Source organism: Heteronotia binoei, chromosome 13, assembly GCF_032191835.1.
Source record: "Heteronotia binoei isolate CCM8104 ecotype False Entrance Well chromosome 13, APGP_CSIRO_Hbin_v1, whole genome shotgun sequence".
In the NCBI taxonomy this organism is placed as follows: domain Eukaryota; kingdom Metazoa; phylum Chordata; class Lepidosauria; order Squamata; family Gekkonidae; genus Heteronotia; species Heteronotia binoei.
Window position 1 is genome coordinate 33,958,621 of NC_083235.1, and position 144,179 is coordinate 34,102,799.

Below are 144,179 nucleotides of genomic sequence, written 5' to 3' on the forward strand. Positions count from 1 at the left end.
CAGGGCCGGATCTAATGGGGAGCAGAGAGGGGTGCTTGCCCCAGGAGCAAATGGAGGGGGAGACGCCAAAGTGGGTATGAAGTCCATTGTATTCTATGGGACCATAAGATAGAATGGCCCAAAAGGGGGCGTCATTTTTAAATTTTGCCTTCCCTCAAAAAACGTGTAGATCCGGTCCTGACACAAGACCTGGGCTGGTGGAGGAGCCCTCTGATTTTACCAGGAGGCAAGCACCACTGTTGGCATAGGCTGAGCCGACGCAAAGAAAAGGAGTGCAGCAATGCTTCCTGAACTTTCACTGGCATGTAGAAGTGGGAATTTCAGAAGGTCCAGTTTTTCTTATATCTGCTAAAATCCCTTCTTCTATACAGCTATTAAAGATATAGGAGCCATTTCTGCTTTTGCATCTGGACACCCTTGGTTGGACTTTTGTACAGTTGATGTTGGATACAAAGTTCATTGGGGCCTTTTACAAGTTTGTAGTGCATTGATCAAAACAACTGACAAGTGCGTGAGAGTGAATATTCTTGCACTATTTTTCATAAAGGAAATCTTCCTTCCTTCCCCAAAAATATTGGGCTGTTCAAAAACCCATCCTGGGGTGCGGTCACACTCACCATTAAATCCATCTGCAACGCCCCTCTATTATAATCCGCACAACCAATTTTCCGATCAGACAACAGCCAGGCTCCCGTTCTATCCCATGTGGGTCCCGTCACTGGTCGATCAGAGTGCTCTACCGGACCTCATTTCATGAGACGTCAATCTGCATTAGCGCAGGTGCAGTGATGCCTGCTATCTGCAGCGCGTCGCTTTTAAATGGGTCGGATCACTAACAGTTTTGCTAGTCCGTTGGCACTACTTTTTCAGCACGAGCACTACGTGTGCAGAAAAAAACCCAGGAATTCAAATCAGTTCACATCTAGTTCACATCTACTTTCAAAAGTGAGTTTTGTTTCTGTACATAGGGGTGGGTAAACGATTTATCGAGCCAACATTCGCTCGCTCATTCACTGGCGCAGTGATATCACTTGCAGAGGACTTTGGGAAGGAAGTGGTGGTGCGCTTCTGACGCGTCGCCAACGATGGAGCGTTCAAACAGAGAAATTCCGCTCAGGAACTGTCAGAAGAATTTTGTTCCGGATTTAAAGCAGTATCAAATTAGTCCGCGCCACAGTCGTCTCAACGCGGAACTTGAACGAGCTAACCACCATTCGCAGATGCTGACGTTTGGACAACCGCTTAAAATCCGACATGCTTCCGGACTCCACTCATGCCTGTAGCGGGATTTTATGAACGTCTGACCTCACCCCTGGTTCTAACCAAGGTATTTTGCCATGGATTCATCTTGGCACTATAACAAGGGATCCAAAGGTAGAAGCTGCTCAGAAATCCCAAGTCATGTCCATTCAGGATCTTGACAAGCCGAATCAAAGCAGTAGAGTTCAAGTCTTTGTGCTGCACATGGAGATTTGTCAACTTCATTCTCCAAACTGGAAAGAAAGAGGGTGTGGAGTCAAAGCTCCAGGATAGCTGGTGTGAGCTGAGACAAAATGTGAACATGATTCTGACATGCAGACCTGGGCTGAAAATCCTAATTCTGCCATAGACCTATTGAATACACTTGGGCAGGTTTCAAGTCTCTGTTGGAATGGAGTGGGTTCCAAGTCATTTCCCCCAGAATGCCACTGAAGAACTTTAGGAAATGAAAGAAGACACAGCCAATCTGTTTCATTCAGTCTCTGTTTGCAGTTTTGAGTACTCAGAGAGCATCAGCTAGTGAGATTGACTGATGGCACCTTTTGTTTCCCTGGCTTCGTACATTGGCAGCGTTGGCAGAAAGTGGTCCAGCTGGCAGCTATAACCTCAAAGCATTTTTATGAGAGCAAACAGGGGAATGATTGCAAAACACCTTGAAAAAGAGAGAGGCATAAGCAACAAATGTGTAGGAAACAAATCCTTCTCAAGAATGATATCCTACATATTACCCTTGAAGAGCATGGAGCTCTTAAAAAAGATGCTAATTGGCAGTCTTCCATGAGGTCAGAAGCTCCCCACCTTTTTTTGGTACCATATTGTGCTGTAGGAAAGGAAAGGTCCCCTGTGCAAGCACCAGTCGTTTCCGACTCTGGGGTGACGTTGTATCACGATGTTTTCACGGCAGACTTTTTTACTGCTTAATTCATACCAGTAACACTTTGGAGTCTGTGTCTTCTACTGGCAGTCACATACCCATTGGGGTGATAAGAACGCATAGGAACAGAGGCCTCTTGCTTAAGGTGACCAAATTAACAATACCTAGCTCTAAACATTGGTGGGAGAAAAATAAAATTAAAAAGGATCATGAGGCTTATGTAGGGTTGCCAATCCCCAGGTAGGGGCAGGGGATCCCCCGGTTTGGAGGCCCTCCCCCCGCTTCAGGGTCGTCAGAAAGCGGGGAGAGGGGAGGGAAATGTCTGCTGGGAACTCTATTATTCTCTATGGAGATTTATTCCCATAGAAAATCATGGAGAATTGATCCACAGGTATCTGGGGCTCTGGGGGGCCTGTTTTTTGGGGTAGAGGCGCTGAATTTTCAGTATAGCATCTAGTGCCTCTCCCCAAAATACCCCCCAAGTTTCAAAAGGATTGGGCCAGGGGGTCCAATTCTGTGGGCCCCAAAAGAAGGTGCTCCTATCCATTATTTCGTATGGAAGGAAGGCATTGAAAAGGTGTGCCGTCCCTTTAAATGCGATGGCCAGAACTCCCTTTGGAGTTCAATTATGCTTGTCACAGCCTTGATCTTGGCTCCACCCCAATGTCTCCTGGATCCACCCCCAAAGTCTCCTGGATCCACCCCCAAAGTCCCCAGATATTTCTTGACTTGGACTTGGCAACCCTAGGCTTATGGTATGTCATCTCTTTTAGAGAAAATCTGGAAGTGACACCACAACTCTCTAGGTATCGCTGGAAACTCTATGGTAAAACCATAGATGGTTCTGGTGATTCCTAGAGTAAACTGATGTCACTCCAGGTTTTCCCAGGAGTGAAATCATTCCATTGCTTTATGTCTCCACTCTCCTCAGTTTCCCACAGATGAGAGATTAATTGGTGGGGTTTCTAATCCATTTAGGACATCTGTCTATAGCGTACTGCTCCCTACCCCTTTGTCCTTTCCTCACTGTCCACACTGCAGGTTTAACAGCCCTAGCAGGACCCATGAAGCCCTCCTTTGGGGTACTTCAAAAGGAGGATCACATTCCTACCCTTGTAGTTGAACTGAACTAAACTCAAGGATGGAGAGAATCTGCCACCGGGACATATTTGTAACATAAGAACATAAGAGAAGCCATGTTGGATCAGGCCAACGGCCCATCAAGTCCAACACTCTGTGTCACACAGTGGCAAAAAATTTTATATACACACATACACTGTGGCTAATAGCCACTGATGGACCTTTGCTCCATATTTTTATCTAAACCCCTCTTGAAGGTGGCTATACTTGTGGCCGCCACCACCTCCTGTGGCAGTGAATTCCACATGTTAATCACCCTTTGGGTGAAGAAGTACTTCCTTTTATCCGTTTTAACCTGTCTGCTCAGCAATTTCATCGAATGCCCACGAGTTCTTGTATTGTGAGAAAGGGAGAAAAGTACTTCTTTCTCTACTTTCTCCATCCCATGCATTATCTTGTAAACCTCTATCATGTCACCCCGCAGTCGACGTTTCTCCAAGCTAAAGAGTCCCAAGCGTTTCATCCTTTCTTCATAGGGAAAGTGCTCCAGCCCTTTAATCATTCTAGTTGCCCTTCTCTGGACTTTCTCCAATGCTATAATATCCTTTTTGAGGTATGGCGACCAGAACTGCACACAGTACTCCAAATGAGACCGCACCATCAATTTATACAGTGGCATTATGATACTGGCTGATTTGTTTTCAATTCCCTTCCTAATAATTCCCAGCATGGCGTTGGCCTTTTTTATTGCAGATGCACACTGTCTTGACATTTTCAGTGAGTTATCTACCACGACCCCAAGATCTCTCTCTTGGTCAGTCTCTGCCAGTTCACACCCCATCAACTTGTATTTGTAGCTGGGATTCTTGGCCCCAATGTGCATTACTTTGCGCTTGGCCACATTGAACCGCATCTGCCACGTTGACGCCCACTCACCTAGCCTCAACAGATCCCTTTGGAGTTCCTCGCAATCCTCTCTGGTTCTCACCACCCTGAACAATTTAGTGTTATCCGCAAACTTGGCCACTTCACTGCTCACTCCCAACTCTAAATCATTTATGAACAAGTTAAAGAGCATGGGACCCAGTACCGAGCCCTGCGGCACCCCACTGCTTACCGTCCTCCACTGCGAAGACTGCCCATTTATACTGACTCTCTGCTTCCTATTACTAAGCCAGTTTTTGATCCACAAGAGGACCTGTCCTTTTACTCCATGAATCCTGCTCCCCTGTGCTTCAGTGTTCCACGGAGAGCCATTTTAAGGAAAATAAGAAAGTTGTATTGTTGGGGGGGGGGGGGGTGAATTAAATATATGATCATTTAAAATTCAGGCAAGGAAACAATCTTATACATAGTTACTGCTTGTATCTGCCACAGCATCAGTCCCTATGCCTCAAAAATATCCTTTGGACAATTTTTTTTGCCATCCAACTTTCTGACTAAACTTTTTTCCTCTGTTCCTGCCCACATGAATACACCTCAGGAGAAAACCATCCAGGCCACCAACTTGGAATACAATTGTGACCATTCTAGCCCCCTTTTTACCAGTTGTGGGCATGGAGTTTCCCAGTACCAGCCCCAATTCCCAACCCCTGAAAAAATTGAGGAGCTGAAGAAAAAATGGCCTCCACATACTGACATTCTAGGAATTTTCCCTATTCTCTATGGTGAAGACCATACAGACTTTGAGGATACAGCCTAGGGCATCAACTAGAAGTGACATCAGATCCTTCCCAAACTCCTCCTTCCCCAGGCACTGATGCCAACCCTAGGGAACTCTAGACCAGTGCTAACTTTTCAATTATCCACTAATAAACTTTTATTTTTATAGGCCACACAAACCGTTGAGCAAATGATGTAGGGACCCATACGCTAAAAAGAGTAAAAGACAAAAAAGCTCATATTATTTTATTCCTGTGCATTGGGGGCACTGTGCCTATTGTGACCATCACATGGAAGGGACTCCACATGGAGGTTGTTCTTTTGCAGTCCCACAATGCATACAAGATGTGGTTTTCTCTGTGCTGCCACTACATCTAAAATATTTGGAGCAGTGTGCCCTATGTGGTGATGAGCTGCTCATGAATGACTCACCTTCCAGTTAATATACAGAACAATTTAAAAGGCTTCCTCCTTTTGTGGCTGCAATAAGGGCCCTTACATGTAGGGTATAGTTTGTCTTGGCCACCCAATGAAGATACTCAATTGTCACACTGCATGGAAACCCCCCCGCCCCGAATGTCTGAAACCCCTGGTTTTAAAAATGTGATTTTCAGGGATTCTGAAATTGAGGAGGCCTTATGGTGACCAGAGCTGAATTTCTGTCTTGCTCGAAAGTCAAAGTGAGACCACAGGCTGAGTAAAAGTGATTTCTAGGAGTGCCTTTGGCTAAAAACACCATTGCTGCCCAGCCTGTACACAGCTGCCAGTACACCTGGTGATCTAAAAGCAAGCTTTAAAAAAATGCTGGCAGATGTTGAAAGCCTCAGTTCAGGCTGGAATGTTTGCATTCCTTTCCTGATAGGCCAGCCCATTCAACAGGAGAGCGGCAGATGGCCTTATAAGGTAACACTTGCCGTACCTTCCACACCTAGGTAAGAGACCGGACTTGTCTGGAAAGATGTTGATCATTTGGGTGGAGTTGCTTTCTCTCAAATAAGCTTTCTTTCTTTCTTTCTTTCTTTCTTTCTTTCTTTCTTTCTTTCTTTCTTTCTTTCTTTCTTTCTTTCTTTCTTTCTTTCTTTCTTTCTTTCTTTCTTTCTTTCTTTCTTTCTTTCTTTCTTTCTTTCTTTCTTTCTTTCTTTCTTTCTTGAAATATGATGTGAATTAAGGGCAAGAATGACAGGAGATATGAAACCTCTAACCGATACAAAGAAATTATAAATGACACTGTATGTCTGCTTCCAGACCATGAGCCTCTAAATACTCTAAGCCATGTTCTTTTCTTCTTCCTCTGATTACTACAGTGCTACTGCCCCCCCCCAAAAAAGTGTACATTTCAGAAAACACACACAGTGTGCAAGTGATACATACATTTAACTACAGATTAACCCCAATATATCAAAGATTTCAGGTTCTCACAGCTGGTAACATCATTAGGGTTTGTAGAATCTTTCGGGATCAAGTGCCGTGTTCTACTGGAGAAAGTTTTCCTTCCAGACGTTTCGTTCTCAGCTGCGGAGAACATCCTCAGTGGCGTTGCAGCTGGAGCAGGCGCTCAGACGTTCTTGGCTGCTGTGCATTGAGTGGGGCCAGGGCTGCTGGAGAGCTGCTATTTCTAGGCCCCAATATACTTACCTTGGAAACCCAACTGCGCCAAGTTTCCCAGACATACATAGATGGGTATTTAAGCCTAGGGAGCAAGTGTGGTCAAGGGATTTAGAATGCTGGCCTAGAACTGAAGGTCTCACATTCCAATTTCTTCTCAGCTGGCCTTGGGCCAGTCCCTCTCTCTGAGGGTGACCTACTTCACCCAGTTGTTGTGAGGATTAAATGGTGGAGGAAGAGACCCCTGTATACCAACTTCAGTTCCTTTGAGGATGGGAAGGATAAAAATATGCAAGATTTATTCTTGCTATTGACATGTAATGACATGTAATGCTGCAGGAAAGACCCACGCCTGCTTTTCTGCTCCTTGCCCCACAGCTGCTGCTTGTGAACCTGTATTCCCCAAATGCATATTCTGAAGATAGTCTCAGAGGGCAACTGTGTTGTCTGCAGTAGCAGAACAAGAGTTGAGTCGAGTAGCACTTCAGAAACCAAAAAGTTTTGGAGGGCATGAACTTCCAAGAGTCTTAGCCTTTGAGGAGAAACACCATTTTGGCTGGTCTTTCACTGGGAATTGGCTAGGAGGCGGTTGTCAAAGTGGAGGCAGGCCTAGGTCTAGTCTCCTTCTTCCCCCCTCTTGTCTGGAACGAGCAATTCGGGGGGCGGGCTCCTAGAGAGACAGGAAGTCCTGGAGACCTGTCTCCCAGAATGCTGCAAGAGGTAAACCAGTTCCTGGGCGGGAACTGGATTTTTATATAGGATATTTTGGGCGGGAAGTAGGGTTGCCAAGTCCAACCCCAGAAATATCTGGGGACTTTGGGGTGGAGCCAGGAGACACTGGGGTGGAGCTCGAGGGAGGGGGGGGAAACGGCACCGGGGAGTGTAGCGAGCCGCCCCGTCTCGGAGCCAGCGATGCTGCTGCGCAGCTGCCGCCTCTTCTCCGCTCACCGTGGCTGCTTTTCCGAGATGGGCTCAGCCTGAGCCCATCTCAGAGGAGCAGCCACGGCGAGCGGAAAAGAGGCGGCAGCGGCACGGCGGCCTCGCCGGCTCCGCTCCGCCTCTGGGGTGGAATCGGGGGTGGGGGTGGGCCTGGATTCACGGCTCGCCATGCTCCTGGCCTGCCTCGCCCTCCCCTTCTCTGGTTTTGCCTGCGCTGCTCTTGGTTGCTCCTCCGAGATGGGCTCAGCCTGGGCCCATCTCGGAGGAGCAGCTGCGGTGGGCGGGGAGGGGGCGGCAGCGGCGCGGCGGCCTCACTTGCTCCAGGATCGGGCAGCTCGCCATACTCCCCGGCACCGTTTCCCCCCCCCGCTTCCGTTTTTTTTGGGGAGCGGGGGAAGAGAGTGGAAATCCTGGGTTCCCCCGCCAGGGCAGGAGGGTTGGGAAGCCTAGCGGGAAGCCCTCAGTTGAGTTCAGTTAGTCAGTCTGGTAATAGACTCAGGAAGGTCTGGTCAGGCTTGCAACAATCTAAGTGAGGTTCCTGCCCTGCATGTCGTCCAGTTTGGACAAGTATTATAACAGGAAGAGATGGAGTGTTTTTCCCTACTGTGATTTGTTTCTTCTGTTTACTTTTTAAAAATGCCTGTAAATAGCTGTATACATTAAATAACTGTTGTTTGTTTAAAGTGGAGTTCCTCTGTACCACATAGTTCCCCCAACTGCTTGGAATGCTAGGAGTGGGTTGGGGAATCCCTAGGATGAAGTGGCAAAGTGGATGGTTACCAACTCTCCAGGAGAGCCCCAAAGATCCATAGGAAGCCCCAAGAAGGGTTCCTATTGAGTCCAGAGGGAGGTTAGGAGGCTGTCCTGCCTAACCAGACCCCAGAGAGGACAGCGGTGGCAGCGAATACCCTGAGGCAGAAAAGTGGAACAGCCCTTTCCATTCAGTATACCAGGAAGGGCTGGGCAGGATCGGGGCCAGCTAGCAGACTCAGGACCTCCAAAATCTCATTAGTCTCTAAGGTGTTATTGAACTGCAACCCACCATATTTTAAAGCTATCAATCTGGTACCAAACTGTTTCTAATTACAAGCAAATTTTTTGAAACAAAGTTACCTTTTTTGAAAGATGCCTGTTGTCCAGATTGATGGCAGTAATAGCATATACATAGCATTTTACAATGTTTGGAGTATTTTAGTCGTCTCTCCAAGATCAGCCCTGTAAAATAAGTTAATATTACACACAGAGGCGCATCTTGCAGAGAAAGGGGGGCTGAGAGACAAAGAGTGTGGCTTGCCGAAGGCCGCCTGGTGAATTTTTGGCTGGCTGAGGTAAGAGCTGAGCCAGAAGCTTCCCTTCTCTCACAGCTCACTGAAGAGCACAAGCTCAGTTGATGAAGAGAGCAAACTGTCGTGAAGTAAGGGGACACCTACACAATACTTTTCAATGAGTGGTGATTTAGCCCCACAGACAATCCACTATAGTCGATTCCATCCTGAGAAATGGCAGGCTTTTGTCACTGCTGTGACACCCTGAAAGGCCTTTGCCAGAAGAGGAAAAACGCATTATTTACTCATTCTGGAGTATAATCAAGGGCCAATCACAGCAGCTACTCAGAATCCTACTTGGTTGTGTTCAGCAGGGCTCATTCCCAGAAAAGCGTCCTTAGAATTGCACAATAAGAACAAATTAATCAAATCAGCAAAACAGTGATAGTTACCCCGGACTGGATGATCTCAACTGAATCTCCATCTCCTCCCCCCCCCAAAAAACACACACCAACCTACCTGTCCTATCTATCAGTCTATTATTTTTCTACTGCCCTTCTTTTGTATCTGAAGAAGTGTGCTTGCACACCAAAACTTATACTTTGAATGAAACTTTGTTGGTCTTAAAGGTGCCACTGGATTCAAACTGCTGCTTCAGACCAACATAGCTACCCCACATGGATCGATCTCCCTCCAAGGAGTTCAGGTTGAATTATGTGGTTCTCTGTTTTTTCTTTACTAAGGGTTGGTTTAACAGGCCTGGAGAAAAATGTCCTCTCATTTTAACAGAGGCTTGCTTAATAAGTGGGATTGGGCAGTTGAAGCTTTTCACGGAAGTAAATAACATCTCCTGGTATATAAGCACATAAAAACTACAATGATGGAAATGTCTAGACATGGTTGGCACCTTCTTTCATATGTGGTGGACTTTGAAAAATGCAAAAAGATACTGGAAAGAAATGCATTGTGCAGTTTGGGGCACATAGGAGGCGTTCCAAATCGGGCTGGCTCAGAAAGAAGCATCCTAAACCGTTCACATGCTCCCCCACAAGGTGTTCCCATCCCATCCGCAGGGTGACTTGATGTGATCGGATGGCTGTTGTATCTTAGTTGTTTCTTTCCCCCCCATTCATTTTTAGTTATGCGCATGTGCGTTCATGCGCCCGTGTGCCTATGTGCTTGAAATCAATTTATACAGGCGGCTTGGTGGGTTCACACCACTAAGGCACCTTGTTTGCATGCTTCCAGACACTAGTGAGGCGACTGGCATGTGGCTCAGAAATTTGCTACCACTTCAGTAGCTTTTTGAGCTGCTCTGGGGATTCTGGAAGACAGGTTGAGTATGGGATGGAGGCAGGCGGCAGATGTACTCATTTGGATGGGCTTTTCCAGTCTATTTCTGAGGTATCTTTGGGTTGCCTCAAACTGCCTGTCTATAAGCAGCCTATGTGTACCTGGAAAAAGGAAAGAAAAGGTCCCTTGTGCAAGCATCAGTCGTTTCTGACTCTGGGGTGACGTTGCTTTCACAACGTTTTCACGGGAGACTTTTTTTACAGGGTGGTTTGCCATTGCCTTCCCCAGTCTTTTACACTTTCCCCACAGCAAGCTGGGTACTCATTTTACCGACCTTGGAAGGACAGAAGGCTGAGTCAACCTTGGGCCGGCTACCTGAAATCAGCTTCCGCCGGAATCGAACTCAGATTGTGAGCAGAGAGTTCAGACCACAGTACTGCAATACTGCTGCTTTACCACTCTGTGCCATGGGGACTGGGATTTAAATCCAGTTCTCCCCAGACCTAAACTATATTGAGCATAAGCAGTGTGTTAGGATACAGGCCATCTCTTCAGAAGGCTATTTATCAGCTATTGCAATATGGAATAAAAAGACCATAATTCTACCATCACACATTTGGCCTAAGAATGTCTTGTATCCTAGCGATGTTGTACTTTAAGCCCTTTACAAGTTGTAGCATGTGAAGGGAGAGGAAACATGAAGGACTTCCTCTTCTGTTTTTTTCTGTGCTTCTGCTGATACATGCAAAGAGGGAGGTTATGCATTCCCTCTACCCTCCCCATCCACCCACAGGGGGATGTATGAGCTATCACTACTGCTGGCAGGATGTATGAGTTTCCCCTTATCAATTCACAGCAAAACGATAAAAAAGAGGAAACATGATTTGAGCTTCCATGCCTTCTGCTCCTCTCCCATTGCTCTGTCTAAAAGCAAACTGGCTGGCTGGTCCCTGTACAGATGACGATGATGGAGCCATCCACAGGTCAGGAAAGCATCTCTGGCTACTCAGAAGACTTCCCAAGTATCTTGAAAAGAGTCACTTCGTAAAGCAATAAGAAATCTAGCCTGGTGAAAATGCTCCAGAAGGGTCCAAATGTTGAGAATCATGGAGAACGAGAGAAGACCAGAAATGGGCTTTAAGTACCTGAAAATGTTTAAGTCTGTTCGGGGAGATAATGAAAATGCGGTGGGATTTTCAAGTTTCCCTCTCCCTGGAGAGTCTTTGCAGCTTCCCAGCTTGTCTATAGCAGCATACAAAGCCAATTTCCCTTGTAGCCAAAGGAGTTTTTGGCTTTTAGAACAGAGCTGGTGGTATCTTTGTGTGTATGAGAGAATCACTAGGTATTATACGTGAGTGTTCTGTATGTGCCTTGTTTGCCAGGAAGACAGAGATGCATACACATGGAGCAGGCATGGAAATTAGATATTTGTGAGAGCTCTTCAACACACTCTAAAAGGCAGTCCACTAGAGGGCCTGCAGAACTCCTCAGATGCTGAGCTCTTCAGTTTGTGGGTTGGGACCCGATTTAAGCTATGCTGTGCCTTCAGCAGCACTGTGCTTTATCTGTTTGCAGTTCACAAAGAAAAAAAAGACTGAGATGGTGTGAAAGTTAACAGAAAGAGAAAAGAAGAAAGGCTGATCTTTAATAAATAAATCATTTTTTTCTTGTAAAAAACATGAACATTGGGTTTTATGTTGCAGACGGAGATATACAGAGGATACCATTGAAGCAGATCACAGAATGCTCTCTTGGATCCTTTGATCAGGTGATAGTCTTTAGGAAAATCTGTATAAAGTGTGTGCCCAGGCTTGTTTGTTTGTCTAAAAGCCTTCCCTACTATTTAGGTAAATAGATACTTAATAATGCAGTCAAGAGACTCCTGTTTCCAGTTTAGCAATCCACATGCCAAGCATGCATACATTGCAATGACTATGGCTGGCTCTAGATGGGGCTGGAAGTACGTACCTGGAAGTATAAAGAGGTGGCACATAGCCCAGACTACTGGAATTTGAACATAAACAATTAAATTGGAGTAATAAGGATAGGGTTGCCAACTCTGGGTCGGGAGGATCCTGGAGATTTGGGAAGCATAGTATGAAGAAGGGGAGGTTTGGGGAGTGGTAGGAACCTCAGCAGGGTACAATGCCAGAGTCCACCCTCCAAAGCAGGCATTTTCTCCAGGGCGACTGATCTCTGTAATGTAGAGATCAATTGTAATTCTGGGAGATATCTAGGCTGCTCCCTAGAGGCTGGCAGCCCTATAGGTGAAAACCAATCACTTGAGCAATTCCTATCACTGTATCTTAATATCCCCACCCTCAGGCCACATGCTTCAGAAGGTACTGATCTGCAAGGACTATTTACCTTTATGACTCCCCTGATACCAAGATCATGCACACACACACATGCGAATACATAATTCTTCCCCTGGCTACCAGTTTCTCCTCACAGTTCCCCCTGATACCTCTTTCCGTGGTGGCAACTCAACACGTTGCAGTAGGGTGACCAACCTCCAGGTGATACCTGGAGATCTCCCACTTTTACAATTGATCTCCAGATAAACAAGATTATTATACCCTGCTAAGATCCCTCCCCTCCCCAAAACCCGCCCTCCCCAGACTCCACCGCCAGATTTCCTGGTATTTCCCAACCCAGAGCTGGCAACCCTATGTTGGGGGATTGGGGGACAACAGCTTAGTGGCTGTAGTGTTTGGGGGTGTTACTGAAGGAACTAGGAGGTGAAAACAAGTTTATACCTCCAGCCTGCCTCCTTTGGAAATACCACTACCACCATATTAGTATTGTCAGGGTTGGGAACTCTGTCGGCTGCCTCAAGTTGCACTGTGCTTTATGCACTAGTATTTCCCAATGTTATATGAAGGCCTGTTTGAGAGACTGACAGAAGTTAACTGAACTCAACCCTGGTGCCAGGTTGCTGCTAAGGAAAAAAAGGTTAGGATCCAATAAAAGCTTTCAAACTTGATTCTTCTGCATGTAGCAACAGCTAAAGGGCAAACGATTCAGACAGGCCTCTAAACTAATTGGAATCAGCACTACGGGGAACGTACATTGATTGCCAGCAATAGGAATAACTAGTCTGTTATCCCATAGTACTTAGTTCTTCCTGGGTTTTGTTTCAAATTGCCACATAGTCAGTATAGTATAGCAGTTCAGAGGGCTGGACTGGGATCAACAAGTCTTGGGTTCAGATCCACATTTACCCATGAAATCCCCATTTACCATGAAGCTCAGTGAGTGAACTTGGGCCACCTATTCTCTCTCAGCATATACCTCAAACCCATTGTGAAGTTTATGGACGATTTAAACCACTTTGAGCTTTATGGAGGGAAGAAGAAGGTGATATTGGATTTATATCCAGCCCTCCACTCTGAATCTCAGAGCAGCTCACAATCTCCTTTACCTTCCTCCCCCACAACAAACACCCTGTGAAGTAGGTGGGGCTGAGAGAGCTCTCCCAGAAGCTGCCCTTTCAAGGACAACTCTGCAAGAGCTATGGCCAAGGCCATTCCAGCACCTGCAAGTGTAGGAGTGGGGAATCAAACCCAGTTCTCCCAGATAAGAGTCCATGCACTTAACCACTATGCCCAATTGGCTCTCTTGGCTGGTGGGATAAGAATGGATGGTGGAATAAGATGGTGGGATAAGAATATAACTGGTAAATACAATTTCAGTTTGAAAGGAGCCTGAATTCTGCAGGTTCAAATATTTGGGGCAGAATTAAAGTGTGCCCCCCCCCCCCCCGGTCCAAGCCCTCAGTTCCAAGCCAATTCAAAAGAATTCACTGTTTCTTTGATTCATGGAAACTCTTCCCCCCTCCTTCCCTTCCTCTCCCTCCCCCCTGCAGTCTGCAGAATTGCCTTTCAGAGCTTAATGACTAATCCTCTGGATTTCATGCACCTTTCATTTCCATAGGCCTCACATAAAGCCCACATTGTTCTCTACCCACAGGTATTGTCCATTCTCAGAGCTAGATGGTGCTGTGTACATAGGTCTCAGAGATTCAGCTCTAGTTCTTTAGCTCAGAGGGTAGCCTGTCACACCTTATGTATTGTGAAGAGCATGCCTGTAGTAAAGGTGGAGGAAGGCAGTTGCTTGGAAGGAGCACTGATTTCTCCTTGGCTCCCCCTTGTAATATGTTTTGGGTTTGTGTGTAATGGATCATGATGAATCATGAAGTGGAATGCTCCGCCGCCATTATGAGTCAGTTTCTTAATATGGCTGCCAGGTTAACATACAGGGCTTTTTTTGAGCAGGAATGCACAGGAACACAGCTCTGGCTGGCTTGGCGTCAGGGGTGTGGCCTAATATGCAAATGAGTTCCTGCTGGACCTTTCCTACAAAAAAATCCCTGTTAACATATAACATGGAAAGTGTTCATCTATTTTTGTCCTTGTTTCCATCACTTTATTGAGAGCTATCTTGGTTCTCCTAGTCCGTTCACAGTATAAATTCTGATATGATGAGAATTTTCTTCACAATCAGGACTTTTTTTATAGGAGGAACTCCTTTGCATATTAGGCAACACCTCCCTGATGTAGCGAATCCTCCTGGAGTTTACAGGAGTCTTTGTACAGGGCCTACTGTAAGCTCCAGGATTGGCAACATCAGGGGTGTGTGGCCTAATATGCAAAGAAGTTCCTGCTACAAAAAAGGCCCTGCTCACAATTTCCTATGGGAAATATGATGGGAATCTTACTGTGATGGGAATTTCTGCCACTATTTCCTGCCTCCTTTCTGAGGAAAAAAAAGGAGATGCCCCAAATTCCAAACAAATGCTGGAAATGAAAGGCCTTGATTTTTTTCTCCTCTCTACAGTACCTCAGCTACCACTCTGTGCTTCCTTAGTAAAAGGGGGAGGGGTGTTAAAGATCTGTTATCCTTTTTAATCACAAAACAGGCACTCCACAAACTGGAATGTGAACCTGCTAGCACTAGTTATTTGTTCAAAACATTCCCAACAGTATCCAAATACTGGAAAATATGGAGGTCAGTGTTGCTTCAGCAACCGCTCCTTTTATTTTAATATATTTTGAAATCCCCTAACCAGGATGTTGATCTGAGTACAGCAGCAAAAGATCGGTTTGGGGGTGTGTCACCTGAAGGGAACTTCTGTGTTGCCCTTTTGACATATATATTTCTCTGTCCCTGAACTTGAATGTGTTGTTTCCATTTGGAAATATTCCTTTTTGACTAGTGGCAGTTTCTTCAGTTAATTGTCCTACAGAAGAGGAGGGGCATGTTTAACTGGTAGTCTTTGCCGTTAAGCTGAGAATGGGTGTTCTAGTTGAGTAGCTCAAGCCAGAATCCCTGGTGAGAACACTTGTTTTTTAAAGGCAGGCAAACATTCTTTATCCAGTTCACATGGGATCGGCTGGGAGTGAGGAGACAAGGTGTTTTGAAGAGATTACCAGGTCTGGAATAACAAATTAAACTAAAATATGCCATCATTGTGAGGCATGGTCCAAGCACTGAGGGAAGACTTACAAACTGCAGGAACCCCTGCAAGATGCTGCACATCTCAGTAAGGTGTCTGCACATAAGACATACTGTGTGTCACAGCCAGTGAGGGAAGGCCACAAAGTGTCAAGCATTGGCAGGGGTGGTCTTCAAATATAGCACTTTATTTCTCCATAGCAAATAGCATCTGTTCATGTACAGGGGAAGATGTGAGGTGGCTACTTACTTACATAGCTTGTGTAGCTAGAAAGCTAATTGTTGTAAGTCTGGCCATCTGAACGTTTTCAATTTTTGCAGTCGTTATGTAAAAATACTCTGCACTGTCTTATACGTGCCTCTATTAGGCTTTTTCTTTCCCTCTTAAATAGTGGAAAATAAGGTTACATGTGGCAATTCTATCTAGGTTTTGCTCCAGTAGCCAATACTGAAGTACTTTCAGAAAAGAACATAGAAAAAGTATGGGGATAGTAAAAGATTTTATTATCAAGCAGGGCTTTTTTTGAGCAGGAATGTACAGGATCGAAATTCCGGCTGGCTTGGTGTCAGGGAGTGTGGCCTAATATCGAAACATGTTCCTGCTGGGCTTTTTCTACAAAAAGCCCTGTGTGAAACAATGCTAATGTCAAGGGGCATGGCCTAATATGCAAATGAGTCCCTGCTGTTTTTTTTTCTCCAAAGAGCTGTGTGAAACAATGGTGCCATCAGGGGGTGTGGTCTAATATGCAAATAAGTTCCTACTGGGCTTTTCCTACAAAAAAAAAGCCCTAGGAATGGGTATTGATCGTTACTCAAACATGCTGGTTAATAAAGTTTTCCTGTATTTCTTGTTGATTGTGTATTGCTAGCCATAATAGAGGAGCCCCATGGCACAGAGTGGTAAAGCTGCAGTACTTCAGTCCAAGCTCTCTGCTCCCAACCTGAGTTTGATCCCAGCTGAAGCTGGGTTCGAGTAGTCGGCTCAAGGTTGACTCAGCCTTCCATCCTTCTGAGGTTGGTAAAATAAGTACCCAGCTTGCTGGGGGGTGGGGTGGGTGGGAAGTGTAGATGACTGGGGAAGGCAATGGCAAACCACCCCGTAAAAAGTCTGCCGTGAAAACATCATGATGCAACATCACCCCAGAGTCAGAAATGACTGGTGCTTACACAGGGGACTACCTTTATCTTTAGCCATAATACCTGAAGCTGCACAGACAGGAAATAGGGTTGCAAAGCATCATGGGACCCACTTCTCTCTTTTCCATTTAGGCTTAAGATCTTGGAGGGTTGTTGGGTTATCTTGTCTCTCATATGCAGCTAGCTTTGGGTGGGCTGCTGCTTCATCAGTCCTGCCATGCTGCAAGGCATCCTAAAGGGCACCATATTTGCAGCCACCCTCACTGCAAGTTGCAGTAGCTGCAAAAGAGTTTTAGACCGAGAGGGGGAGCTGACTGGCACCAGTGAACAGTGGGCCTTCCTCTCCTTTACAGCACAAACACTGGTGTGTGTGTGTGTGTGTGTGTGCATGCTTGTGACTTGTTTGGGGCTGGCTCGGCTGCTTCCCAGTACTGGCTGTGCTCTGCCAGTACTGGATTTGCAGTTGCCCTGGTTCATCACTAGCCCTTGCTGGGAGCTTCAGCACTGAGCAAGACAGTGGGTGCAATCACATGAAATATTTGGTCTGACCTAGCCACGCCTTCCATCTGGATTTAATGTGTTCAATCACACGAGTGCATCTGCCTCCTAAGTCCTGCCTGTACCAGTTTGGTGTAGTGGTTGTGCAGGGACTTTTATCTGGGAGATCTGGGTTTGATTCCCAACTTGCACCTGCTGGAATGGCCTTGGGTCAGCCAGTTTTCGTAGGAGTTGTCCTTGAAAGGGCAGCTGCTGTAAGAGCTCTCTCAGCCCCACCTACCTCACAGGGTGTCTTTTGTGGGGGGCGGGGAGGGATAAATGAGATTGTGACTGCTCTGAGATTCATAGTATAGTGCGGGATATAAATCCAATATCTTCTTCTCGTCTCAGGACAGGCTGGGACTGGATTAAATAGCTTCCAGGTAGCAAACCTCTAAACCAGGGCCCCCAACCTTTTTTGCATCAGGGACCGGTTTTGTAGAAGACAGTTCTTCCATGGACCAGTGGGAGTGCTAGGGTTTTTGCTGCTCCAGGCTGCCTCCATGCCCACACCCCATCCCTGCCCCCCACGGGGGTCTTTTAATTGAGTAGGTGAAGGTCTCTGCCTCACTCCATGGCCCAGTTGCTAGCAGGCTACAGACCGGTACTAGTCCGCGGCCCGGGGGTTGGGGACCCCTGCTCTAAACTGTATGTGGGTTTCCTGGCTGTCTGAATGGCTGAGTGTGTGAATGCTGGGGTGTGGATAAGAGAGAACTGGCTTTTTCAGAGCTGGGATAATGCTGTGCCTAATCTCCAGTGTGATCGCACCCAGTGAATGAGCAGTGGTGAGCAAAGGCTGGTCTTCCTCCCTCCTTCCCATAGTGACTGTTAAGTGCCTTCCATCCAGGTGTCAGTGAATAGAGTTGTCTGGATAATAAACTGTTGGATAACACAGTATTTGCTGCAGTTAAAGCTTACTTGCTTTGTGTCAAATGATATGGGTTAAACCTCTATGGTATTGTGTCTAGAATAAAAATAGATGCTATTGAATTGGGGGGGGGGTGTTTGGCAGGCATTTGCAGAAGAATGAATGGCACACCTTTAGTTATCTTCTCATTATATACCTCAATACTTTATTAATACAGGCAATAAAACTGAAGAGGAAAGAGTAAACCTAGTTCAGTACAATTCAGTGGGAATATACATAGAAGACCTTGCCATGAAATGTGCCGCACAACCCCGTTGTGGGAGGTTTCTTATGGCACTACATTTTAGCCACACACAGTTGGCTCAGGGAGAGTAAAGGGCAAAGAACTGTAAAGCTTAGCCTGTTACAATGATATCATCCATACACTGTGATACCTTTGAATCTTTATGGGCTTTTTTGGTAGCAGAACTCCTTTGCATGTTAGGCCACACACCCCTGATGTTGCCAATCCTTCTGGAGCTTACAGTAGGCCCTGTAAGAAGAGCCCTATAAGCTCTTGGAGGTTTGGCTACATCATGGGGGTGTAGCCTAATATGCAAAGGAGTTCCTGCTACAAAAAAGCCCCCCCAAATACAATTAAAAATCTCTATCCAATAAATTTGTCAAGTGAAAATTGAAGTGTAGCTGTTAACTTTTGGAGGAAAAAAGTCAGTGGTTGTAGTACCTGATCTTGCCAACATTTGTCAACGAGAGGTCTCAATATATCAGGGGTCCCCTGGGTACTTTAGAATTCTGATACAGCATTGTGGGCACAGCCACAAAATGGCTGCCTCAAAAGGGCTGCTGCAGGAGGTAGAACCAGTCAGAAAATGGCTGCGGCAGCTCATCTAGTAAAGATCCTGTGCTGTGGTTGCAGCTGTTGCCAAAGCAATACCTTTAAAAATCTGCACAGCCAATCATATCTTCAATGACCAATCAGAAGCTTTACCAGGCAAAAGCCCCACCTGGCTCCTACCACTTTCCGAAAACACTTGGTTGGCACCTGGAAAGGTGTTGGCAGGCACTATGGTGCCCACAAGCACCTCATTGGGGATCCCAAAATATACGAAAACAGACCACATCATAGGTTTATCCAATGTACTTTCCCCAAATTTGTCAAGATTGAGAGGCCTTCTGTCTTTTAAGAGCCTGTTCCACACCTTGCAGCAGTAAAATGGAAATTCAGCCATGTGGGCTCATTCTAGGATTTGCAATTAGCCACAAAATATGTTAAACATCTCTGCTTACAATGCCAACAAGGTTACATGAATGCAAACTTATGGCAAAAGTATTTTCACCCCAGTATACAGAATTGCTACTATGTGAGATATATTTTAATCAGAAGCAACTATTAAGTTAGAAGTACCAAAATAAGTTACACAAATATATAGGCAATACATACTATCTTAGCAAATATCAATAAATATCCTAAGAGAAAATAACAACTAACCTCACAGTGGATGCTTGTTTTATTTACTGTAACAAATCTAGCTTAATATTCATCTCTTCCAAAATTTGTCAGGAAAGGAACTTCAAACTTCTCCCCAATATTTTTTTTCTTTGAAGATCTTGGCTCCAATCATTTCACATACCAGAGTCATCCTCTCTCCTCTGCTCTCTTGTAATTTTCCACATTGTCTGCTTTCTTGATGTTCTGGTTTCCCATGTCTTCCAACAATCTCTTTGAAGCCAGTAATTGCTTTTCTACATATTTTCCTCCTCCCCCTATCTAAATTATGTCTGTAGGGTTTTTTTTTTAATTCAACCCTCTTTGATGTCCTAGGTCGTTGATACATATACATATACACATGTACATACACATATATGTACAGCAACATATATGTTATACAGCAGTATGCTGACACATACTGAGACACAATGCAAATTCACAATGCATTCAAAACTAATTTTGTCAGCCTCACCTCTAAGGGCACTAAATCATTTATCTCTTTGTTAAATGCCCCAAACTATGAGGCATAGACAGAAATGGCCTTGGGGGAGACCTCACTGTAGTTCTTCAAAAGTACAGGAATTCAAAAGTACACCTCAAATTCTGAATATTTTGGCAGGCTAAAAACCTAGCGGAGGGGGATGGAGGAAGTGGCAAGAGGTTGGCAGGGAAAACCTTCTCCAGCCATGCACATGCTATTCTTACCGAACTAGGGAGAACATAAAGGCCCCAATCCAGAGCAAGTTAAGTGCCCCATGGCTGAGATGAAAGAACTCAGGTTTTCATTAAAATCGTCAAACTGCAGGCACTGCAATGGGTGGAGGGTGCCCCATTTGAAAATGTTAACCTACCACTTGCATTGCCTCCTCTTCCATTGACTTCAATTCACTTACCCTCAACACCAAACATCTAAATCTGACAGGCTTCCTATTCTGATGGATAGAATCAATCATTTGTCTACTGTCTAGGAAGAACTGACCTGACTTGCCTTCACTCTCAATTACCCTCAACTATAACCCCATGTGGCCAAATTCGATTGGCTGTGGGGTGCTGCAATAGCCACTCTGTTACTTGTGATTACAGAATAACTTTCTGTCTGGATCCCAAAGCATTTTAATACCCTGACCTTTAAAACAACCCTGTGAGTTAGGTTCTTAAAAGTGTCATATTATGAATGGGAATGGCTGAGGAGCTGAGAGACAGCAAACTAATTGCAGTCCACTTCCTATATCTATAGGTGCCCATACAGAAATGCAAAGTGATAACCTGCCTATTGCACTGGCTTCTGAGCTACATGCTAGGATGAACTTGCTATATTTGGATAGGCAGCTGAAACTGAAGATATGGAAATACTAACAGCAGTTGGCTTCAGACATGTCATTGCTATGCTGAAATCCATTTGTGGGGCCATGTACAATGGAGCTCTCTGCGTACAACGAAATGGGTTATTTGCATACAGATTCCATACTGCTGTGGGACTGTGATGGTGTATCCATAAGAGATCAGGGATTTCAGTGCCTGAGACAGAAGCATCATGGATGCTGGCTAGGGTTTAGCCTGGTGAACTGGCCCAAGCTCAGATGCCCTGCTCTGATATTGTAGGGAAATAAGGGTGCAGAACATCCGCTCATGGAGGCATTATGAAGCCTGCAAATTGGCTGGGCCTTGTGTAAATACACAGGAGCCTAGTCTTCTTGCCTTGCCTTGGTCAAGAAGGTAAAAGTAGTATCTTCTGTGTGCTGCTCTATGGGCCTTGCTTAGTCCCAGCCCTTCTCTTGGTGCAAGCCATTAGCTCCAGCAATTTATCTGTGTGGAAAACCCCTCCCAGCTCTAATAGTGCAATCCTAAATCAAGGATTGGGAGGGAAGGCAGCCTGATCTTATCAGATACTAGAAGCTAAGCAGGATCGATACTTGGATGGGAGACTACCAAGGAAGACTCTGCAGAGGAAGGTATTGGCAAACCACCTCTGCTTGCTCACCTGCCATGAAAGCCCCATGCTGGGGTCACCATAAGTCAGCTATGAGCAATACTTCAGATGCACACAAGTAGAAGACTGACACAAGTGGGCTTAAAAGGCAGCAACTCTGCTGAGAATGGCACTGTGAATCTGGCATTCTACCTCTGGCAGTTGCATGAAATGACCTCTTGGGACATATGCCTTGTATGCACCTGAAGCCATTTTCTGATACTGGCCCTATAGGTTTTTTAAACATGGGTTTATTATGCATATAGTAAAACTGGGACCTTCCTGACCAACAATAGTTTAATTCTGAGTACAAGCTTTCATATATGCATGCACACTTCTTTAGATTCTTCTTCATATGCACAATTTTTTGTGTGCCCAAACACAAAACCTTATACCCCAGAATTACATTTTGTTGGTCTTAAAGGCGCCTCTGGATCCAAACTTTGTTCTGTTACTTCAGACCATCACAGCTGCCTCACCTGAACGGAGCCTTCCTGCTATCCATAAAAGTTTTCCAGAGATCTCTGGAAGTTGGGGGGGAGGGAGTCTAAGAATTTAGCAGATAAACTCAAAATGGGGTCCTTAAAAGCAGCTAGAAGATCAGCAGTGAAATGTCCCCACTAACTACATTTCACTAATAAAATTCTTCGTGCCACATTGTGAGTCTTGCTTGTTAAAAAGTCCTGAATTATTAAAAAGTCTGAAGAGATTTAACATAAATAGAAGGAAAAAAGGAAGAGGAAGGGGAAAATGCATGCTTATAATACTGGTCAAAAGACTATACTGCTTGTTTATGGTTCCCTGAGGTTAATGCCTAGATTATAGCTGCATGTTGTATATTGCTTTTCCCTTCCTACAGTGTATGCATAATGTTGTTGCTCTTGTCTTCACGATGTCCACTTAAGACAGCAGAGTTCGTTTCCCAACTGTTAACCTTGGTAATGGAAGGCTTAATGTGGCATCCCACCTGTAGTCCAATAGATGGAATGGAACTTCTAGGAGAAAGTATCTGGATCTTGCTCCTGTGCTTGCGGGATGCCTACTCCTTGGTGCTGAATTTACCATAATGGCTTGCTTCCACGGCTGGAGAGTGGTGAAGATTATCAGAGTGAACCTCATCAACCACATAGGTAGAACCTAGACTCGCTGACTCACCTCTTAAGGTTCTGGGGTTACAGAATCCACAGCCTTCCTCATGGCTGTGGCTTTCACTTGAGCCTCTCTGTGGAACAGGTTCACTTCCATCTCCGGGACTACCCACTGGGGCTTCTATCCTACCACTGGGGCTTTCAGCCTCACTGCTGTAGGTTCTAGACACTTTAGGATGTGAAACTGCAGTCAGGTAGCTATCATTTCTGGAAAGTCTACTCTCTGAAGCACCTCTGCTTACCTCACTAGGGTTTCTATAAGAGTCAGCTGTTCTGTAGCTCCTTCTTTCTCCACTGTGGCTTCTAGAAAGGCTACGTTCTATGGCATTGTCATGTCGGCTGCCGTAGCAAATTGGAGTAGATGTCTCTACAGGGCCTTCGCTATCACCACTCTGACTTATGGAAAGACTAGCCTTGGGGACATTTTCTGTTGTCCCACTGGAAACTCTTGAAAGCATTTCCTCATGAACATTTTCATCTGCAGTGCTAGGAGTGGTGGTAAAGACACTGTCTGTTAAGGCTGTACTTGTGGTGCTTGGAGTTCTAAAACCACTACCCACAGAGATGCCCCTAGCCCCATCATTATGGCTTCTAGAAATGCCACCACCAGCACTGCCAGTTCTGTAAACAGAAGGCTCGGCATATTTTTCCCTTTTACTCTGGGCTCGATCGCCACCACTATGTAATCTAGGAATGCTACGATCAGGGCTGTACCTGCTTACCTCACTTTGACTCCCAGGAATGCAACCCACTGGTACCTCACTATCTTCAGGAATACTGGCTTTCAAAATGAGAGGCTCAACATATACTTCCCTTCCTTGGCTGCTGTGAGATCCAGCTTCATCACCCTGGCTTCTAGAAAAGCTGCCCTCTGACCTGTTCCTGCTTGTCTCTCTATGACTTCTAGAAATGCCACCCACTGGGACTCCGCCATCTTCAGCAGAATTAGTTCTGGAAACAGCGGGCTCAACATACCCTTCACTTTCTTGGCTCCTGAAACTTTCATTTTTATCACTCTGGCTTCTGGAAAGCCTGCCTTCTGAACTAGGACTTCTAAGAATACCACCCACTGGGACCCCACCATCTTCAGCAGTGTTGGTTCTCAAAAGTTTAGGCCTATCTCGTTCTTCATGCTCACCACTCTGGCTTCTAGAAAGGCCCCCTTCCACAAAGGATGCGCTCGTACCACTGTGACTTCTAGAAAGGTTGCCCTCTGAGACATCTTCTCTTGCACCACTGTGGGTTCTCGTAAATACACTATCAGTTAAGCCACCACTTCTGTTGCTTTGGCTCCTAGAAAGATTACCTTCTGAGGTACCCCCACTGGCGCTTCTAGACAGCCCACCTTCTAGACTATCCCTGCTCCTGCTGCTCCTATAAGTATCAGGCTGTGAAAAGCTTCCACTCTCGTGGCTTCTAGACATGCTGCTTTCTGTGCTGTTTTCGATGTCTGCAAAGTTTCCACTTCTGCTGCTAGGACTTCTAGAAAGACTAGTCTCCAAAGTGCCTCTGCTTGTACTGCTGTGGTATCTTAAAGCTTTCGGGGCTCCTTCACTCGCACTACTGTGGCTTCTAGAGAAGTCACCACCAGAGACTCCCCCTGTACCACCACTCTGACTTCTAGAAAGTCCACTTTCCATACTGTGACTCATTCTGTCTGTTGAAGTTTCTCTTCCTTGGGATGTCACATTTGAAATGGTCATGTTGCTGGGGTTTGATGAATCTGCAATAAACAAACACAAAATAAAACAAAGAGAAGGACTGCAATCAGCTAAGCTGAGTTAGTGTGAGATAGCGCGCAGTTTTTAAGCCTCCAACTCACACATTTTTGTCTTAGTTCAGGAAAAATGGTCCCAGAGTAAATTTATGCAAGTCGTCAAATTGCTCACTTACAACTATAATGTCAGTAGCTCACAAAGTAGAATTTTTGCTCACAAGACTCCATAGCTTAGAAGGAGTATTGGTTGTGATTGTTTTATTTTATGTTTTGCTTATTTATCCAGAAGGTGACAAATCATATCTAGACCTCAGCTGAGAAAATGACAAAAACTCATCGTCAGGATCAATCAGCTGATCTAATGTAAAAGTCCCCTTATCAGTGCAACCCTCCCACAAAAAAGAAAAATTTCTTCCCAGTTTTTAGAACTGGATTGGCCCATAATGTTAATTTAGGATGTGAGAATGGATCAACTTGACATTGTCATGCCAATATACCATTTTTTTAATGTGTGGAAACTGCAGGAGAACTGGGATCCACTGTAGCATAAGTTGACACTAAATGTATCCCAGTTAGAGAGGACACCAGACAAGAGGCCTTCAAAAGAGCCCAAGATGGACAGTCCAGCTTATCCACTCCTCCCAAGTGCTGCATCATTTTGAAGGCTATTTCACAATGGGTACTTAGTTCTGAGAGTTCTCTCCTGCTTTACAACATCTTACTTGCTCCAGTGTGCCTGCCTTTCTGCTCATTTGCCACCACTAAATGGTCACATGCAGGATGTCCTTCAAAATGAGAGAGATGAATGGAGCTTTTATAAAATGATTTTTTTTAAAAAAAAATAACTTACAGAATTTTGGCCCAGAGTAGATTCTGCTAATGAAAGCAAATGCTGGGGACTCCATGCTATAAGGGGAATAAATAAAAGGCAAATGAACTAAATTTCACAAGAAGAAATGAATCATAAGGAGAAAGAAAAGTTCAGTGGATTGGGTAGCAGTGGTATAACTCAGATCTGGTTTACATGAGTATCTGGTGTAAAAAGCCCTACATACACTGAGGCACAGGATAATTCCAGATGGCTAACCACGTTAGCCTGCGGCGGCAAAATAAAGGAGGCCAGTGGCACTAGAGGGCCCATTTTGATAGGACAATGTTCACAGGGTTTGAGATGCTGGGAACCCTGGACTCAACCTGTGAACTCCACCAAAATTATTATGTTCTTCTCTGTTCCTCATGTGCATTCCCATTCTGGTGGGGACCACAGGAGCACATAGGAGTTTTAATGTCCTCCCACTCCATACCATTACAAGCAGAATCAGTCCGTGGGCCCTGATGTGATGTAATGACTGAATAAGAGCACATTAAAGATGTCATCAGGGTCTGTAATCTTTTAATGTAACTGATTTTATATATACGTATTTTTTAATGTTGTACATCACCCAGAGCCTGGCACTAGTCGGGATAGGGTGATTAATCAAATGCAATAGATAATAATAATAATAATAATAATAATAATAATAATAATAATAATAATAATAATAATAATAATAATAATAATAATAATAATAATAATAATAATAATAATAATAATAATAACAACTTCCCCAATGGGCCAAATAGCTTCTTGCCTGGATCATTTTAGTTTGGAGAAGCAATGCAGACAGAAAGACTACAACTCCTTCTTCATGCTGCCAAGATCCCGACGAGTGGATACATGCATAAGAGGAACACACAAATAACATGGGATTGTGACAGGGATCACAGAGTTATGTTTGGGGTCCATACTTAGTGAACTCCATCTCATAGAAACTGATCTGTAAAATTTAACGTTTATTCCAGAATTAGCGTTTGTGAGTCAGAACTCACTTCATCAGAGGTGCCTTGTTCCATGAACCTTTATCCCACCCTGAACATGTGTGCAGCTTTATGCACATACAGTTCAAGTCTACATATAATATTCTGCATGCATGAAGGTGTTAGGTTTGGCTGTTGACATGTTTGCTGCAAAATTTGTGGCATCCCTAATTAAAATTATATCAGGTATTTTTAACAACTAATAAGTCAAAGGAATACATATATATGTTCTGACACTAGGTAAGAACTGGGGCTTTGCTAGAGTGGAAAATAATATAAACGTTTAATTTTGTGCCAGAATTTCAAACCTGGCCTTCAAGATTTTGAATTGTGGTTTTGTATTTAGAATTCAAATGTGCATGTTGCTTGTAATATTGTTCCTCAGAATCTGAAATTTGAGAATTTTTAAGGAGCAGTTGACATCCTTTCATTATTTTGATTTCAACAAACACCAAAGAATTATATAAAATGCCACATTGATTTTCAGTGAATATCTAGAGAACATCCATCCTTGAAGTTCACAGAGAAGTTTAAAGGAAATTTTTGGGTTTAAATTCATTTCGGTTCTGTCCTCTTCTTAGTTCAAACCTATGGTCAGTCCTGATCACTCACCTGATCTCTTCCCCTTCCATCAACTCCCTGTAGGTAAGAATCTCTATGTCTAAGGCCAGCTTAATGTTCATCAGCTCTTGATACTCCTTAACGAGGTGAGCCAAATCCTGCCGGAGGTTTTGAAGGGCTTCCTCCAAGTTGGCCAGTTTGGCTCTGGCATCATTAAGGGCAGCTTCACCCTGTGCTCCAACTTCTTTAAGGGATCCTTCCAGACGAAGACACTGGAGTGAGAAAACAAATGACAAAGAAGTTGATTGAGGGCTGGCAGAAAATGCTTTGATAGTTTCCTACCCTCTGCTCCTCTTTGTTGATTCCTGTTTGACACAGATAATGGGCCAAAGATGTTTGAGCATAAGCAGGTCAATGTCAAGCATGTGGTTTCTTTCTTCGTATAACTGTATTTTCAAACTGTTATTTTAATGTACTGCACATCAAAGTCATGTAACCTATTCTTTAGTTCTCACTAGTAGCAAATGCAGGAATGTCTGCTTTGAAGATAAGGTCTCCTGGGATACTTTCCCAGGGTTAAACCTGGACCCAGGATGTTGCTAAACCGCAAAAACAGATAAAGTAGCTAGAGTGTTAGTTTCACACACCTGTGTTAGAATTCCTAAAATACCTTTGATGTGCCCCCTTAAAATTAGTATTCTTGAGTTACATTGTATCACTTCCAATCTGGTGCCTACCCGAGCACAAGTGATTATCAATAAACTAAGACTTTGTTCCAAAAATCAATGCTTGGTTATTTTGAGATCTGATGCTTGACAGTCGGTGCCACTGAAATATGAAGAGTGAACAGTAGCTTGTACTGCCATGCATCTTTGCAGTTGCCTTCTAAATAAAATCTTAAGCTCTGGGAAAGCCATTCTATTTCACTAGCATCGGTCTCACTACAAATTGTTGAGGGGGCTATTTGGTATTGTTGAAGATAATATGAATTCGAGCCAAGGATCTACAGAACTATACAATTATGTCTGTGAGGACTACTGTGACTAGAAAAGAGACAGCTGAACCAGAATTTTTTTGTTAGGATAGATAGATCTACATTTAAATTGGTTTAATGCTCACTCCTTTCCCCTCAAGGAGCACTGGGAACTGTAATTCTATATTAGTGATCCTAGTAACAGAGTTCTTCACACACTTATCAAAATGCAATTCCTATTATTCATTTGGTGAACTAAACTGGTATAAAACTAATATGAATTTATAGCATAGATTCATGCTCACTTTAGTTTGCCATTGTGAAAGAACTACCTCACTGGAACAAAAGTTTCACTATTCCTCTCATAATTTTATTGTTATGGTAACAATAGAAGGAATATTTAATAATTAATAGAAGAAATATTTAACAGTACATTATTCCATCATGAAGCTCAAGACAGCATACACTGGCTTCTCAGGTCTCCAACCCAGGCACTAACTGACCCAGAACCTGTTTACCTTCCACAAACATCACATCTTCCAGCAATAAATATGCTGGACCTCAAGACATCTCTTTTGTCCATAATTGGCAGAGTTGTAATTAGCCTATAGACAACTGGACCCCATTCTTTGGGAAACCCCATGCTTCCCAAAGAAGCTGCCACTCTTCATGAGGTTCAAGCTGCAAGCCACCCAAAGACTCCACTGGCCAGATGATCAGGGGTGGCTTGAAACTTTCAGCCTCCAGTTATTACCAAGATCTGTGTGAGGCCTGCTGGCCAGGTCAGAAGTGGTGTTGGCTCACGGCTGAGTGTGTGTTGTGTATAAGTCTCTTAAGGCTGGGTGGTGGTGGAAAAAACTTGTCCCAGATGCCTCACCCTCTTAGGAATGGCCCTGACATTTCAGAGCAGTTCTCTGACAGAATCGTTTCCAGCCCTGTTACCTAAGTTCTTTTTAATAGGGCATCCCAGGAAATCAGTTTAAAACTGTCTGAATGTAAAACATGTGCTTTGACATCAAACAGTGCCCCCTAAGTAACACATCCCTGTTTGCATCTGCCATAATACACTTGTATTGTTCAAATGTCTCTATCAACATTCATGTCTAAGGAATGATATTTAATAAATACTGAATGCCATTGGAAATGAAATGACATCAAACGATATTAGCACCTGACTGTGTTGATGTTTTAATTTTAATTCATTATGATGTATTGTGTGTGAAATGTTACTTGATTTTACTGGTTGTGAGCCACCCTGCTTTGGCGGGAAAGACAGGATATAAATCCAGTAAACCATTAAAACCAGGTTGATTGGCTAGATCTATGGATTTGTTTACGTGTGTGTGTATATATGTAATGGTAGTCCCCTGTTGCAAGCACCAGTCGTTTCTGACTCTGGGGTGACATCACATCTCAAAGTTTTCACGGCAGACTTTTTTTTTATGGGGTGGTTTGCCATTATCTTCCCCAGTCATCTACACTTTCCCCCCAGCAAGCTGGGTACTCATTTTACCGACCTTGGAAAGATGGAAGGCTGAGTCAACCTTGAGCCGGCTACCTACACCCAGCTTCCGCCGGGATCAAACAATATTCCAAGAAGCAGTATGAACATGCATTTGCATTGCTATATTTGCAAAATCTTGGCTGAATACATTTCCTTTCACTGTCATGCTTGTTTTCCAGTCTTACCCCAACCACATTTTACCTGACTTTTCAGTGATAGGATGCAAGACCTCATTTTCTGGATTTGTATATTCAGCTCAGCAATTATTCTTCGGTCATTAAGAAGATGATCCCCATACTTAGCAGACTGCAACTCTCCTTCATTCAGCTAGAAGGAATATTTAACAGTACATTAACACTCCTGTTAGTGGTGGCACATGGCACTGGGGAGAGAAATCAAACAGTGTAGGGTCCATGAAAAAAATGCAACTGTAATTGTACTCATTGCCCCACTGTCACTTCTCAGAGGGTCAGAGAGATACCCTGTTTGGGGCAATAGTGATTTCGAAAGGCTGTCTCATCGCTTTATCTCATTGAACGGATTCTCACAATTGGTAGCTTTGCACAATATTGACCTGATCAACATCTTATGATCCATGATTTTTTTGAGAAAGTTGAGCCACAGTTTGAACACATATGTTCATCCAACCCAAGTAACCTTTTTTCAAGTTTCTTCTTTGGAAAGACGATTAAAGGTGGAGAAAGGCTACAAACTTTGCTCATTGGATACAGTCCATTTATTTCAGCACATAAATACATTGTGTACTGTAAGTTGTTTGAGCTATTAACTTTTGGTTAGATTTCACATCTCTCAACATTTTGGGTCAATTTATAAAGCACCTATTGAGCTCCTCTTATGCAGATTTCCAGAACAGTTCAGAATTCTGAGAAAAGAAGACATCAATTGTTTTTAACCCTGCAGTATTCCCTGTCAATAATTGCCGTGGCATTTTGTTACAAGTTTGCCTGTTTTCCATATCACTTTGTAGGATCTGTTGTCTGCATGCAGAATTTGTGACACCTTTTCTGGGGGCAAGTAGATGCATACCTTGCTTCTTGTGAGTTCCTCTAACTCCTCCCAGCTCCTGCGAGCCAGGGCTTCGTACTGGGCCCTTACATCCTCCACAATCCTGTGAGGGTCGAAATTGATTCTGTTGTCAATCCCCAGGACAACAGAGATGTCCTTGATTTGTGACATTGCCTCCTCAAGTTCCTAGAAAAGTGAGAAGAAGACTGGGTTTGAGTTGCCATGAACAAGCCAAGGTCACAGTAATTATACTGAGTATCTGTGTCCTGTCCGCTGGGCTGTATGTGGATAATAACAGCATGTACAAGGAAACAGAAATTTTCCAAAATGCTTTGCATACTTTATTCCAGTACTCCTGGATACAGATATCAGGTGATGACGGATGTGTGTGTTATGGGAGCAGGCAGTCCACTTTACCTCACCTCCCATGCTACCACTGAGGAATATATAAACATATGACATGATTATTAGGTAACATTCTGAAGGGATGGGGGTACTTGGTTAATGGTAGTTCTGGTATTCCCCTCTTATTACTACTAGTTCTAATCTTTTCCTTTGCTCTTAAAGGATTTTGAGGTACAATCCAAGTGCTGAAAAAAATCATATCTTCTCATACTCCTCTAAACATAATCCACTTTGTTCAACCTCCTCTGACTTGTTCTCAGACTTCTGATAGCTAAGGCATGCTTTCTTTCTCAGTTTAAGTTGTAGGCACACTTAATTATATCCCCAAAGATTTACATCTTCAGAGGAGCCTGCCTCTGGATAAGTCACCACTGCTGGGCATGTCTTCTCATTAGGAGGTGGCACAGTTGGAGCAGTAACTCCTAAAGGAATACAACCAGGGCCATAGCCAGTGGGATGGAGCACAGGAGCAGTGCTCCCTATAGAATCTGCAGCACCATTGGGGAGATTGGGTGGGGGTGTTGCACATTCTTGAGGGGACAGCACCCCTGTGCCCCCCCCCCCCGCTAGCTACAGCCCTGGATATAACCAACAACCTCCTCTCAGAATCTCTTTGTGTCTCACTCTCTGTTTCTGAATGCATCAAGTATGACTGAATGATCCAAAACAACCTGATATAGAAATATGGTGGTACTGATTTGTTTACCATGGAGGATGACTTAAACAAGGTATAATGGTAAATCACAAAGATATGCAATGGGCAGTCTCCCCTGTGGGTGGTACCTTGAACTTGCAGCATTTACTTACTTCACTAACACAATTCCTGTGTCAGGGGTGTGTGCCTTGCTGTCATCCATTTAATCAGCCTTCCTACTTAATCTTTTCTAACCTTTTCTGCTCAACTGCCCAAGTAAACGTGCAGCTTTTGTCCTCAAGGCTCACATTTTCACTGCCCCTTATTTTCTGCTTGTCAGACCTCTGCCAGATTCTGAATAGGTTTGCATAGCACCAGGCTGCTCTTTCTATCACTTGCCTCTTTTATTTTTGAATCTCATAAATCATATTTTAAACATCATTTTTATAACATGCTGCGGGTCCTGACCTCTAGCAGACACTTACTAGATGACGGATGTTAAGATACAGAAGGAAGTTCTAAAAGCAGCCTCAGCTCAGTAACTTTCAAAAGGATTGTAATCCTAGTGAGTAAAAACCACACAGGCAAGATCTAACCTGAAGGAGTCTGAAGCCACTGGTGTTTATTTGGCCTCTTCTACTTCTTCCGCCTTAGCCTATGTCCTTCTTCACTGACTTTAGTGGAGCTGTTTCTACTGGTCTCAGAAAGGGAAGGATCGGGCTGTTGCATTTCCTCTTTTCATATATCAGTTCATTGAAAGTTTAAGCTTTTTTTTGAAAGTTTGAAACTATTTCCATAAGAAGCATTAACAGACTCTTTTGTACTGCTCCCCTCTCCCTGTATCCTCCATTGGCAAAGAACAAAGGCTGAGGTTTGTGGAAAGCTTCCAAGTAGAGTTTGCTACTTCTTTTCCCATACACATACTTAATTCCTGGGTAAATAGGCATGGCTACCTTTTTTTTTTTTTTTAAGAGCTAAAGTTCTTAGGATAAATTCAGAGGAAGTATGAATAGCTTTCACACATTTGCACAATATTGACTCATGGGATAAGTTAACAATTATGCAATTTTAGGTGCACCACTTTAGATTTCAAAAAATGCTACCTATCTGGGAGAGGCTGAAAGGAGCCAAGGAAAGTAAAACCATGGTGGGTCAGGAGCAGAGCAGATCCGGTTTGGAAACTGGAAGACTAAGGTGGAGTCCGGCACAATGGTTTGCTGTTTTTTTTCAGATTGCAGTAGTAGTGAAGCAGACAGAGCCCTGTTCCATTGTGACCAGTGAAATTCTGGCTGGCTGGCAGGCTGGCAACCCTAATCAGCAATTTGTTCAGTTACTCCATTTGCTAAAATGGATAATCTGAACTCATTAACTGTTCTCTGTCACCTGGAGGTCAGTTGAGATCACAGGAAATCTCTAGGTACTACCTGGAGGTTGGCAAACCTAGTCTACTACCATTACATAGGATTGCCAACCAATAAACTGGTCCCTTTAATTTCCGCTTGATTTGCAATTAGAGTTGCTAGGTCCCCTCTTCATCATGGCAGGGGGATTTGGGGGGCTTTCCGTGGGTGGATGGGACATTCCCAACACAATGAGGTTATCCAGAAGTCAATCAGTTATCAGGTGATGCTATTTACCTCCATGGCATGAAATATTCCATCCCCCCCACTCCCTGTTCAATCAGTGCCCTTAACATCCCATATACTTTGGCCTTTATTCTTCAACATTCATGTAGAACTAACACTGTACTGGATGTTGTACGGAGTTGAGGGGCAACACAATCCCTGTCCAGAGGGCTTTACACGGGGAGTAATAGGAGGATGATCATGTTGTAGTGGAGAAACAAGTTGCTAGGGATCAAGTGGGGGATGAATCGGGGAAAGGAGACAAGTTGGGGCAGGATTATGACCAGGAAAACTCAAATCAATGAATGTCAGAGAAGGGGACGAATGCAGGAGAAGGCTGCTTCCAGACAGGGATTTTACCCTGCTTGAATAGTAAGAAGCCCCCATAGCAGGGGTGGCCAAACTTGCTTAATGTAAGAGCCACATAAACTTCAGATGTCTGAGAGCCACAAGACAAGAAGGAAGGAAGGCAAATAGATGGGGGGAGGGAGAGGTGGAAAGAAAGCAACTTTAAAGATATTATCTAAGCTGCCACCTGGCTTGGTTTGGAGAAGCGATTTAAAGAGACAAATGCCTTCTCCAAGCTGGCCAGCAGGACAGTAGGGGCTCCAAGAGCCACACAATATGTGTGAAAGAGCCACATGTGGCTCCCAAGCCACAGTTTGGCCACCCCTGCCCCATAGTAAAGGGGAGATGACATTATGCTCAATTTGGGCACAACTTGTCTTGTTTCCCTTTTTGTCCCCTCTTTACTTCAGAGAAAATATGGACCCTATTTCCTGTGAAATAAAAGGGAAACTGTGGAGTGGCTGCAGGTGGAGTGTCCATCTGAATGTTTGGCATGGGCAGTGAAAGGGATATCAGCTAATGATTCCAAGAACCCGGTACGCTCTCCCTGGGGGGTGGCATATTTTGAATTCCTAAGAAAAGGAGAGTTCGGGTATGTACCTAGACCAAATACCATGAGGGTCGAGTGGGTGCTGGCAAATTCCTTCCTGAACCAGCTTGTAATTGCATCTTGGTTGCAGATAAGAACACTACAGTTGTTGAGTCAGATCCACTGCCTGTCTTTCTTGGGTAGGTGAATAACACCTTCCATTACATCAGTTAATTTAGTGCAATGGGTACATTTATATTAAATTACAAAACAGTGTATTAAAACTAATTAAGCCTATAATTTATAATATTATATTTAACTCTGATTAATTTGGCACTGGCCATTCTTTTAAGATAACCCTCTAGTCTAAAAGAAGATAGTGACCCTGCCTTGCATGAGTGTTCTAGGGGATAAGCATAGTTGGTTAGCTTCTGAGCAACTGCTCCATATGGACCCCAAGGAGATATTAATATAATAATTCTCATCCCATCAGCTAATCATTAGGCAGCAACCTGGACAACTTCAAGCTTTCCTGAATGAGGCAAATTGTTCAGGCCCTTTCCAATTTGGGTTTAGGCTAGTTATGGGACTGAAACAGCCTTGGTCATTCTGGGAGATGACCTATGCCAGGAGATGGACAAAGGGAGTGAGACTTTATTGATTCTCCTGGACCTCCCAATGGCTTTCAATACCATTGATCATAGTATCCTCTTGGGCCGCCTTTCTGAGCTGGGATTAGGGTTGCTAGGTCCCCTCGTCAATCTGGTGGGGAGATTTTGGGGAGGGGGTGTTCTGAGGATGGGCAGGGACCACGCTGATGTCACCTGGAAGTGATGTCATCATGTTTGAGGGGGTGATGCCTTCAAACCATAAAGTTTTGCCCAAAAACCAGAGTGTCCCCTCACAACGTCCCTATTTAGTGGCAGGGTTAAAAATATGGAGCAGAGGTCCATCAGTGGCTATTAGCCACAGTGTGTTTGTGTGTGTATATATATATAAAAAATTTTGCCACTGTGTGACACAGAGTGTTGGACTGGATGGGCCATTGGCCTGATCTAACATGGCTTCTCTTATGTTCTTAGGGTTTCCCCCACCAGCCAGCTGGTCTGAGATGGGCAGGTGCCACCAAAACTGCAGAATCCCCTGCTCAGACCTGGGGATTGGCAATACTAGCTGATATTGGGAAGCACTGTTCTGCAGTGGTTCCAGTCTTACCTGGAGGGTAGGTTTCAGAAGATGGTGCTGGGGAACTGTTGCTCAGTCCTTTGTCCTTTGACCTTTGGCTTATAGTATACCTCAAGGTTCCATCTTGTTTCCTATGGTCTTTAATATCTACATGGGACTGCTGCGTGAGGGTGAGGTCAGCTGCAGATTTGAGCTGGGTTGTCACCAATATGTGGATGATACTAAGCTCTATCTCAGGCTTCTAGCTGATCCCAAAGAGGTTATAAAAACTCTGAACCAGGGCCCAGAGGCAGTTTATTATTATTGTTGTTGTTAGTAGTAATAGTAGATTTGTTAATTGCCCTATCCCAGCTTATGCTGGGCTCTGGGTGATGTACAAGGGGGCATAAAACAAATATACAAAAATTAAAATTCCCTGACAAGTGTTTGTCCAGCTGCTGCTTAAAGACTGCCAGCTCCCTCAGAGTTGAACAACTCCAACTGTAAAAAAGTTTTTCCTAAAATCTAGCTGGTACCTCCTCTGCAAGTCCCTTTCCTCTGCTGCCAACAGGAACAGCTCCCTGCCCCCCTCTGACAGCCCTTCAAATACTGAAAGAAAGCAATCATGTCCCCCCTCAACCTCCTCTTTCCAAGACTGAACATCCCCAAGTCCCTCAGCCTTTCCTCATAGGGCCTCGTCTCCACAAGGATGGAAAAGGCCTCCTCCAATTCATTTCCCACATTATAATATCAAGAACAAATGGGAAAATAATGAAGGAAGAAATTACTTCCATTTGTTATCCCTCCCCACTGCTCCCTCCTTGTCCTCCTCTGCTGCTCTGTAACTGTGCCACTGGCTGCTCACTCCAGGACTAGTGGTGCCTGCCTAGCAGTACAGGTGGCTGGTTGAGGACAGAATCATTCTGTTCCTCTGTTTCCTCTCCAGTGGCCTGAAATGCTACACTGGACATAAAATAATATGAACAGATATGAGAAGAAAAGAAAATGAGGTATCAAAAACAACATATGCAATATGAATTTTAAAAGCTAAGCTTTCAAAATAGAAATGAAAGCCAAAAAAGGAAATTATACATCCATAACTATAACTGCATCAAGCTCCTTGTGATGTAATGCTGAACCTGATGCACAAAAGTACCTGAGTGAACAATTAAAATGTGGCTTGGGGAAATTGTGCACTCCTTCTCCCACTTCCCCTTTGTGTCATATACCGCTGATGTACAGGCCACGAATCCCTATATCTGGTAATACAATATCAATAATAAATCAATGCAAATTCTGCACAGATGCCTTGTGACTCGTGGTGAATGAGCCCAAGCAATCAATGCATGCAAGACTTTTTGAAATAGCTCCAAACTCGAACCCTCATTAACTTATAAATGTACAAGGTATCAGCCAGCCTGAATGCTCTTGGTATTTATTCTAGCTTGGAGGAACCCATCTTTTCTACCCTTAAAAAATACCTGCTTGTTTTTACCTGCTCATGGATAGTTTTCATTAACTCTGCCATAGCATGAAGTCCGTTCAGTTTTGCTTCCAATTCCGTTCTGTGTAGGAATCCATTGTCCAGATCCTGTGAAGTTCAATAACAGAAGTGTTTGTCTTTGAAACTTTGGATGATGGACTTCTGGATTTGTAAGCTAAGGTGAAAGAGCTGCAGACCCTGAGAAAAGCCTTTGTGTAACTGCCATATTGGAAGAGGTGGCCTCTACAGTAGTATCAGTTAATTTTCGGATTTGCTGCAAGAGTGACATTTTGCCAAATGCTCAGATGTTATTCATTCATTTATTCATTCAGATAATTATACCCCACCCTTCTTCTCTGTGGCTTACAATAAAAATAAATCTAAAATACAACCAAGCTAGAACCTATAACCAAAACTGAAAGAAATCAAGACTAACTCTACATTAAAATCACCAGGTATCTCTCCTGGACATTTTCACAAAGTTGATCTCTCTTTCTCAGCTTGCCCACAGAGCACTCCATAACCACTGAGTTTTAGAGCCAAAAATAGTCTGATTCAGATGCACATTTTATGTTTTCATGGGCACATTTAAGAAGTATATTTCCTTTAAAAACATATTAGATTGTATCCATTGGAGTGGTTCCATGGACAGAACTTCTGTCTGTACAGCATGATTTGAGCCTTTGCCCTCCTGCTCCAGGCCAAATTGCTGCTCCCAGTGAACAGATTTTTGGGTGGAATTTGGGGCTGAAATGGGAAGGGGATGGAAGAAAGTCCTACTGCAGGTGATCTGCAGGAACACTTTGACAGATCCAGCCCATTATGCCCCAAAACAGTGACTTTGAAACTTTCTACTTTTAGGGTACTCTTTCCACATTTTTTTTTCTGCCATCATACTGCGTATTAGTCACAGAATTCTAATACATTTTAAAAGATTCTGGGTGCATCTTCCAAGGCACACCATCAGTTCTTTGCATGGTATCACTGTACTTGAGCTGAAAACGAATGATCTGGAACACACTCAATGCTATTCTACAGTTGTGTATTTTTGAAGAAGTTCAAAAGTAGTGATGGCCAACTTGTCAGGGAAATGTCTCCATCATTCCAATGTTGTCAATGGGAAACCTCTGATATGTTTCCAAGGAACTTTGTCATTCTCAAGAATTTTTTTGAAACCATTTCCTGGATTGGAGGGAGTCTTTCTTAAGTGTATCCTTTAGTGCTTTGGAGCACACACCTCCCCTATCCTCTCCATTTTGCAACATATTTGTATGATTTTATAATAACTTAAATTCCGCTGAGAATTGGGTGGGGCCCAGAAGGAAGTAAACTGGGCTGGCCCACAGAGTCATCTTTTTAATTATAAGAAAAGAAGAATTGTTTGCTAGCACCAGTGAAGTAAACAGAAAGCTACCTGTAAACAGGTTTCAATAGGGGGATGAATCCATTTAAAAGGCATTTATAATTCATAACAGCAACGAGTCATAGAAAAGTGTTCTGTTCTGTAATGACACCCAACTTGTTTTGTCTCCAGACAGTCTCCATAGCAATTGCCTTCAACACTCAAGTACCATCCCTCCAGAGGTGGAACAAGGCAATTACATAGTGGCACAAGACTGTCCTTAAGAACAAGAACAAGAAAAGCAGGAAAATTCTGTTTGCAGATGAAAATCCTGAGAAATCTTGAACAAACTGATTATATTTTAATAGGTTTACCCCAGACTGTCAGAAGTATGCCAGAAGTCACTGGCAATTACAGGTTATCTGGATTTCATTTTGTTGTTTATCGACCTTTCAGAAAAAGTACCATAGCTTGAGAGCCAGTTTGGCATAGTGGTTACGTCTGCAGACTCTTATCTGGGATAACTGGGTTTGATTCCCCACTCTCCGCAAGTACCTGCTGAAATGGCCTTGGGTTAGCCATAGCTCTGGCAGAGGTTGTCCTTGAAAGGGCAGCTGCTGTGAGAGCCCTCTCAGCCCCACCCACCTCACAGGGTGTTTGTTGTGGGGGGAGAAGATATAGGAGATTGTAAGCCACTCTGAGTCTCTGATTCAGAGAGAAGGGTGGGGTATAAATCTGCAATTCTTCTTCATAACAAAATCCTGAGGCCAAGGGCAGACATTATGGAAGATGCAAGGTTGCTGCCAAAAACAGCAACTCCATCTCTCACACACAAACAAACACTCTGTCCCTGGTAGCATCTAATCATACAAAAAGCAGGATAGTACATTTCCCTGTTTCTGAGAAGGGCAGCCAATGAAGGAGAGGGAAAGAGAGGACTCAATATGTGGGACAGGACACACAGCTCATATTTTGACAGCCTGTAATACAAATGTCAATGATTAAAAACCCAGTTAATTTCCCCCCCAGTTACGATTCTCATTCTTTATTTCTGTTATACTTTAGGTTATGGAGGACATTTTAAAATGACAGTTGTCAGTTCTGGACACATAGATACTGTTTAGTTTATTATTACAGTCATTGACCAGAATATTTTAGCCATCTAGAACAACCTTAAAAGTACCTTGTAAAAAGTCCCACAAATAATCTGCATATTAAAATTTGATGACTTGAGGGTTTTAACAGTAAAAAAGATTTTAAAAGATTATTATTCACGTAGATACCTATCAGAGGTCTAGCTCCCTTGTAAAAGTAAACTTTTTATTTAAAAGAATGTTGCATTTAATTATTCATTCCAAAGTCTGGAAAAAAGCTTACCAAGTCAAAACCAAGTCAAAAACGCATGAAATTAACAGCTCAATAATTGGAGTCCACCCCCCTCCCCCGCCTCATCTGCCTTAGATTTGACCTATACCTTAGGCGGTTGTGGTTCAGCTGCCTGGCTACAGAAGGATAGCCATCCCTTTGCATGAAAAAGCATATCTACCTACCTTTTTGAGCGTTGTGAAGGTAAATTCCATTGCACTGCGTTTGTTTATTTCATCCTCATATCTAAGGGAAAAGAACAAGGACTGGTATGAATGAAATGCAGGAACATATGAAATAGTGTTTGTAATTTAACAAAGGGGCACCTTTAAGACCAACATAGTTTTATGCAAGGTATAAGCTTTTGATTTGTTTCCTTTGCTTAAGAAACAAAACTGATGATCCCCAGCCCACCCCACTCACTGCAATAAAGCTGCAAATGTCCAACTTCTTCCTAACATAGTTTCAGGTCAGCAGCTGTGTTGGTTTGCATTAGACAAGAAAGATTCGAATCTAGTAGTGCTTTAAAGGCCAACAAGATGTCCAGAGTATAAGTTTTCAACAGTCAAATCTCCCTTTGTCAGTGAGGGAGATTTTACTCTTGGAAGATTAAACCCTTGAAATTTTGTTGGTCTTTAAGGTGTTACAGGATCTGCATCTTGCTCTACTCCTTCATATGTAGGAACTTTTTTTGTAGCAGGAACTCCTCTGCATATAAGGCTACACCGCCCCCACCCCCACCCCTGATGTAGCTGATCCTCCAAGAGCTTACAGTAGGCCCTGTAAGAAGAGCCCTGTGAGCTCTTGGAAGATTGGCTACAAGAGCTTCAAGAGGGGATTGGATAAACATATGGAGCAGAGGTCCATCAGTGGCTATTAGCCACAACATATTGTTGGAACTCTCTGGGGCAAGTGATGCTCTGTATTTTTGGTGCTTGGGAGGGTCAACAGTGTGAGGGCTTCTAGTGTCCTGGCCCCACTGATGGACCTCCTGATGGCATCTGGGGTTTTTGGCCACTGTGTGACAGAGTGTTGGACTGGATGGGCCACTGGCCTGATCCAACATGGCTTCTCTTATGTTCTTACTTAATATGCAAAGGAGTACCTGCTACAAAAACCACCCTGCTTATCATGACATCTAAAGGCACCAGGTCAAATTATGGATCTATTGTGTTAGATGCAATACAGGTATATAATAATGACTCTCTCTGCCCCAATGAGTTTCCAAAAGAACCAGATGGTATTTGTGGGAGACACCAGACGAACTAAGCCATCAGAAGTGCTGGAAATTGGCCCCAATTAATGTAATGGCTAACCACACTGCCTCAAAGAATGGGAATTTGTTGCAAGCACTCCACCCCATGTTCTTCCTCCCAGGCCATGTTCAAAGTCTGTGAAGTAGTTGCTGCTCCACTGTGGTCAGTTCCAAGGTTAGTTCAGTAATGTTTGAAGTTCTGAATCACATCAGATGCCCAGATAACATGGATGCTTCCCGAAGCAATGTCCCACAACTCCCTAGCATGCTGTCGCTGCTGTTGTAGGACAAGCTCATATGATTTGATTGCTCACTGTGATTCAGAACTTAAAATATGTTATAGGAACTAACCGCAGGACATCTAAATCATGTGATTGCTAGCCACACCATCATCATTTCTTTATCAGGGCTGCTAATAAAGAATCCTGATTCCTTGGAAGCCCCCCCAAAAGGAGCAAAGAGACTTAAGCATGTATAAGGAAAGCCTTTGCCTCTCTCCCCTGCAGGGCAAGCAGCTGGGACTGTCTTTCCTAGCAGGTTAGCCCCAGTGAACAAAACAGCTCAAACAAATACAAGGCCCTCACAAAGTTGTTAGATGGTTCAACGACTGACAGAATGTGGAAATGTTCTGCACAAGGATGCCAGTTAAGACAATCCTATTTGGTCAGAAGATCAGAATAATTGTTCTAATTGGACTACACCCTTCTCAGGCACATGTCCTCCTTTCTGTCAGGGATAATGAACCCAGACAGTAAGACACAAGGAGAATGGTCATATGAGCATGTTTTTGACTTCTTCTGAATGCTGGAAATAATTCTCTTTGAATTGGAATTATTATTTTGACAAATGGGCATGGTTGAGGTTGGATCTTGATTTCAGACCGTACATCCTAATTGGATCACAGTTCTCTATTCAGAGGCTTAATATTTCAGTCTATGTTAACTCATAATTATTTGTTTTTCAAACAATTATATTCTTGATAAAAGTTAAATAGGCATTTGACTATCTGTGAGACTTCTCTTGCTTTTCCAGTGAGGCTTTTCCATGTCTGAGTGACAGGTCACACAGTATTAGCAAGTGTATTGACAACCACTTTGATACAGTATGAAGTCTTGCAAGAGCAGCATTTTGATTCAGCAAATTGCCACATCCTAAAACTTAGTCTGATTTCTTACTATTTAAATTACTCCTCCCAAGAAACTACCCAGGGCTGAGAATTTTTCTAGTTAAAATACTCCAATTGCACCTATTTGTTAGGTACATTACCTATTTTCTCAGTAATTTGACTATTCATATGCACACATATTTCCAAACAATAGATTGATAGATGATAGACAGACAGATTTATTGAACTGTCCTGGATGCTGGAAAATGTATGGTTTGAAGTTAATATTTTCTTTAACAGCATTGTTAAATTATATTAAAACTAAAATGAATGATAATGATAAAAATTACAACTATAATTTGAGTTTATATTCTGACCTCCTTCCTGTTCTTGTGAGTTTATGAAAACAGGAAATACAGCTGTAACATACATGCAAGCTCCTCATCACCCCTTCCTGTGTAGGCCAGTTTGGTGTCAGAGCTGCTACTGAATCTGTGGCTGCCCCAGGCAAGGCCTGGCTATACCAGGCAAGGGGCTAGCCAATGGTGATTGGACAATTGCTCTCTGACTACCCCAGTCCCCCAAACACTCTTTCTGATGCGTCCAAGGAGAAGCCCTTTAGTAAACATTAGATAATTAACAACTGTATAGCCAGCAGCACCGACAACAGAGGCCTTGGTGCCAGCACCATCCTGCCTAGTAAATAGGGGATGAAGTAGGAGGAGAATGAGGTAAAACGAGTTTTAACAACCAAAATATGTAAGATGGATAACCAATGAAAACAAATGAACTGAAAAACAACAAAATTGCACTCCTTCCAAAACCACAAGGCACAGGGGAGGCTGTGCTAGAGTATCAGTATGTCAGGGGCAAACTACATAATATGTTTTTCTCCATTAAAAAACAACAACAACAGTTGGCAGCCTGATTTGGCTCAGAACTGTGCCATGGGGGAAGAGGGTCTCCTGACTTCCCCTAGCCATTTCTTTGAGCCAAATGAGGCCATTTCAGCTCAAGCAAATGGCATAAAGGGCAGACAAGAGACCCTCATCCTCCCATGCCACAGTTTCAAGATGAATTGGGCTTCTGCTGTTTTTAAAAATGGTATTCTCTGCACCTGCTGTGTGGCTGCAAGGAAAGTGAATCTGGTCCAGATAACCCAAGTTTGGCCTGGGGACTTGGGGGACAAAAAGGCATTGTGTAGTTTGGTCTTCAAACCAAGGACTTGATTTGGCACACTTGCCCAGAAGACTGGTCAGCTCATCTGAATGAGTAATGACTACATTATGGCAGTGCAACAGCATTTATCAGTTTCAGATCTTACTTTCTCACTTCTTAACTACAGGCTGTATTGTGCTCATCTTCTGGATTGTCTCTAGGCTGATGAGATAAAAGGAAAACCTGGGCTTTTAATAACTGTCTAGAAGAGGGAATATTAGCAGCTGCATTTTGCCTCAGCCTTGCATAAAAATCTGCACCTGCTGAGATTCCCCCTTCTACACAATCATTAAAAGCACAGGAGCTTTTACCTCTGCACAAAAGAGATGGTGATGCCGGTACTCTAATCCCCCTCAATACAGCTCATTATTCCTACATTCCAAACCACAAACTGAAGATTAGCACAGGACAGTATCTTTAACAGTAGTGCAGAAGAGGGAGTTTTGAGTGCGTAGTCGAAGAAGAAGAAATTGGATTTATATTCCACCCTTCACTCTGAATCTCAGAGTCTCAGAGCGGTCACAATCTCCTTTACCTTCCACCCCCCCAACAACAAACACTCTGTGAGGTGGGTGGGGCTGAGAGAGCTCTCCCAGAGGCTGCCCTTTCAAGGACAACTCTGAGAGAGCTATGGCTGACCCAAGGCTATTCCAGCAGCTGCAAGTGGAGGAGTAGGGAATCAAACCTGGCTCTCCCAGATAAGAGTCCATGCACTTAACCACTACACCAAACTTGCTCTCAGAAGAAGAATCCCTGATGAGTGCTTGGGACAAACATTTGCCCAGTGTGATGGGGATTGGATTTTCATGTCATGGGCTTCTGTACAAGGAAAGTTAATTAAAAGAGCCTGCATGAATCTCGGTAACTAGGTTTACAACTGTGTAGGCAAAAAAAGAGAAGAGCTATCCTTGTGGACAAGATTCTTTACTGGACATATGAAGAAGTTCATCAAAGAAGAAGATGAGATTGGATTCACACCCTGCTCGGAGTCTCAGAGCAGTTTACAATCTCCTTCCCTTCCTCTCCCCATAACAGACCGTATGAGGTTGGTGGGGCTGAGAGAGCCCTGAGAGAACTGCTCTTGAGAGAGCAGCTCTGAGAGAACTGTGGCTGACCCAAGGCCACCTAGCTGTCTCCATCTGGAGGACTAGGAAATCAAACTCGGTTCTCCAGATTAGAGTCTGCTGCTCTTAACCACTACACCAAACTGCCTTTCTCAAAGTAGAGATTAAGGCTATGGTTACGGGTGCAGGGTTAGTAAGACTTACACTGTGGCCTTTTGTTTGTGCCATTTTACAAAGTTTGCATCAGCTGAAATTAAACCAACCTTTTGTTGACCACTCTTCCCTTTAATGCTCTTCCTTAATCTCGTCTTTAAGTGTAACTTATTCTGTATGCATGGTTTATTTTTATTTTGAAATTTTCTACAGTGTCTAGTGATAATAACTGCAACGGTGACTATTACAACTCATAAAACAGTCTTGTTCACTGTTGCATGAGCTCACCCAAAAAAGAACACTGGAGAGGTATGATAAAATGAACGAAACTAGCTGGAAGAAAACCACTAACGTAACTGGACAGACAGGCTGATGTGCTGTGTGCTCAGGTTCCCGGAAGAAGCTAGATCCCTGTGGGTGCTTTTGAACAGGTTTGTTAAGATGCTGATGGGACGGGAGCAAAGCAGCTCTGTTCTGTGGTGCTGGCAGTCTGCATTTGTAAGCATGCTAGAGACCTCAGCAGAGAAGAGATAAGGCGTAGCCTCTGGGAGTCATGCAGATTCCAGTGTCCCCGAAGGCAAACTCTCAGCACAATGGAAGACATCAATTAGCCTGCTTAGAGGGCTGTGTATTCTGTTCTATAATGCTGTCTTTATTTCATTAGACTAATAGACAATATGGGGAGGAGTGGGGGTGAGTCGGTGACAGTCTTGACAAATTCAAAAGGGACCGATATCTGTGGCGTAGCTGGATGGGTGCTGATGTTGACCTGTGACAACCATGTTAATTTTATTGTCATAATTCTACCGAGGCAGTTGTAGTAGTCTGGGAACAAAAATAAAACAGGAGCTTTGTGTATTGTTATTTGCAATATGAGTTTGGTACATTTTTATACACACACGCCCTGCCTTTGATCCTGCTTTGTGTGTTCATGGTGGGGGCAGAAGCAGGAAGCTTCATTGGTTTCTTTCCCATGTGTCAGCAACTACGAAGCAAACAAAGCTCCTTAAATGATCTCAGGATGTTGCTTTCAATGCAAACCTTGTCTTTTCACAGTGCTCTGCAGTGGACTTGTCAGACTACGGCCTCATGTTCTCTTTGATGGTACATTTAAAGGTAAACCCTTGTCATCTGAGTTGCAACCTGTCAGTCTTCCTTGGCTGTCATGTTTTCTGTAGGAACTGGCCAAAACAACTGTTCTCCCCTCTCCCTTTTTTCCTCATTTCACTCCCCTCTATCCCTTTACATTTTTAAAAATAATAGTTGTGTGTCATCAAGTCACAGCTGCCTCATGGCAACCCAAGGATCATGAGGGTTTCAAGGCAAGAGAAGAACAGAGATGGGTTGAAATCAGACAAGCAGGTTGCCATGGTGGCTGGCTTCTCAGCTTTAAAAAAGGCAATCCAGGTTGAGGTGCACCACAGAGATCAGATGGCGCCCACCCAGTTGCTGGGACAGGCACAGGCTGTATACGCCCAGGGCGGAGCATTCACACTGCAACTGCATGTGCATGGCGCACCCGAGCCAATCACATGGCTGGAAATGCACAATGGAGGTGTGGCAAGAACTTTGCCACTGGGAAGTTCCAGGTGGCTATTTAATGTCTTATGACAAGGTCAGGAAGAGTGGGCTGTGGGGAACAGATGTGCGCATGTTAAATCCATGGTGGGGGATGGCTATGGTGAGCCAAAAAGCCTGATTGCAGCCATGGTTTGCCATTGCCTTTGTCTGCAAAGCAACCCCAGTTAGGGTTGCCAGCCTCTAGATGGCAGCTAGACATCCCCTGAGATTACAACTGATCTCCAGGTGACAGAGATCAGCTCCCTGGAGAAAATAGCTGCTTTAGAGAGTCAACTCTACGGCATTATGCCCCATTGAAGTCCCTTCCCTCTCCCAACCCCACCCTCTTGGTCTTCTAGCCAAACTGTAATTTCCTGTAACTTCCAAGCTCTGATGAGAAAGGGTTTAGTGAACACACAAAGCTGCCTTATTCTGAAACCAGCCTTAGCCCCATCCAGCTTAGTATGATCTCCTTGACTGGCATTGGCTCTCCCCAAGGTCTTAAACAGAGAGACAATTCCCAGCCCCTCACCAGCTAACTTTCTTTACACTGGACAACTGGAGATGCCAGGGTTTAAACTTTGGGCCTTCTTCCTGTCAAATGAGTGTTCTACCATTGAACCATGGTTCCTTTTCACATGGTGAATTGTGTGTTCTTGGTGACCAAATTTTAGCCCTAAGTTCCTTCTTGAGATTTACTGCTAAATCTATAGGCAGAAGAGTCAAGGCCAGGGACTCAGTATTTTTACCAGAGCTGCCAAAACAGGAGATTTTATACTATCTGTCAGTTGTAGATGCTGATGTTGCCAAGTGCTGTCCTTTTCTGTGCATCAAGAAGATTCTGAGGCCTGAAAAGACCCAGGGAGCCGAAGCGCTGCAATCCCTGTTGCAGCAATGTGCACACAGTCCAAATGACCATAACTGAATCAACCAACAGAAACAGCCCTGAGGCGTAGAGAAGAGGAGGTTATTCCAAATACTGAACGGGTGGTGACACAACCTCCTCTACGCCCTGGGAGCTACCTATTTCATAAGCCCCATTACAAGGAGAGTGGCAGAAATGTCGGTTCTTCTGGTTTTTCTGCCCTTTAGCTGGAATGTTTGACGTGCAGTCAGGGCACATGTGTGTTAAGCTTTAATTACACTCTGCCTCGTCCTTCTCCATCCTCTTTTGAACCTCATTCCAATACCGACTGGCCTCAGACCACCCAAAGAGAGGTACGCCTGGTGCATTGCAAGATTGTGACATAATTCTTTTTGTGGGGGTGGGGAGGGAGGAGCATCTGTCAGGCTCATCCATTTTGACTGGATTGTAGAGTTCCCTCTGAGCAAAATATGCCAACACACCCACCTGCTCTCAACCAGAAATGGTTGCAGAGGAGTCTCAGGTATCAAGGAGTTGTATTTTGGAGGTGAATCATGAAGAAGGTAAACATTCCTTCCAGATCTCAGCTGCTGAATCCCCCGAGAATCACGTGTATGATGAGCAGATTGAGATAGTGGAAAGAGTTGTTTAGGAGAGGGTGGGGAGAGAAGGAAACATACCATCATACACCAGTGGGCTATCACCATAGCTTAATGATAATTAATGAATTTCATTGCAGGAAGGTCTGTGATGGACAGGATTTAAAGATATGCAACCCTGGTGAGTACCTTAGGCAGAGTTTGGGAAGTTCCAGTCGCAGAGAATACCTGTTCCGAGTTACATACTCAGCAATTCAATCAATATTTGAAGGCTGTAACCTACACTAATGCTGTAGTGGGCTTTTTCATATGGGGATAGGCTTCGTGTGGTTTCCCTGTTGCTGCTGCAGCTGCCAATACAGCGTAGCAGCAATGGAGCTCCTACATGCAGCAATACAACACCCCTCCATGCCACCATGGCATTTACAAGTGTGTGTGTGTATATAGTTGCATATCATTTCATCTGTCACATTCTTTGAATCTTCAACTTCCATTTTTAAAAAGTAAGTTGCAAGCTGTTTTTCTTTTGAAGATACAAAGGCAAAGGTATATCTCTGCAATGAAAGAGGCTGGATGTTTTTTCGTAATGAAAGCCAGGAAATCCAAGCCAAACTACACATTGCAACATATGCGAGTCTGTAATGGGGACTTGAAACCATATTGCAGCTGCGAGTTCCTGATGAGAACTCCTTTTAAAAGTGCTGTGGGGGGGGGCAGTTGCCAAAACTGCAAAGGGAAAGGATTTGCCTCATTGGGTTCCTCAATATGGTTGCAAGTAGGGTTGCCAGCCTCTCAGTCCTAGTGGGAGTTCCCCCACTTTTGTGGGCTCCTTCCTGCTGCTGGTCAGCTGGCAAGTGGGGGGGACCCCTGTCCACAAATGCCCCAAAATATGACACAATGACATCACCCAGAAGTGACATCATCGCACTGCTGATGTTGCATGGTGATGCTATAGTTTTGGGGCAAAACTCTATGGTAGAATCAGGCTCAAGCCATAGAGTTTTGCGTGAAAACTTACTAGAGCATTGCCATGTAATGTTGGTGGCATGATGACATCACTTCCAGGTGATGTCATTGCACTGCATATGCGAGCTTTCAGAAAGGACCATTAATCTCCCTGCCAGCAGAAAGGAAGGATCTGACAACCCTAGTTGCTTGTCCCCTTGGCAGGCTCATATATGTTGAAATGTCTTTGTCATTATTTACATTTAACAGCCCATAAGACATTTACCAAGAAACTGAAATGTGTAGTTTGACTCTCAGAGAAGCTAATACACAGATTGTTATGTTATACATTTGCTGAGTTAAAAAAATAAAAAGCAGGAGAGGGAAAATGGCCATCACACAGACTAGAATAGGGAAATTGGCTGCTATGTGGGCAGGACCAGAAAAATGTTAATGATCCCATCAATACAGTAGCTATCCAGGTTTTGCTGTGATCTGTTCCAAAACTTTGCAGCCAAGCAGGTGAGGGAAAGATCAGAGCAAAGCTGGGGAAAATGCTAGAAGTGCACAGAACAGAAGCACCACAATGGTGTGGGAGGTGGAAAGATAACTTGCTTGTCAAAAATATTCTTAATGCCAGTTATGAAAAAACTGCTGCAAACATAGAAAGAGCTCATTGTTTTTATTTGATTTTATGCAGCATGAATAAATACAGCTTTATGGATCCCATCATGTAAATTTATTGTTGTTTTGAATGAAAGGCTAAATCATGCATGCATAATGTGCCTGAAAGTTGTGAAATGGGCAACAAATGCAATAAAAGAAGGTTGTACCCACTGGAGTATGTTGTGTGCAGAGGCACTCCCCACATCTGGCTCCATCATGACTAGGACCAATTCTGACTGTTGTGTACACACACTAGGTCTATGTAAAGATGCCAGCCTCCACGTGGAATTACAGCTCCTCTCCAAGCTACAAAGGTGAGTTGCCATGGAGAAAATGGATTCTTTGAAGGGTGAACACTATGGCTTTATACCCCACTGGTAGAGTTGTAGTATTCTTAAGACAGTAAAAAATATTAATATTGGAAAGTGTGTAAAGTGATATTCTTGCCATGAGTGCCACCTCCCCCACCCCACCTTACGTTTCAGATGACATGGGGTTATTCATTCCCAAAACACCTGTCTCTCTACATCTATATACTGAGTTAATATTATATATAATTAAATGGTCCTTGGTGTGGTGTGTACTAGATGTGCAGCCAAAGACACAAATCTCCTTTGTTTCCAGAAAATTGGTTGACATTTTGCTCTGCCCTGATATCATTGCTAATTGTTATGAAATATAAAGAAAAATAACCACAATACATGTTACTGCAATACTTTTTTTATAGTGTGCTTTTTGATAGTGTAGGTATATTTAGACATCACAATAAACCACGGTTTATAAACCATAGTTTGATCAAACCTTAGTAAGGTGTGATGTGCCAATGCAGCTGGTTTAGTAAATCTCTGTCACCCCAGGAATAGCTCTTAACCAGGATGTCAAACTAAGGTTTGTAGATGGTTTATTAATTGTACCACCTGAATTCACAAACCGTGTTTCGCTGAGTAGCAAAGCTCTTACCACTGTCTGGCCATAGAGATGGCAGTATAAAGAGGACCTTCCCCTCTGCTGGAAGTCAGAAGGGAAGAAGGCAAAGTGAAATTTGTGCACAAACTGGAAGTTGTTACTTATGCCTGATGGACTAAACAGTTTGTTGTATTAACCACAGTTTATCTTGATGTATAAATACAGTCTAAATATTAGGGTTGTTAGCTCTGGGTGGGGAAATGCCTGGAGATTTTTGGGACTAGAGTCTGAGGAGGGTGGGGTTTGGGGAGGGGAGGGTTCTCAACAGGGTACAATGTCATAGAGTCCAGCCTCCAAAGCAGACATTTTCTTCAGAAGAACTGGTCTGTATCGTCTGGAGGTCTGTTGCAATAGAAGGAGATCTCCAGGCTCCATAACTGCAGGATGTCAACCCTATTAAATACATTCTGAATGTAAGTAAGAGTAGCCCTACAGATTTTAATGAATATTTCTCCCCAAATGAATTATTTTGTCCTGCACTGATGAAATCTAAAATGATGCTCCTTTTTTATTACAGAGACCCCAAAATATAAAACTGTGAGACAGTATTCTTCATACTTAAGTATGGTGGTAGCCGTCTGCCACACAAGCACCTTTAACACAGCCTGCTCGGGGTGTGTTTGTGTGTGTGTACTTTTGCAAAACAAAAAGTGCATGTGTGCAGCAGTGATAACATGTTGCAAAACAAAAAAGAAACCTTGATGTAACTATAGGCATGACTATATAAATATTATTTTGGTATGGTGTTTTACTGACATGCATATACAGTTATGTGCACTGATAACACAATCCAGCAACAAATCAATTTGACAATCCATGTGATTGTATCAAGATTCTTCTTATGCGGTACTTTATGTTTGGAAGTGCATGCATGAATCAGTAATACACAGCACAAACCAAATGTTGATGCAAACAATTAAATGAAAATTGCTTCTGTGAAGCATTTTATCAGTGTGCACGTGCACATCAATAATGTTTTTTGGGGGATCATAAATAAACCTTCAGCTACGGCAAACTGCTCACGTTGTAATTCCGGAATGAATTCTGGAGATTCTCCTAGTTAAACTGACATTAAGGAATCACAGAGAATTACTAGTCTAATAAAGGAAAGGCATGAGTGGTATCTGCTCATGGGACTATGTTGACATTTTGTGATGCCATTCTATGCTGAGTTAGTCCAACCTAAAACAACTGAAATCAACTGGATTGGAGTAACCACTTAAGACTGCACTACTCATTTCATATCTGATAAAACATATTCCTATTGGTTTACGAGTACTAGCTTTGATCCCGGTAGGCAGCCGTGTTGGTCTGAAGCAATAGAACAAAGCAGGAGTCAAGTGCACCTTTAAGGCCAACTAAGTTTTATTCAGAATGTAAGCTTTCATATGCTCTTAAGCAGATTTCATCAGACAAAATGAAGTCTGCTTAAGAGCATACAAAAGCTTTCTAAATAAGTGCCATCAGGGTAAAACTGAAGCTACTCACTGTATTTTGGAAGCATTTTTGGCAATGTCGAAGCTCCTCTCCTTACTTTTAAAAAATGTCTTCGAAATGCTTGCACATTCATTTGCATTGCTGCCATTTCACTTCCTGCCAATTGGTTCTATTTTCTTTCTATGAAATTGTAGCCAGCTTTGTTCAGCGATATAGCAAATTATGAGATGGCTCAAGAAAGCTCTCGTCTGCTCCCACCACGCTCGGTTGGCTTTGTTTGCCCTGATCACAAATTAATCCATCATACTAATTAATTAATCATATCATATAATCAAATTGGCTATATAGAGCTGGGATGATTGGCAGACATGACCCCTATAATTATTCTCTAGCCATAAAAATGAACAAAGAAACAATGTAAATGAAAACAAGGCACAAGAATAACAATGAATCAGATGGACACACAGAGCTGAAGTGAATTTTTGCCAAGATAACAGGAGAAACTAAAGGAACTTCTGCAAGTGAGAACAATATTTCATTAGTGTTATGTACTGAATTGGCTACCCTGAGTTTATTGCACTGAATTTACTGCTTTGCAGTAGCTTTTGCGGGCATCCAGGAAATCGCAGGATTGCCTATAGACTCTGATTTGAACTCTGAACAGCAACCAATGAGCGGTCTTGGCGCGAAACTTGACCGCTGCGATTTGGTATGGGTCTTGGGGGGGCATTTTTATTTCATGCATATGAGTGGGGTCTCAGCCCCGCCATGTTGTCTTTGTGTGTAGTTTACAATGAAGCATGTTCTGTGTGAACTCCAAATGTATTGAACCCAGTATTTAACAATTAGTTAACCAAGTTATCTTTCTCATGTACTGTTCTTCATCTGGGGACTACTTCTTCTCCCAGTCAGAACCTTCAATACCATTTCTTTAAGCTCCAGGGCTTCCCCGTGGAGACAGTGCATACCACCAGAGATGACATCACTTTGCTACACAATCAATTCAGGTTGACGGTATGATGATGTCACAAAGATAAATCAAAGTGAAGGAAATGTTCTCTGCTCTCACTCTAAATGGGTGAACATTTTTGCCCCATTTCATGCATCCCTCAAACACTGAAATGGTGTAGGGGCAGTGGTACATTTTGCAAAATGTTTCATGAAATGCATCCACCATTTCAGATAATTTCCGTTAAAAATGGTAAAAATTTACAAGTAGAAGGTTTTTCGGGAAATCTTTCTCTCCTTTCCCTGGAGGTATTTTCAGACTGAAAATCCAAATTGGGAAGTGTTCGAGTAGCAGCCCTAAGTATAATGTAGTTATGAATTGCTGTAGCATATGGAAAACAGGAAATAAATGCTACATCAAAATAAACTTTATGAAGAACATGCAAAAAGCATGCAATTAAGCCGATTTCTGATGCATACCATCATATGAATTTTTGTGTGGATTTGATACTTTTATCAAACTTTAAGACACTTATCACATAACACCCTGTTGAGAACATTTATCTACAGTAGCAAATATAGGATTATTGCATTAGGATAGACAAATTATGGATAAGACTGGGATTGGTCTCAAAACATAAGAAACCCATTCTGTTTCAGCCAGTAGGTCCAGAAAAGAGACTGAGCATGAAATTAGGAACTAATTCCAAATTGGAGGGAAACAATTAAGTCATTCATTTTGTGATAAAAGAACGAGCAACAAATTGAAACCAGGAAGTTTCACACATTTTCATTTTGCCGTTAAACTCTTGTTGGCACCTTCAGCTTTTTTCTCCTGAGCTGTTGCTTTGTTTTCCCTTGGGAAAAGTTGTCCTTGTGTAATAACAAAAGCCACATTACTGAGCTTGATGACTGATGTTGTCTGGGGATACATTTCTGAAGTTCCCAAACCATCTTCTAGCATAAGTTAAGTGAAATTAAAAACAGTTTGAACTGCTGCAAAGTCAATGAATATAAAGTCCGAATCTGGAGCTGCCAATCTAAGGGCAAGACTCCTTTTCTAGGCAGAGATAGAAACAGCTTCTGGCTCTTACAGTCCAGCTCTTCAGGCTGTTTATAGCTGGCAGTCTGCCACTGCCAGCTCAAATGGGTTACAAGAATTAGTGTGAAACCTGCACAGCTAGTTGGTTCATGTGCCAACTGCAGAGATGTCCCTGAGGGGGAAAAGGTGCCTGCCAGTCCCCAGAACTAGACATGCCACCAAAGTTTTTCCTAAAGAGAAAAAAAGAATCAAAGTTCCTCTTTGGGCAATACATCTGAAGAAAATTACATGACTTGCAAAATATCTGAGGGTAGTTTCCATGCTCATGGGGCTGCTCCAGAACAAGAATGAAAGAGAGCAGAGAGTCATGTGAGCCCCAAGTGTGATGTTTTTTAAGGTCCAGGAGAATATACATACGCTCTTTAGCCTCCAGCACCTTAGAGCTGGATACATAGGTAGTGCAGAAAAAAATGTTTCGAGAGTTCCAAGCAAACGTGTAATCTGTTTTTGTTAACCCTATAGCATGGGTCACCAATCTTTTCTTTAATGAGAACAACTTCTAAGTAATGTCCTGAGTTACTCCCCCCTCCCCATATGCTACCACATTTTAGTTTGTCCTAGACACAGAACATGGATTAGGAAGAGCACCAGAAATTAAGCTATCAGCTAAGCAACACAGGAAAAATCCTATGAAATACTTTGGGAGGGGGACCTGGAGCAGATTTCGCCATCTTTTCCTGGGACTTTGAGGAGATGCATGAGATATTATGCAGCTGCCAGCAATCCGCCAGGAGCTCACAAGCTACCCATTGAAGACCCTTGTTGGAACTGATGCTCTGTGGATTCCATTTCTTGGCTGACTCAATGTAGAAGAGAACTGGGCTCAAAGAAAGGCTAAACTCTTACATTCCCCACATCTGCATACAGTTTCTTAAAGAAGGCCAGCTTCCCCTTCTGAGGACAATGGGACTGACATACCAGACAAAGAGAAGGCCATTTGACAGTCTAATTTGGATTAGCAGCAGTAGGAGAAGCACTCCTACACAGTTGGGATGCTGCATGCAAAGTAAACAAATTTCTCACACAAAAAGGTACAGATGTTTGGATTAATCCCTGAATATATGTGGGTGTAAATAATAACCCAATGACAGATGAGGGGATTTATTTGTCCACTCCCATCCTCCTTCAGTCTGCCACCCATGTGCACGTTATATTCTCAGGGTAAACAGGATAGCAGTTTTGGGAAAGGACTTTAGTTGTATTCTGGTAAATGGGATACATTTATTCGAGCAGGGTGTGTGGAAATGCAAATACCTGAAATTATGCTGTAATTACTCTTTAGGGTTGCCAATCCCCAGGTGGGAGCAGGGGATCTCCCAGTTTGGAGGCCCTCACCCTGCTTCAGGGCTATCAGAAAGTGGGGGGGGGGGGGGAGGGAAATGTCTGTTGGGCACTCCATTATTCCCTATGGAGACCAATTCCCATAGGGTATAATAGAGAACTGATCTGTGGGTATCTGGGGCTCTTGGAGGGGACTGTTTTTTGAGGTAGATGCACTGAATTTTCAGTATAGCATCTGGTGCCTCTCCTCAACCCCCCCCCCCCAAGTTTCAAAAATATTGGACTGGGGGGGAGTCCAACTCTACGAGCCCCAAAAGAAGGTGCTCCATCCTCCATTATTCCAAATGGAGGGAAGGCATTTAAAAGCAGTGTGGTTCCTTTAACTGTGATGGCCAGAACTCCCTTCAGAGTTCAATTGTGCTTATCACACCCTTGCTCCTGGCTCCACCCCCGAAAGTCTTCTGGCTCCAACCCCAAAGTCCCCAGATATTTCTTGAGTTGAACCTGGCAACCCTATTACTCTTCCTTTCACAAAGGAGCTAAATGATAACAACAGACATATGCAGTGCTGGCACTATGGTGCTGGGCTGCCAGCCCAGGCAAACCACACCCTGCCTTCCCACCTGTCGCACACCCTTCCCCCCTCCCCACCCAAGCATAGTGGTGGCAGGTCCCAGTTGGTACGCTGGAGCACACCCACCGCCACACCGTGCCATGCTGCACTGCCACTCAAGGCTGGGAAGGGAAGAGGGAGAACAGTGGCGGGAAGGAGCCAAGAGCTTCCTTCCTGCCTTGCCACCAGCTGCTTTTATTTGCTGGTGGCTCATCCTTCCTCTCAGAGTGCCTGTGGGGAGAGGGTGGGGGGAGAAGGGGGCACTCCACACCCCTGTAGGCCAGGTGGCACCTGCAGGTGGTCGCCTACCTGGCCTACTCAGATGCACCAGGCCTGGATACGCTTCTGAAATTCTACTCATCCAAAATTCTTCTCAAATGTTCAAGTTCCAAATAAAATCTTTGGTCTAAACAAAAACTGATGCATTCACTTTCAGTCCCTTTGGTTGATTTATTTTAATAATCACTTTTCTGTCTTGAACCCAAAGCAGCTTCCAGAGGTACAGATAATACCATAACAACTAAAACACTAAAGCCAACAAAAACAGATATAAAAATCAGGGTAATAGCACATTAATTTCTAAATATTTTGCCACAATTCCGCCTGACATTTTCCACTAAAGACACCACAGGTGTCATATTCTTGAGACAGTCCACTCCATAGGATTGGAGTCGGCATCAAAAAACTGTGAGGTTCAGAGCAGGGCCCCCATACCCCTAGCCCTCAACAGCATCTTTGTCCTTCATGTCCCTTTCTGTCCTGCTTGAGCTTGCAAAGCCTCAGAATTGGGGACTCTACTGGATCTTTCCTGCGCAGTCTGGAGGGAGAACCCAGCCACCATCTCCTCACTGGCCTGCTTCTAAGCCCCTTATGAAAGTAGTGCAGCAGGCTGCACATGCTCAGTTCCTTCTCCTGAAGTGTCATGAGAACTAGCAAATTTGGCAAGACCTCAGAGGCTAATCATGGGCTGTACCTAAAGCTCTCCCTCCCTTTCCATTGCCTGACCAGGCTAAGCTGCCAGCAGCTGTTGGCAGAGTGGGGCCTTAAAAGACCCATACTATATTAGTAGTGTAATATAGTAGCTGTTGTCACGGCAGCTATTCAGTGTGGTTGAGTTGAACCTTAAAGGACCCATCCTGTGTTACTGGGTGCCAACCAAGTGATGGAAGTAACGCTGAGTGAGCGTATAATCTTGAGCACTGGTTCTGGTTAAATAGTGGCCAGAAGAAGATGGCATAAGGAAACACACTATAACTAGGGGTGAGTTGCCACACACTTTTTGTTGAAGCTATTACTGCTGGGTACCAATGAAATTTACTCATGAGTAAGACTGACTCCAGGATCCAACAATCATCCACAGATATGAACAACTAAGAATCATGTGTTGGAAAATGGCATCATTCACCAATATAGAGAACACAAAGGACTGGTATTTTGTGAATTTGGACATAAGTGGCATTCATAAATACCATTATTGTACCTTATAATTATATGAATTTTTGTATGGCACATCAGATTATATGGACAGATGTATTAATGTGACTGTTGCTACTATTACTAGATATTTATAAGTGAATATAAATTGTAGAAGTCAATTTATTGGTGCATAGTGTTTTCAAGTTCACAGTGTGGTTTCCTGAGTGTTGTAATCCCCAGTTGGCGACAGGGAATCCACCAATTTGGAGGCCCTCCCCCCACTTCAGGGTTATCAGAAAGTGGGGTGGGGGGGGAGGGAAATGTCTGCTGGGCACTCCATTATACCCTATGGAGGCTGATTCCTATAGGGTATAATGGAGAATTGATCCATGGGTCTCTGGGTGGGCTGTGTTTTGAGGTAGAGGGGCCAAATTTTCAGCATAGCATCTAGTCCCTCTCCTCAGAAAACCCCCTGAGTTTCAAAAAGATTAGACCAGGGGGTCCAATTCTGTGAGCCCCCCCCCCAAAAAGGTGCCTCTATCTTTCGTTATTTCCATATTTAAAGTTATTAAAAAAATATTTAAAGATATTTAAAAGGCATGCAGTCTTTTTAAATGTGATGGCCAGAACTCCCTTCAGAGTTCAATCATGCTTGTCACACCCTTGCTCCTGGCTCCACTCCCAAAATCTCCTGGCTCCACCCCCAAAGTCCCCAGATATTTCTTGAGTTGGACCTGGCAACCCTAATTGGGGGGGGGGGGGGCTGATCCCAGACCAAATGCCTGAGTATGAGCAAACTCTCCTAACTTCCCTCTGTTTGGGGGCTGTAAGCACCCCCTGCTTTTAAGGGCTCAGTGGGATAGGCAGTTGCACTACGTAGTTCCCAAGGCCTTTAAGGGCTTTAAAAGTTAAAACCAGCACTTTGAATTGAGCCCAGAGGCCAAGTGGCAGCCTAGGAAGATGTACTGACATCTCATTGGCTGAATTTAGTGGCTCCTGTCAGCAGCTGGGCAGCTGCATTCTATACTAATTAAAGTTTCAGAGTTATCTGGAAAAGCAGCCCTACATGGAGTATATTGCAGTACCATAGCCTCAAGGTTACGGTATCGTGTCAGAGCAGCTAGATTGGCTGTATCCAGGAAGGGGTGTGATTTTTGAGATACATGTAACTGATGGACAGCATTCCTAACAACAACACCAGCCTCTCCTCTATCCACTAAGCTGGGCCCAAGACTAACCTCTCAGCTCTTAACTGGATCTATGAAGGCCATCCAATAGTGGTAAATTTACCCCGCTTAAAACATCAGGCCTTGCTAGCCCTCATCACCTCCATCTTGAATTCCACATTAGACACCTGACCACAGCCTCCAGGCACTGCTCCTAGGGTTGCCAATCCCCAGGTGGGGGCAGGGGATCCCCCCAGTTTGGAGGCCATCTCCTCACTTCAGGGTCATCAGAAAGTGAGAGGGGGGAATGTCTGCAGGGCACTCCATTATTCCCTATGGAGACCGATTCCCATAGGGTGTAATGGATAATTGAACTGTGGGTCTCTGGGGGGGGGGATGTTTTTCAAGGTAGAGGCACAAAATTTCCAGTGCCTCTCCTCAAAATACCCTCCAAGTTTCAAAAAGATTGGGCCAGGGGGTCCAAGTCTATGAGTCCCCAAAGAAGGTGCCCCTCTCCTTCATTATTTCCAATGGAGAAAAGTCATTTAAAAGGTGTGTGGTCCCTTTAAATGTGATGGCCAGAACTCCCTTCGTAGTTCCATTATGCTTGTCACAACCTTGCTCCTGGCTGCACCCCCAAAGTCTCCTGGCTCCACCCCCAAAGTCTTCAGATATTTCTTGAATTGGGCTTGGCAACCCTAACTGCTCCAGAACCAAGATGGCCACACTTGGAGCCTTAGAAATACATACTGCTGGGTGTCAACTACATACTGATTATATCCACTGCCAAAATTTTAGATAATTTTACTAAGTGGGGTATATAGATAATAAACAGCAATAGGGACAGGACAGAACCCTGTGACAGCCCGAATGTCAATTCCCAGCAATTCACACCACTCTCTGCATTCCACTGCAGAGGAAAGATCAAAACCACTTCTGGGCTACTTCTCTAATACCCATCTATTGCTGATGGTGATATAAAAAGATCACATGGTCTACAGTATCAAAAACCACTGACAAATCTTCTGAAGCACTGCACACACAGTGCAATCTCAGTTCCAAAAACCAAACCTGAAGTAAGTTCATGTGCATGTTTTTTTCCCTTCTGTGTTACCAACAGTCATTGGTGAAGCACTGCATAAAAGCAATATTGATATGTTTATATGTATAGGATCAAGATACTATTTTATGCAATGTTTTACTAGTGCAAGTACACACCAGTTGAACACCAAACCAATAGAATCTTTATACAGCCGTATGTGTGATCACAAAGATGGCTTCTCTTCTGTATTTTTATAACTTTGTGTGTTAGCATCAGTCACATTAAAAAGGTGTAGAAGATGTAAATGGAATAAAAGGACTTAAAATTGGGCCAGACATCACATATTACTAATCCTGAAGTAAAATTTGAAATTCTAATAATTAAGGAGGTGTGAGACACATAAATATATGTTTTGCAAAAAACTGAGTATGTTACAAAAACTTACACATCATTTTAAAATAAGCAGAAGATGTTCAGTAATCTCCATGTCTCCCTCCATTCTCATGGCACTGATGAATCAGTCTTCAAACGGTTCACACAGCCTCTTTTATTTGATTTGCAATGTTATGATATGAGCCTGAAGGTGGTTCCCAGTTCCTTATTCATATTTCCTAGTTCCTTATTCATGAAAAATGTTGAGTGCAATTGAAAAGCTCTGAACTTCAAAATAAGGTCTGGACCAAGGGTGGCCGCACTACGGCTCGGGAGCCACATGCGGTTCTTGTATAAACATTGTGTGGCTCTTGAAGCTCCCACTGTCCTGTCAGCTGCCTTGGAGAAGGCATTTGTCTCTTTAAATCATTTCACCAAGCCAAGTCAGCTGGCAGCTTGGAGTATGCATTTAAAGTTAAAGTTGCTTTCTTTCCATCTTTCCACCTCTTCCTTCCCCATCTATTTGCCTTCCTTCCTTGCAACTCTCAAACACCTGAAATTCATGTCTTGCGGCTCTCAAACATTTGACGTTTATTCTGTGTGGCTCTTACGTTAAGCAAGTTTGGCCACCCCTGGTCTGGACCATCATACATCCACAAATTCAGGAACCTCTATTATGTTGTTATGATGCTTATGACTGAAGTATCTGGCATCTTTGTATCTGTTCCTCTCTTTTTGCAGGAATACTTACAGTGGGGTATAAGTATGGCTTACTATTTACAAAGCACCTACAAGCTGCTAGAAGTTTTAAAAAGGAGGCATGCCCTGTTTTCAGGCTTACACTTCAGTTAAAACAGGTCATAAAGGAGTGAAATCAGCAAGGAGATACAAGAATGAGGAGATGTGCCTTAAGGAGCAATTTGAATGTGGTAATAGAGGAGGAAAATCAAATGATACTTGGAAGGGAATTCCAGTGGTAGAGAGCTGCCAAAAAAGGGAACAAAGGAGGAGAATAGAGATGGTAATCTTATGCTTCACTAGGAGATTGGCATTGGAATAGTGAGAGGTACAAGGAGGAACATGCAGAAATACAGAAGAGCAAGACCACGGAGGCTGGTGTACTATGTTAACACATAATTATATATTGAACTCCTGTTGCTCCTCATATTTCTTTTCCACTTGGCTGCATATCTGCAATGCTTTGTCTACCTGCTTTTCAAACAACATGAAGAACCAATTCATTATGCACTAGTCAAGCCAACAGGATGGTAGAACGTTATTGACTAGCCAAGAATAAAATTAGGGGGGTTACTATGATTTTCAAAAGGGAATAAAGGTCTCCATACAACCACTATAAAGTTAAAAAAGCACTCATTTGCAATCTGATCTCTACTTTAGCAGCTGCATGCCGGAACCAAGGAAAGAATCCCTTTACTGCTGGCACAAAAGTCCCCTTGTACCAGGGGTGGCGGGGGTGGGGGGGGGGGTGGGGCGGCGAACCCAACTGTGCCTCCTGTGCGTGCTGGCACAGCACTGACCATTGGTGTGGCTCAATTGTAGAAGAACATTTTTTGTGGTGGGCTGAAGGTTAGGGCTGGAGTAGGCTGCCACTCTTGTCTATCAGCCAGATTCCATCAGAGAATCTGTCTCCCCAACATATGACAGAGAGGTTGTTTTTCTTGATATAATCTCTCTGCTTGGAAACTCCCTCTTGTATTATCTGTAGTCCTGTTCAGGCAACCATCTGGGTGCAAATGGGTATATGGAAGGGTGTGATCAGGAGCCTGCTGGCTGGCACCTTTCCCAGTCTCTGTAGATTCAAGGGTCCTATGCATGGATTTAGTGTGCATAAAGCTGAATGGCCCATAGGCTCCTACAATTTGGTACTCTGGAAGACTGAAGGTCCTGGATATACAAACATGTCAGGGTTTTGTTCTTTTAGATTTCTTGCATAGTCTGGAAATTAAATTTTCTTTCTGCCCAATTTCTCTGGAAAAAGTTTCGATCCCACAGATCTTTTTAATGGCTATACAATCCCTGTTAAAGCAGTTTATCCCTGTGGCCATCACTACAGCCTCTGGCAGCAAATTCCACATTTTAATTGCTCTCTGTGTAAAGTAGTCTTTTCTTTCATCCACCCTGAACCTGTTGCCCATCAGCTTCATTGGATGCCCTCAAGTTCTAGTAATTTGGGAGAGGGATACTTTGATTTTATGTTATGTAACAAATTGTTATGTTACAAACTGCACAGCCCAGGCTAGCCTGATCTCGACAGATCTCAGAAGCGAAGTAGTATTTGGGTGGGAGACCACCAAGGAATATCAGGGTGATGACATGGAGGCAGGCAATGGCAAACCACCTTTAAATTTATCTTGCCTTGAAAACCCTACAGGCTCATCATAAGTCAGCTGTGAAGGAAAGTAAAGGTCCCCTGTGCAAGCACCAGTTGTTTCCGACTCTGGGGTGACGTTGCTTTTCACAACGTTTTCACAGCAGACTTTTTACAGGGTGTTTTGCCATTGCCTTCGCCAGTCATCTGCACTTTCCCTCCAGCAAGCTGGGTACCCATTTTACCGACCTCGGAAGGATGGAAGGCTGAATCAATCTTGAGCTGGCTTCCACCGGGGATCGAACTCAAGGCCGTGAGCAGAGTTTAGCACTGCAGTACTGCAGCTTTAACATTTTGCGCCATGGGACTCTTAGTCAGCTGTGACTTGATGGCAAAACAAAACAAACAACGACCATGGCCCCCCACCAAACTGTAGGTGCTAGCCTATAACTGACTATCAGTTTTTACATCTGCTTTTATGACATTACATGTGATGGGGGAGGTCACTAGATTTTTGTGTAATACATAGCAGTAAGGAATATTTTACCTCTACAAACTGGGGGAGTGGGTGACAGTGTGGCAAATGAAGTTCAGTGTTGGTAAGTATAAGGTGATGCACACAGGGAGAAAAAACCCCAACTTCAAGTATAGGTGAATGGTGTCTGAACTTGCTGAGACTGAGAGGGAAAAGATCTTGGGGTCGTAGTGGGTAGCTCAATGAAAGTGTCAACCCAGGGTGTTTCACCAGTGAAAAAAAAGGCAAACTCTGTGTTAGGGATTATTAGAGAAAGGATTGAGAATAAAATGGCTGATATTGTAATGCCCCTGTATATGGTGCAGCCTCATTTGGAATACTGTGTACAGTTCTGGTATCCAAAAGGACATTGCAGAGCTGGAAAAAGTACAGAGGAGGGCAACCAAGATGACCAGGGGGTTGGAGCACCTTCCCCATGAGGAAAGGCTGAAGAGTCTGGGACTTTTCAGTGTAGAAAACAGACAACTAAGAGAAGACATTGGATTTATATTCCACCCTCCACTCAAGAGTCTCAAAGTGGCTCACAATCTCCTTTATCTTCCTCCTCCACAACAGACTCCCTGTGAAGTCAGTGGGGCTGAGAGAGCTCTCCCAAAAGCTGTATTTTCAAGGACAAGCTCTGTGATAACTATAGCTGACCCAAGGCCATTCCAGCAGATGCAAGTGGAGTAGTGGGGAATCAAACCCGGTTCTCCCAGATAAGAGTCCGCACACTTAACCACTGCACCAAACTGGCTCTCGCCATAGGCATGATAGAGGGGACATTATAGAAGTTTATAGAATTATGCATGGGGTGGAGAAAACCGACAAAGATAATTTTTTCTCCCTCTCCCAAATTACTAGAACTTGAGAGCATCCAGTGAAGCTGATGGGCAACAGGTTCAGGGTGGATAAAAGAAAAGACTACTTTACACAGAGAGCAATTTAAATGTGAAATTTGCTGCCAGAGGCTGTAGTGATGGCCACAGGAATAAACTGCTTTAACAGGGAATTGGATAGATTCATGGAGGATAACTCTATTAATGGCTATTAGCCATAAGCACCGAGAGGAACCTCCACATTCACAGGCACTAAGTCTCTGAATTCTAGAGCCAAGAAGCAACATCGTGAGAAGTCCTCTGTCTCTATGCCCTATTGGTGGCCCTCCAGAGATACTGGTTGGCCACAGTGTGAGACAGAATGCTGGACTAGATAGACCTTTGGTCTGATCCAGCAGGGCTCTTCTTATGTTCTCATCTCTTTTTCATTGACAAGTTATGTGTGACTTAATCCTTTGTCTGCTACACCGCTCTTATCCAATTACTCTTACTACTTGGTATTGTTCAGATCTCTGAGTCAGCCAGGAGAGGTCACCTCTCCAGGATCCCATAGATACTTAACATAGCTATTATGAGGCAATTAGCACTCATTAAAGAAACATCAGCTAACCATTCTGAATCATCTGTCTAAGAAAGGCCTGGTCATTTAACATTAGCAGCATTGGTTAAAAATCAAGTAAAAGGTACAGTAGAATGAGGTTCACAACATAGTCTGTGCTATTTTTTTAATGCTAATATTCGAACAAAAGACCGGAATTCTGTTCAGTTTTGAATAAGCAATTTGGAAATTGTCATCCAAATGGTCTGCAAGAGAAGTTTGACCATTCAGATTGAACCAGCACAGAAATCTTGTCACATCCCTAGTCTCCCGGATTACAGCTAGAAGGATCTGATCCCTTCCCTTCCCCTATTCTATTTGTGTCCAGATGAACACCTGTACAATGCTTCTGTTTCTGTGTTTTGTGAAACCTGTTCATAGTACCGAGGCTCTCTGCAGGGGACGAAGATATAAAGTCTATTAAAAACATGTTGGGGGCTTGTGAGGAATTGCTGGAGGGGCAGACGAATTGTCATGTTGACCCCGATGCTGTAGATCTTCCCCCTCAATGATTTTATAAGCTTTCAGGGGCTTCAGAACCCTGATCACTCCACTAACTCCCCTCCATTTTTCATTTAAGGTAAAGGTAGTCCCCTGTGCAAGCACCAGTAGTTTTCGACTCTTAACTGACTCTCTATTCTTCTCAACGGTTATGGGGCCTCCTGGTGCACATTTAGTTCTTATCAGGCCATTTCAGCTCTTGGCTAATATACAAAGTCATACATTTCTACATATGGAGCTCCCCCCCACCTCCATATGTAGATACCCACCCCACGGCACTGCTTTCATTTACAACCCATCCCAGTGCATTAAATATAAAATCAAGAGAGTGTATTTCTGGGTGCCTGTGCAAACCGTTTTCAGAAGGTTGCAGGATAAAGACTGCTAGGTTAGGGATGTTTGATTCTGTGACTGTCAAGTTCTGAAAGAGATAGAAGAGAGACTTACTTGCTTCGGAAACTGTCCATGGTCTCCAACACTTCATCGAGTTCCAAGTCCAGCTGCTCTTTCTCGGCATCAATAGATCGGATCTGTTGCCTCAGTTTGTTCATGTACTGGTCATAGAGAAGTTTGATATCCAAGTCAGAAAGGGAGTTGTCTTGCTCTCTCAAGAAGTTCCACCTCGTAAGCAGGACCTGGTTGTGCTGTTCCAGACTCTGAACCTGTGGATTATTAATATGAAGAGTTGGAGGAGCTTCAAGGGTTCCCATTTATACATTGGCCCTGACTGTCAAAAATATGTGTGCCAGATTCTTATGCAGTCCCGTCAATAACTTGCCACCCCAATTACACTGGAATTATAGATGGCTTAGAGTAAAACACTGTCCCAAATTATAGCAACACTTTATATATCCTTTTTGTGTGTTTAAAAAAACAACAACAACCTCATGGATGCCCTCTAGGATCATATAATTTATTTCCCACCTGCATTTCTTTTCCTTTGGAAATGTTATAATAATAATAATAATTTTTATTTATATCCCGCCCTCCCCGCCAAGGCAGGCTCAGGGCAGCTCACAGACATAGAAAGTACCATGAATTACAATAAATACAATATACAATAAAATACATTAAATAAATAGCTTAATTAATTAAAACCACAACAGATAAGGTGGTATAATACAAAACGATGTATATCAGATGGCTGGATGTCATTTCAGGATTCAATCTTGTAGGCCATTTGAAAAAGGATAGTTTTACATGCCCTGTGGAACTGATTACAGTCCCGCAGGGCTCGGACCTCGTCTGGTAGTTGATTCCACCAATGGGGAGCCATTACTGAGAAGGCCTGCTCTCGAGTTGTTTTCAGTTTGGCCTCCCTTGGTCCAGGGATTTTTAAGAGATTGTGGGAGCTAGATCTCAGTGCTCTCTGGGGGATATATGGGGAGAGGCGGTCCCTAAGGTAGACAGGTTCTTGGCCATATAGGGCTTTAAAGGTAATAACCAGCACCTTGTAACGAACTCGGAACACAATTGGCAGCCAGTACAGCTCCCGCAACCTAGGCTGCACGTGCTCCCACCGAGGTAGTCCTACTAGAAGCCTGGCCGCCGCATTCTGCACCAGCTGCAGTTTCCGAGTTCAGTACAGGGGCAGCCCCATGTAGAGGGCATTACAGTAGTCCAACCTCGAGGTGACCGTTGCATGGATCACTGTTGCTAGGTCGCCACATTCCATGAAAGGGGCCAGCTGCTTCGCCCTCCTAAGATGGAAGAAGACGGCTTTAGCAGTGGCTGCTATCTGTGCCTCCATTGTCAAGGAATGTTCAGTGTTTAGTGAGACTATTTTATCCGAGAACCATGTGTTGTACATTGCATGCTAAGAACAGAATGTGCTGCCACTTCATCTTAAATAAAGCAATGGGTGTTAACTTGTGGTGTTTGTGAAATGCTCCTACATTTAAGGAAATTCTCCTTATTAGATAGTTTATCTTCTATTATGAAGCACTGTAATTAGAGAGGATCCCAAGGACTGCACAACTAGTTCTGTGCGTCAAAGGAGGCTCTTGCGTTGCACTTCCCAATAAACAGCCTCGCACAGCAAACTGCTTTTGAACCTGAAGGGATTTAAAAAAAACCACCTTTGATATGCCAGCTACGCTTGCTATTTAAAGGGGGGAAGGGCAAGTAATCCCACTTGGCCACACCTAAAGTAGCTGTTTGGTTTAGTGTTATGAATTTAATAGACTTTTAATTTAATTTTAATTGGTATTTTAATTGACAAAGATGTTCCCCAACATCCTGTTTGTCCTTCAGTATCCTCAAAGAGTGGGTCATTAGTACGAAGAATAATAAATGTAGATGACAGACTGTGAGCAGCTTAAGGGATCTCTGAGGCCCATTATAACTACATATACTGAACATTGGACCCTTCCAAGGTACTTGGCTTTTATTATTCTCCTTGTTACTGCTTTACCATGCCAAAAATACTTTTTATCTTTTCTTTCTGTCACAACTTTTTCTAAAATTTTCTCCATCTAATTATGCAAATATCAGTCCCTTTCATCTGGAAACTATATATAATTTATATATAGATTTTTCTTCAAACTTGAGGGACTTTCTAGGTTTGGATAAAAATCTTATTTAAAACGTGTGTGGGATAGTGGTGGTGGTTTAAATGCCCTCAAATGAAAATTGTTGTCTGCACATGCTCAGAGAAGGCACTGATGGTTGCTGGTGTACTCACAGCAGTGATGGGAGGGCAGGAGCCATGGCAGGACTGGCAGGCAGCTTGCAACGGGCTTGCTGGCAGCAGCTGCAATAGTTGAGGGAGATCTAGTGCTGGCGATCCTCAGCTGGGGTGGCAGGGGATCCCCTGGTTTGGAGGCCCTCTCCCCCATCAGGATTAGCTGAAAGCAGGGAGGAGGGATGTCCACTGAGCACTCCATTATACCCTATGGAGACTGGTCTCCATAAGGTATAATGGAGAATCGATCTGTGGGTATCTGGGGCTCAAGGGGGGGCTGTTTCTTGAGATAGATGCACCATATTTTCAGCATAGCGTCTGGTGCCTCTCCACACACACAAAACCCCTCCCAGGTTTCAAAAAAATTGGGTGAGGGGGTCCAATTCTATGAGCCCCAAAAGAAGGTGCCGCCATCTCCAGTATTCTCAATTTAGGGAAGGTATTTAAAGGAACACAGTTCCTTTAAATGTGATGGCCAGCTCTCCCTTTGGAGTTCAATCATTGCTGTCACAACCTTGCTCCTGGGTCCACCTCCAAAGTCCCCAGATAGTTCCTGAGTCGGACCTGGCAACTCTAGGGAGTTCAGGAAAGGGCTGCCAACCCCCCCGGTCCGGGCAGGGAATCTCCCGCCTGGGAGGTTCTCTCAACCCGCCGGTCCACATTGGGCCAGCGGGGGGAACCTCCACTCACATTACTGGTGCAATGACGTAACCTGGAAGTGACGTCATCAACATGGTGGCGCCCATGCGGGGCCACTCTAGGCATTTCAGGGGAAACTCTGATGTTCTAGCCATTTGGGAGGTAAAACTCTATGGTACAATAGGTACCATAGAGTTTTAACCTCCCAAATGGCTAGAGTGTCCAGGAAAACCATAGAGTTTCACCAGAAATGCCTAGAGTGGCCCTGCATGGGTGCTGCCATTTTGATGATGTCACTTGAGGGTGATGTAATTTCGGCGCATGACTGTCCCCCACTGGGGAATGAAGAGGACTTGGCAACCCTAGTTCAGGAGCTGCTGTGGGCCCAGAGCTGGAGGCCAGGTGCCATACTGGGCTTGCTGGCATGGGAGGGGGAAGAAGCAGCGCTGGGCTTGCTTGTGGCTGCTGTAAGGGTTGAGGAGTTTAGGGAGCCTCAGCAGACCCAGTGGCAAAGGCCAGGAGCCATGCAGGGCCAGCCAGCATCAACTTTGGAGGGCAGCAATGAGATAGACCTTGCAATGGAGGCTGGAAATTGCTCACCTGCAGCTGCGACTGAGGGAGGGGGAATACGCTGTGATACTTGCAAGGGGATCCCTTCCCACTCCTAGCTTTAACCTGCCCCCATCATCACTGCCAGTGCTCTGTTGCAGATCCCACTTTAAATTAAATATAAATTTAAGCAGATGACCATGAGGGGGGAGCCGTAGTACCCTTGGGGGGGAACACCTTCCCCCTCTCAGCTTTAATTCAAATTTAATTTAAAGCAGTAGCTAATACAGAGGGCTGGCAGTGAGGTTGGAGGGGTTACAGCTAAGAGTGAGAAGGGGCCTCCTATTAATATTGTGACTTCCCCACCTATCAGCTTTAATGTAAATTTTAATTTAAAGTGGGAGCTGCGATGGAGCACTGGCAGCGACATTGGGAGGGGCTTAGGGTTCAAAGGAAATGAAAGCACTTGTTGACTCTGGAACATTTGCAGTTAAACGTTTTTATTGCTTGTTTAGGAATGTATTGGCATCTATTGTTATGCAATACAGAGTTGTCCAGGAAATGAATAAGCAATTAAGCTGATGTATTGTGCACATTTCTTATGCATTTATACTAAGTATATATTAGTCTGTGAATTAGCAGTATTTGTTCACATTAATTTTTGAATTTTTCATAGGGATGCCAGCCTCCATGTGGAACCAGGGGATTCCCTGGAATTACAGCTCATTTCCAGACTACAGAGTTCAGTTCCCTGGAAGAAAATGGAGGCTTTGGAGGGTGGACTCTGGCACTGTACCACACTGAGGTCCCTGTCCTCCCCAGGCTCCATCCCCAAATCTCCAGGAGTCTCCCAACGCAGAACTGGCAATCCTACCCCCACCCCACCCCCTGCCAGAGGCCAGGGAGACCTGCCAACTCAGTATTTATTGTATTCAAGTAAATTAATAAAGAATGAAAAATGTTTTATCCTGCTTTCCCAAAGATTAAGATGGGTTTATTTGTACCCCATTTTTCTTTCCAATGAGGACCCAACACAATGTATAACATTTTATCTTTACAAAATATGACTTTCCATTTATCCTAATTTTAAAAATGGCAAATGAAAATCCACAAAAAGGCATTCATTAAGAAAACAACAGCCCCCAAATACAACCACAATAAGATCTTATTCCTAACATGTTCGCATAAAATTGCAGGTTTATTCTGTTAGGTCCTGTGCAAATGTATTCATTTCAATGAAACCCACATTCCCATTTTACAGTTGGGGAATAGAGCCCAAGAATTATTTCCCCAAAGATCTTCTGGTTGGCATATAATTAATCGGAGTGCCTGAACATTCAAATCTCGAACATCAGATTATTCAATACTGGAATATTGAAGAATTGATCTAAGGAAGGTAGCATAGTACATACTGAAGCGTGCTTTTATGTATTTTATATGTATTTTATTGCATAATTATAATTATTAATGTATTTTAAATTGACTTTGTTAGCTTTTTGTGTTGTAAGCCGCCCTGAGCCCACCTCGGTGGGGTAGGACGGGATATAAATCGAATAAAATAAATAAAATAAATAAATCTGAGAATATATGCAGACCTGCTTCTAAGGATCAGATCTCCCATTGTATGTTTACCAAATAAATAAGACATTACTGGACATCTTTAAAATACATGTTCAGATATCAACAATTCACTTTGGTTAAAAAGGCACTGCAATCTCTTCCTAGCCCATCCTGAGTTATTAGGGATGGAATCACCAAAGTGGCTGAAATATCTTTTTTTGACTATTGTTAAATTCCTTCCAGACAGTGAAATGTCTATTTTCAGATCTTAAATTCTAGAAAAAGATATAAATGCCTGGGCCCAAGGCTTCCTCGAACACATACCTCTTGACTCACAAGATATACCATCATTATATGTTTAGATGCACTTTTCTTCAGTGGCATTTACATATTCTAGAGCTGAATTAGGGGATGTCAGGCCTGGTAGGAAACTGTGGGGTGTAGGGACCTATCTGATCAGCATCACACTGATGCGATAGAGTTTTGGGTGAATCCTAGAGCGTGAAACCAATGTGTTTCAAGTTTATTTCAATTTATATCCCGCCCTTCCCACCGAAGTGGCTCAGGGCGGCTCACAGCACATAAAATCTAACATAATGAGATGATGTCACTTCCCATTAACACTGGAAGTGACGTCACAGCAATAGCATGGCTCCAGATGTTTTCCCCGTCTTTCCCCTAATGCAACTGAGGGACTGCAGGAAACGGGATCCAAGGCAGGATGTCTTCAGGAGACCTGGCTGCTCAAGGTGGAACTCTTCCAGTCAGACATAACAGAACTGATGAGGCCTGACTCAAATTAAAGCTACCTATTTTATATTTAATAGCTTCGACAAGGAAGGTTATATAGTCATGCCTTTTACGAAACAACATGTTGATGCAGCAAGCACACACACATGCAGGCATCCAACTAGTGATAGAGGTTTCACTCCTCCACATCTTTCCAAGGAGCTCCCACACTGAGATCAATGAGGCTTATTCCCAAATAAGTACATGGAAGGTTGGACTCGCAAAGACTACATATTGTGAAGGAGCATCTTGGGTGGATGGGATTCTGCTGTGCTAATTACTAAGAAAATAAACTACCATCCCTGCCCATCAAGAACTCCCAGCTTTAAAACCACAATTGGCGCACCATGGGTGGGAAATTTTTTTTGATGGCTTTATCTGATCTTTATCATGAGTTTTGTAATTTCCTGCCTTTTCTCAAATCTAAAATAGTTAACTCTTGAATAAAACCTTTAAATAAATAAGAAGCTAGTCCAAAGCTGTTAAATCATACTTGAAAAAAGGCAGCACATACTCATGTTCAGCAGATTCTGTAGAAAACTAGTGGTATAAATGGAGTCCTCATACAACTGGCAAGGGGAACACAAAAATAGACTGAGGAGCTGTCTAAGGATTTGTTGTTAGTTATAATAATTTCTATAGAATGTTCTGTGTACAGAACATATACAGGTCTTTCTGCATTAATCCTCCCAACCAGGATAGAGAGCCAGTTTCTTCAAGTGTAAAGGAGCCTCTTTTATTGGTGTTATATTACTACTCTGTGTACAAAGCATAAGCACGAACACTGTTCATTGCAGGTTAGAGAGATTACACAACTATTTAGACCCAGTGGGTGAGCCAGGCCTGGGTGGGACATGTTTTAAAAGAAGCTGAAGGTTTTATAGATTGATAATGTTTTATGAAGCATTCGTACAATGAAGCACATTTTTGATCAGTCGAGAATTTCAATTCCTCATAGTTCTCTTTCTGAAAAGTATTTCCATTGCAAATTGAGATAAAGGAACAAAAATCATGGTGATAAGTATATTTCTGTTGTATTTTCTTTTTCTCCTCCAACTTTGTGACCTTCCATTCACAGGAAGTGACTGGCCCAAGGTCAACCAGCAACCTTTCGTGGAAGATTCAGACATGGGTCTCCTGGATCATAGTTCAGCATTCTCACACTTACACCACACTGGCACCCTGGAGAAGGCTTTTAACATCTTTTATTCATCTCATCATACAATTGCAGAGATTAAAAACTAAGCAGAAAGCCCAAAGGTCAGTTCAGAAAACCATCTGTGGGTGAGAGTCAGTCATCTGTGGCTACACCATGATATGAGTATTATTTCAACCTGCAACCATATGGAAATGTGTGGCAGTTGCAATGGCATGATAAAGCATGTTTCATGCTGCATTAGAGATGACTATAGTAAATCTTCAGAGATTTTATAAGTGGCTTCTATACCATTAACAGCCACCTTCATGAATCCCAGGTTGCACTACAATATGGAATAATTATTTCCTGAGGTCCAAAAAAGTGTCTATGGGAGAGGGCACCCGTGTCATCTGAACTTTCAATTACTTTAAATTTTCAGATGAACAAATCAAGCAAGCATGACAGTGTATTTGTACCTTTTAGTATTGCATAGGATTCTTCCACTCTTAAAAGCAAACTATATCATCGCTAAACTGATGAGCATCATAGTGAACCAGCAAAAGTGTGAACAGAATCATTTAACAGTCTTTGGTTGGATCCCATGATGGGTGAACAGGAAGGAAAATTTATTGAGAGCAGTTCTGCTTGCACAGCAATAGCACTCAATGTTAAACTGATAAGAACAGATGCTACCAGATCTATCTATCCCTCTCCTCACACAATTACTTGCAGAATAGCTTGTATGAGCAGAAAAGTCATTTGGGATGCAGTAAATTTAGCAGTGAAACCTGTCCACACAGAAAATGTTTCCATTGTGCAAATATGCAATGCAAGTGAAGGTGAAACTCTCCTGCTGGATTCAGCCCATTCTCACTACTGCCCCACTGCTAGAGTCAGGCTTTATAATAAGCCCATGCTGACTACAAGCCAGCTGTATGAGCTTATACTGAAGTAAGAAGCCTCTATCTTGTTGTGAATTCAGTCTGGATCTATTTTTTTTTAATTCAGCTACAAAGCATGTTAAGTGGCATGAGAAAAGATGAATCCATTCTGAATTTGACCTGTCACTGGGTACTTTTACACGGCAATTGTTTGCAAGTGGATTTAGCTATTCTTACACAGTAAAAATCCAGTTGCAAAGTGTGTTATTTAGTGTGTGTGAATGCACCCACTGACTTCTCATAACCAGCTCACCACAAGCTTGAAAGACAGGAAATCAGTGTGGCTTGCCTGAAATTAGAGAGGCCATGGTTTTATGTAACCAAACAGAAATGTTTGGTCCTGGTCATGAGAACTAGAATTTGGACTGCTAGGTAAATCAAAACCCCTCCACCAAATATCCCCCCCCCCCCATTTTTTTTAAATTGGGCTGCAATGCTAATCCACCAGCAATTCTACCTCTAGTTTTTCCTAGTTTCTCTGATGCTAGGGTTGCCAAGTCCAATTAAAGAAATATCTGGGGACTTTGGGGGTGGAGCCAGGAGCAAGGGTATGACAAGCATAACTGAACTCCAAGGGAGTTCTGGCCATCACATTTAAAGGGACCGCACACCTTTAAAATGCCTTCCTTCCATAGGAAATAATGAAGGATAGGGGCATCTACTTTTGGGGCACCTCATAGAATTGGACCCCCTGGTCAAATCTTTTTGAAACTTGGGGGGTATTTTGGGGAGAGGGACTGGATGCTATACTGAAAATTTGGTGCCTCTACCTCAAAAAACAGCCCCCCCCCAAGCCCCAGATACCTGTAGATCAATTCATTATTTCCTATGGGAATAATACTCCATACGGAATAATACAGTTCCCAGCAGACATTTCCTCCCCCCCCCCACGCTTTCTGATCACCATGAAACGGGGGGAGGGCCTCCAAACCAGGGATCCCCTGTCCCCACCTGGGGATTGGCAACCCTATCTGATGCCCACAAAGAACTAGAAAGGAACCAAGCTACTGAACTGCAGACTTATAAAAATGCATTATTTAGACCTCAAATTCATAGGTTGCCATGTCCCCCCGGTGATCCATAAGGAATGGAGAGCGGTAGGTCTGCCAGATCCAGGTTGGGAAACACCAGAAGATTTGGGGATGCAGTCTGGGGAGGGCAGGTACCTCAGTGTGACACAATGACATAGAGGCCATCCTCCAATTATCCATTTTCTCAAGGAATACTGATAGTTATTCCACTGGAGACTGCCATCTCTAAGTCAGTAGCAATCCTACTTTCAGTACAAAGTGTTTCACATACATCGTCTTGTTGTGACCCCCATAAAGGAGACCAGTATTATTATATAGCCAGTGTGGTGTTGTGAGGAGAGTGTTGGACTAGGATGTGGGAGATCCAGCTTTGAACCCCCATTCTGTTATGCAAGTTTACTCAGTGATCTCAGGCCAGTGTCTAACCCACATCACAGGATTGTTGTTTTGAAAATAAAATGGAGGACAGGAGAACTATGGTGTAAACTGCTTTGAGCACCCACTGGGTACAGAGTTTTTGCCTAGGCTGGCACCCTAGGAGAGCCAGTTTGGTGTAGTGGTTAAGTATGCGGACTCTTATCTGGGAAAACCGGGTTTGATTCTCCACTCCTCCACTTGCACCTGCTAGCATGGCCCTGGGTCAGCCATAGCTCTGGCAGAGGTTGTCCTTGAAAGGGCAGCTGCTGTGAGAGCCCTCTCCAGCCCCACCCACCTCACCGGGTGTCTGTTGCGGGGGAGGAAGGTAAAGGAGATTGTGAGCCGCTCTGAGACTCTTCAGAGTGGAGGGCGGGATATAAATCCAAAATCTTTTTCTTCTTCTTCAAATATCTTTTAAAAAGTATCTCCAGATTGTAAACCAAGCCTGATTAAGGCCACCTATTGAGTTTGTGCCACTAGCAAGAGCTGAACAATTCACAGCTCATTCTCTTAGCCACTATGTAATGGTATATGTAGACTGATGGTGCCCCAGAAGCTCGCAGACTCACTGAGTAATGAAAGAAACTGACAATCTGCTTTCAACGCAAACTTAGTAAGTTTTCATTAAAGTCCTTTACATTCCTGAGAGAGTCAATCTGTCTTCTTCAGTACAGCTCCTATGATAACAAGCCAGGCTAACCTATATTCAGACTTAAGCATTATCTCTGCTGTCTATCAAAAGATTGCACATGATGGAGTGTTCACCCACTCTTTTGGCAACCTCTTCCCGAGCTTAATTACTATCATCGGCTCTTGCTTCCAATGTTTTGCTTGGCTAGGAACTACCCAGGAGAGATCTTTTGCTAGGCTTCTTCCTAGTAATCCTCTTATATATAGCACCTAGAGGCTTTGGGCATGATTGTTATCATGTTGGGCAAGGCACTGAACAAGCGCAGAAGGAACACAGGTTTAAACCATTGCCAGTTAAAGGCACAAACTTGGAGACAGCAGGGACCTCTCCAAAGGTATGCTTGGCTGACAGGACAAACAAACATGGGGTTGAATCCTAGTTAAGTCTTGTCATCCTCCAGATGGGGTCTGGAAATCTCCCTGAATTGCGACAGATCCCCCGATTCTGGAGAACTGTTGCCCTTGAAAAAATCGCTGCTTTGGAGGGTGGACTCTATGACATTATGCCCTGCTGAGGTCCCAACCTTCTCTAACCTCCACCTTCCCCAGGCTCCACCTCCAAAGCTCTAGGAATTTCCCAAATTAGAGTTGGCAAGCCTAATCCTATGACTGGAGGGTTTTTTGCCATCTTCTGGACTTGGTCACTGGGTGCATGTGGGAGACTGGGGGGAGGTATTTGTGAATTTCCTGCATTGTGCAGCGGGTTGAACTAGATGACCCTGGAGGTCCCTTCCAACTCTATTAAGTCTATGACTCCATGCCACCAAATCTTCATCCAACAGAGAAAGACCTATGTGGTGTAGCTTGATGCAGGCAAGGAGATGAAACAACCAGGGCCGGCCCTAGGCAAGACTAACTTTTGGTGCCCCTCCCTGCATTGATAATGTCACTAAGTCACATGGGGGCACCCGATTCAGCACCCCAGAAGGCTGGCACCCTAGGCAATCGCCTAGTTTGCCTAGTGGCAGGGCCGGCCCTGGAAACAAGACAGGATTGCTAACACAAGGCTTAAGAACATAAGAACATAAGAGAAGCCATGTTGGATCAGGCCAATGGCCCATCCAGTCCAACACTCTGTATCACACAGTGGCCAAAAATTTATATAAAAATTTATATATATACATATACACACACTGTGGCTAATAGCCACTGATGGACCTCTGCTCCATATTTTTATCTAACCCCCTCTTGAAGTTGCCTATGCTTGTAGCCGCCACTACCTCCTGTGGCAGTGAATTCCACATGTTAATCACCCTTTGGGTGAAGAAGTACCTCCTTTTATCCGTTCTAACCTGACTGCTCAGCAATTTCATTGAATGCCCATGAGTTCTTGTATTGTGAGAAAGGGAGAAAAGTACTTCTTTCTCTACCTTCTCCATCCCATGCATAATCTTGTAAACCTCTATCATGTCACCTCGCAGTCGACGTTTCTCCAAGCTAAAGAGCCCCAAGCGTTTTAACCTTTCTTCATAGGGAAAGTGTTCCAAACCTGTAATCATTCTAGTTGCCCTTTTCTGCACTTTTTCCAATGCTATAATATCCTTTTTGAGGTGCGGTGACCAGAATTGCACACAGTATTCCAAATGAGACTGCACCATCGATTTATACAGGGGCATTATAATACTGGCTGATTTGTTTTCAATTCCCTTCCTAATAATACCCAGCATGGCGTTGGCCTTTTTTATTGCAATCACACACTGTCTTGACATTTTCAGTGAGTTATCTACCACGACCCCAAGATCTCTCTCTTGGTTAGTCTCTGCCAGTTCACACCCCATCAACTTGTATTTGTAGCTGGGATTCTTGGCCCCAATGTGCATTACTTTGCACTTGGCCACATTGAACCTCATCTGCCATGTTGACGCCCACTCACCCAGCCTCAACAGATCCCTTTGGAGTTCCTCACAATCCTCTCTGGTTCTTACCACCCTGAACAATTTAGTGTCACCTGCAAACTTGGCCACTTCACTGCTTACTCTCAACTCCAAATCATTTATGAACAAGTTAAAGAGCATGGGACCCAGTACTGAGCCCTGCAGCACTCCACTGCTTACCGTCCTCCACTGCGAAGACTGCCCATTTATACTCACTCTCTGCTTCCTATTAATTAGCCAGTTTTTGATCCACAAGAGGACCTGTCCTTTTACTCCATGACTCTCAAGCTTACTAATGAGCCTTTGATGAGGAACTTTATCAAAAGCTTTCTGGAAGTCAAGGTAAACAATATCTATCGGGTCTCCTTTGTCCACATGTTTGTTCACCCCCTCAAAGAAATGTAACAGGTTAGTGAGGCAAGATCTTCCCTTACAGAACCCATGCTGAGTCTTCCTCAATAACTCGTGTTCATCAATGTGCCTACTCATTCTGTCCTTGATAATGGTTTCTATCAACTTTCCCGGTATTATCCTTCAGTCCTTCTTACAGCCCTTGATCTACTATCTCTTCCATCTTTTTTTACTTATTAATAGGTTTGGTCTATCCAGCAACAGACTATAGCAGGGGTGGACAAACTTGCTTAATGCAAGAGCCACACAGAATAAACATCAGATGTTTGATTGGAATACTGTGTACAATTCTGGTCACCGCACCTCTGTGTGTGTGTGTGTATATATATATATATAATTTTTTTGGCCACTGTGTGACACAGAGTGTTGGACTGGATGGGCCATTGGCCTGATCCAACATGGCTTCTCTTATGTTCTTCTGAGAGCCACAGGACATGAATGTCAGATGTCTGAGCGGGGGAGGGAGGGAGGAAAGAATAGATTGGGGGAGAGAGAGATGGAAAGAAAGCAACTTTAAATGTTTTATCCAAATTGCCAGCTGGCTTGGCTTGGAGAAGTGATTTAAATATAAGAATTCCTTCTCCAAGTCAGCTGATGGGGAGGTGGAGGCTTTGAGACTCACACAATATGTGTGAAAGAGCCACATGTGGCACCTGAGCCACAGTTTAGCCACCCCTGGACTATAGTCTCCCCAATGGGACAAGCAGCAAAACAACCTACAGCTACTAAAACACACCTTTCTTCAATAATGAATTTTTCTCCATCAAAAAAGGCCATTTTTCGTTGGAGGAAAACTTAGGCTGCGATCACACAGACTAAATGCACTTCAAATGCACTTTCCAACTGGATTTTACTGTGTGTACTGGCAAAATCCAGTTGGAAAGTGCATTGAAAATGGGCTGAAAGTGCATTATTTAGTCTGTGTGACTGCAGCCTTAGAAGAAGATGGTCAAAGGTTCCAGACAAGAGGTCCTCAACTCTCAGATTTCAGTATTCATCCATTGTGGTTTCACTGAAGTCAAAGGGATTTTTTTTTTAAAAAAAAAATTTCCTTCATTGGAGCCTGGATAGGGCCATTTTGCCTGCAGGTGTGGGGACTGGTGGTGCCAGTTAAAGTGGGGAAGAAGATCAACGTGGCCAAAAATTGAGCATGTGATTGAAGGGAACTGAACCACTGCCCTTTCTCCTACCTTGCCTCATTACACTCTTATCACTTGAAGCACTTTTCGTGTAACCCAGCTCACTTCTGATATTGGTGATGGGGTAGGAGAACAAAATACTTCAAATAACAGAACACATTGAAGTGTACAGCATTGGCCTGATTCCCACATTTCAGTGTCTGATTCAGACTGGGACTGGGGAGTACATGGAGAAGATACGTCAGCCTCTCCCCTCCTCCCACTAACTGCCAATTTCCTGATCCCTGGGCATGTTATTTGACCCGTTGGAGAAACATAAGAAGAGTCAATGGTCCATCTAGTCCAGCCTCCTGCCTTACGCAGTGAACAATCAGTTCCTCTGGAGGGCCAACAACAGGGCATAGAGCCCAAGACCTTTCCCTGATGTTGCCTCCTGGCACAGATAATCAGAAGCTGCTTCTGAACACTCATGTATCTCAAGGAACTAGGATTGCCAAGTCTTACTGGGCTCTGGTCGGTGGATTTCTCTATGGCACCATAGAATTTTTTTTTACCAGATTGCTAGAGTGTTGTGAGTGCAATGTGCCCAGCATAATGTCACTTCCAGGTGATGTAATCACACCGGGTATGTTGTGGCACACCAGAGCTCTTTGGGAGCGGGGCTCCTCCCACTGGCCCATTATGGGGTGATGAGTTGGAGGCCCCAATACTGGGGGAAACTCCACTCCTGCTGGAATCTTAGAAAGCCTACAGGGAACTTCTAACTGCTTCTCCTAAATTAACATATTATCCAGAAGGAGGACATGTCAATGGATTCCCAACCCCACAACAGAAATAGCTTGCCCTCCAATCATTTTAATAGGATATATCAGGGACACTGAACTTGGGACCTTACATATGGAAAATGTGTGTTTGAAACTGGCCTATTTATTCATGTATTCATCGCTAGCTCATCTTTCTTGTCTAGATGGAGTTCAAAAATTAAAACAAAACTATTAACATGATGTAATTATTAATAAGCTTTCAGCAAAATATTAAATTCACTATAGTAGCCACCTGTTCAGAAGAAAGCCCTCCTATAAACTTCCACCTGACACATTTTGTGAGTCTTCCTGACCTCATCATTATTCCTCCAAGTGGGGGGCTACCACAGGCAACATCCAGTTATGGACACCTACTGATCTTACCTGTTTGCAGGACAGAACCTTCAAAAGGTCCTGCTCAGAAGAATGATGCTGTTGAAGCAAAATCTACCCACTGCTATTTGAGGTTTGCAAAACTACCCACCTGTGAAATTATACACCAAATGGCTAGTGCTGGCCCTAAGGCAGCAAAAGTGATGTTAACAGTGCCACACCAGGGCAGGGAGACATTGTTGGCACAGACATGCTTCACCTAAATTGGCTCTCTGGCACCAGGGTGATGTGTCAGATTGTGGTTTTGGATTGCAGCTGCGGCACCACACGCTGTTTTTGCTAGTGCAGTAATGCTTAGGACTGGGCCATTAAATAGTTGCATTAGGTTTAATAGTTTTTATGGCAATTTAAAAATACTGAATGCTTTGTACTTACAACTCCTGCCTCACTCATTTCGCATAACACTCCTATGATATTGGGAAGGGGGTAGGAATTCCTATTTCAGCAAGTAGAGCTGAAGGTGAGAATACACTGACTTATGAAAAGTCAGCCTTTCCTTTTCAAGGTTTCAGTTGTCTCTGGAGGGGCTGTCAGGCTGCTTCTGCGCAGAGAAGATTTCCCATTGTGGACTCATGGCCACTATGAATTCAGAGGCATGTACTACAGAGCATCCAAACAGGGAGATTCTCTGGTCCCCCCCTCTCCCCAGCACACAACATCAGACAGCTTCTTGCTGGTTTTTAATTCATAATCTGGAAGTAAGTATATTACCATAGTGTTATAGCAATATACTTAAAAAGGTAAAGGTAGTCCCCTGTGCAAGCACCAGTCGTTTTCGACTCCGGGGTGACGTCGCATCACGACGTTTTCACGGCAGACTTTTTACCGGGTGGTTTGCCATTGCCTTCCCCAGTCATCTACACTTCCCCACCCCCCCAGCAAGCTGGGTATTCATTTTACCAACCTCGAAAGGATGGAAAGCTGAGTCAAGCTCGAGCAATATATTTACTACTTAACAAAAAGCCCTTCAGTTGAAGGGGGTGGAGAATGACAGGTGCATGTGTGTTGAGAGGTTTGGAAATCTGCACCTCCCCATCTACCTGCTTTCTGGAAAGATGAAATCCAAGCAGGCTTTGGAAACTTTAGAACAAAGGAAGGCAACAGGAGAGAATGGGAGGACAGTGTCATGTGGATGCTCTGAAAGACCCCACTGTGGTTTGTGAGCCAGGGAAAACTCAGTGCGGAAGCAGTCATTTATTGGAACACTGTGTGCAAACTGGCAGACCATGCATACAACTGTCCAGCATTTATAACTGCTGAAAATATCACTGTTGCCACAATTGCAGAAAGTGCTACTAACCATATAAGCAATTGACAGGTTCAGTCACCATACGTCCTTTCTCCACCTCTCCAATGAATGAGTGGAGATGAAATTTGAACCCAAGGCTCAAACCACATGTTGCAAGGCGTATGAGTTTCTCTGCTGCTAAAAGGATAAGCTGTAGGTCTTCTCCCTTTATTTCCCGAGTAACGTTTATTTCAAGATGCCTTATGACATGCTGCCATTGCACTCCTTTCCTCACTCCCCTCATACTTGAATTGAAGGGGCAAAGGAAGCTCTAAGGGTAATGGCACATCATGTGGTTTCTTTAACCAAAAGTTACCAGAGAAACACTGAAAGGAGATGGGGGTTGGTGGCATGTGCCTTGTTAACATGGACTTTAGGCCTCGCAGGCCTAAGTCCAGCAGCTTTCAGACTCCATGTTCTCAGAAAATACTCTCTGTGTACCCTTGTTTGCTGAGGATGCTTGCATATCTGCTACAAAACCACTGAAGGCTTCAGAGGATATGTAGAATAATGATGGCCAGGCAGCATCTGGCTCCACAGTCCTTCAAGAGATGACAGCATACTCAATAGCACTGCCATCTCTGGCCTAGAAAATTCCCAGAGTTTGGGGGTAGTGACTGTGGAGGGAGAAATTAGGGGAGGATTTCAACTAAAATATAGGGAATACCATAAAGTACTCTGTGAAGCTGCCATTTCCTCCAGAGGAAGCAATCTCTAAAGTCTGGAGATCAGTTTGCAACCCTAAGACCAGTCATGATTTTGGGAGAACTCCAGGCCCTACCCAGAGGGAACTCTAAAAAACCAGATCCAATAGTCCTCTGCAGCCACACATTGCAGGAGAAGATTAGTATCAGGTAGGCAAACTGTTTTCTCATGGAAGTCTGTCCCCCATTACTGACTTTTTAAATACGGAATCCTGATAAGTTTCCTGGGACAGATGAGCGCAGAACACTGCTTGAAAATCACTAAAGAATGTCACATTGGCTCCAAAAAATGCCTTTTGTTCAAATGCATTTGAAATGTATAGTTCTGTATTCTCAAGATCAGTATTTCAAAAGATTGGATCAAATGTGTAAGGTTAGTTGGCTTTGGGTTCAGTACCTGTGTTGTAATGCCCGAATCAGATAGCAAGCTTGTACATATTCTTATTTACATGTTAATGAACATTGGGTGTAATATTTGCATAGCTGTGGAATAAAAAGTCTCTTCATATTAAATCAGAGTGATACTAACGTGAGCCTGTGTACATTTTTTCTCTTTTTTAAAAAACTTGGCACATAGTCTACATTAGACACGTCAGTGAAGCAATCCTTCAGTCCTTCAGGAGATTACCATCTGTTTACGGAACACAAGAGCTCTGCAGGAACCTGCCTTAGGTAGTCAAACTGTTTTAATTTGAAAACAACCCTCTGTCTTCCTTGTGAGTTTTTAATACACAAAAGGTTTCCTCACAGGATAAGGGGAGGAAAAAGTTGCTTACTGTGACATTTTTTTCTCTAGACTTCCAGTAGAAACTGTAGAGATCTCAATTCCACAATCTATTAAGCCATCAATTCATCCCTATCTCCCTCTGTTTAAAATATGTTCAGCAGGAATCTTACTTGATCTATACTTGTCTATGTGAGACCAGCTATGTTGTCATAGGATCTTACTGTCCCAATGGGCAAACCTACAGATTACACAGAACACAGTGGTGCCCTTAGGTGATTGCACTCTGGCCCGTACAGTTTCAGACTGCAGAGGAATGCCATATTTGTGAATCTTCTAGTAAAAAAAAATGTATCATTAGAGAAAGCTAAAAACTTGTCCATTATGGCTTAGTTTACTAAATTTAGAAGACACAGAGAGAGATTGGGTGTAATATTTACATAGCTGAGGAATAAAAAGTCTCTTCAAATGAAATCAGAGTAATACCAACGTGTATATGTGTATATGTCACTCAAATGCAGTCTTGAGTGGTAGAGTCTAGAAAGAACCATATTACCTCAGTCTACCTAATTTTTCTGCATAATATCTATAATGACATTTATTTCCATCAATAACAATGATGATAACGAGATATAGGGAAGGTAAGGACAACCTACGCCTAGTCCTCCTCCTGCTATTCTGATCAATATAACTGTCATGAACAAAACCAAAAGCCGAGAAGAATCAGCTAAGCGTTATTTGAAAGGAAGGCCAGCAACATAAAATAAGCCTACCCAGGAGACACTGATACACAAAACAATAAAAAATGTACTATTGTGTGAGTGAAGGGCCTCATTCCCTAAATCACCATAATATTTATTCCTAAATATTTAGGGCATACCTTTTTTTTTTTAAAAAAAAACCCTTGTTTAACTGTCATTTCTCTGCCCAGGGAACCCTGAGATCTGACGCGGAGGAAGGAGAACAACAATACTGAGCAACCTCATCAAACTACAATTCCCAGAATTCATTGAGGCAAGTCATAAACATGAAACCGGTATAAAATTAACATACATTTGAAGTGTAGATTTTGCATTAAGGTCAAAGAACCGCTACTTAGAGCCTTACCACACATTTTATGTCTCTTAAATCTTTTTCACATAGCATTAAAATTTACTGTATTAAAAAAAAACAGCTTTGATTGTCACATAAGGCCTAGGTATTTCCCATTTAGGAACAATTCTGCCTAGGTAATATTCCTGTCATTAAAACTCCAGTAGTTTGTTACTGAAATATGTATTCCCCCCTCTGCTAGCCCATTTATTTGCTTTTATGACAATTGTGTGGATTTCTCAGGGTGGGTGGATTAAAAATATTTTTTCACCGTGTTTCTCTGCCATATCAGTTCCCAACTATTGCATAAGCTTTTCACTTATTTTCTTATTTTTAGACAATACAGCAATACTTCCTTATCACCAGTGCTAGAAGAGGGCACATCTGTTTTATTTCATTCATTTTCAGTAGGTGGCTTCCACCTTCTCACAATATAGAGCAAAGCTATCAATTATGTGAGGCCGGGATATTACTATGCTTGAGTTTCATATAAGCACAGCACTAGCTGAAATAAAATACAGGATTTTATATTTCAGGAAGGAACCCTTTGGCCTTCACCACAGCAGGCCTAAAAAAATTTGATACCTGAACATCACGAACAGTGCATGCAGTCAGATCATCAGAAAAATACCATAGCAAGATAAATGGATGGCAATTTTGCCATCCTTTTGTGGAAGCAATTTGCCCCCTGAAGTGACCACCTCCTCCTCCTTCTGCCTGAACAGTGTAGGCCCTGGCTTGCCCTTAGTCAAGAGAAAGGGGCTTTGTCTTACCTTTCCGATTAAGGCAGCAAACTGGTTATTGAGTGTCTTTATTTCATCTTTTTCTTTGGTCCGTATCGCCTGGATGGAGGGATCAAAATCCAGATTCAGGGGAGTCAGCAGCCGCTTGTTGTAGGAGACCTTGGGATAGGCAGAACCCCCATATCCAGTGAGGTTCGAGGCGCTGAAGCTGTGCCTGCTGGTGAGACCGCCAGTGGGGCTGCAACAGGCCCCATATCTTGAAGATGGGGAGTACGACCTTTCCCTCCTCCGGCAGGAAGAGTCCCCTAGTGAAGTAGGAGAACGGCTACTGAGGCTACTGAAGTCCCTGGAACGGTGGCTAGTCATGGTGGCTGCGAGAGAGCCAGAAGAAGCACTAGGCCGGCTGGCTGCTGCTACTGAAACAGACAAGAAGCACCCTGGGGAGAAGAAGCGTAGATTTAATTCCTGTCTGCGCTGAGCTCAGTTTAGCTAATGAATTACAAACACCTGTTCAGCTATGTTCATAAAGTAGGGAGGGTGTGACTGTTGAGGTAATCCAGATCAACCTGTTGGCTTTCTCTCCCTCTCCCTTCCTCCTTCCCTCCTGCCTTTTGTAGTTTGTTTGTGAGATGAACACACATGCTCAGGCATTTGCAGAAGAAGGGGGGGGGGACTAAAACCAAAAATTATTACTCACTGGCATCCGTCTACACTACACCCTCAGAGAGAGAGAAAAAAGGGCTATCACAAATGTCAAAACAGAGGCTTGAAAAAAGAAGCGGAATCAACTCCACATCAGTAAACACAAAATCACACCAGAGCAGCCAGCGTAGAGTAGAATGTGTAGGGATATCTTGGCCCAGTGCCCTATTTCTTCAGTAGTGGCTAGTCATAAATAAGCCAAAAGAAATGTATGCTAAAAACCCAATGATAATTCATTTTCTAGCTGAGTGCACAGGACCTACCACAAGCACCTTCTGTCAGCCTTGGGTAACAGCTAAACACGGTGGTTGCGGTTCATGATCACAAGCGTAGAATGAAAGATATAGAAGAGTGCCTTCCAGGCTTTATAGATATACTTTGTGTGGGTGGTCCAGCAGTTAGTGGTTGGGCAATGGTTGAAAATTACCCTTTGCAAGGGTTTTGGGAGTTTGGAGGGCTATTTGACTATTGAATTTTGTTAATGGCTGATTATATGCTTATTTATGTGTATTTTTTACTGGTTCTAATTTTTTTTACATTTTTATATTGGTTTTTACTTTTGTTGTAAATCACCCTGGAGATCTGATATAAAAATGGAAGGGTAGGTTATAAAAACAAACTGCTTGGCATGGATGCTGCATGGCTCTGGAAGAAGCATGACAGGGATATTCTAGATGGTAATGGTATATTCCGGACCTATGAAAGTCTAGGCCAGGGGTGGGCAAACTCTGGCTCGGGAGCCACTTGTGGCTCTTTCACACACATTAAGTAGCTCTCAAAGCCCCCACTGCCCTGTCAGCTGGCTAGGAGAAAGCATTTCTCAAATCACTTCTCCAAGCCAAGCCAGCTGGCATCTTAGAGAATGCATTTAAAGTTGCTTTCTTTCCACCTCTTCCTCTCCACCTTATCTATTTCCTTCTTTTCTGCCTGCCTGCCTGCTCTCAAACATCTGATGTTCACGTCTTGTGGCTCTCAAACATCTGACATTTATTCTATGTAGCTCTTACATTAAGCAAGTTTGGCTACCTCTGGTCTAGGCTCTTCCATACTGCACTGCTCTGGTATCTGCTCTCTGACTCTGTAAGCCAGAGAGGCAATTTTTGCAAAAACCCACACCAAGGCATGAAGGACTGTGTAAAGCACAATAGAAGGAAACTATTAGATGTGGCTTATGGCACAGAATTGTCCCAAAGACACTTCAGTAAGGCTGCCACCTCTAGGTTGAAAATTCCTGGAGTTTGGTGGTGGATTGTAGAGCTGCCAACTTTGAATTGGGAAATTCCTGGAGATTTTCTGGTGGTATCTGGGGAGGGAGCTCAGTGAAAATTATACTGCCCTAGTCTCTGCTCTCCAAAGGTATCAGTTCCCCCAGGGATGAATCTTTGTGGTCTGGGGATCAGTTATAATTCCAGGAGATCCTCAAGCCCCACCTGAGGGTTTCTATATTAAAACATGGATGTTCAGTCTTGTGTATGTGATAACACAGGGGTCACAACGCATTCACATGTAAACCTTACTGAAATCAGTTGACTGTAAAAAGGCATAACTCTGTGACCCTTATCTACAAATGGGGAAGCTAAATGGTGATATTAATTATTCGCAAGTGTGACAATGGAAAGAGAATTGACACAATACTGTTGAAGGGGACACTGGGACCATTTTCGCACTAACCTTGTTCCAATGTTGCTCAACACCAGACTTCTGTTTCTCTCCAGAGCAAGCTAGCGTTCTGCACCAGCTGCTCCACGTTGCCATTTTGTGCCGGGGCAATCAGCGATTCACTGCGTGACAACATAAACCTGTTTATGCTGCCATGCAGCAAATCATGGGTTGCCCTGGTGCAAAATGGCGGCACGGAGCAGCTGGTGCAAAATCGCTAGCTTGCTCTGGAAAGAAATAGAAGCCTGGTGCGGAGCAATGTCAGAGCAAGGTTAGTGTGAAAACGGTCCTGGTTACATGAAGGTAAACTGATTGCTACATAGAGTTGCCAAGTCCCTCCCTGTCATGGTGGCGTTCTCGGGGTTGGCGGGATGTAGCATGCAACATCCCCTATTCATGACATCGCTTCCTGGTGATGTCATTGTGTTGGTGACATCATGTGTGACGCTCAAAACCATAGGGTTTGCACAAAAACCACAGTGCTGCCGTGCAAGATCCCCAGTGTGATGACATCACCTGGAGGTGGCATCATCGCATTGGGAACATCACACAGCAACATTCCTGTTTGGGGGGACCCCAGCTGTGACTTGGGGGATGGCAACCCTACATGGAAGGTAAATTCTCACAACTGTATGCTGTGAGAAAACATACCCATAGTTGTATCTGCTTCCCCTTTTAAATAAAAGCAATTCCTGTCTATCTATCTAGTTATCATTTATCTTCATGTGGGTTGCCAACCTCCAGGTGGCAGTTGGAGATCTCCTGTTACTATATTAAATTTCCAGGACACACCAATCTGTCTCCCTGGAGAAAATGGATGTTTTGAATGGTGGACTATATGGCATTATATCCTGTTGAATTTCCTCCCCTTTTCAGCCCCCCCCCCTCCAAATCCCCAGGTATTTCCCAACCAATCTACTGTAGAATGAATATTTTGGAGGCGAATGCCTGCCAAGGATTCGGAAGTGAATAGCAAATATTCTAAAGGAAAACAACAACGAACACCTCACTAATCAGATAAATGTGGATTCCTGAACCTGCTTTTTGTTGCTCTTTCTGGGAATGCTTTCCCCTAGGCAGGTTTGGGAAAAGTGTGGACAGGAAGGTGCAGAGCTGCATACTTCCCCACCCACATCCGGCACCACATCCTACACCATTCTTCTCTCTTTACACATATTATTTGTTATTTAACTAGTAGTAGGTATATTCCTATAGTGTCTACAGCAATATACTACCATTAAGAAAAAAGGCTGGCAAAAAGCACTGAACTGGTAGTGGGGAGAAAATACTGCATGAGATCTCCATGTCCAGAAAGGTCATTGCCACTGTGGATGACTCTGCATTTGCAACAATGGCCGTTTTTGCACTTAGCGTTTGCTCCCCTTATTCCGCGGCGCAATTATGTCCGGATCATTTTTCTCGTTTTCCCACTAGTGACTCTTTGCGGAGTCGCCCTCCCTGAAGCCCCGGCTCAAATCGTTTTCGCACTGGCATCGACTTGAGTTCGATGCCCTGTCAATCATTTTTTTTTAAAACGCCATTCTAGTTGCGTAATTACGTAACAACGTAACAACGCAACAACGTAATAGAGAATCCCCTTTTTCGCGGGCAAACCATCACGTGACGGTTCTGTTTAATACTGGCCGCAGCAGCGGCGTCCTCCACACTGCCTTGTATCGTCAGAAGCATTCACAATGGAGAATCCTGATGACGAGACTATGGCGCTGCTTTATTCAGCAGTGGAGCTTCTGATCTTGTGTCTCTACGCCGGGCGCCAAGTCCTCCGCACCGGAGAAAAACTCCTCACTCATGGACTTAGATCACCGAATCCTCTGGTCGCCTCTAGGAAGTCTGACGCCCGGCTTCGGCTGATTAGAGGTGGCAGTCGCCGCCAGGAACGTAGATGGCACTATCTTGCCGGTATCCGGTTCTCGCCCAGGTATTGGCTGTTCCCCCGTGAACTCGGCTGGTGGGAGAACTTTGTGCTTGTGTACTGGGGCGACGAGCAATGGCTGTATAACTTCCGGATGACCAGAGGGACCTTTCTGGAGATTTATGCCGCTTTGAAGGACAAGCTGGAAAGGCAAACCACACGGATGAGGTCTCCGGTCCACCCTGAGAAGCGGCTCGCGGTAGCGCTATGGTACCTCACTACCGGAAGCGCCTATCGGGAAGTCGGTTCGCAGTTCGGGATCGGCGTTTCCACCGTCCATGGGATTGTGATGGAGGTCTGCGAAGCCATCGAGAAACGTTTGTTTTCAAAGGTCGTGTGCCTCGGTGACGACATCGGAACGGTGTGTATATTTTGTTTTCTTTTCCCCTAGTTTTGCGTTATAACGTGACATCGATATATCGGACCATGATGTGATTCTCTATTGCTAACACAGTGGAAGTTGAAATAACCCTGATCCATTGTACTCCATTTCTCTACAGATTATGGATGGTTTCGGTAAACTCGGTATGCTGCATACGGTGGCTGCTGTTGATGGATCACATATCCCGATACGGGCGCCTGGGGGCAGAACGGAGGAGTTCTGCAACCGGAAGATGTTCTGCTCCGTGATCCTCCAAGGCACGGTTGATCACACAGGACGCTTCGTGGATGCAGAGTTTGGCCACAGCGGAAAGACCAACGATGCCTTCGTTTTCGCGAACAGCCATCTCTGCTCTGGCAATGATGCAGGGCTCTGGGTTCCAGGGAACCCCAGGGTGACTTTGGGAAATGTAACCATCCCTGCGCTTGTATTGGGCGACGGAGCGTACCCCCTTAGGCCGTGGCTGTTGTCCCCGTACAGGACACCCATCGGGCCCGTGCAGAAGCACTTTAACAAGAAACACGCCAGGGCCAGGAACGTGGTGGAGCGTGCTTTCGGGAGGCTTAAGGCTCGCTGGCGTGTCCTGCTAACGCGAATGAACGCACAGTACCGGAGTGTTTTCTCCATCGTGACCGCATCTGTGACTCTGCACAATATTTGTGAGGGAAAGGGACATGCGGTCACGCTGGACATTCCAGATAAGGAGATAACACTCCTCCCAGACCCAGAAGAGCCAGACTTCAGGGTTATAAACAGGAGGCAGTTAGACAGGGGGAAGATTGTGCGGGATGCTGTCGCAGAATATATTTATCAAAGGAGATGATTCTTAGGCTTTCTGTCCCCCATGCCTCTCGCTGCCGCCGCCCTTGAATGAAAGACTGCTTTTTCGGTGCTGCGAAGTTACGCTGTTTCAACCGTTCTCTGTATAACCGCCTTAACATTATGCCTGCTTTTGTTTAGACTGCTTCCCGTTTCAGCGAATAAAGCTTTGGTCATTATAAACTGCATTGCTTTCATTTACTTTGGTTAAGGTTGGGGGGGGGGAGCAATATTTCGGTGCACCAGTGGTCCTACACGTGCTTCTGGGCTGGCTCTATTTCTGCCTTGTCGATCATAATATGCCTTCCCCATGATTGGATAAATCAAATCAGAATGGGGAGGTTGCTATTTCGCTACATCGAAGGAGCGTTATTTCGAACTTTGAACTAATTTCGTTAGTTCAAAGTATCGATATTACGCAGGGAAAAAAAGGTTAAAAAAACATATATACTGAGGAATCCTTCGCATGGGTTTCCTTATGGGCGAGAAGGGACCCCATACAAATAAAAGTACAGGGCTCAGGGGCACTGCATCGCCTGGATACTCACCTGGAGGTGACACAGTGGTGTGCGTCCGGAGATCAGCAGCGTTGATTGTTTGGAGGTCAGCGGAAAAGATGTTATCTGATCCTTGAATCGGCAGGTTTTCCTTGTTTGCCTTGTAATACTTCGCCGTCCAGCTCCTCCTCATGTCGGGGGGACGCGCGGACTTATCGTCCTTAAGGATGCGGTGCAGCACATCAAAGTGAGCGCAGTAAAATGGGGATACTCCAGTCTTTGCATTGTGGCTAACGCATCTTCGGTAGTCCGCACGCAAGCCCTTGGTCTTTGTTCGGCACTCAAGCGCCGACCTCTTGTGTCCCATGGCATGCATGGCCTTAGATATAGCCTCGTAGACATAGCTGTTTTTGCGGTTAGAGGCCAGCGCATTCTGGATCTTATCCTCAACCCAAATGGACAACAAGGCTTCTGTTTCGGCCTCCCGCCACGAAACTCCACGAGCCCCCATTGCCTTGCTGCTGGATGCCATTGCACGTAGCTGCTGTGCGGTGGAGGCAGTAAGCTGATCAATGCCGGCCAGCCAAATCTGTCCCTTCTTCCTCCCAGTGTCCAGTTCGGCTCATGCAAGTTGTGACGATAGCTGCTACTCGCCTCATGATTGGCCACTAGCATTTGCAGCCTCCAAGCACTGGCTAATTAACAGTGATGTGGGCGATTCCCTGATCCTCATTCAGCAGTCGCAATTCTCGCGAGACCCTCGCCACAACACCCATGAATTTCTCGCGAGACCAAACACCCTATCAACCATAATGTATCAACCATAATGTATAATGTATACTGGATAATGCAATTACGAAGTAGCGTAATAACGCAACAGCGGGCGGGGGGGGGGGAAGCTAGCCGTGAAAGTGCGCCGCAGATACAATTGTATTGACCCATCGCCGCAGCGAAATTACGCAACTGCAGTCAGTATTAATAAAAAAAAATTCCAACGAAACAAATTTGGAAATCGGTTTAGTCAACGTAACACTACAGAAACAGCATGAAACTACAAGAACAGTGAAATGTCACTTGAGGCTATTCCAGGAGGGTTTTTTTTTTTTCTATTTGTTAATTTCAAAATATCGCTATTACGCAAAACTGTGAAGTTTTTTTTAAAAAATGGCCATGCCGGCACTTTGGGGAAGCGCCGCGAAAGGGTGATGATTGGCCAAGCGGGTGGATGGGGTGGGAGGACGGAAAGGGAGAGGGTGACGCCCACAAAGCAGTTGATCCGGCGTGGATGGATTTCGCACAGCAAACTCCGCTGAGTGGATCCGGAGGTTTTCGGAAACTCCGGCAGCATGCTGAAAAGCATACTCCGGCGTAAAATCCCTGCAGCGCCGGAGCAAACCGCAGCGCCGGAGCAACATGTGCGAAATCCAAGAGAAGATCCGGAGGTAAATGGGGTGCTACGCTGGAGCAAACGCTAGTGCGAAAACGGCCAATGAGAGCAGTAATGGGAATTTCTCTTGCATTTGCAGCAAAAATGAGAGCAGTACTGGGAATTGTCCTGGTTATTTTGGAAAATGTTGATATCGGGCAGCTTTTCACCCTTCTAATGCCTCTATGCCCTAATCTGAATAGCCTAGACTAGCCCAATCAGCACTAGCCAGTACTAGGGTGGGAAACCACCAAAGAAGTCTAAACAATGGCAAGCCACCTCTGTTAGACTCTTGCCTTAAAAACCATATGGAGATCGCCATAAGGCAGCTGCAACTGGATGGCAACCCCCCCCCCCCCAATCCTTTATTCCTTGTAGCTGCATAATTGGTGATTGTTTTTGCCTTATCCCCTTCCCTGTTTGAACTTGCAAAGATATTGGGAAGTTCATTATTTCTTTTGAAAGAAATGTATGACCCCCAAGCTGCTTATTATTTCACAATAATAAATGTTAAAATCTGAATTAAGTTTATTTTTGGGAGACTTACGGCTCTTTGAAGAGAAACCATGGTTGGACTTTGCTCACTGAATTCTGTTGCTTTATGGTGTAGCACTATGCTTTTGAGTGTCAGTTAAAATAAAATAAAGGACCAGTCCTTTTTCTTCATCATTTCTTCAGATTCAAAGCTCTGAGAATACTGGGAATGAATGAGAACTGGATTTAAAAGAGAGAAGCGAAAAGACCAAAGGACGCTTCAGCTGCTGCTTATTGAATGGCACATTGATTTGATATGAACTTGGAGAGTGTCACTTTCGTAGTTCACAATGATGGAGAAGGTCACAATGGCAGTGTGGAGAGGAGATGGGAAGGACCAAACTAGGTCTGTGATAGGCAGTTGCTCTGAATAACTTTTATTTGGGTGGCAGTTAATATGGAAAGAAGAATCTGACTGTGTTGATTCTTTTGTGAGGAAACATCTAAACTTTTATGACCATACCTTCCCTCCCCCAGTCTTTGCTGTGGGGCTATGAGGGACCCTGTTCCTTGGATCAGGTTTGATGAGTGAGAAGGATAATGATAGAGGCCTCATAGACACAGTGTCCTTCATGGCCCACGCCTCCTAACTAGAGTGTAATCATCATCACCACCATAATCAAAACATGAAGATAGGGTTCAGAGATCAGTTTCCATGGAGAAAATGGCTGCTTTGGAGGGACTCTGTGACATTATACCTAGCTGAGGTCTCCTCCTACCCAAACCCACCATTTCCAGGTTCCATGTTCAAATCTCCAGGAATTTCTCAACTTGGAGTTAGCCGCCCTGGGCAAAGAGCAGGTAACTCAGTCTTGCTCCCAAACTCAACGATTCTTTGTTATGGCTTTAACTAGTTCTTATGCCTTACTTAGAATTTAGAAGTACGCATTTAGCAAAAACCTGAATGTATATGCAATTTAAAAGTAATGCTAATTACAGCAGTCCATTAGTGAAACCACTCTTCTGGCTCTAATCAGGGCTTTGAAAAAAACACTGTTACATCCAGTCTTTTTTCTCAGAGTGCCAACAGAATGACTCAATATCCCTCTCAAACCAGTGGCATTTATTATGAGGTTGTTGAATCCAGGCAGGACTTTCAAAGCATAATACTGACCTGCTTTTGGTTTCAGTTGGGTTGAAGATAACAAGGCCGTTGTAGTCGATGGTTGTCCAGATTGAGAAATTCCTGGTGATTTTGGGGGTGGAATTTGGAAAAGGCAGAGTTTGGAGAGGGAAGGAAGCTCAGTAGGATGTGATGCCATAAAATGCATCCCTCCTGTTACCATTTTCTCCAGGCAAAGCAATCTCTGTAGTCTGGAGATCATGTGTAATTCTTGGAAAGCTGCAGGCCCCACCTGAAGGTTCACCAAGAAAAATTTCCACTGCGGATAAACCATCAAATTCTTTTTAAGCAATCAAAAGAAAATTAATAAGAAATGTATGTAAAATTATGAAAATATTCAAAAATTATTTCTATTGCATTCCAAAGTGCTGATGGTCACAGCTTCAGCACCTGGGAAGCACACGCAGGTACCTAAACACATTCATGCAAATGCAAAGAGCAGAAAAGACCAGCATAGTTCCTTCACAAATATTTCGTCCTGGATCCCATGAATAACTACCGTTCACATTAAAGTCTGTAAATAATTTCTTTGAAGGGTCTGGAGGCTGAAATAACAAAAGCCAAAACTTTTGTCCAGTGATACTTGCATTTCAGCATTTTTTATCAGATCAAGCGGCTATAATAAAGGAACCCAATAATTCCTGTCAGTAACACATCAGGCATATTGCTCATTGCTTGATGACAGCAGGGTTCTTGTTGCGGTTTTCCATGCAAGATTTCTTATATGAAGACAAATAGATTATGCAAAATATAGTCTGTGATGTTGTTAATTGTCTCCCAGTAATAGATCTTATTTAAAATGGTACAACCTCTTTTCTCAAAATTGACCAAAAACTAATTTTACAGGGCAGTAACATACACGATCAACATCCGTCTCTCCTTTTTTAACTCAGTCTCTCAGATTCTCTTTCTTCTTCAGCTTCCTGTGACTTTTTTACCTGGAGAGTGCTTTGTATGGCACTACCAGGGGCTACATTTAAAAGGTTTGTTTTCTTTCATCTTCTGCCAAAAATCTTTCTAGTTTTCCATTTTTGCTTCATTCATTGTCAGTTATCTCCTTTCTCCACCCCTCTCCTGCTACAGGTTTCATGAGCATTGTACAGTAGCATTTTTGCCAAGTTTGCCCCTCTGAGGCACAGTGAATACACTCTTGCCTGCCCTTATTACTTTCAAGTATGCTCTAATGCTGTTCTATCAGCTATAAAGCATGAGGTCACTGGAGAATGGGCAGTACAAAAATGAGATAAATAGATAAAGTTGAAAGAGGAATGTTACCCTTTGTGTATAATGTTATCTGCCCTGAGCCCGCTTGCAAAAAAGGGCAGAATACAAGTCAGCTATATAAATAAATGAATGACTTTCAGATAATGATCAACTAGCGCCATTAATTCTAAGATCCCAGAGTAGTAACCTTTTATGGACCTCATTAACTCTCACCAAACTTCACATTATTGTTGTTTACCAAATCTGGTTTTGGAAATTCCTGTAGATTTGCAGGGAGTTCCCTCCCAAAAGGCTAGAGCAGCCACCGCGCAACATCGCCGGTGCGATGACATCACTTCCGGGTGACTTCATTGTGTCATGTGTGCACAAAGCACGCACATAAAAGTCCCCCACCAGGGAAGGCTGGGGACTTGGCAACCCTATTCCTCCCCCCCCCCACCACTTTCTGATTACCCTGAAGCAGGGGGATACCCTGCCCCCACCTGGGGACTGACAACCCTACTACACACTGATCATCCTCAGACTTCCTTCTGAGAAGATATGCGTAGAATTTTGAAGAAGTCGCAAGCCTAGGCTTCCCAACCCTCCTGCCCTGGCGGGGGACCCCAGGATTTCCACCCTCTTCCCCCGCTCCCCAAAAAAACGGAAGTGAGGGGAGGGGGGAAACGGCACCGGGGAGCATGGCGAGCTGCCCAATCCTGGAGCGGGCAAGGTCGCCGCGCCGCTGCCGCCCCCTCCCCGCTGCCACCCCCTCCCCGCCCACCGCAGCTGCTCCTCCGAGATGGGCCCAGGCTGAGCCCATCTCGGAGGAGCAGCCACGGCGAGCAGAGAAGAGGCGGCAGCTGCGGGGCGGCTCACCACGCTCCCCGGCGCCGTTTTCCCCCTCCCCCCTAGCTCCACCCCAGTGTCTCCTCGCTCCACCCCCAAAGTCTCCTGGCTCCACCCCCAAAGTCCCAAGATATTTCTGGGATTGGACTTGGCAACCCTACGCAAGCCTGTCACTGAATTTACTTGAATTCTTTCCCAGTTGTCCTACTTTTTTGTTCCCTCCAGGGCTTTGGATTGTCACTGTATCAAGAATTTCACAACTTTCCATATGTTGACAGAAAGATTTTGACTCATATTTTGGGATGAACCTCGTTTGCTCTATGCTTGAGCAAGATATTTCATGGGAGGGGGGAAAGGTTATGTTAAATGACAGAAATGGCCTTCATTCAGGGAGTCCCTGAGGCCCTGGCAGTGTGGGAGTGACAACTTGTTAGAAGGGTGTTTTCCCAGCCTTTCCTGTTTGTACTACTACCCCACAGTACCTCTGTCAAATATTTAGGGCAATTTAGAAAGTCATACATATTGTCTTTAACTGTCTATGTTTAGTGAAAGAGTAAAAGAGCCAAAGGACAGGAAGTAGCAGCGAAACAAAGTTGTTACAATGGTATTTTGAGGAAATTCAGACCTTTCGCTCAAAGCACTTTGACAGTTTATGAGCTATATCTCAGCTAGGAGTGCTAGGTCCCCCCCCCCAGCCAATGACAAGAGGTGGAGGTGTGGGGCTGCTTGCTCCAGGGTGGGAAACTTCTGGAGATTGGGGGTTGGAGCCTGGGAAGGACAACAGAGACCTCAGTGGGGTACAATGCCATAGTGTCCACCCTCCAAAGCATCCATTTTCTCCAGGGCAGCTAATCTCTAGAGATGAGTCATAATTCCAGGTGGTTCTTAGCTTCCACAGGAAAGCACCTGGAATTATGACTCATCTCTAGAGATTAGCTGCCCTGGAGAAAATGGATGCTTTGGAGGGTGGACACTATGGCATTGTACCCCACTGAGTGGCAGCGCTCGGGTGCCAGCTCAAGGCTGGCGCCCCAGGCAAGGCTCTGCCACCGCTAGGCTTCCCAATCCCTAGGTTCCAGAGGGGGATTCCCCGGTTTTACAGGCTTCCCCCTCCCCCAGCCAGCTGGCCGGCGGGGGAAGCCCCGCCCCCACAGCCATCATGCATCTCCATGAACGATTCCCATAGGGAATGATAGGGAATTGATCTGCGGGTATCGGGGGCTCTGGGGGGGGCTGTTTTTTTATATAGAGGCACCAAACTTTCAGTATAGTGTCTAGTGCCTCTCCCCAAAATACTTCCCAAGTTTCAAAAAGATTGGACCAGGGGGTCCAATTCTATGAGCCCCAAAAGAAGGTGTCCCTATCCTTCATTATTTCCTATGGAAGGAAGGCATTTAAAAAGATGTGCAGTCCCTTTAAATGTGATGGCCAGAACTCCCTTGAAGTTCAATTATGTTTGTCACACCCTTGCTCTTGGCTCCGCCCCCAATGTCTCCTGGCTCCACCTCCAAAGTCTCCTGGCTCCACCTCCAAAGTCCCCAGATATTTCTTGAATTGGACTTGGCAACCCTAGCCACCGCCCCAATGCTAGCACCAGTGAGCGCAGTGGCAGTGAGGCTCCCAGTCTAAGTGCGCACACCGCTGCTGCCCACTGTTGCTCTACTACTTGCATCTATGCTGCAAGAGGCAGAGCGGCGGTGGGTGGCAATGGCGCTCATGTTGAACCTCGCTGCCGCTTCCAAGCGGACTATGTCTACTTAGGAGCAAGGGAGGACCCAAACTGGCACCCTCTCCCCAGCTCAGTGCTCCAGGCAGCTGCCTATGGCTGCCCAATGGATGCTGCGGGTCTGCTGGTGTCCTGAAGCCCTGTCATACTAAATAACAATTCCATTCAAGGGCCAATATAGGTTCATCTTGCTCAAAGAAGTGAGAAATCAATTGTGAAATCAATATACCTGAAACTTTCAGAACAACCTTTCCACAGAACTGATTTCAAGCCTATAAATGATTAGGAAGAAAAATAAAGGACAAGGGTGATTGGGTGTAGCTCTGAAACTGCGAACATCCAAATTAAGTATAGTAGTGCACATGTGGATTTTTTTTTTTAAAGTTAGTTCTGAATTTTGGAAGACTTCCTTTTTGCCATTTTAAGCAGCAATTCTATTAAACAGCTAATAAAATATGTGAAACAAAAATACAAATATGATTTGAATATACCAATTATATGAAACAATATCTGGGAGGGAAGATGCATGGTACAGCCCAATCCAGGGACGTAGACTTTTCAATTTCCTGGGGGGAGGGGCTGGGACCCAGCCAGAGACATTTGATCCAGTGACATCACAGGGAGGGGCCTCCATTATCACCACCTATGAATTTATGGAGAAGCTCCCTCCCCATAAATTTAGGGAGCACCCCCCCCCAACAATGCCCATGGACCTGGCCAAACCCAGAAAAAGGTGGGAGTTGGCCATTGGTTATAGTGGTATCTCAGAGGTCTCTTGCTGTGTTCTGTTTTTGAAATTCACTTTTAGAATAGTCACTTTAAGATCTGCAAATATACATATCATGTGCATAAGACAAACTGATGGTCTCAAATTTGACAGTGAAAGGCAATACATAAAAGCTTTTAGGGGAATATTTCCCTTCCTCCAGCTGTTTTCTGATGACCCTGAAGCACAAACTCCTTTACCTCCCCCCCCCCACAACAGACACCCTGTGAGGTAGGTTGGGCTAAGAGAGCTCTTATAGTAGCTGCCCTTTCAAGGACAACTACAAAAGTGATGATTGACCCAAGGCCATTCCAGCAGCTGCAGGTGAAGGAGTGGGGAATCAAACCCGGTTCTCCCAGGTAAGAGTCTGTGCACTTAACTACTGCACCAAACTGGCTATTACCAACTATATGTTGGGTTCAGTATAGGCTATAGTTTACAGCTGCTGATGATACCGGGGCTTGACACCTAAATCATTCAGTTTTCACTTATACTCAGAAATCAAACTTTCATTTCATTTCATGTATTCAACATATCCTGGGCTCAGGATGACTCACATCATAAAACCAACAGCAGCAAAACAATAAATAAGATTAATGATTAATAGCAAAAAAAAGGCTCATGTCAGATAAAATAAGTGTGTGTGCAATTTAAATGAAACAGTGTACATGCACACAAAAGCTGATGCCCAGATTAAAACTTGGTTGGTTCTTAAATGTGCCACTGGCCTCAAATTTTGTTCTTAAAGGCCTCTATTCTTCATGGCCACACTCAATCTCACATTCCCCCCAAATGTAAATTGGAACCAAGCAAGTATTTTGAATCCACCACCAAAGAGAGCCTGTAGTCTGACTGTTGGTGCATTAAAAATGGAGGGGGAAGAGTGTCACTATTATCTTGACAATTGCTGCCCTATTCAAGGCTGATTGGTTCATCATCTTTTCCACCTCATAAAACTTTCAAGGCAAGAGACAAGCAGAAGTGGTTTGCCAGTGTCTTCTTTTTGTATTGAAGGACATCCTTAGCTGAAAATTGACAGGAAACTCAATTAGCATTTGTAAGGAGCTAAGCTTGGGTTGTAAAGTAATTAAGTCATTCATAAAGTCATTCACTGACTTTGACGCTCAGAGGGAAAATCACACACAGCCTTTGAAGCCCCAAGTCCTGTGTTGATTGCCCGGTGGAGGCTTAGCCATAAAGAGGGCTCCTGATCCTTCCCTCAAGTTCCCAGGCCAAACTTCTGAACTGTCAACTCCCAAAAGCCAAACTTCTGAACTGTCAAAGGGTGGGACAGCCAGACTTCTTAGCTAAAGAAGAAGACATATTACATGGGTGGTTCAGTCACAGAGGGGAACAGAAAAAAGGAGGGAAACTTTTTCCTCTGAGGCCAGGAAGAGGACAGGGTCCATCATAGTACCTTATACTACTAATGAGAAAAGGATGATAACAGGCTAGAAGCAGAGTGGAGCCCCCCAGCCGCCGCGTACTTTATGCCTATGGCCCAATCTCATCAGATCTCAGAAGTTAAGCAAGGTTGGTACTTGAAGACCACTAAGGAGGACTCTGCAGGGGAAGGCAATGGTAAACCACCTCTGCTTCTCCCTTGCATTGGAAGCTCCTTGCTGGGGCTGCCATAAGTGGGTTGTGACTATTGGGATAGCAGAGTTTGCTCCGCCATAGAAGCATGAGTGGTAAGCTGCAGTATTGCAGTCCAAGCTCTGCTCATGACCTGAATTCAATCCTGGTGGAAGCTGGATTCAGGTAGCCAGCTCAAGGTTGACTCAGCCTTCCATCCTTCTGAGGTTGGTAAAATGAGTACCCAGCTTGCTGGGAGTAAAGTGTAGATGACTGGGGAAGGCAATGGCAAACCACCCCATAAAAAGTCTGCCAAGAAAACATTGTGATGTGATGTCACCCACGGGGTAAGTAATGACTCGGTGCTTGCATAGGGGACTACCTTTACCTTTTAGAAGCATGATAGTGAGTACAGTAAATAAATCTCCCAATAAATATATTGCAAAAAAGAGATAAACTTATATTTATCCAAGTAGATCCAGTTCACATTCAGGTTGCAATCAGAAGAGGAGAAAGAAGCTTAATCTAAGGAGTAATTCCCCCATCACAAATGGCCAGGTTGTCTGGTCTTGTGTATGGGAGTATGAGGGTACTGTATCTACAGGTGAAACCTGCAGAGATATGTATCTTCATGGAAGGCCATGTGGGCGAGTGAGAGGACAAAGTAAGAAGACAGATGGAAGCTTCCAGGTTAAGACAAAGATAGCTGCATTAAACAAGATAGCAGCAATACATACATAGAGTGATGTAGTGCCCCTCCCCAATGTCTAGGAATGCTGAGTCGCTCACTCCAACAGTGATTTGACTGAACTTCTGTGCATATAATACAATATCTTCCAATATGTGCTGTTAGTGGGGTTCCAGTTGTAATTTCTGGGTCAGTTTTAAGGGTAGCCCTGAATAAAGTGAGTTACAGTAGTCTAGCCTGAAGATGACTGCTGCATTGATTACTGTGGCTAGGTTGGGGCAAGACAGATATGGGGTCAATTGTCTGACCTGGCATAGCTGGAGAAATGCCAGTCTGGTAACATTAGTGACCTGGGCCTTCACTGATAAGGAGGCATCCAGGAACACGTTGAGGCTCCTAGCAGCAGGTATCGATGTCAGTGGTACACCATCCAGAGCTGGGAGTTGGCACCCCAACTCAGAAGCCCTTCGACTCAGCCACAGAACCTCCACCTTAGAAGGATTCAGTTTCAACTAACTCTGCCTCAACCATCTGGACATGACCTCAAATCCTTCAGCCAAGATGGATGGGATGGTATCTGTCCAGCTGTCCATCAACAGATACAGCTGGGTATCATCAGCATACTGATGGCAACCCAGCCCAAAACTCCATGCCAGCTGGGCGAGGGGACACATATAGTTGATAAACAACGTTGAATAGAGGATTGCCCCTTGAGGGACCACATGCACCAAGGGGTGATGAGGTGACACCCACTCTTCTAGCAACACCTTCTGTCCCCAACCCCAGAGGAATGAGGTAAGTCACTTCAAGGCCACCTCACAAACTCCTACATCTGCGAGGCAGTAAATCAACAGATCATAATCGACTGTGTCAAATGCTGCTTTCAAGTCTATTAGTAACAGCAGTGCCAACCCCCCTCGATCCAGTTGCCTGTGAAGATCATCTGTAAGGGCAACCAGTATCATCTCCATCCCATGATGGGGCAGAAGCCTGACTGGAATGGGTCCACATCCTCTGTATCTTCCAGGAAACTCTGGAGCTGTTCCACACTGCGCTCTCAATTACTTTATTCGAGACTGGGTGGTAATTGGCAGGATCCAAGATGGTTTCTTTAAGAGAGGTGTTACCACAGCCTCTTTTAATCCCTCCTGAATTTATGGACAGATTGATAATGTCCACTGGGGGCATCAAATTTGTTTCACCGCTGGCTTTCCTCAGCTTTGACAGGCACGGGTCCAACAGGCAAATAGTTGCCTTAACAACATCCAGGATCTTGTCAATGTCGGTCCGAAAGAGTTGCCTGAAGTTGCCAAATACAGAATCCAAAGATGGCCAAGGGGCCTATATCAACATCGGCAGATAGGTCATGGCAGAGTGACAATACTTTATCCACAAAAACGCTCACAAAAACCTCACAGCTAATGGCTGTGACCTAATTGTCATAAACAATTGCACTGGGTGAGAGTTAGTGGATGTAATGGAGGCTGTAAAGAAATCTCTGCATTTTTCACCACCATCCCATAGGTTTTCATAAATGATCTATAGGATGTTCTTGCAACTTTGTCATGATATCAACACCAAACTTGCTCAAGCGGCCTAAGTTCCCACTTCATCCCCCTAAGTATACCATGGAGCAAGTTTGGAGTGGGAATGAAGAGGGTGTCAGGGAGTGATCTCATCAATGGCTTTAGAGATGGGTATTCCAGTCTTCTACCAGCATATCTGATAAGATGACAGGGACAGGGTATAGGATCCCACAGAGCATTCTGGAAGCCAACTGAATCCCTTAGTCTCTGCAGGTGAGCATAAACCAGCTCGTCATCTAGACGGGGAGAGGGTGGCATACTCACTGGACCATCAGAGCATAGTGATCTGACCATGGCACCCTATCAGTGGCAGCCAGATCCATATTCATCCCTGTTATTCCACATGCCAGTTGGGATGGGGAATTAGCAAAAACCAGGCAAAGAGGGTACAGAGGAATCTTTTAAACCTATATATACCAAAGCTGGTTTCAAGAGGAAACTCTCAAATAACTGAGACCAATGTAAAAGAAAATAGTTGCTTTATTTGAGAGATATTGATTAAACACACACACCAAATAAACAACAAAAATATCATATTCAATCAAGGTTACAGGAAAAGGAGTTCAGAGACGTGTATAAGATTTTAGGATAATAATTACCAATCCAGATATGGTGAGGTCCTTGAGGCTGGGTCAGACTAACCTGTGTACCACAATCCAGTAATCCAAACAATATGCTTGGGGCAGGGGTGGAATTCTAGCAGGAGATCCTTTGCATATTAGGTCACACATCCCTGATGTAGCCAATCCTCCAGGAGCTTACAAGACTCTTTTGTATGCTCTTGAAGGATTGGCTACATCAGGGGGGTATGGCCTAATATGCAAAGGAGCTCCTGCTAGAATTCCACCCCTGCTTGAGGGTGAGATCCTGTATGGTGCCAAGAGAATCACACAGAGCTGGAATGTGGCAGCCTGGTTTATATCTTTTTTCTGGGGAGGGGTCTGTGGGTCTAAAGACAAAGCTGTGAGGTTTTCCATCATCACACAGAAAAACTGTGATGGTGCTTTGATGAGACATATTCTGGATGTATATGCTAGGTTGATGGCTAACATCAAAATTAATGCTACCTTGATAACCAACAGGACAATAGTTCAGGAAAATGGCCACAAGTGACAGACATATCAGAGAGAGATCTCTTTACATTGAAGAAATGTAATCAGGGAGGAAACCATAAAGTGGTTTACAGAGAGGTGAGATTTACATTTTAGAAGAGAAAGAAAGTTTCAGGACAGTAGATCTGCATACTGGGACGTGCAACAATGCATGTAGCTGATCTGGGGTGAAGGGAAAAAGAGTACCCTTAAGATGAGACAAAGGTTTCGGTTTCTAGCAGCTTTCCAGGGTTCATGTTTAGGCCACCTCTCATGCTTTCATTTGTGTCCTTCCTTAGGACTGTGCACAGACTTGGAGCAATGTTGTAGGAACTCTAAGTAGTTCAGAAATGGGGTGCCTATATGTTCGGCTGTGTTAGGTCAACCTTATATGCAGGTCACAATGTTGGGGTTACATCCCCACACCAACGATCAGATCCAGCATGTGGCCAGCTTGGTATGTGGGTCCTGATACAATCTGGGAGAGTCCTAGCACTGCCATGGATGATGCTAGGTCCATAGCTTAACCAGAGGCAGCAACGTTAGCATGGATGTTGAAAGCCCGAGAACAATAAATCTTGGGGATTCCAAGGCTCAGCTTGTGACCACCTCTACAGACCTGGTAAGCTGTCTTGGAGAGCTCTCTGAGCCCCACCTACCTCACAGGGTGTCTGTTGTGTGGAGAGGAAAAGGAAAAGAGATTATAAACTGCTCTGAGACTCCTTTGTGTATTGAAGGGTGGGGTATAAATCCAATGTCCTCCACCGTTTTCTAGGCTATGGGTATACCAGAGAAGCAGCCAAACTCTCCTCAGAATGTGTATATGGAGAGAGCAGGATCATCGCTACTGGCCTTGTATGTACAGAATAATTCCTCCCATTCCTCAATTATCAGATAAGAGCCTATGGCTATACAGTTTGTATGCTTGTAGACTTGATCATAAACTGTGCTGAATTTATATAGGGAGCAGGGCCATCAGGAACAAGAAAACACAATCCAACTCTGCCCCATGTATGTGTATTCACTACACACACACATTATACATATATGTGCCTACTGTGATCTAAAGAATGTCAAAGGCAGGGTAAGGTTTTCTTGCCTCCTTGCCAAAGGTAATCTTTGTGATCTGATGCCCAACTGTTTGAATCTGCCCTGTCCTACAGACTTACTGAACTAAATTCTAACCATGCTTCCTCATTCAATTGGAGCAGCCTTTAGGAAACAGTTAAAGGAGAAGAAACTTGACAAAAAGCAGCCATGCACAGCAGAAGGACATTGTTAAGGCACCAGATGAATAAGCAGGAAATTTAACAGCAATTAAAATTCAGGGGAAAGCCAGTGCAGTATAGTGGTTAAGAATCTCAGAGAAGAAGAAGAAAAAGGAGGAGGAGATTGAATTTATACCCCACCCTTCAATACACAAAGGAGTCTCAGAGCAGTTTATAATCCCCTTTCCCTTCCCTTCTCCACACAACAGACATCCTGTGAGGTAGGTGGGGCTGAGAGAGCTCTCCAAGAACTACTCTTGAGCAGAACAGCTCTGCAAGAGTTATGACTGACCCACGGTCACTCCAGCAGTTGCATGTGGAAGAGTGGGGTATTGAACCCAGTTCTCCATGCACTTAAACACTACACCAAACTGGCTCTCACGCCAAACTGACTAGTATCTGGAAGACTCAGATTCGTATCCCCACTTGTGCCATGGAAACTTGCTGGATGACCTTGGGTCACTCACATTTTCTCAGCCTAATCTATGTCACAGGGTTGTTGTGTGGATAAAATAGAGGCAAGGAGAATGATATAAGCTGTTTTGGGTTCCCATTGTGGGAGAAAGGTGGGATGTAAATGACTTAAAAATATAAATAAATGCATTTTAAAAATGGAACTAACATTTTTTGAATTTCAATTTTAAAATTCATTTTGAGGGAACAGTATTTCAGACCCTAAATGTCGTCTTGTTGATTCTCACCTCTCATTGTCATGGCTTTTTTTTTTTGCAGGAACTCCTTTGCACATTAGGCTACACCCCCCTGATTTAGCTAATCCTCCAAGAGCTTACAGTAAGCTCTGTAAGAAGAGCCCTGTAGGCTCTTGGAGGATTGGCTACATCGGAAGGGTTTGCCTAATATACAAAGGAGTTCCTGCTAAAAAAAAAAAAGCCCTGCTCATTGCTACCTCCAAGTTACCCCTCATGCTATTTCTGAGGGTCTCCTCTACCCCCAGAGCAGCATTTTGGGGGACTCAGGGGATTGCAATGAAAAGGGGTTAGACAAGAATGTTCCATTTTGCTCAAGGAAGTGCCTTCCATTAGCAGAAATTAATGACCGGATCCAACTCAGGGTAGTATTTTACATCCCTCTACAGCCTCCCCATTTGGGAATGAGAATTAGAATAACAAACAAAGAAAGAAAAATAATACCCAGTGACCGCACTCTTTAAGAATGTGAGAAAAATAGCCTTTAAAGATGGGACAGGATGGGCCTCCCTTTTATGTTTCACACTCCAGGAGGATTTCAGCTGCTTGTGGCCGTCTCACCCACATAATCTCCAGGAAATTTCAGTCATGAGAGGTAAGCAATAATAACACTAATTAGGCAGGAATGAAATAACTCCCCTTCTTATTCTCTGGCTTGTGCTTCCTTCAGACATAAGCTGTATTTCTACAGCTCTGTGATATATCTTTTACGTGATACCAGTTATTTTAAAAAAAAAAAACACACAGCACCTCAAAACACAAAGATTCCCCCTTGTTTCAAAGCACTGTGTCCAATTTACAGTGCAATTCACTGCATGCTTACATGAGACTAAATCCTATTTAATTCAATGGGATTTAGGTCTATTACACACACACATTTTACTGCAAATTTTTAGGTCAGTAAACCTTTAATCTTGACTTGGAATTCCATGACTGCCTTACGCACCATTCTTTTTCTTCCGGTGTATTTATTCTGCAGCTACAATTTTAAAAACATGCTTTTCTAAATTGGGGTGGAATCGCACTTGTGATGGGAGGGGTGGCATCTGATGTGTTTGTTTTTTAAAAATTACAGTTACCTTATTGCAGCTGCGCAGTAGCATCCAGCAAGCACCTTCCTTCAGGATAGACTACTGTGATTCACTCTTTGCTGGCTTATCCTTGCTCCTTACCTGGAAGCTCCAGTTGATCCAGAATGTAGTTCCGTGGGTCCTCATAGGGACTCCTAGGATGGTACACATCCAGCCAGTGCTGTGCAACCTGCACTGGCTTCCAATGAAGCACTCGATCTATTTCAAAGACCTGTTTTTGACCTTTAGTGGTCAGGGACTCTCATATCTTCATGACCACCTCTCTCAATATGCCCCTGGAAGAGTGTTATGCTCTAGTAATAAGAACCTTCTGGTGGTCCCTGGCCCAAGAGAGATCTGGCTGTCCACAACTAGGGAAAACACCCATGCCCTGTAGGACTTATTACCCCTCTGTAGGATTTGCAAAGCAGAGATGTTTCACCAGGCATTTGGTTGAGGGCAGCAACTGCCTGGCACTTTCATACTTCCCCTTCCCCCTTCTCTTTATATTCCCTTCACCCAGGGGGCTGGTGGACGCTGAGATTCTCCACCATCTTGGATAGGATATATCATTGTTTAGTATTTCTTTGATGCATTCTTTTAAGGTATTTTAATTTTATATACTGTCAGTAAATTGTTGTAAGGCGCCCTGAGCCTTACTTGAAGGGAATGGGCGACCATGTGGCTCAGCTACCATTTTAATGTTAGGCTTCCAGTAAATAAATCCTTGTGGTACAGGTTTTGTGCATGCATTTTAGTGTGAGTACACTGAATGAAAGGGAACAGAAAGGAATGCAGGCAAAGGGGGAAACCCCACAGTTGAAACTGACCAGACTTTGACAAGCAGCTGCAAAGCCCCATTTTCCATATTGCTGAGTGCTAGGGGATTCTCTGCTGTGCTATCAGCCACCATGAAAAATGGGAAAGAGTCAGACACTCTCCTAATATGGGGGAACATGTTGTGTGTACAGAATGCATAGTAGAACCCACTGACACTGGCATTGCAAGCTGTGATCACTAGCAATGTGTGTGTGTATGCGCACACACACCTGTGCAAAGTCAGCGGCAACTCCACCAGGCTTTGAACAAGACTCTTGTGTGGGGAAGGAGGTCTCTGGCAGAAGCTCTGGAGAGCTTTTTTAGTCTTGTGCCATCAAATGGGGTGGTGGTGGTATTTTTGCCATACAAAAATTCTCTCAGAGGCCAGGACTCCTCAGAACCTAGACAGTCACAAAACTCCCAGATCAGTGCAGCATCAGTAAAGAGGAAACCAGTGGTGGTGGGGAGGATTTACCACATCCTGTCCTTGTGGGTCTCCCCCCCCCTTTTTTTTCCTCCATGGCCAAGCAGGAACTGGACTGTGGTTTCCAAAATGCAGCCAGACACTCTGACCACAACAAATCATGGTCTATGGCTATGCAATTGAAATGCTATATACCACAGTCAACACAACAAGTTACAATAATGAAAGTGAAGAAGAGTGGAAAATAGCACTGGAAAAACCAACAAAATTTATTTTTTGATGAGTACTCAAAACTCAAAACTTGATGAGTACTCAAAACATACAAAAACCACAGCAACATCCCTCCTCCCTTTTGGCTAGAATAAAAGGTCTCAGAGATGTCCATTTCTGCTGCAAGGCAGCTTTGACTCTGGAAAGCTTGTTGGCTCCTGAAACTTTTGTTGGTATCTAAGCTGCCACCGGACTTGAATCAAACAGTCATGCAACAAGCCTCTCCAATGACAGGGCTCCTCTCAGGCTAGACAGTCACAGACTTGCCAGAATGCAAGGACAGAACTAGTCTGTCCTTGTTGGTCCTTTCTTCTGCCATCATTTCTCCTCCTTCATCCACCTTCTCTTCTCCACCAGCAGCTTCTCACCATCCACCATCCGCTTCCTCTGCCCAATGGTCTTGTCCATGCAGTGGATGGGGACAAGCCTCTACTTGGGCAGGTGTGGGGCTTGGATGCAGAGCTGCCCTTCGGCAGACAGAGTGCAGGTCGGCAATGTCGGGCAGCAGCACCTCCTGGTACAGCTCCCAGGAGTTGCGGGCAGAGCAGCCATCCAGTGCCTGGCTCTGGGTCTCCTGCTTGTCTGTCACCTTCAGCCTCTTGCCATCCATCTGCACTACCGTGTCCTCTGGGGAGAAGTCAGCCAAGTCCAGCAAGAGCTACACAGCACCCCCTCCCCCCCAATCTGGGTACTCACCTTGCCCCAAGAGTGCAAGGTTGGCCCATCCATCAACGAGACAATCCTGTACTCCAACACCTCCAACTGGGTGTTCAAGTCTTCCAGTAGCTGGTCAAGGTGGACATCAGGTTCCGGTGCCATCTTTCAACAGCAGAGCTCCAGGTGAAGAAGTCCCTTGCCAGGGAGAGCCATACTCTTCAGCACAGGCTGGGCATGGCACAGTCTGGATACTTTGCTTTGCCTCCAATTCTGCACTCCACATACTTTTTGTTTCTTGATCCCAAGGGATTCTTAAGTTTGGCAGTCTGCAGAAGGTCCATGAGGCTCAGTTGCCATTTTACCATTAGGTCTCCAGAGACTGCTAAATAGGGTGACCATAATGTCTGAAGGCCAGCCAGGGACACCTTTTTGGGGGGGAAGGTAGGGGTGCACGCGTGCGAAGCGCGCGCGCCGCCGGAAACAGGAAGTGACGTCACTTCCGGTGACGTCACTTCCGGTGACGTCATGCCACCGCCGGAAACAGGAAGTGACACCACTTCCTGTGACATCATTTCCCCGCGTCACCTGGCGGAAACGGGAAGTGACATCACTTCCTGTGACATCACTTCCCCAAATGACATCATTTCCCCCAAATGCCACTGCCGGAAACAGGAAGTGACTTCACAGCACTTCCTGTGACGTCCCCAAAAATCCCCCAAATATCACCGCCGGAAACAATTTTGTTCTCATATCCTGTATATACTTCATCAGTATATGGGATAAGGCACTTTCTCAACTGTGCTGCATAATGCAGCCTATTTATTTTGTCCTGTTTGCTCTGTTGGCTCTATCTGCGCCACCTTCATCACTTTCGGGGTGTAGATCCCCCAGTGGGGTGGTCTCCCGACTCCCTCCGCTGGCTGTTTCTGATAGCCCTGCGCCCCCTCTTTCATTTGATATGTGTCCCGTGCGGGTGCCACCCTCCCGCCAGGAGATGCCGCAAAATGAGCCCCCTTGAGGCTTATGGCGGCAGGGCTCGGGGGAAGCGAGCTAGACTGCTGTTCTTTTGAGGGGTTATAGAGTGTTTCGAGCCCGTCCCTGTGGCATCGGTCCCATCGTTGTGGGGCCCAGGGGGCCGGCGCAGCGGCACGCCGAAGCAGCCTGTCACTAATAACACAGGTCGAGATGCAGGACAGGAACCCGGAAGTGACCGACAGGCTGCTTCAGCGTGCTGCTGCGCCGGCCCCCTGGGCCCCACAACGATGGGACTGATGCCACAGGGACGGGCTCGAAACACTCTATGACCCCTCAAAAGAACAGCAGTCTAGCTCGCTTCCCCCGAGCCCTGCCGCCATAAGCCTCAAGGGGGCTCATTTTGCGGCATCTCCCGGCGGGAGGGTGGCATCCGCACGGGACACATATCAAATGAAAGAGGGGGCGCAGGGCTATCAGAAACAGCCGGCGGAGGGAGTCGGGAGACCACCCCACTGGGGGATCCACACCCCGAAAGTGATGAAGGTGGCGCAGATAGAGCCAACAGAGCAAACAGGACAAAATAAACAGGCTGCATTATGCAGCACAGTTGAGAAAAGTGCCTTATCCCATATACTGATGAAGTAAATACAGGATCTGAGAACAAAATTGCACCAGAAGACACAAACACAAAGCTCCCTTACACTGAATCAGTGCTTGGGTCCACCAAAGTCAGTATTGTCCACTCCAGTCACAAACACAAAGCTCCCTTACACTGAATCAGTGCTTGGGTCCACAAAGTCAGTATTGTCACATAAGAACATAAGAGAAGCCCTGTTGGATCAGGCCAGTGGCCCATCCAGTCCAACACTCTGCGTCACATAAGAACATAAGAGAAGCCCTGTTGGATCAGGCCAGTGGCCCATCCAGTCCAACACACTGTGTCACATAACAACATAAGAGAAGCCCTGTTGGATCAGGCCAGTGGCCCATTCAGTCAGGAAGGGAGGAGGGAGGGAGGGAGGGAGGGAGGGAGGGAAGGAAGGAAGGAAGGAAGGAAGGAAGGAAGGAAGGAAGGAAGGAAGGAAGGAAGGAAGGAAGGAAGGAAGGGAGAAGGGAGGGAAGGGAGGGAGGGAAGGAAGAAAGGAAGGAAGGGAGGAGGGAGGGAAGGGAGGGAGGGAGGGAAGGAAGGAAGAAAGGGAGGAGGGAGGGAGGGAAGGAAGGGAGGGAGGGAAGGAAGAAAGGAAGGGAGGAGGGAGGGAGGGAAGGAAGGGAGGAGGGAGGGAAGGGAGGGAGGGAATGAATGAATGAAGGAAGGAAGGAAGGAAGGAGGGAGGAAGGAAGGAGGGAAGGAAGGAAGGAAGGAAGGAAGGAAGGAAGGAAGGAAGGAAGGAAGGAAGGAAGGAAGGAAGGAAGGGAGGGAGGAGGGAGGGAGGGAAGGAAGGAAGGGAGGGAAGGAAGGAAGGAAGGAAGAAAGGAAGGAAGGGAGGAGGGAGGGAAGGGAGGGAGGAAGGAAGAAAGGAAGGAAGGGAGGAGGGAGGGAAGGGAGGGAGGGAGGGAGGGAAGGAAGGAAGGAAGGAGGAGGAGGGGAGGGAGGGAAGGAAGAAAGGAAGGAAGGGAGGAGGGAGGGAAGGAGGGAGGAGGGAGGGAAGGGAGGGAGGGAAGGAAGGAAGGAAGGAAGGAAGGAGGGAAGGAAGGAAGGAAAGGAAGGAAGGAAGGAAGGAAGGAAGGAAGGAAGGAGGGAGGGAAGGAAGGAAGGAGGGAAGGAGGAAGGGAGGGAGGGAGGAGGGAGGGAGGGAAGGAAGGTGAGGGAGGAAGGTCGGAGGAAGAAAGGAAGGAAGGGAGGAGGGAAGGAAAGAAGGAAGGCCAGCCGCCCCCCCCTCCGCCAGCCGCCCCCCCGCCAGTCCCCCCCCCCGCTTTTGGCTTACCTTGATCCAGGGCGGTGGCGGCCTCTCCTCCGGGCTGCTGGCGGGGGCTGGCGGCGGCTGCGGAGGCCGGGGAAGGCGGCGGAGAGGCCGGCGCTGGTCTCCTGGAGGGCCTCCAGGGACCAGCGCTGGCCTCTCCACGGCCTCCGCTGGCCTCTGGAGGCCCCCCAGGGACCAGCGGCGGCCTCTCCGCTTCCGGCACTGGCCTCTGGAGGCCTCCAGGGACCTGCGCGGCCTCTCCGCGGCCTCCGCGGGCCTCTGGAGGCCCTCCAGGGACCTGCGGGGGCCTCTCCACTTGCCGCCGCTGGCCTCTGGAGGCCTCCAGGGACCAGCGCCAGCCTCTCCCGCGCGGCCCCCGCGGGCCTCTGGAGGGCCTCCAAGGACCCGCGGGGGCCTCTCCACTGCCGGCGCTGGCCTCTGGGGGCCTCCAGGGACCAGCGCCGGCCTCTCCGCGGCCTCCACGGGCCTCTGGAGGGCCTCCAGGGACCCGCGGGGGGCCTCTCCACTGCCGGCGCTGGCCTCTGGAGGCCTCCAGGGACCAGCGCCGGCTGCTCCGCGGCCTCTCCGTGGCCTCCGCTGGTCGCTGGAGGCCCTCCAGAGTCCTCTGGAGGGCCTCCAGCGACCAGCGGAGGCCGCGGAGAGGGCCTTCGCTGGTCGGCGCTGGTCGCTGGAGGCCCTCCAGAGTCTCTGGAAGGCCTCCCGGGACCAGCGCCGGCTGCTCCGCGGCCTCTCCGCGGCCTCCGCTGGTCGCTGGAGGCCCTCCAGAGTCTCTGGAGGGCTTCCAGCGACCAGCGGCGGAGGCCGGGAGAGGCCTCTGCCACCGCCGCCGGGCCCCGCGCGCGGGCGGGGAAGGTGGCGAGGGAGGGAGGGGAGCGTCCCTGCGCGTGCGCAGGGGCCCCTGCTCACGCGCAGGGACGCTCCCTCCCTCACTCGCCACCTTCCCCGCCGGCGCCCGCGGCCCACCGCCTCCGGGGCTGGCTAAACCGGGACCTCTAAATGGTCCCGGTATAGCCAGCCCGGGAGGCGGGAATAGGGGGCCAGAACCCGGGACATTCCCGGGCGCCCGGGACGGTCTGGCCACCCTACTGCTAAAATGGTTTTTTCCAAATCTTTGTTCACTAAAGCTTGAAAGGGAAAAATGTTTTCAAAGCTTTAGGCTTCTCATCCCAGTCTCTCTTTCTCCCCCCATCTCATGTCAATTTCATTCCACAATGACATCCCACCTTTGTTTTGTTTGAATGCAGCACTGAAATATTTTTTTTTGCACTGCAGACACTGCCCTATGCCTCCTCTCCCATCCCGCTTTCAAATCAATACCACCAGGGAACTAAACCTCATGCAGCTCCATTTAAACTTTACCCCCTCATTTAATTTTTTTTATTCAGAGATCTGAGACTAGTGATAGTCTCATGCTACTTATAAAAAAATTAAAAATATATAAACGAGGAGAAAATGGAGCTTGTACACTGATGAAAGGGGAAGGATGGCAAAAAATGCAAAGTGAGAAGAATGACTTCAATGTGGGCAGATGGGTGGCCTTTGAGTGGCGGGGGAAGGAAAGGGGGGAAATCCAAGGGAATCTGTATGCTTTTTGAATTATCTTCAGCTTGGAAGTGAACCAAAGGAAAAACAGGACAAAAGTGCTCTCAGAAAACCTTAAGAAACAGTGACCAGAAAGCGAACTGAGCACTGAAGGGAAGCAAATCATTGCAAAACGACAAAGAACACCTGACAGACATGCACAGTGAAGCAAGGCAAAACACCTGTGCATAATAGGGCTTACTTCCAAGTAACCATGTATAGAATTGGTCATTGTAGCTTCTTTTGCCTCTCTTCACATTGACTTTAACTAGACATTGAGGAAGACACAACGTTGCTGTTGAAAAGCAGCTGGACTACATCTCCTGTCTAGAGATGGTTTTCAGTTTCTCATCCCTTCTGTTCCCATCCCCAGTCCCACAATTTGATTTCGTTTCTTCTCTGTGAAAAATGAACCCATGGTTATTTTGGCACATATTTCTGTTTCCTTCTCTTAGGTTTTCTTTGTGAAATGCATTTATATTTCAGCATTACTTGTGCATCTATAATTATTTATTTATTATATTTGTATCCCGCCCTCGCCTGAGAGGCTCAGGGCAGCTAACAACAGTTACAACAACATAGTATTAATAACAAAATCACAATAAAATCATTAAAAATGTTACATACAGTTTCCTACAATTTCAGATGTCCAAGATGGCATCATTATTGGTTTTTATGTAGCGCTACATATAATGATGTTGTTAGATGTTATTTGGCGCTCTACATAAATCAGTATTATATGTTACATTGTAGGAATAAACACTTTATAATTGAGACACAAAAACTGTACATGTGTATCCAGCACAACTGAAACTACAGAACCATCAGCAAAATTTGGAGAACTGAAATAGCTGACAAACTTATTAGTGAACAAGTAGGAACATGCAAGGGCTTTGGGGAGGCATCTCATATCCCCCTCCCTGCCTCTGTTTCCCTTTTCTCTTTCTTGAAAGTCTCAATAGCCTCTCCCTGATCTTTAAACCCTCCAATATATATATATTCACATTTTCCTGAAAACCTGTGGCATCTTTTTAGATTTGTAGATAGATCTGTCTTGTCTGTTCACAGCTCCAGTGACTGGATTTAAGTATCCTCAGAGTTAGCTGACTTTGTTATTAGGATATGATAGAAAAACAAATGAAATAGGGAAGGCTCACACATCTCTGCTAACATGTAGTACATTGCAAGGTGTGATGACATCACTTTTCCTTGCTTTGCTATCTGGAGGTGGAGAAACATGAAGCACTGTGGTGTCACATCACGTGTCTTGTTTTATTACATGTTATCTAGGAGGAGAGACTGGGAGCTGTATTTTTTTCGTCTTTTTTTAAAGCCGCAGACATGCCATTCCTGTGTAATTCTGGCATGAGTCCCACATCGTTCAGCAGGATATATTTTTGAGAAAACCTGTGCTCAGACTGCATGGCTTCTTTTAATTCTTATTCTCATTGGTTTCTAAGGGGAAAAGATCAGAGCTGAACTGCACACCGTTGACTCACCCATTAGTTCGTGAATCATAGCTTCCCGCCCACCTGTCGCCATGCTTAGAATCCTGAATCTAGTCAAACCCCAGGACTCTGACATGCTTCAGCACTCCCTGGATTTACATGATGGAACTGAAGGCAGGATCCTTCTTGCCAACATTATGTCATCTTCTTTGCCAAATGATAGACTTTTATCATAGCCTTTTCTGTCATTGTCTCTTAATTTATAGCATGAATAATGACAGGTTACACTGCTATGCTGGACGGTGTGCTGGAAAAGCGACTGGTTTATGAGAGCATGTTGATATTTATGAGGTTGTATGTGTACCTGCTTGCAGATCATGTATTTAGAGACACCTAAAAAGATGCAAGGAGGTTTTACGTATTCCTGTATCAGTAAATTGCCAGCAGAGCCAAGTTTTTGTCTCCTAATTTGATGATGAGCATTACTGGTGACCATTTTTACCCCAAAGTCTCAGTTCCTCTGAATGGAGAAACCAATGTGTTGTGACTAATTTGTATACTTGCTGTCCAGATCAGCCAGGTTGGTCTGAAGCAATAGAACAATACTGGAGTCCATTGGCAGCTTTAAGACCAACATTAAAGCTTATACCCAGAATCAAACTTTGTTGGTCTTAAAAAGTGCCACCGGACTCAAACTTGTTCTACTGCTCTCTAGATAAGTTCTCCTAGAGAAAATGGCTGCGTTCAAGGGTGGGTTTTATGGCACTATACCCAGCTGAGGTTCTTTCCCCCCCCCTCAACCCCCTACCCCAGACTCTACATTGAAATCCCCAGAAATTTCCCAGCTCAGAGATGGCAACTCTAAGTGGTAGCCCTGTAGAGTGAGACCTATTTCCCACTAGCCTTACGTTGCTCTCACGCTCCTCTTCTCAGCGGGGCTCCCAGTTGGATTTCACACTGTCTGCCTTGGGGGCTGCAACTCACTCCACCTCTTTTGCACAGCAAACAAGATCCTCTAAAAACCAGTTTCTGTTTGCTGCGTGAAAAAGGCAAAGCTAGTTGAAGCCCCAGGGCAGATAGTGTGAAATCCAACGGAAGCCCCACTGAGAAGAGAAGCAAGAGAAGCATAAGGCTAGTGGGAAATCGGTCTGATTCTTATGGGGCCTAAAACCAAGTACACAAGAAAGATATCATAAATCAACATGAAACGGCAAAAACAGTCAATACTGCAACAGCACATTTTCATTAAATTTAATCAATTTATTAAACGACTGTTACAAAGTGTTAAGAGGCAAGTAAAAGTGTGTGAGTGTATAGAAATGTGCCAGGTGTCCAAGCACTTGTCAATTGTTCCCATGGCACTATGTTAATTGAGCAATATACTGGATCAGATGTGCAGGGGATCCTTGTATTAGATGTGCAATGAGAGTTTTGTTGCCTCCTAAATGTTCACTGTCCGTTTTCTGCTAAGGATCAAAAGTGGCCACAAGCAAACAAGATCCAGCGTGTTTCTGGGAGGTACAAAACTCATGTTGCACATCTGATACAAAATCCTTGTATTGTTCCCCAATAAACATGAGGATTTAGGAATGTGTAGTCTGGGCCTCCTAGTTTATGAAGAGCACAAGCCTGGTTAATGCTGGTGTTTCTGTTCTCCCTCTCTCCTTCCTGCTTGCACCATAGTACACTCGAAGCAAGCCACAGACCAAACTCTATGCATAACACAGCTAAGGAATTAAGCATATAGAATTTTTTTCCACCCATTACATGCACCCCCCCCTCCCGGCACATCTCATTCTGTCATCTCATTCATTCTCACATACACACCCCTCTTGTTCTTTCTTTATTCTCACACAGACACAGACACACACCCTTGTTCTTTCTGTCTCGTTAATTCTCATACAGATACACACCCCATCTTCTCTCACACACACAAATGTTGCGCCTCCTCACTCATGCTGCTGGCAACTGCCTCCGCTTCTTTCTGGGCAGTGCGGTTAAGGTTGCCAGTCTCCAAGGGGTGGCTGGAGATCTCCCAGAATTCCAGCTGGTCTCCAGGTTACATAGATTGGTTCCTCTGGAACAAAGGGCTGCTTTGGAAGGCGGAGTCTATGGCATTATGCCCTATAGAGGTCCCTCCCCTCCCCTCCCCTCCCCTCCCCTCCCCAAACCCCATCCTCCCCAGGCTCCACTCCTGGCAGAACAGTTGGGGCAAGTAGCCCAAAGAGTGGCTACCATTCAGAAGAAATGGACTCAGTGTAGGCTGCACGACTGCTTGGGGCAAGCAAGGAACTCTGCCCTTATATGCAGCACTATTGGTGGCCCAAGCTAGCCTGAGCTCATCAGATCTCAGAAGCTAAGCAGGGTCAGCTAGTGTTGCCAGCCTCCAGGTGGAGCCTGGAGATCTCCTGCTTTTACAACTGATCTCCAGCTGGCAGATCTCAGCTCCCCTGGAGAAAATGGCTGCTTTGAAGGGTGGACTCTATGGCATTGTTCCATGCCGAGGCCCCCCCCTCCCCAAACCCCGTCCTCTCTCAGATTCACCCCCAAAGTCTCCAGTCTCCAAGTATTTTCCAACACAGCCCTGACAGCCCTAGGGTTGACCCTGGTTTGTACTTGGATGAGAGACCACCAAAGTAGTCCAGGGTTGCAATGTGGACACAGGCAATAGCAAACCACCCCTATTCATCTCTTGCCTTGGAAATCCTATGAGGTTGCCATAAGTCAGCTGTGACTTAACAACATTTTCTATCACCATTAGTTGTCAACAAATGCAGTTGCTCCAGCCTGCATCATTGGGATCCCACTGCCACTGATACTTGAACCCTCCTCTCTCCATTCCCAAATTCCATTCAAAATGTTCCACATGCAGTACAGGCACTTATCAACATTTTGGGATCCAGAGACCACATCATGCAGGCACACAGAACACAAATATGTAAAATCACCCTCCCCCCCACCCCCTCTGCCTAATAAATAAACTAAGGAAGCAAAAGCAGGTTATCACAAATGAAAAATAAATATAACCAATCACAGTTTATGTGGGTAGCTGTCCCCAAACAACCGTCAATTCGTAATCCTAGTGGGACAGAAACTTCTGAGGCCTGCAGATCCACCACACTTCTCCTGCTTGGGATTGTCCATTAGGGTTGCCAACCTCCAGGTAGTGGCTGGAGATCTCCTGCTAGTACAATTGACTTACAGGAGACAGAAATCACCTGGAGAAAATGGCCATTTTGGAAGGTGGGCTCAATTGTGTAACAGCACACTGGAATCCCTCCTCTTCCCAAACCCCACTCTGCTCAGGTTCCACACACAAAATCTCCACAGTCTAGCCATGTTTTTCATACTGCAACCAGGCAGTGTACCACCATTGAGAAAAGCAGCTGCTGTGGTATGGATATCTGTGTGGGTATGTGTATGTACATAAAAGGAGGTGAGGGTTGTTTGCATTATTCTACCAAGTGGTAAGGACAACTTTATAATTCATCAAGTCCATTTGTGAGGTACATTTGAAGCAAAACAGAGGCATCTATTTTCTGGTTGTTTTTTTCAACCTCTCTTCCCAGCAATGAACATGGCTAGATGAACTTTCTGCCAGCTGTGTGAAGTTTTGGATCTACTTTCTAACAAAACCATTCTGCAGACTGTGGGAAATGTATTGTCCAATGCAGTTCAGTTTATGGAACTTTGGGTGCCATTGTGGCAGTCCCATGCCGAAATAAGGCACATTGAGAGGGCTGAAGGAATCCCAGCCAACTGGGGGCCAGATTGAACATAAGGGCATAAGAGAAGCCATGTTGGATCAGGCCAATAACCCATCCAGTCCAACACTCTGTCATACAGTGGCACAGTTCCTGATTAAGTTCCTGATAACGGCAGGGCCAGCTCACCCACTAGGCAAATTAGGCGGTTGCCTAGAGTGGCAGGAGGCGCCAAATTGGGCTCCCCCCTGCCCAAGACAGCTGCCTAATTTGCCTCTCTCCCACCCCCCGCTGCCACCAGCTTCCTCCCACCTGCCGTGCTCCCACCCGCCCCCCCAGAAGCTCGCCCTGCCACCACCCACCTGCCCCCAAAGCTTGCCTTGCCCTACCACTGCCAGCTCCCTCCTTCCCCCCCCAGAAGCTCACCCTGCCGCTGCCCCCCCTGAAACTTGCCCACCCCTGAAGCTGCCCACTCCTGAAGCCTGCCCTAATGCTGCCAGCTCGCTCCCTTCCCGCTTACCTCTCTCCTTCTTTCCTCGCCCTGCCGCCGCTGCTGCAGCCAGCTCCTGCTGCCCAGAGAAACTCACTGTGAGGACGCCGGGCAATACCGGCTTTGAGGTCTGTGCTTGTTTTGAACAGACCTCTGGAGGAAGTTTGGAGGGTGGGGGAGGAACTTCCTTCAGAGGTCTGTTCAAAACAAGCACAGACCTCAAAGCCGGTATGGCCTGGTGTCCTCGCAGTGAGGGGGGGGGTGAACGCAGGGGGCACCTGCCTCGCGAGTAGCGCCTGCACGGGAACTCAGGGGTGGGCAGAGCTGTGCTGCCTGCCTAGGGCGCCAGAAGAGCTTGGGTCAGGCCTGAATAAGAAGGAATCTGTCATTGCAAGCATTTGCTGTGGGCTGCTGCCTTCCCACCCTCCCATCGGGGCACCACAGAATTAGCAGCATAGCATCTGGTGCTTCTCCTCAAAACACCCTCCAAGTTTCAAAAAGATTGGACAAGAGGGTCCAGTTCTATGAGCCCCCAAAGAAGGTGTCCCATCCTTCACTGTTTCCAATGGAGGGAAACATTTAAAAGGTGTGTGGACCCTTAAATTTGATGGCTAGAACTCCCCATAGAGTTCAGTTATGCTTGTCACAACCTTGCTCCCAACTCCACCCCAATGTCTCTTGGTTCCATCCTCAAAGTCCCCAGATATTTCTTGAATTGGACCCGGCAACCCTACCTTTTGGAGCCAAGGATTTTTTTGGTAGGGCTTTTTCTCTGGAAAAAAGAGGTGCTGGAACTCTCAAGAGAGAAATGAAGGAGAAATATATGGGTGCCCCTCATGAATTTTTAAACATTTTTTGAGAATTTCATTTCCACAGAGAGGTTCTGGAACGCCATTCTGCTGTGTTTCCCCAGGAAAAAAAGCCCTGTTTTTTGGGCCTGTTTATACTAGGCCCAGTTTAGGGGCTGGTTTGGTCATAATTCAAGATAACAGGAACAGGGCGGGTTGCTCAAGACAGGTAGGGAAAATTGGCGCGCACCTTGAGGCACTGAAGGAAGAAGGGACATTCCTGAAACATCTCATCATTTGCTGGAGTAGCAAGGTATATGGGGGAGTGGATTCCCTTGGGGCTGAGCACCCTCAACCAAACACTTAGTCAGCTGTGAAGCACTTTGGGGGAGGTGGATAAACCTCTCTGGGAAATAAACATGCAGGTGAGAATGTTAAAAAGTCAGCAAGAATGCTAGCAGAGTTTGGAGTCAGAATCACCCAAAATATGGGTCGCTACAGTTGCAATCCATCTCCATGTCCTGTAAGCCGCCCTGAGCCTGCTTCGGCAGGGAGGGCGGGGTATAAATAAAAAAATATTATTATTATTATTATTAAAATTTAATGTATCCATCCTGAATACAAGACAGTTGCTCTAAAAAAGGTTATACACAAAAGGTATTTTATGACTGGACATAACTGCTACTTGTATTCAAATTTAAGATGACCTGGTCTTTTTTCTTGATGGCACATGCGGAAAAACTTAAGTCTTCCTTTCAGGTAAACATAGAGAAACGTGATGACACCCAGATCAACCATCTAATAAAACCTAGTTTAAATCATATATGGCTGTCTCATATCCTTATTATTGGGGCACTGGTGCAGTCAGGTTGCTGACTACCACTTACTGATGTCTGAGTCCTTAACCAGAGCTACAGGGAGAAGACACCAAACCTGTTCCTCTGGCCAGTATCAGGTGGGCAGCCGTGTTGGTCTGAAGCAATGGAACAAAGTTTGAGTACAGTGTGGCACCTTTAAGACCAACAAAGTTTTATTCTGGGTATAAGTTTTCATGTGGTATCTGAAGAAGTGTGCAAAAACTTCTACACAGAATCAAACTTTATTGCTCTTAAAGGTGCCACTGGACTAGGGTCCCCAGACTCCTGCTGGGGGCGGGATTTCCCCTGCTTTTGGGGTTCCCAACCCGCCTGCACAGAGCTGGTCGACAGGGGAATCACTGCCGCCAAAGAGTTCCATTGCACCCAACATGCCTGACGTGATGATGTCACCAAGAAGTGACATCTTCATGCGGGGGCACTCTAGCAATTTGGGTGAAAATTTTATGGCACCAAATTGTTAGAGCACCCCTGTGTGACATGCCCAGCACAATGATATCACTTCTGGGTGACATCATCACGGCCCACACACTTCATGCATGTGAGAAACTTCCCCCTGATGGGATCCAGGTAAGACCTGGCAACCCTACAGTGGACTCAGACTTGGTTCTCTGGCCAGTATGTTATTCTCCTCCTCTCCTGCCTCACAACTTTAGATGTCTTTCACATTCTGGATGAAGAAATTCAGGATGCATGAACTAATATGGGTAGTTAGATGAAGCAGAAAAGACAGGTCTGTTGCTATAAGGGCAAATGCACAACACGTACCCTTTAGAAGTACATAAGCCTCCCTCTCTGGATTTCCATTTAAAAAAATTGTAAGAGCTGAACTACATGTCACATGTACAATGCAGCCAGAGAGCTGCTGTTTAGAAACTGGCTGGTGTATCATTACACCAATGTGGAGGGCAGAAGGTTGGCTGCAGAGCTTTATGGTGCCAAGTGTAGCCCTGTCTGCCCCATATATCTGACATCACTTAAAATGATAACAGCATGAGACTGATGTGGTTTGGTACGTGTATCTCTGAATACACCAGCATTGGTTTCAGTCACCATCCTAAACCATTCAGGGACAGGGTTTACGACTCTACTGTGAGAGTCTCAGAATCCTGAATTTCATACCCAGTTCCATTTTCTGAGCTTGTGTTGTGTTATTAAAAATTCATAGGCCTGACTGATCCTGGACCTGTCTAGTGCCACCTGCTGGCCTATTTGTGCTAAACTTAAAAACGGCAAACACCGAATTGGCTGTGTGATTGCTGAAACCTCTAGAGACTGCATGCTACATTTACAGGTGACTGTCAAAGTCAAGAAGCAGACTCCTGAGCAGTGTTCCCACTAAGCTGAGTTAGCATGAGCTAGCTCACATATTTTTAGTCTTCAGCTCACACATTTTTGTCTTAGCTCAGGAACAATGGCCCCAGAGCTCAATAATTTATGCAGTAGCTCATAACTTTAATGGCAATAGCTCATAATTTTAATACTAGTAGTTCACAAAGTAGAATTTTTACTCACAAGACTCTGCAACTTAGAGGGAACATTGCTCCTGAGGGATTTGAACCAACTCAGTTTGTCATATTATGAAAGTGTATGGGAATATCTGCATTTAGACTGACATCTGGAATTGTTGTATAACAAAAACACCAAGTTTTCTATTTGATAGTCTCTAAGAACTCATCATCACCAAACATAATTTTTTCCAGTCTAGGAAAACAGAGTTCTGTGGCCAGAATACGTTATATTCGTGAAACGTTGCAAATATATTCTAATGCAACTGAACACATTTGCAGAGTTTTGCTCACTTTGTCCTATTCAATCATTATACATTCTCAAATAATTTTCAATTTAGAGGATAAGGATGGGAGAAAACAGCAATGACCACAGTGACATGATGAATGATGGACAGACAGTTGCAGCTGACTTATGGAGACCCCATCATGTGGTTTTCAATGCAAGAAATGAACAGAGGTGGTTTGCCCTTGCTTGCCTTTATATAGTAACCCTTCCCTTCCCTTGGCAGTCTCCCATCCAAGTACTCACCAGGGCCAACCCTGCTTAGCTTCCAAAATCTGATGAGATCAGGCAGACTGGGCCATCCCACTCTGAGCTTAGTGACACAGAGATAGGCAATTTGGAGGGAAGCACAACTCCTAGGATTGTAGCTGCTTGTGTTATCTGCAGTCTTGCTCATATTTGAGGAGACTTGTGCCTAACACAAGGGCAGGGAGGGGAAACCTTTATAGGTTGCATACTACTCAACAAAACTCCTTTCCCATTTCCTGTTTTATAAAGAGTCAGATATATTCATTCTAGTTGATAGGATTATTTTCTCACATACAGAAAAAACACAACATGCCATCAGTCAAGAAGGTACTACAATAATTCTTTTCTCCAAATGTGTACACTGGTATAACCACATGAGTGGGAACCTTCCAAAAACTTCTCAGTCTGAAGGATTCATTTTTTGCTGAGAGCTATAATATGTCCTGAACAGGATTCCTTCTGCTCCCCTCTTACATTATCCGAGTCAAACCTCAAATCATATGATTTGTCTGGCTTCATTGAACCTAGAGTGACCAGGCCTACAGTTGCCAACTCCAAGTATGGAAATTTCTAAAGATTTCAGAACAGAGCCTGTGGAGAGCAGATTTTGAGTAGGGGAGCAACCTCAGCTAGGAATAATGCAATAAGAGTCCACCCTCCAGAGTGGTCATTTTCTCCAGATGAACTGATTTCTGTAGTTTGGAAATCAGCTGATAAATTTGTAGGGTTCCCATTCCCTTGCTCCTGGAGGGTTTCCCACTGATTTTGGGGCTTCCAACCCACCAGCACGGAGATGGCTGATGGGGGAGCCCTATCCCTGAAGAGCTCCATTGTCACCTGACATACCCAGAAGTGATGTCATCACAATGGGCACATTTCACGGGGGACAATCTAGCATTTGTAAAAACTCTATGGTGTCATAGAGTTTTTATCGGACGTGACTTCCGGGTGATGTCATTGTGCTGCACGCATGTTAAAGTCTCCTGATGGCAGCTAGATAAGACCTGGCAACCCTATAAATGTGTAGTCTGGAGATCTTTACTTCCCCGTGTAGATATAGGGTTGCCAGGTCTGTGTTGGAAAATACCTGGAGACTTTGGGGGTGGGGGGTAGATGTAGCAGAGGGGTGGGTTAGGGGAGGGGAGGGATCTCAGCATGGTACACTGCCATAGTCCACCCTTCAAAGCAGCCATTTTCTCCAGGGGAGCTGATCTCTGCCAGCTGGAGATCAGTTGTAAAAGCAGATCTCCAGGCCTCACCTGGAGGCTGGGAACCCTATATGTAGTACATTTTATCCCACAGTTCCTGTGAGAAACTCAGACCAATAGAAATGGTTATCTAACCACAACTTTGAGAGGTAGATTACAATAACCTGATCTCAATGAGTCATAATTTTTTAGTATGAGGGAATTTTGAGGTAAATTTTGAGGTTTTTCCTTACTTGAAACATCAGAAGAATTTGAGGGAAACCCTAAGAGTTTTGTGTCTGTAAGGCCTTTATCGTGATATTCTTTATTTATGCCATTTCAGAGGATTTTTGTGTATATATAAATCAGGAAGTTGTGTGTATGGGATTAACTAAAAGGGGGCATTTTTTTAAAACTAGTGTATACTAGGCTCAGAAAAATAATGCTGGGTGGCACCCAATTAACAACCACTTCCTCATAGGCTTTGTAGCTGCAGCATAAATCCCATGAAACAGAAACAAGCAAAATCTTTTCATTGGGGAACACAGTTTGAGGATCTAACATGGACTTGGTTTAGTCACTGTTCACCTGTCTACTTTACCAGGAGAAGTAAAGAAAAGCCTCCATAAGATTATCTAATCCATTTTGATTCACATCCATAATCTGATTCATTGCCTTTATGCATTTTTTCAGCCCCTGGGGCTAAATTAGTTCCCTGTTGGCAATTTACACCTTCAGCACTGCTACTTAATGCAAAGCCTGTCTGCATGCTAAGTCACCATTTCAGATTTCAGGAGGAAAAAACAGAGGGCTGACCAAATTTATAAATCATTACTTTTTCATAGCCCAGAATAACTATAGTAGTGATATCAAAGTATGTTAAACAGTTAACCTTTATTTAAAATAGAAAAGAGTATGTGTACCTTGGGATGCTTATAGTACCACAGCCTATTATTGTTGTTGTTCAGTTGCACAGTTGGGTCTGACTCTTTGCGACCCCATGGACAAAGTCACGCCAGGCCCTCCTGTCTTCCACCATCCTCCGAAGTCCGCTCAAATCTGTGTTTGTTACATCAGTAATGCTGCCCAGCCATCTCATCTTTTGCCGTCCCCTTCTTCTTTTGCCTTCTGTCTTTCCCAGCATCAAGATCTTCTCCAGTGAGTGCTCCCTTCTCATTTGGTAGCCACAGTATTTGAGCTTCAGCTTCAGCATCTGCTGGGTTGATTTCCCTTAGGACTGACTGATTTGATCTTTTTGCATTCCAAGGGACTCTCAAGTTTCTTCTCCAGCACCATAGCTCAAAAGCATCTATTCTTCTGCGCTCGGCCTTCCTTATGGTCCAGCTCTCACAGCCATACATTACTACTGGGAATACCATCGCTTTGACTATATGGACTTTTGTTGGCAAGCTGATGTCTCTACTTTTTGTTATACTGCCCGGGTTCGCCATAGCTGTCCTCCCAAGGAGCAAATGTATTTTAATTCCATGGCTACAGTCAACACCTGCAGTGATCTTGGACCCCAGATATGTGAAGTCTGTCACTACTTCCATATCTTCCCCTTCTATTTGCCAAGGTGTGATGGGACCAAATGCCATGATCTTAGTTTTTTTGATGTTGAGTTTCAAGCCTACTTTTGTGCTCTCCTCTTTCACCCTCAACAAGAGGTTCTTTAGGTCCTCCTCACTTTCTGCCATTAGAGTGGTGTCATCTGCATATCTGAGGTTGTTGATGTTTTTCCCGGCAATCTTAATTCCGGCTTGTGCTTCATCCAGGCCAGCATTCCGCATGATGTACTCTGCATATAAATTAAATAAGCAGGATGACAATATACATCCTTGTCGAACTCCTTTTCCTATTTTAAACCAATCAGTTGTTTCATATTCTGTTCTGACAGTTGCTTCTTGACCCTTATACAGGTTTCTCAGGAGACATGTGAGGTGATCTGGTACTCCCAGACCACAACCTATATAAATGCATATAATAATAGTCACATAAATCCATGGAACCAGTGAATTGACCAGATTAAGCCTGTGTCAGACGAATAATGGCATGGGGGTCTAAAACACTGGAGAGACTATACTTCCTAAATGATACCCCTGTCAATGCTAGAACTATTGTTATGGCCTCCTACTAAAAACAAGAACACCTGGAATTCCCACAGGTCCTCACAGAAAACCCATTCATTCATTCTCAGATTTTATATCCCATCATTCTATCAAGGAGCTCAGGATGAGATACATGGATTTGACTGTTCTGTTTCTCCCCTCACAACAACTCTGTGAGATTATTAGGCCAAGATCCTAAACAGAGTTACACACTTTTATGCCACAGGAGCTCTGTGGCTCAGAGTGGTAAAGCTGCAGTACTGCAGTCTAAGCTCTCTGCTCACGACCTGAGTTTGATCCTGGCAGAAGCTGGGTTCAGGTAGCCGGCTCAAGGTTGACTCAGCCTTCCATCCTTCTGAGGTCAGTAAAATGGGTACCCAGCTTGCTGGGGGAGAAGTGTAGATGACTGGGGAAGGCAATGGCAAACCACCCTGTAAAAACTCTTCCCCGAAAATGTCATGATGTGACGTCACCCGAGTTGGAAATGACTGGTGCTTGCACAGGGGACTACCTTTACTTGAAGTAAACTTATGACCCAAATGGGAATTCAAACACAGATATCCTCACTTTAAAACTCTAATCAGAATACTCCACTAACTCATAAAATAGCTTCATGTTGTTATAAATTTTACCTGAAGCTAGAGATTAGAAATTTCCATATGGCCGTTTTCGCACTAGCATTTACTCCGGCGTAGCACCCCATTTACCTCCGGATCTTTTCCTGGTTTTCGCACCTGTTGCTCTGGCGCTGCGTCTTGCTCCGGTGCTGCAGGGGTTTCACGCCGGAGTATCTAGATCCACCTCCTTCCAGAGTTTTTGAAAACCTCCAGATCCACACCGGATCCACTCTGCGGAGTTTGCTGTGGGAAATCCATCCACGCCGGATCGACTGCTTTGTGGGCGTCACCCTCTCCCTTTCTGTCCTCCCACCCCATCCACCCCCTTGGCCAATCATCAGCCGTTCGCGGCGCTTCCCAAAAGTGCCCGCAGGGCCATTTTTTTTTTAAACTTCATCTTTCTTGCGTAATAGAGATATTTCGAAATTAACAAATAGAAAAAAAAAACCCTCCTGGAATAGCCTCAATTGCCACTTCAATTGGTTTCGTTAGAATTTTTTTTTATTATTATTGACTTTAGTTGCGTTATTTCGCTGTTGCGTTATCTCGCAACTACATTATACATTGTTGGGGGGGGGGAATCTAGTGCCGGCGCGGGCCAAAGCGTTCATGTGTGTGTGTTTTAAAAAGGCAATGCCTCCCTCAGCTGTGCCACCAGGATTTCTGGACCTGCACAAAATCGCCATGTATAAAATGGAAAGTTGGAGTCCTGAATTCTTCTCCCTGGCTACATTCCGCTCGGTTAGAAAATAGACGCGAGCTCGCTCTTCACACGCGCCACAGAAGGGGAAGGAGAGAATGGGGCGGGGGGGGGGAGCTCTGGCAGCAGGAATCAGGTCCCCGTTGCAAGCGCCAGCCGGGGAGGGGAAAGAGCGCGGAGGAAATCCCAGCTTCGCCACCCGGGAGGGAGCGAGGCTGGGAAAGGAAGAAGCTGCCACACACACATACACACAAACCCCTCGATTTCTCTCTCTTCGTTATTGCGATATTTCGCAACTTCAGAATTTGGGGGGGGGGAATCTAGTGCTAGGATTCTCCACTGTGAATGCTTCTGTTAATACATAAAGGGCTGTGGAGGATACTACAGCTGCAGCCAATCCATAAGCAGCAGCAGCACACGTGATGCGGTTTGTCCACGAAAAGAAGGGGAGGGAACAGCTGTGGCTGCTCGATGTTACGTTATTACGTCCTTACGCAACCAGGCTTGCGCTTAAAAAAAAAATGATTGACAGGGCATCGAACTCAAGTCGATGCCAGTGGGAAAACGATTTGAGCCGGGGCTTCATGGAAAGCAACTCCGCAAATGAGTCCATGTGCGAAAACGAGGAAAATGAGCCGGACATAATTGCGCCGTGGAATAAGGGGAGCAAACGCTAAGTGCGAAAACGACCTATGAATCCCATGATGCAGTGTAAATCACATATGTATGGAAATCTATACTTCTGTATACAGCCTTAAAACTAAGAGAACAAATAACAAAGCATGACTGGACTGGACTCTCTCTCTCTCTCTCTCTCACACACACACACACACACACACACACACACTTACTGGGTCTGGTTCCTCCACAACTTTACTTGCTCTGAAAATGAAAGCAAAACACACGGAGGGTCTGCTCTGATGAAATTGCTGCTGACCCCTCCCCATGAAGCGATTCCTGTTTCCTGCTCAACTTTAAAGGCACACATTTTTAAAACAGGCCTATTTGCAGGTTTCTGAACTTGCCAGAGCCGTAGAGGTACATGGTGACTGTGGGGGCAGGGGGAAGCCTGTAAAACTGGGGGATCCCCTGCTGGGACCTGGGGATTGGGAAGCCTAATCAAACCCTTAGTGGGCCATCATATTTTGCACAACTGGTAGAGTTGTCAGGCCATCAGCTGGCACCCTGGGAACTTTGGAGATGGGACAAAGGGTGGAAATGACATCACACAATGTATTGACATCATGTACAGATGAAGACCATAGAGTTTTGGGGAAAATTCCAGAGTTACGCCTGACATTTTGATGTCACTTTCATGTTTTTAGCCAGAAGTGATGATGTCATTTCTGGTCCCTGCATGTTTCTTGTCACCCTGGAGCAAGATGCATGGGTAGGCTGGACTACCAGGAGGTTACCCACCAGAACCTAAGAATTGCTCAACGAACTTTAGAGAACAAACAATACAATACACATAGACTTGGTACAAAATGACATGATTACAAAATCTAATGCTGAACTGGACAGGTGGGAACAGTGGGGTAATGCAGGATGCTGCTCTTCTTGTTTTTCATCCATTCCTTATACTTATCTATACTGAAGATCTTCAGCTGGTAGAAACTGGTGCAGCTCTGCCTTATCCAAGACAGCAGAGTAGGTTTAATGTAAAATAATGAAACGGCACTGTTCACTCGTATTCTTCATCTGTGCTACATAAGGACTATTTGCACATGATCACTCATCAGTTCAGTTCATATCCAGTTTGCAAGTAGCAAACAGAGAGCAGACTATTGGGAGGGATGTTTGGATGTATCAGAACAAATTCCAGTGCATCAAATTTATGTTGTTACACTTCTTTTTCACACAGCCTTCTGACTGCTGTTTCTCCCACTGCACATAAACTGTTGGCTGATTTTCAAAAGGTATATAACAACATGGGGAGAAAATGTGAGATTTTTCTGTTGAAGCTTATTACTTAGGGATCTCTGTGTGCCTTTGGTGTCTACCCTTGAACTGAGCTAATATTGCAATCAGTTCTTGTGCGTACTGCTTAAATAGATGACAGGGACTGCATAGGTGCAAAAAAAGAAGAAGAAAAAAGCAGGCAACACAGTCTATTCAGTATGGGTTCTTTAAGGATGTGTCTAACTGCATAGATATAAAAAGGGGCAAACTGCAAGGGAGTCTATGTTTTCCATCAGTGAGTGGAACAGCCTGAACAACCAAGTCTCGACAGGGTTCTTGCCTATTCGCTGGTAAATTCAATGATTTCTTGGATTAAACTACAATGATCAAACAAGGTACTTGTGTGGGCGCAAAAGTGCTTGGCACAGTGCTGTGCTTGAGATGAACAAGGAGCTAAATCAATCATGCGCTTGCCTTGCAAGTAATCAATCAAGTTTGACCAAGGTTAAGTTCAGGTGTTGACTGTTTGTTCTCAGCATGACTAATAAAAACTGTTTTGTTGGAGCTGACAAAGGATCTATCTAGTCCAGCATTCTGTCTACCAACAAGGGATGCCAGCCTCCAGGTGGGACCTGGGGAACTCCTGGAATTACAGTTCCTTTCCAGGCTAGAGAGATCAGTTTCCATGGAGAAAATGGATGCTTTGGAGGGTGGACTCTATTGCATTGTACCCAAGGCCAGCTTGCCCACTAGGCAAATTAGGCAGCTCCCGGCACCCCAGACAGATCCCTAATTTCCCCACCCCCGGCTTGTCTGCCAGCTTGCTGGCCCTCCTTGGCAGTGGTGGGGGTGGGGGGGCAGGCCACCTTCTGCATCGCCCCCTAAGGGTGCGCTCAGGAGCAACGCCAACCTTCTCCTTACCCACTACTTTAACAGGCAGTACCGTGTTCTCTCTTAAGAGAGTGTGGGACGAGGCTTCACTCCCCCCTCCCTTATCTCAAATAAGACAAGGGAGGAAAGGGGAAGGGAGGGGGCATGGTGTGTGCAGGTGGGCAGAGAAAAGGTGGGGCACAAGATTGTGGTGCCTGGCAAGTCTGCCTGGGACACCATGAACCTTAGGGCTGGCCCTGATTGTACCCACTGAGCTCCCTGTCCTTCCTAGGTTCCACCCCCAAATCTCCAGGGATTTCCCAACCTGGAGTTGGCAACCCTGTCCCTCCCCTACTAGTAGCCAGAGGGGACCTGGCAACTAACAGCTAGATTCCTCACACAGGCTCTCAAGCACATCTCCTTTGTTAAGCAGCAGCACCAGATTGTTGTTCCTGATAGGAACCTGCCCACTCACTTTGAGGCCCTCCTTCACCATCTGAAGCTAGATGGGTAGCAAGCAACCTGAGAAAGGCCTTCTTGGTTGTGACACCAGAACTTTGGAACTCCCAGGGAAATTTGTCTCCCCATCAGTGTCTTTTGCCAGCAAGGAGAGGCTTTTTTTGTTTCATCTGGCATACCCCCCCATAGGAGTTGTTGACCCCCCCTTCTAGTGTTGCTGATGTTTTAAATTGAATTTTATAATTTTAATTGTATTTTAATTGTTTGAATGCTTTATGTTCATTGCCCTGTGGAACCTGATTGGGTGGAAAAGAGGAATACAAATGTTTTAAATAATAAATAAACAAACTGTGAAAATGGAGATGGCCCTTGGAGATGGCTACTGATATTATTGTGTTCACTTTGCCCCCTTTTAAAAGGCTTTTACTATCATAGTGGCCATCAATGAATTGCAGCTATGCTGTCGTGTTGTGAAAAATGGAGAAGTTTCTAGAGTTGATCCATAGGATTACCATCTAATGAAGGTGGTGGTGGAGGAAAAGGTGGTGGTGGCTAAAAGCATAGCCAGCTTCAAGAGGGGAACATATGGAACAGAGGTCCATCAGTGGCTATTAGCCACAGCTTATTGTTGGAACTCTCTGTCTGGGGCAAGTGATGCTCTGTATTCTTGGTGCTTGTGGGGGGGGGCAAAGTAGGAGGGCTTCTTGTGTCCTGGCCCCACTTTGTGGACCTTCTGATGGCACTTGGGTTTTTTGGCCACTGTGTGACACAGAGCGTTGGACTGGATGGGCCATTGGCCTGATCCAACATGGCTTCTCTTATGTTCTTAAAGAACAATTCAAATCAACTTGGGAGTTCTTCCTCTGGCAAAGGAGCTGACCAAATTTGAAGTAAGCTGTAAAGAGTGTCAATAAAACAAAGGAAGTTTATTATTGATGGGGGCATCACCAACATCTCTAGGCATCTCAGTCCTTAACAGCACTAAAGTCTTTGATTGGATGTTTGGAGGTGTGACTGGACACTGGAATTGCAGTCCCCTAGTTTATTTTCACCTTTGTCTATAGTGTCTAGATGGGAACTTCTGTGGGACTAAGGGAATGCCAGATAGAGGCACTGCTCTGGCATTGGTTGTGCCTGGTATATAAGCCAGTTCTCCATTGCACTTGTTATAAGTCAAATCTTACAATGCAAATTGAATGCCTTTTAATACAAAACCTCTCTTCAAGAGAAGCTGACCCTCTAAAGATTGCCAAGAATTTTCCTCACCGGGGGAACTGGAGCTGTGAATCCACAACATCCGGTAGCAATTAAATTACACAGTTTACTACTGAGCACATCACATTCTCAGCCTCACCAAACCAGTACATGTAAATTGCAATCCTCTGAAATTATGGGGCATGCAGGTATACACAAGGCTGGAAACATAGGAATGAACTGCCCCAGCTGAGATCCCATCTTACTTTCTTTGTTTAGGGGAGGGTCCCTGGGCCAAGGACTTCAATCCCTGAGAATGTTACCCCAGTTTGATAGGGGGAAGAGGGCTGCAGATGGAAATGAAACAATGGAAACAAACCATCAGACTGAATAATCAAAAGTGTATTTAGCTAATAATGGGTATAATGACACTGAATCAAGTATTTTTTTTTTTGATAGGGCTAAAAAAGTGCAGACATCTAGAAGAAGGAGGTAATACATTACATCTATTTTCTCTTCATAGTAGAGCTGCCAACCTCCAAGTGGTGGCCAGAGATCTCCTGCTATTACAACTGGCCCCCAGGTGACAGACATCAGCTCACTTGGAGAAAATGACAGCTTTGGAATTTGGAATCTATGGCATTATGCCCCAACCCTTGCCCTCCTCAGGCTCCACCCCCAAAATCTCCAGGTATTTCCCAACCTGGAGCTGGCAACCCTATCTTATGACCAGGCCTCATTTTGGGCAGGAGCACACAGGAGTGGAGCTCTGGAACCCCTAAATTTTATTGTGCTCTTTCTTTCTTACTTAACACCCCTTCCCCACTTGCTTCTGGGCTCCATTGTTCAAACCCCCTGTGAGAATTCTGCTGAAACCTAAGATCTGACAAACTTTCTAACATTTTTTTTGCATAAAAATGGGGAAATAACCAAAACATATAAATCAGACAGATGGAAATCTTCATCCTGCCACTGTAGCCACATAGGGTAAAGAAATTTTAAAAGTGTGATGAGAGTAAGGCTTTATTATGACAATTCTAATTCAAGAAGCCTTTTAAGGTAGATGCTGAGCTGATATAATTTAGTACACCTTCCGGTGATGTCAGGGGTGTGTGGCATATTTGAAAGAGTTGTGCTAATGAACTCTGGCACCTCTTTCTCTACAAAATGACCCCTGCTTATGGGCATGCAATGTACTGCACTGCAGGTCATGTTATAAGAGATCTTGCAATAAAGGGTGCCTTCCTGTTGGAGAACTGCCTGTGCCTCCATGGCATGAGTTGGAGTAAACAAGGCAGGCTCATCAGGTGACAGGAGATTTGTCCTCTTAGGTGCTGGTAGCAACCACGGCCTTTCCCCTGGGAGAATGTGGTGGTTTGATGCCAAACCAGAATTAGAGGCTCACTCGCAATAATATAGGCAGCAAAACTCACAATGTTAGATTTGTCTGCCAGCTAAAAAGCATATGACGTGTTCATGTCAAGAGATCATTGATCCATCTCTCTTCTGCTGCCAGACTACATTGGGTATAAAGGATGGAAAGGCAGAGTGCCCATGAAAGGAAGAACGGCTGCCGTTCAGCAAGCAGGAAGATCGTGGAGGTTTTAGCATTCCTGTGGTTGCTACCAGGGCTTTTCTTCTGGAAAAAGAGGTGATGGAGCTCTCAAGAGGGAAATGAAGGAGAAACACACAGATGCCCCTCATGAACTTTTAAATGTTTTTTGAGAATTTTGTTTCCACTCTGTTTTACCGCATTCCCCCAGGAACACTCCCCCTGCTGCTACTGGTACCTAGGAGGACACATCACTGGCACAACTAGGGTTGCCAATTCCCAGGTGGGGGCCGGGGATCTACCGGTTTGGAGGCCCTCCCCCCACTTCAGAGTCATCGGAAAGCGGGGGTGGGGGAGGGAAATGCCTGCTGGGCACTCCATTATTTCCTATGGAGACCAATTCCCATAGCGTATAATGGAAAATTGATCTGTGGATATCTGGGGCTCTGGAGGGCTGTTTTTTGTAGAGGCATCAAATTGTCAGCATAGCATCTGGTGACTCTCCTCAAAATACCTCCCCAAGATTCAAAAAGATTGGACCAAAGGGTCCAATTCTATGAGCCCCAAGGTAAGGTGCCCCTATGCTTCATTATTCCAAATGGAGGGAAAGCATTTAAAAGGAGTGTGACCCCTTTAAATGTGATGGCCACTACTCATTTCAGAGTTCAATTGTGCTTGCCACACCCTTGCTTCCGGCTCCACCCCCAAAGTCTCCTCACTCCACCCCCAAAGTCCCCAGATATTTCTTGAGTTGGACTTGGCAACCTTAGGCACAACATGGATGAAGAATGCCTTTGCTCTTGTTCTTCAGGGAAGGAATACAATCGTTCCAAGGTCAGAATGGCAAAGATGGAGCAAAGCTGTCAACAGAACCTAGATCTTCTGGTTCATCACATTCCAAAGCCTCTCCCTAGTCTGTACCACACACTGTGTTTGCTGCAAAACTACAATCCTTGGGAAAACAGCTTGAGATCCAAACACCCTGGATCCACCCTTTTGCACAGGAAATCCACACCATATGCTTACAACAACTAAGAGAATGTGCCTCCAGCTCTAAGAAGAGGAGGCAGAAAAGCAAGCACACAGGTAGCATCACACCACAGCAACATGACTTCCTTTCTTTTGGCCCTAAAACACAAAAAGTATTCTGTGCATACGGGATTGTGCATTCTGTTCACTAATCCAAATGAAATCAAACTCAGCAACTGGTTGGCCACTGTGTGTGGAACAGGATGAAGGATTCAGTGGATCATTGGTCTGATTTAGCAGGGCTCTTGTTATGTTTTTATGTAAAGGAATGCCTCCTATGAATAGATTCTGGGTTCAAATCCCTTGGTCTTTTCTACAAAGGGCAATTAGGATCTTTTACACTTGAACTCCCCCCCACACACACACACACATACAGAACCAGCATCAGCATACCCTCAGATGGGTAGGGTTGCTAGGTCTGTGTTGGAAAATACCTGGAGACTTTGGGGGCGGAGCCAAGAGAGGGTGGGGTTTGGGAAGGGGAGGGGCCTCAGCATGGAACAATACCATAGAATCCACCCTTCAAAAGCAGCCATTTTCTCCAGGGGTGTTGATCTCTGCCAGATAGAGATCAGTTGTAAAAGTGGGAGATCTCCAGGCCACACCTGGAGGCTGGCAACCCTACATGGGGCAGCTGCCAGGACCCAGGACTTTTGGTGGGGCCCTCTGCTACTGCCGACCCCCCCACAACATGCCATTTCCCTGCCTGCTCACTTGTGAGTGCTTCACTACCCATGTACGACCAGCTGTGCTCACACAGCCCATTGCCATCAGGGAAGGGGCTGCAGTAGGGTTCCCAATGGGGCCTCCAATCCACCGGCACAGAGCTGACCAGCAGGGGGAGCCCTGGCCCCAAAGTGCTCTATTGTACCCAATGTGCCTGGTGTGATGACATCACATGGAGATGATGTCATCACACAGGCATGTCACATGGGGTGCACTCTAGCATTTGGGGAAACTTCTATTATGACCATAGAGCTCCCCCCCCCAATGATAGAACTTCTCCTTATGACATGCCTGGCACAATGATGTCACTTCTGGGTGATGTCATTGTACCACGCATGCTTTGTGTGTGTGAAAAACACTCCGGGATAGCAGACAAAAAACTCCTGCTAGCAGCCCGGTAAGACCTAGCAATCCTAGGCAGTGCAACTGGCTATGTGGATGGGCAGCGGGAGGTCTTGTGAGCAGGGTAGGGAGGGATGCACAGGCTGGTAGTGAGATATGTGAGCAAATGGGTGGGAAGAGGGGCCCTGGAAATCCTCTGCCCAGGGCCCTGCAAAATCTGGTCCATCCCTGCTCCTCTCCACTCCCAAGTTGCTTCTGCAAACAAAAAAGTAATGTGTTTGCAGAACAGGAATAGGAGATGGGCTACTGGGGCAAACATGCCTTGTTCTGTTTACAAGGAAAGTAGGGAAGTGTGGCTTGGGCCGGTGGCTTTTCATTCTTTAAAACAGGAAGTGGAAAATTGGGCTGTGTGGTCTCCCTAAATCACATATGACTGGCTTTACTGACCTACTTACTTGCTTGGCTTCCTCATTATTTGAACTCAGTAGTCACTTGCTTAGCTTACATATTTGCACACATTATTTAGTAATTGCTATTTGGCTAAGTAAGGGAAGTGGCATTTTTCCAAGGTTTTCTATAGCAGTGCATATGGAATTAGCCTCATCTGAACTTCTCTATCTAGATCTGTGGGCTCCAAGCTGTTCAAGAAAAGGCATCTATGATTTTGATTGGATAGATGCAAATACACATGCATATGCATTCATTAAATCACAATTAAAGGAACAGTCAGATTTCTGGAAAATGTGGAAGGCAAAAGCATTTGGAAGAACAAGTGGTAACTAAATATTCCTTAAGTGAAATGGAATTTTAAAATAAGGTTGCTTAATTTTCTATCTCATAGTTTGGAAGATGGTGTTGTTTTTCCTGCTATGGAAGGAAAAGGTATTTGGGTGGAAATTGGTGGCAAAAAGAAGGATACTTGCAAAGATTTGTGGGAGGTATCTCATTTTCTTCTGTATTCCCTCTGCCACTATTTCTTCTTACTCTCCTCCTTGCAATTTCCCATCCTCTCCCCTTTCCCTGATTCTTTTTCTCCTTCTTACTCATCAAGCCATCAAGCAACCAGCCTTTTAACTTCTCCCCATCTTCAGGTATAGATATTAGTTATTTATTTCATTTATCATCCCCCTTCCTTCTCACCAATGGGAACCCAAGGCAGTTTACATAGGACTGTTGTTTTCCATTTTATCCTCTTAACAACTCTGTAAGGTACATCAGGCTGGGAGTGTGTGACTGCCCAAAATCACCCAGAGAGCTTCCACAGTAAAGTGAGAATTCAAACTTGAGTCTCCTAGATCCTAGTCTGAAACTCTAACCACTATATAACACTGCTCCCCCCCACTTTTGCCATCAGAAACCAAGGCTTGAAGACTGACAACAGTTGTGGTCAGGGCTTTTTTGGTAGAAAAAGTCCAGCAGGGGGCTCATTTGTATATTAGGCCATGCCCCACTGTTTTCACCATTGTTTCACATGGGCTTTTTTGTAGAAAAGTCCAGCAGGAAATAATTTGCATATCAGGCCACACCTCCAGATGCCAAGTCAGCCAGAACTGTGTCCCTATGCGTTCCTGCTCAAAAAAAGCCTTGGTTGTGGTTGCCTAGAAAGCCCCACAATGGCCAGTACAGAGGACATAAGTTTTTTTTAAAGAAAGATACAAGTGCTGCTTCTATTATTTTGGATTTTTAAATTCCCTTTTGCATCATCATCATTTCAGATTTTTCTGCAAACCTGGGGCTTCTCTCAGGTTTATAGAATTAGACGCAGTGTCTGTTCATGGTTCTAATCTCCAGATTTAAGCATCCACAGATTAGAACACGTTGAGAATTAGACGTATTAACTAGATGTTTCTTAATTTAAAACATGTGCTGAAATGAAAACTCCAGCTGTTGCCACAGCTTCCCCACTCCCCTGAATATCATAATTTGCTATAACAATTTATGAAAAATTGGGGACACTTCCCAAGATGGTGGCCAACTGAGGGTGTAAAATCTGGCAACCAAGATTTATTTTTAAATTTTAGGGCATTTTTTCCCATTAAGAGACACCTCATTGCCACAAACTCCCCCCAAATGCCTTCCCAAGAATGCATTTGTGTAATAACAGCAAGACTTTTCTTTGCCCTGATTTAATCAGTTTGCATCTGTACTAGTGTACACAAGTAACATGTAAGGAGGAACGAAGTCATGAACTGAAAACTGCAGCCAACAGTTCATGGGCCAGTTCTAAAATTAATGCTAGAAATTCTTCAAGTTAATTGGGAAGGCAGGTATAAAAGGGTGCAAAATATGGGGAACTCATGAAACAATGGAACAAAACAAGGAAGATCCAGATTAACTCATCTTTAGTTTGCAGCTCTGCAAATCAGACAAATGGAAGACATCTGCATGCTAGAAATGATCTTGGATTTTTCATTCCTGCTGTTTTATCCACAAACTCTCCCTTTCTATTTCTTTCCTCTCGTGCACAAATCAAACTCCTGATTCTTTACTTATGCATTGTTCTTTTGCTTCCTCATTCCTAATTTCTCTTGTAAAAAATTATGACATTTTTTGACATTCCCTGTGCACCAGTAGATCAGCACGGTATCTATTGTACAATATAGATCATGTGCATGTTGTTTAAACTGTGAATAAAAACCACATGCACACAGAGTACAAACCAGTCTCCAACAGCTGGCAGCCAAAAGCACAGAAACAAACCTGTTGACTAAGATATCAACAAGATAGGGAACATTTCACTGATCCCTATCCCAAGCCTGTCTCATAGTTCTTTCTCTACTCCCATGATTTACTTGCCACTTGTTAACTTTGTGTTTTGCAGATGGGAATGGAAGTTTCTTTTTTTAAGAGACCAGTGCTTTAAGTTCTACAGCAGGGTTTCCCAAACTTTCCCACCTCCTGGCCCGTTTTTTCCCCATGGTCTGGGCGGAGGATGCTCAGGGAGTGATTAGGGTGGCCAGACCGTCCCGGTCTCCCGGGACTTTCCCGGTTCTGGCCACCAATTCCCGGCTCCCGGGCTGCCTATACCGGGACCATTAGAAAGTCCCGGTATAGCCAGCAGGGAGCCGGCGGGCCGCGCGCGCGGGCTGGGAAGGCGGGGAGTGAGGCAGCCAGCGTCCCTGCGCGTGCGCACGGCGGTGTGTGCACGCGCAGGGACGCTGGCTGCCTCACTCCCCGCCTTCCCCGCCCACGCGCGGGGTCCGGCGGCGGTGGTGGAGGCTGTGGAGAGGCCGGCGCTGGTCCCTGGAGGCCTCCAGAGGCCAGCGCCGGCAGCGGAGAGGCCAGCACTGGTCCCTGGAGGCCTCCAGAGACCAGCGGAGGCAGCGTGGAGAGGCCGGCGCTGGTCCCTGGAGGCCTCCAGAGACCAGCGCCGGCCTCTCCGCCGCCTTCCCGGCCTCCGCAGCCACCGCCAGCCCCGCCAGCAGCCCAGAGGAGAGGCCGCCACCGCCCTGGATCAAGGTAAGCCGAAAGCGGGGGGGGGGCGGCTGGCCTTCCTTCTTTCCTTCCCTCCCTCCTTCCTTCCTCCCTCCTTCCTTTCTTCCTTCCCTCCCTCCCTCCTCCCTTCCTTCCCTCCCTCCTTCCTTCCCTCCCTCCTCCCTTCCTTCCCTCCTTCCTTCCCTCCCCTCCCTCCTTCCTCCCCTCCCTCCTTCCTTCCTTACCTCCCTCTGCGCGGCGCGGCGGCCTCTGCTCCGCTCGCCGTGGCTGCTTTTCCGAGATGGGCTCAGCCTGAGCCCATCTCGGAGAAGCAGCACAGCGAGCAGAGAAGCCCCGAATCTGGGTCCTTCTAGGACCCTGAGCAGCAACGCTGGAGGAGCAGGAGCAGGCCCCGCCCCACCACTCCCTGCAGGGGCAGAGAGGCGGCCTGCGTGGGCCTGCTTCACTTCTCCGCCCAGGCCCCAGCCTGCTTCGCCTTGTCCTTGGGGATGGACAGCTGCAAGCACATCATTGGAAACTTCATGGTGGGTAAGTGGGAGTCATGGGGAGGAGGAGAGGGGTGGATGTTCATCCCTCCGTCCTCCTGTCTTTTTGCTTTGTTTCCATGTCACCCACCCACCCTCTCTCACTCTCTCTCTCTCATAATATTCCTGTCCTTTCTCTCCATTTCTTCCGTCCACTATCTTTGCTTTCTTTGTTTCTTTGTCTACCCTTCCTCCCTCCCTCCCTCCTTCCTTCCTTCCCTCCCTTCCCTCCTCCCTTCCCTCCCTCCTTCCTTCCCTTCCCCTCCCTCCCTCCCTTTCTTCCTTCCTTCCCTCCCTCCCCTCCTCCCTTCCTTCCTTCCTTCCTTCCTTCCTTCCTTCCTTCCTTCCTTCCTTCCTTCCTTCCTTCCTTCCTTCCTTCCTTCTTCCTTCCCTCCCTCCCTCCCTCCTCCCTTCCTTCCCTCCTTCCTTCCTCCCTTCCCCTCCCTCCCTTCCTTTCTTCCTCCCTTCCCTCCCTCCTTCCTTCCTTCCTTCCTTCCCTCCCTCCCTCCTCCCTTCCTGACTGAATGGGCCACTGGCCTGATCCAACAGGGCTTCTCTTATGTTCTTATGTGACACAGAGTGTTGGACTGGATGGGCCATTGGCCTGATCCAACAGGGCTTCTCTTATGTTCTTATGTGACACAGAGTGTTGGACTGGATGGGCCATTGGCCTGATCCAACATGGCTTCTCTTATGTGACGCAGAGTGTTGGGCTGGAGGGGCCATTGGCCTGATCCAACAGGGCTTCTCTTATGTGACACAGAGTGTTGGACTGGATGGGCCACTGGCCTGATCCAACAGGGCTTCTCTTATGTTCTTATGTGACGCAGAATGTTGGACTGGATGGGTCACTGGCCTGATCCAACAGGGCTTCTCTTATGTTCTTATGTGACAATACTGACTTTGGTGGACCCAAGCACTGATTCAGTGTAAGGGAGCTTTGTGTTTGTGACTGGAGTGGACAATACTGACTTTGGTGGACCCAAACACTGATTCAGTGTAAGGGAGCTTTGTGTTTGTGACTGGAGTGGACAATACTGACTTTGGTGGACCCAAGCACTGATTCAGTGTAAGGGAGCTTTGTGTTTGTGACTGGAGTGGACAATACTGACTTTGGTGGACCCAAGCACTGATTCAGTGTAAGGGAGCTTTGTGTTTGTGTCTTCTGGTGCAATTTTGTTCTCAGATCCTTTATTTACTTCATCAGTATATGGGATAAGGCACTTTCTCAACTGTGCTGCATAATGCAGCCTATTTATTTTGTCCTGTTTGCTCTGTTGGCTCTATCTGCGCCACCTTCATCACTTTCGGGGTGTGGATCCCCCAGTGGGGTGGTCTCCCGACTCCCTCCGCCGGCTGTTTCTGATAGCCCTGCGCCCCCTCTTTCATTTGATATGTGTCCCGTGCGGGTGCCACCCTCCTGCCGGGAGATGCCGCAGAATGTGCCCCCTTGAGGCTTATGGCGGCAGGGCTCGGGGGAAGCGAGCTAGACTGCTGTTCTTTTGAGGTGTTATAGAGTGTTTCGAGCCCATCCCTGTGGCATCGGTCCCATTGTTGTGGGGCCCAGGGGGCCGGCGCAGCGGCACGCCGAAGCAGCCTGTCACTAATAACACAGGTCGAGATGCAGGACAGGAACCCGGAAGTGACCGACAGGCTGCTTCAGCGTGCCGCTGCGCCGGCCCCCTGGGCCCCACAACGATGGGACCGATGCCACAGGGACGGGCTCGAAACACTCTATAACCCCTCAAAAGAACAGCAGTCTAGCTCGCTTCCCCCGAGCCCTGCCGCCATAAGCCTCAAGGGGGCTCATTTTGCGGCATCTCCCGGCGGGAGGGTGGCATCCGCACGGGACACATATCAAATGAAAGAGGGGGTGCAGGGCTATCAGAAACAGCCGGCGGAGGGAGTCGGGAGACCACCCCACTGGGGGATCCACACCCCGAAAGTGATGAAGGTGGCGCAGATAGAGCCAACAGAGTAAACAGGACAAAATAAATAGGCTGCATTATGCAGCACAGTTGAGAAAGTGCCTTATCCCATATACTGATGAAGTATATACAGGATTTGAGAACAAAATTGTTTCCGGCGGTGATATTTGGGGGATTTTTGGGGACGTCACAGGAAGTGCTGTGAAGTCACTTCCTGTTTCCGGCAGTGGCATTTGGGGGAAATGATGTCATTTGGGGGAAGTGATGTCACAGGAAGTGATGTCACTTCCCGTTTCCGGCAGGTGACGCGGGGGAAATGATGTCACAGGAAGTGATGTCACTTCCTGTTTCCGGCGGTGGCATGACATCACCGGAAGTGACGTCACTTCCTGTTTCCGGCGGCGCACGCGCAGGGCGCGCACACACCCCTACCTTCCCCCCCCCAAGGTGTCCCTGGCTGGCCTTCAGACATTATGGTCACCCTAGGAGTGATACAGACTGCGTGCCAGCCAGCTTTCCCCATCCTTCTTTGATGTTTCCAAACATCAGAGAGGGACAGGGAAGGGCATCTGGCCAGTGCACAGTCTCAGTATCGCTCCCTGATCGTCCTCCACCCGGAGCGTGGCGCCGCATGCAGCACCGAAGATAAATAGAGAGGGGAGGGGGGAGGGGGCTGTTGGGCCGCCCCTGGAAAACCGGTATTGAAGCTTGCATGGCCTGGTACTGGATCACGACCCTGCAAATGAGAAACACTGTTCTACAGTATAGGCAAATAGAAAACGCTAGCATTAGAATTAGGTTCAAAATCAAGCCTTGAGAACTTGCTTTATTCCCCTGCATTGGGGAAAGCAAAACCTCTTTATGGATGTTCAAAGGGGTATGGTGGCACCACTCATATTCTTGTTGGACCAGATTCCTTCTCTCAGCCCATCAGTGGTTACCTTCCAGGCAAGAAAGACTCATCCTGTTTTGTTGCCCATCTTTGGGTTGTTAGTTGTACGCCAGTGGGGAGGTGTACTTTGGGAATGAAATTCCTCATGTATACTCTTCTGAGGGTGTCATTAGCTCCTGTCTATAGAGTTCATTTGTACAGCTAATGATGGTTTATGTACTGGTTTTGTATTTAGTTAAGGCCCTCCGGCTTGGGCGTCTGCATGCTAGCGTCCATTACCTGTTATTACTCACTTTGTTACCTTATTGGTAAATGCTTTCTCAAGAATGTGTCCTGTGTGTGGAGGCACATCGCACCCGCTTGGAACCAGCAGAATTGACATTGCAAAAAAACACTCAACAAGGGATTGATCAGGTCTCACAAATTGTTTTTATAAGGGAACCCAAACACTTATACAGAATTCACTCTACAAGATGTGATGATGCTCAGATCTTTAAAAAAAAGATTAGACAGATTCCTGGAGTCAACTGGAGACAATAGGCCTATGACTGGCTGTTAGTCATGATACCTGCAGTATGTTGAAATTCTGTGTTCAGAAGGAAGGAGTACCAGTGCACACGAACACATGAAGCTGCTGTATACTGAATCAGACCCTTTGTCTATCAAAGTCAGTATCATCTACCCAGACTGGCAGCAGCTCTCCAATGTCCTAGGCAGAGGTCTTTCTCACATATACTGCATGTTCCTTTTTTAACTAGAGATGCTGGGGACAGAACCTGGGACTTACTACATGCAAAGCAGATGCTCTACCACTGAGCCACAGCCCCTTCCATGTTCAGAATTAGTATGATGCTGAGCACTAGGTCCTGGGGTTAAAAACAACAACAAACAAACAGGGAAAGGACAGGGCTTTCTTTGTAGAAAAAGCTCAGCAGGAACTCATTTGCAAATTAGGCCACACCCCCTGATGTCACTATTGATTCAGTTTTTTGTAGAAAAAGCCCAGCAGGAGCTTATTTGCATGTTAGGCCACATCCCTTGATGCCAAACCAGCTGGAACTGTGTTCCTGTGTGTGCCTGCTCAAAAAAAGGCCTTGGAAAGGATATCAGCATCTCAGTATGCCCTCAGAAAAGCACTACACTCTGAGAATGAGAACTTCCTGGTGGTCTCTGGCCCTCAAGAGATCCTCAACTTCCTGGTGGTCTCTGGCCCTCAAGAGATCAAGAGATCCTCAACTGGTGGAACTCTCTGCCAGAAAATATTAGCACCCTGAGAGAGTTATTACCTTTCCACATGGCAGGCCAGGCAGAGATGTTCCACCAGACATTTGGCTTAGGGCAGCAATGGGACAGCACAAAATCTGGCACTTTCTCACTCACACACACCCTCCATAACCCTCTGCCTAGGAGGCTTATAGAAGCTGATTTTTCCCACCATTTGGAGGTACATGTTCCATTCTTTTATATGTTTTGAGGTTTTTAATGTTGGTTTTAATGTAAACTATTTATTATACCCTTGCAAACTGCCTTGATCCCTGCTTTCAGGGAAGGGAGGCCTAATAAATCCAATTTAATTAAAATATCCCACTAGAGAGTGCCTCGTAAGAAATGTCTAATGGGCTACTATGGGAAATTGAATATTATATTTGATGAAACTTTGGTTTAAACCAGCAGGGCTGTTCTTCTATTTTATTTCCATGCACCAGTCTAAGACCGCCAGTTTAAACCTAAGAGGAAAATGACATTACTGCACTGTGTGAATTCCCTACATGTGCACTACTGACATTTCTCCATAGCCGTATAACCTGTTTTTGCCTGCAAGCTCCACCTACCATGTGGGGTTGCTACTGACAGTCCTAGTTGTCTTCTGCTGTTCTGTGTGGCAGTGTGGGGGAGGCGCCATTATCTGCACTGCTATGTCACTTCTGGGGTTTCCCCCATGTTCCTGGGGAAAATATACTCAGAGGCACTCTATGGGGGAGCATACATAATTTTATTATAATTTTCTATTCTGGAAATGCCCACACCACATATTAGGTACATTTAAAATCTCTTCCACCGGGCTGAGTCAAACCAAAAGAAACCCGTTCTGTTTTGCAGCAGAAGCCGAATTTTCACAGCACTGCTGACATTTATTTCAATCATAAGGCCCCTTCCTTTGCCTCAGAACAGGCCTCCAGACAGTTATTGCTGGCTGACAAAAGTTTGGTGTAGAGAGCCAATTTGGTGTAGTGGTTAAGTGTGCAGACTCTAATCTGCTGGTATGACCTTGGGTCGGTCATAATTCTCTCAGCACTGTTCCTCTCAAGAGCAGTTCTTGGAGAGCGCTTTCATCCCCACCTGCCTCACAAGGTATCTGTTGGGGGGGGGAGGGAAAGGAAATTGTAAGACACTCTGAGACTCCAAGTGAAGGGTGGGGTATAAATCTAATCTCTTCTTGCTTCTCCTTCCTTCCACTTGCCCTCAGAACAATTTATAAAATGTAAAAAGTATAGCTATTGTCAGCGCTTTTTTTGAGCAGGAACGCACAGGATTGCAGTTCTGTCTGGCTTGGTGTCAGGGGTGTAGCCTAATATGCAAATGAGTTCCCACTGGGCTTTCTCTACAAAAAGTCGTGTGAAACAATGGTGATGTCAGGGGGTGTGGCCTAATATGCAAATGAGTTCCTGTTGGGGATTTTTATTTAAAAAGCTCTGGCTATTGTGAAAAATAAAGCATTGAATAAGCATTTGAAAGGCACTTGAAAAACAAAACGAAGAAAAATAGCATTCTTCATCTATCAAATAAGGGATGAACAAGAAATGGCACTCAAAATTATGAGGTGTGATTGTGTTGACTGAGGACTGATGGGAAAATGAGCTCACTCTCAAACAGAAATGCTCACACCCACCTGTTTCCAGTTACATCTGTATGTATCCTATTATTACCTCACGCAAACAAGTGAGCAGCACCAACTTCAGACATTCAACTTCAGACCTTCTTACAAATTAACACCTTCCCATTACATCTATCGGTTTGGATAAACATGCGTGCATCTAAAATAAGTGATTATCCAGCTCTGAGGCTTGGCTTTTTAAAAAAATGTTATTGAGAGAAGTCATTTGATAACAGATAAGAAGCAAATTCATTCCTGTTCTTTGAGAGCATGGATCAGGCTGTGGTTGATGAGGACAGGTGCTGAGTTAAGCTCCAATAAGGGGATTAAAAATAAGTAAGAGGAAACGATGCAAAACAGAATGTGTCTTTCCAGTAAGAATCCTGGGCAGCCCAGGTTTATGAGTCATAAAGAAAAATGGCAAAGACTAGTGTTTTGCAAACTTTTGACCTTCAGGGAACATTTCCCACATCAATTTGATTTCTTTGGAAATCAGCATCTGCTGGAAACCCTCCTCTTTGGGTGTTGCAGATGACACAGAAACATATATTTTGGAGTGCATGTTCTGGTCATGTGGAACACTGGTTCTGCCTATTGGACATTACCACTATTCTAGATTAAGTGATTGTTCAGTCTAGAAAATATACAATATTATCCTGTAACTGTTTATTGCATGTAATAGAATTAGGAAAAGACAAACTGCCTTCCAGAGAAGCCTGGGGGAGGGGCATTATCTAGGGTTACCAAATCCAGGTTGGGAAATTCCTGAAAATGGGGGTGAACCCTGAAGAGGGCAGGATTTGGGGAAAGGAGGGACCTCAGCAGGGTATAATATCAGAGTGCTCACCCTCCAAAGCAGCCATTTTCTTAGGGTTGCCAAGTCCAATTCAAGAAATATCTGGGGACTTTGGGGGTGGAGCCAGGAGACTTTGGGGGTGGAGCCAGGAGACTTGGGGGGTGG

At 45.0% G+C, this 144,179-nt stretch overlaps 1 protein-coding gene across 1 annotated transcript; it reads right to left on the reverse strand.

The window, feature by feature from the left end:
- Positions 1–23,367: 23,367 nt before the first annotated feature.
- LOC132581036 (keratin, type II cytoskeletal 80-like) lies at positions 23,368–83,863 on the reverse strand. The gene is made up of 10 exons (XM_060252073.1): positions 83,309–83,863; positions 64,118–64,332; positions 39,302–39,362; positions 36,422–36,517; positions 30,243–30,407; positions 29,397–29,522; positions 26,770–26,990; positions 25,151–25,206; positions 23,890–24,306; positions 23,368–23,534 (listed from the first exon to the last, which is right to left on the reverse strand). Exons 1-10 carry the CDS (start codon positions 83,642–83,644, stop codon positions 23,368–23,370), a joined length of 1,860 nt encoding a protein of 619 aa, XP_060108056.1. The 5' UTR covers positions 83,645–83,863.
- Between the last annotated feature and the right edge of the window lie 60,316 nt (positions 83,864–144,179).

What these genes read in the sequence shown, in the direction of transcription:
- LOC132581036 (XM_060252073.1), bottom strand. Translation starts at nt 83,644, where the DNA reads ATGACTAGCCACCGTTCCAGGGACTTCAGTAGCCTCAGTAGCCGTTCT. An exon ending in TTGCTGCCTTAATCGGAAAG is followed by an intron (nt 64,333 to 83,308) that starts GTAAGACAAAGC and finishes AATAATCCACAG; the next exon opens with GTTCAGAGTCTGGAACAGCA. An exon ending in TCCTATCACTGAAAAGTCAG is followed by an intron (nt 26,991 to 29,396) that starts GTAAAATGTGGT and finishes TTCTCACTCCAG; the next exon opens with TGTCTTCGTCTGGAAGGATC.